Source organism: Mytilus edulis, chromosome 6 (genome assembly GCF_963676685.1).
Source record: "Mytilus edulis chromosome 6, xbMytEdul2.2, whole genome shotgun sequence".
NCBI lineage: Eukaryota > Metazoa > Mollusca > Bivalvia > Mytilida > Mytilidae > Mytilus > Mytilus edulis.
The window spans coordinates 41,946,901-42,091,079 of NC_092349.1; the positions used below are offsets into that span (position 1 = coordinate 41,946,901).

Sequence of the window (144,179 nt, forward strand, 5' to 3'; positions counted from 1 at the left end):
AAACGTTTCTCAATTGTTTACATAAATAAAGCATCGCGTCCTAAGCGTAACCAACACAAAAAATAATTAATCTCAATGGAAACAAATAAAATCTATACAAAATATATACAATAATTTAAGTGAATTTCTTAAATGAATTTTAACTTTAGTTAGCTTTTCCAAAAATATAAGGTAATTTAAACTCTTTAATTTAAATAAAACAAAAAATACAAAAAATATATTTCAACTTACCTGGTGTAAAACAAGAGAAAGTTCTAGTAAATATTGATGTTTATTATTTGAAATCAGTAATCAAAGTGACCGTTGAAAACATAGATTGTTTCCATGCGGGCGTGGTCACATGATCACTGATTTCTTAACTTTCTCCTGTTTTCACCAATCAAAAATTACCTTGTAATTTAGCTCCCTTGACCACAACCTATTTTCACTGGTTGGTCAATAATCCAGTCATGGGTGACAGGTGTTATAAACAATTTCACACGTGAGTAATAGGAAAAGGTTGTTTAACAAAAGCCTTAATTTACATGTAAGGTACATAATCCAAAGTAAATAATTTAGCACTTACATGTCTCTTTGTTATCCGTCTTAATTACGTAATCTAAATATTAAGTTGTATGTCATTCTTCTTTATCAAAAATTAACATTCCAAAAATAATGTAACTTATGTAAGGAGAAATTTTAGAAAATAAAATAAAATTTAAACTTCAAAATACTTTAACTCAAATTGTAAAAATTGAATAATTTTCACTTAAGTTTTGGTCTGTTATATTAAAATTTTGTCTTTGGCAATTCATAATTTTTCTATAACAACTCTTCCTCAACCTCACTAAGCTTTGTCCCAAAGCTTGAATTTGAAACATCATCTGAACTGATAAAATAAAAATAATAATTATATATATATACATGTAAAAAGAATAAAAGTATGATAAACATAATGTAAAAGTTCATATAGAGTCAATGTTTATATATCACAATCATGTGAATGTAGTTTTGTGATCTAATGCCCATAAAATACTTAAGTTAAAAAATTAAAAATACATATATGTATGGTCATAATTGCAGATATTCAATAAGACACTTCCAAAATTTCAAAGTATGTATGTTAATACACTTGTAACGGGGAGGCACTGAGGTATTGCTTGTTTGCAAATATGCATTTAATAAGTATTACGGTACCAATTTGCATATGAGGAGGAAGATTAACACTTCACACTAAAATATGTGTGTTTTAAAAATAGTACTGATGCAGTTTTCCAATAATGAAAAATCAAGTAAACCAGGTGCTTTAGTGCAACAGAAAAGTCAAAGTACCAATACATTTTCATATTAATAGACAATATAACAATATAAAATTCAAATATAAAACATGAAAATGAATGATTTCTTATATGCTCACTCCTTGTAAGCGCATGATCTGCAATCTCACGATCTGCAATCTCTATGACATAATGTAATCTAAAAATATGTTTAATATAACTGTGTTCTAAATCCTACAAAAAGAAATAAACTAAATATTAATACACTCCAATAATTAACTCCTCCACTTTGGCTCTCGGTAACATTTCACTGAACACTTAACTTCATCATATATAACTATAATATTGGAATGGATTCTAGTTTCTCAGGACACTAAATTGCAAAAAATAAAAAAAAAGAAGATGATTAGTCGAATGAGCACGGCCGTACTCTAGCACTACTGACAACAAAACACATATGCATTCTGTTAGGTTTGACTTCACATCATAATTTGCCTATCAAATTTCTGAAATTAGAAAAAAAATGTTAATCAAAGGGTCAAATAATTAAAGAAAGGTCCACTGCGCAGATTCGAAACTGGAGTTCAATCCAGATTATTTGAATGTAAGTGAGTTATTCGCCATCAAAGCTTTATCTGTGTTATTCCAGTGAAATTTTGTACAGTAATTTGTTTTCACCTATGGCCTTGTAAAATATTTTTTCTGTTTTCTCCTCCTTCCTTTTTTTGTTTTCCTCGTAAAGTATTCATGTATCAATCCCTCTCCAATATTCTGTTTTGGTTCCCATGTCGGTTTGGAACCATCTTTCCATTTCACAAGAAAATACTGTATTCCTCTTGTTGTCCTTGTATTTAGTAGTGTCTCAACCTCATGAAACGTATCATCTATGACATTGTTTGGTTCATCTCCATTATCACTGTTAGTATCTGAATCTGTACTCTCATCGTCTGCAATTTGATCATCTTGATCATTATCTGCAAGTGGGTTATTTTGTGCATTGGGTGGATTATCTGGAACTGGACGTTCTGGAGGGTCACGGAAATCAGTGGGATCAACATATTGTCTAAGATTGCTCGCATTGACCATAGCTTTAACTTCCTTCTGGTCACTGCAGCGTCTTAATTTATATGTGAAATTCGGCCCACAGTCAGTTATGTAATAAGGACCATTAAATTTATCAACTAATTTTGGTGAACGACCGACAGGGACCACATGTTCTTTAAGTAAAACTTTATCTCTAAGCCTAAATTCAGGAATTTTGGTATTTTTGTCGTATCGTTCTTTCATTTTTGCTTGTTTAAGCTTAATATTTTCAGCCGCCAAATCTTGGGTAATTTTGAGGTTTGAAATTATTTCTTCTAAATGGTGTTTTGCATCTTTTGACAGATTGTCTTTTGGCAAAACAGATGCGTCAAAAGGTAAGTTCATCTCCTTGCCGAACACCATTGAAAAGGGAGAATACTCTGTTGATTGAGTAGATGGAGAATTTCTAAATGCCATTAAAATACCGGGGAGTTTATTTGGCCAATTGTTCTGGTCCTTATCACTATAAGCTCTGACTGCCTGTATAAGTGTACTATTGGTCCTTTCCACTAATCCATTTGTCTGGGGATGGTAGGAACTTGTATGATGCCTTGTAATATTCAACATTTCACACAAAGCATTCACCAAATTCGATACAAAATTTCTACCAAGATCTGTGACTAGACACTTCATTGCACCATAACGACTAATAATTTCACGAAATAAAACCTTTGCAACCTCAGAAGCTTCTTGAGTTTTCATAGGAAAGGCCTCACTCCATTTTGAAAAAGAATCTACTAAAAGCAACACATAAGAATAACCTTCATTAGTTTTACTGAGTTTCAGAAAATCCATATGCCATCTTTCAAAAGTTGTGTCAACTGGCAGAGGATTAAGAGGTGGTTTCTTACCCTTTGTATCTCTTTTAATTCTCTGACAGCGATCACATGATCGAATGTAGTTTTCAATACTTTGGTGCATTTTAGGCCAAAAGTACTTAAGACTCAAAGCATGATAAACACGTTCAATCCCAAGATGTGCACCACCTACGAAACTATCATGATAACTTAAAAGAGCATCCTCTCTTAGAGCTTGAGGGAGACATAATTGTTTGATCCACTTTTCACCATTATCAACTCTGACTCTCTTCTGAAACCACTTATACAGAACATTATTACAGATGGAGTAATCTTGAGCAGATTTTTGAACTTTTGAACTCTGATCATTGTCTGCAGGAAGAAAACCCTGAGTAAGAAATTTGTACATATTTCCAAAATCATGACAATTTTGTTGCAATTTTGCAATAGCAGGAAGGTTTGACAATTCTGGTCTGGCAATAACTGGATCTAATGGAGCAACCATAGTGTAATCATCATAAAAGAATTCCACTTGGATACTCTCAGAAGTCTTATCATTGCCACTAGCTTCTGTTCTAGTATTCACTTCAGATACCTTTACAGCTGCGACTTCATTTTCATCGTCAGGCTGTTCAGGATATGAGCGTCTACTGAGAGCATCAGCTACTTGATTGTTACAACCTTTTCTATACTTAATCTCAAAATTGTAATGCTGCAAGTCCATTGCCCATCTTGTAAGTTTACCTGTATTTGCCTTCTGGTTCATAAGATATGTCAATGCTTTGTGATCAGTATATATAGTGAATTTGCCAGTAGCAAGATAAGTGTTAAATGTTTTTACACCTTGAACTACTGCATAACACTCTTTTTCAGTTGTATTCCAAACCTGTTCAGTTTTGGATAAACTTTTACCACCAAAAGCAATGACACGCTCTTTTCTCTGACTGTCTAATTGACCTAGAACAAAACCAATAGCTGAATTTGAAGCATCACAAGTCAGCATAAAGGGTTTATTCATGTCAGGGTAAGCCAGGACAGGAGGTGTTAATAAAGCTTGTTTTAAATTGTCAAAAGCTACTTGACATTCCCTATTCCATTTAAAACTTCTTTCTCTTTCCTTCTTTAACAACCCATTTAAAGGAGTGGCAATCTTAGAATATGAATCAACAAAGCGTCGATAATAATTGCACATTCCCAAAAATGAGCGGACCTGTTTTTGTCTTGTAGGGACAGGAAAAGTACTAATAGCTTTTGTCTTTTCAGGATCCACCTTAATACCTTCTTTTGAAATGATGTGCCCTAAGTATTTCACCTCTTTTGCTGCAAACACACATTTGCTTGGTTTCAATGTGAGATTTGCATCACGAAGACGAGTGAAAACTTGTTCTAGATGCGAAAGATGCTCTTCAAAACTCCTACTAAATACCAAAATATCATCCACATAAACTAAGACAAATTGCCAATTGAGACCACGTAAAACATTAGACATGAGCTGTTGAAAACTTATAGGAGCGTTTTTAAGACCAAAAGGCATTCTGAGAAATTCAAAGACACCATTGCGAGTTATGAAAGCAGATTTATGTCTTGTTTCCTCATCCATCTCGACTTGCCAAAATCCACTGTGAAGGTCGAGACAACTCAGAATTTGAGGCTGCACCTCACCAATCGTGTCAAATACGTTTTCTAGCCGTGGAATTGGAAAGGACGAATTTTTTGTTTGAAGGTTCAATTTTCTAAAGTCCACACAAAATCTGTACTGCTGAGGCTGACCCGGTGCAGTTTTCTTTTTCACTAATATAACAGGTGAATGATACTCACTGGTTGATTCTTTAATGATGTTGTTTTTCTTCATTTCTACCAAATGCTTTTCTGTTTCTTTGTGCATATGAGGAGACTGGTTATAGAATCCCATTTTGACTGGTCTAGAATCCCTAAAAGTTTCAATTCTGTGCTTGTACCTATTAGTAAAACCTAATTTCCCTATTTTTCATAATTTTAAATCGTTCAGCTGTTAAATCTGGCTTTTGCTCTTCTGTGTAGGTATATAGTTTCTTAAGTTGTCTGAAAGATCTGTTAGGCATTTGCCATTTATGACTAGATTTATGATTGTATTCAATGTGTGAGGATTCTTCGTCAATTTCATTTGTTTTGTCGATTAAAGATTCCGTTCTTTGTAATCCTGCAGGAAATATTTGGGATTGACTTCGACCAGAAGCTGAGGCGATATCAAGGGAGGAATGTCTGCCCGAATTACCCACAATCCCAAGTGACGTATTCCGGCCAGATCTATTTACAGCTGATTTTGGTTGTCTGATTGTTGTTGGGATGGCAGTGAAAGGTCTTGGTCTGTTTAAATTCCTTTTGCGTGGATTTGTTATAACGGAGTTTCTGGCAATAACTCCTTTTTTAAAATGTTCACCACCATAGTATAGAATTGAATTCCCAGGTCCAAAATCAAGAACACAATTAGCTGGAACAGCTTGAAGTATCTTCTTTGGAACTAATATATCCGGTGGAGGCGGGGGTTTGAGCAAGCGTTTTCTTTCTCTTCTAAAATTGTCTAGGTCAAAATCTATTGTTTTCTCTGAAATCCTTTTTAATGATTCAAATGTTTTTGTTTTTTCACGATTGTATTCCATTAGATATTTGCTTGATTGGTCGTCATAACGACATATAACCCCGAATCTTAGTCTTTCTGCCATTTCATTGGCTGCTTGAACTGGTACACTATATTCGCGACTGGTAAATTTTTGTGCTGCATTTTCCATCGTGGTCCCTGAAATTATAAGATTAATTTTATTTAAAAAAAAGTATACCTTTTTGTTAAATAATCTTAAGAATGTTTGGTAAGATTAACTTTTATTGCATATCTCGATTATCTCGCGTCCGGTTTGGTAAAACTAATGCTCATTATTAAAGAGAAAGATGTCAGTTTGACTGTGCAGCACTAGGAGACGTTTGAACATTTCTCATTAAAAATTGAACGGTATGATATGTTTTCTGCAGACATATCTCAGTGGTCCCATAAACCTTATGGTGCGAAAAAATGCATATATACATTTAGAAAAATCCGGAAGAATACTGCACAAGAAGAAAACATATAACAGGTATCATTATCATATACACAGAGAAGTAAGGTCAATGCTTTTACTTCATCATAAGAAAATGCCTGTACCAAGTCAGGAATATGATTGTTGTTGTCCATTCCGATCGTTTGTGCTTTTTTTATTTGGCATTTTTGCCCGTTGATTAAGGACTTTCTGTCTAATTTTCCTCGGAGTTCAGTATTTTTGTATATCTAGATTTTACGCTTTAAGTTATTGACAAAGTTTACATTTTAAATGAAGATGAGTACTGACATCATAGAAGAGTCAAGTAGGTTTTTAAAGTCCACCCTAAACCTCCAGAAAATGATAATAATTATAAAAACTTACAACTTGAAGCTAAAAATCAACTTTATTTACATCCGCTGATAACCGTGCAAACCATTAAAATTGGCGTCTTACAAACTATTTTGAACGAAATATTGAATTAAGGATAAATTAAGTTATAAAAGTATTTTTGGATAATATGATACAAATGCTTATAGTATTTCTAAACAGGTGTATCAATATTTTGATGGATAAAATGACGACTTTAAACTTAAGACTAACAATAAAGTTAAATGTATTTGTTTTATTTTGACGACCCCAGGTACAAAGGGTTGTTTAAATAAATAACAAACGTATTTTTGAAACTATCATCAATTACATTAAATCTTAATTTGTTATTTAGACACTGAATATTGACAGCCTATGAGTACAATAAAAAATTGGTCGCCGAGTATACGGAAATCAGGGGATATGACCATGCAAAGAAGTATAGCCTTGCATAAGTTTTACTCATAGGTTAAAAATCGGGAAGAGAAAATAGAATATCGTAGATTTTTTTCAAGATTGCAAAAACACAGAAACGCAAGAATAGTTAAACGGACATAATGTTTATAATTGCATTTGAACTTTAGTGGATAGTTGTCTCATTGGCAATCATTTACGTTTTCTTATTTTTATACTGTAATACTGCTCTAAATATAAAGGTGTCACAGTATAATGCATACAAAAATTTGCATTGATAATATACGAAACCCATTATTTTAACTTGTTCATCAGCCGATGATGTGGTATCATTGCCAATGAGACAACTATCCACCAGAGTTCAAATGCAGTAAATGTAAGCATGTATGTGCAACTGTACGGCCTTCAACAATGAGAAAATCCTATAGCATGCGTATAGTCTGCTATACAAATCCCCGACAAACAAACGGAAAAAGGTCTTAAGGTCGCTCGAGCCTATTCGAAGTTTCAATCAGAAGTGCCGTATATTTTGTTATTTTATTCTTTACAAAAAGTGAAGCTAATTGGTCGACAAAAATTGGGGATCACGGACCATTTAAGCTCAAAATTGTACTTTTAAAAAGGTATGTAAAACGGACCATTTTTCAATGAAATAATAGGGAAAATAGAGGTGTTGACATATTTTTATGGGAATATAAAAAAAAAAAAAAAAACTGTAATATAAAAAGCTGAAATATAGCTTCAAAGAATGAGCAAATAAAAATCATGGGTCACCGATAAGGAAAAATATTTTTTATACATTAAAACCCAAATTTTGGCGGGAAAATGGTAAAAATGGGTGAAATGTCATTTTGAGCCTTTAACAGACACACATAATAACGAAAATATTCTTTTAGTGACATGACTACCATGATTTAACATTTCTAATCAATCAAAATATTTTAAAATAAAATATCAAATTTACGACAAATACTGTTCGTGTGTATTGTAATTCATGCATGAAATTATGTGCAGTCGAATAGTCCCGATCCACCTTAAAGATCAATATTGGTGTTAATCATCTTGATTCTAAAACAATAATTTTGCAAACACATGTCATCAAAAGTTGAGGAAAATGGTATTCTTATTTTTCTGTTTTGAAATTTCAGAAGGCTTTTAAAATGACTATTTGTTGGAAGTATTTGAAAGATAAATTTTATACGTGTTAAAGCTTGATTCCGAACGAACGTTAAAAGTCAGAGACAATGAAACATTCTATTCGAAGATAAATTGGTATTATTGGTGGGTTAGAAAATATGCAGGTGACTAATTTGTGAAGTAAACTCCACCTACTGTTTTTCCAAAATTTAGGAACTTTTTAAAGAGGAAACTCATTCGGTTTTTAGTAATTAAGATCCCTGTTTCTTCAAAGGAAGATTGCATATATGTTTAGTTTTGCACATGTTTCATAGCAATGTTTTCGGATTTTCCTCCCTATTTTTCAGACGTTTGTTTGAGGTTGTTCTCCATTGAATACTCGCAATTGGTTGAAACCTAACCATGCAAGACTGGTCCATCTTTCGTTTGATTACGAATTATCATGTTTTTCAAAACTATTTCAATTGTATGAAAGACTGAATTAAACAAACTGTGCTGTATTATCAAGACACTACCAAACAGATATACCACGTAAGTTTTGAATGTAAATAAAACATGACAGAATTTACAGAGAAAGGGACGTGGATTGACACTTTATTAAAATATTGATCATAGATTATCATTTAAACTGATGATCAGATCAGTAGATTAAATATAGGTAGTTATTCAGGACCTCCTTTACCCTTTTAATCTTAGGTATTATTTGAACAACTTCAAATAGATTTTCCTTTCAAATGACAAATAAAATAAAAAGGTTACTTGATTAAAACAACGGAATAATGCAAACAAATGAACACACTTGATCGAATATTTTAAATTACTTTGTTATCTTATAATAAGCAATTTAAGGAAAAGTGACAATCATTTCTGTTTAAAAAAATGTGTATCGAACAAAAAGAGATGAAAATGATCCACTCATTTGCGAATAATCCACATTTTTCTTGTAAATTAAATTTCTCGACCGATTTTTATACTTCTGTTATATATTGCTCGACCACGATAGTCATCCCCAGTGGCGGATGCAGGAATTTTCGAAAGGGGGGGGGGGCTAGCCCAGGGCAAAGGGGGGGTGCAAAACATATGTCCCGATTGTCCCGATTCAAATGCATTGATCGGCCAAAATAAAGGGGGGGTGCGTACCCCCGGAACCCCCCCCCCCCCTCTGGATCCGCCACTGATCCCTATATAAAAAGGGGGTGCCCCCTAAATTCTCTCAGCGGTAGTAAATGTTACATGAATTGGTAGGTGCCTTTGCTGCGATGGTTGAATGCAGCTAAAGTTTTTCGATTGAATATCTCTAGAAAGCATGGCCAAATGAACAGGTCATTACGTTTCTGTAAAAACTTCTCAGATTGGTTAATATCGCTAAATGAATTAAATCAGATAGGAGAAATAGTATTATTGTCAGTTTTAACTTCGTAGTAGTCGACTGGACTGATAATACGAAACCAATGAACTAATATTACAATGGACCATGTCGAAAATATGTTGAGATATCAATTCACCGTTTGAATCATGATACATGACAGAAATATTCATTCTGCGGTATGTAATGATTGGTGTAAGGTTTCTGTCTGTCCGTGTAAGAGGCAGTCTTCATTTTTTATATAAAAAAAATATCTATCAAAATGCTTTTCGTGAAAATCAACATAGCGCTACAGTATAACTTAGATACCAGGAAATTTCTTGTGTACTGATCACGGTCAATCAACTTTTAATTTGACAACCAATTTTTGGAGATTGAAAGAAAGTCCCAATTTGAAAATTCGTAAACTATAGTTCTACTGACATCACTTTGACATATTTGTTTTTAATATAACAAAGTTGTTATTTAGGGCAAGATTTTGTTCTCATAGCAAATAACTGAATAAAATTGTTGCAATAACAATCCCTAACATGGAGTTCTTGCTCAAAGTTATTTTTGTGAGAGTCAATAGCATGGTTCTGTTTGCCCCGAAATTTGAGCACTACTATATATGAGTACTTCCAGTCTAAATTAGTCAATATTTTATTTAATATGTTGGTGGTTTTTTTACTTTAATAAGAGATATTGTAAATTTTGGTATTTTCCCTCAGAATTCTTCTTTCAGTTCTATGTAGTGTCTAAAAACATGGAAAATCTAATAAAATGGCAAAAAGTGAGAAGTAATTTATGGTAACAAAATTGTTAAAAGTAACAAACTTCCCAAACCGACTTACCTTGAAGGAGACATTTTGAAATTCATCATTTTGCACAATAACAACATTTAGCTACGAAGTAGTTACAAAAGATAACTTATTAGTATCTAACTTTATTTGAAGTACATTTATTATCTAATGTAAACATTTTAGGTGTTAACAGGGTGCTTTTAAGAGATTTTATTCGCTTAGTTAGAATTTTACAAAAATCCACTGTCGAATCGGTTATATCTCAAAGTTCTAAGTGATTTAAAATTCTTTGAACTGTCAGATTGTTGTCTTACAGATTACAATAGTGAACCAGTAAAGATTTCAGGCATGTCTTGTCTAGGTAGTTCTTGAGAGCTAAAGAGTGGCCATATGACTATTTTCGAATAAATTATAGTTTAAAATGCGTACTTCATGTCAGCTGGACTTTATTGCTACCTCCAAGGTGCTAATCGGTTCGTTTCACATACTTCGTTTATACATGTAATATTCCATGTTTGATACGATATTACTAAATTTTCGAAATAAAATTGAGAAAGGAAATGGGGAATGTGTCAAAGCGACATTGAAGACCCATTGGTGGCCTTCGACTGTTGTCTGCTCTATGGTCGGGTTGTTGTCGCGAGAAACTCCCGCACCCGAAGGCGTCCTTCAGCTGGCCCCTTAAAAAATATGTATACTAGTTCAGTGATTATGGTCGTCATACTAAACTCCGAATTATACACAAGAAACTAAAATTAAAAAATCATACAAGACTAACAAAGGCCAGAGGCTCCTGACTTGGGACAGACGCAAAATCGAAAGCCTGAATTTAATTAATTAAACATCATAATTTGATGGCAAATTTACGTGACATGGTTATTTCATTGAATTGTAACTTTAAGACAGGTGCGGAAGCCTTAATCGTGTGAACCATAATCGTGTGTACCTTAATCTTAAGTACAAGCGCTTCAATTTCAAATTGGCTTCGGTCAACGCTTATCCCCCCCTCAAAAATAACACTAAGAGGCATGCAATGCTTAAATGTTTTCCACTATCCAAAATTCATTCTATATCAGTAAAAACTAATAAGAGTATTGTATCCTAAGTAAATATACAAAGATGCCTGTAATTTTATCAAACATATCACCCTTCTATTTTAGTACGCAAGACTCGTATTCCGTCTACACAAGACCACAAGACAAACCAGTGGGGCTCACATCAACATAGTTGGAAGGTCAAATTAATGACAAAGGTGAAGAGCATCGAAACAAATAAAATTGTTACAAGTTTGGTTAAAGTCGTCTTTGCTAGAATGTTAAAGAACGTTAGTGTTTGGCATGAACTTTACATTCACAACCATTAAACTCCAGCATCAATTACATTCGTGTCAAAACTATTGAATATCAGGATGGTGATAATCTCTGGGATATCAGTGACTGTAAAAAAGAGGCGAAGGATACCATAAAGACATTCAAACCCATAAGTCGAAAGAAAACTGGCAACGCCATTGCAATAAAAAAAAACACAGATAAACAGACAACGTTACACAAAACTCAACATAGAAAACCAAGGACTGAGCAACACAACCCCACCAAAAACTGGGGGAGATCTCATATGCCGGTAGTATAAGCAGATCTTACTCCACATGTAGCACCCGTCGTGTTGCTCAAGTATAGTATGTAAATCACCAAAAATATAATGCAAAACAAGGCCTACCAATTATACGCATAGACCCCAATAAAACAAACAACCAATTGTATAATTTTTATTATAAGTATAAGGTACTAAGTATAAGTCATTATACTGTCTTATAAAGTTCATTATCTGATAAGAGAAACACAAAGAGATCAGTCTCTGTGCGTCTCGTTTTCACAGTACGACTAAACAAGAGGCTGTTCTCTGGAACTGATTAAAAACTGTACATTAGGCTCCCGCGAAACCAAGCTCGATGGTTATAATTTTCGGATGATTGAAACAAGTTTAATCTTTCAAGAGGAGGAAATAACGGAAATTAATACCAATCAGGGTCTCGCTGATTTTCAATTAGATACTAAATTAATAACAGTTGTGAAACCCATATATAAATTTCCCTTCGAACGTAAAATATAATATGATATAGCTTCGCTCTTTAAAATAATTCACTAAATAAAAGAATGACGAGAATATTAAATTGATTGATTGTTGTTTTGTTAACACCCAGTGGCTATTATTTTATGCATACTCAGGATGAAAATAATTCAATTCATAATTAATATGATAGGAAAATACTACGAAGTCATTTTGAAAACTTGAAAACTTGAAAATAATGAATTGGGACAGTAAATAAGGTCCCTATTTACACGTCATGGCTGCTTATTCATGGATCCAACACAGACAAACTGACACTTTTCTTTTGCATGGGTGTCATGCAGGATCAGAGAAGTCCAAGTGACCATCTGAGTCTCGACACATTTGGTTTAAAAAGATTTTTCACTTACTAATCTCTCATGATGTATATTTTATATAGATTTGTATATCATAATGACTAAACTAAATAGCATGCCGTGTGTACACGAACTCATGTACCAAAAAGAGAAGAAAGTTAAGCAAAAAAGGAAGAAAACATATACTCACGAAAATATACTTGCAGTTAAGGAGCAATATTATAGACAATTTCTGTTACTGTAATTTCATGTCAAACATTGGTTAAAAAACTTGCAAGATAATTAAGAAAAATAACAAAACTTACAAAAATAATTATACTGATTTAAATCTTTAACGTGCGTTTCAGTTTTCTATTGACATTTGAAACAACAAAAAAGAATTTTAAACTATTCTTTTTCATACATTTTATTGGAAGTCCTTTGAAAATAACTATTTCCAATCGTAGGGTATATATGTCTTTACCTTGTGTAATAGATTTAACCATACAATATTGAAGTATGATTAATTTGAGATTTGACTTTATTACATAAAATTAGACATCTAATTCTTAATTCATTTTCAAATCGAAAAAAAAAATGAATTTTACGATACAAATCTTTTTAATTAATTTATTTTGATTTTTGATACATATAACATCTCACGAACAAAGTTTACTTAGTATATAAATTGTAATATATCGAGCTGCATTCTAAATTAGAACACTCGCACGAAGGTCTATCAACAAAAGAAACTGTGACAAGAGAAAAAAAATATACAGAAACACCAAAACCTCCTTTACCTCCTAGCTAGGTTCATAAAGGGGTACACATTTTAGTGACTCGTCATTTTCCCTTATTAATTCTAAAAAGTGCCTTTAGCAGGAAAGCGATGCAAAAAACTGTATTACAGTAAAAGTGAATTACAAATGAATACTTATAACAAGAGGAGATTTTATATCACGATTAAAACCATGCCTATTACATAATATATATTTGTAATCAGATTTGTCGACAGACTGTTTAAATAAAAGAATACTATCTTTTTGATGTTATTTAGATTATTACATGTTTAAGATCAAGTTATGAGTGCATTGCTGCCAACACGCAGGTTTAACTGTTCAATTATTCGAGATGTTTGAAAATATTATTAATTCGTATATTTAAACAAATTTCATTCGTTTAGGGATAGTCACATGTTAAACTATATTTTCGAAGGTAGAGAGAAAACGGCGGATAGCAAAACGCATATTGACCTTCAAAAAGCATATTGCACGGTTATTTTTAGAATATCTAAAAACCAATATACTTTGTGACGTCATGTAATGAATTTCAGGATATTGTTTAACGTTTTGAAACACATGATATCTATGATCGATTATTTGACGAAAAAAATCTTCAAATACATAAGATGTAAAAAAAAAAAAAAAAGTAAATGAAATAGCAACTAATATGTTGTTATTGTCAAGGAGATAATGTAATATCTATAAAATTTCAACAAACCTAAATGACGATTTTGACACAAATATGGTCAGAAATTAATAATATAACAAATATAGCCTTTGTATGAGGTCAATACAGGATATATCGACCCAAAGAAGTATATCGACCTCGGACTTCGTCCTCAGTCAATATACTTCTTTCAGGTCAATATATCCTTGTATCGACCTCATACAAAGGCTATATTTGTATACTATTGTACAGATGATACGCGTATTCGATTGTACAGCTTCGTGCCCACTTTGCCTGTAACGTATTTAATATCCCAAGTTTTAAATGTCAATTGACTGTGTTTTGACGATTTATCCTCGTCTTTCATTACTAAAAGAATATTAGAAAATCATATTTATCAGAATTTTGCTTTAAATTCTGCTTTACTCCTCATTGTCAACTTTATATTGAGTCTTTATGATAAAGATTCTAACTACAAGTATCACAAGCACTTTATTCATGTAAATGAGATCAAGGTCATATATAGACATGTACACCTTATAATCGTTTCATTCACAACACATAGTTAACCTATTGCCTACAGTGGCCGACTTAATCATGTAAAGTAAACATTGACCAATGAGCCATGAAAATGAGGTCAAGGTCAGATCACCCTGCCAGGATGATATGTATACCTTACAATCATTTCATTCAACAAATATAGTTGATCTATTGTATATGGAACCTGAAAACAGTCAGGACCAAACTACAAAACGTTAACAATTACCAGTAAACAATGTAAATAAGGTCAAGGTCAGATCCTAACTGCAAGAAAAACATTCATACACCACAGTTGACTTATTGCTTATAGATTCTGAGCGCAAACCAAACACAAAAAACATAATAATGACCAATATACCATGCAAATTAGGTCAAAAGTGTTCTTTGTTACATATTTGTTTGTTTTTAAAGTCATTGAGATTATAACACACTGCCGGTTGACTACTGTATCCCTATTTTTGACATGTTTATCCATTTTGTCTGTTTGTTTTGTTCACACATCGTTGTTAATATAATTTGATGCACCTATCATACAAGTGAGAGGTTTAGCTAGCTATACAATAGGTTTAATCCACCATTTTCTACATATGAAATGCTTGTACCTAGTCAGGATTATGACAGTTGTTGTCCATTTGTTTGGTGTGTTTGTGCTTTTGATTTTGTTATTTGATTAGAGACTTTTTGTTTTGAGTTTTTCTCGGAGTTCAGTATTTTTGCGATTTCACTTTTTTTAGATCATACCTGCCAGGCAGACATGTACATCTTGTAACTTTTAACCTTGATCACTCATCCATGAAATGAAGTAAAGGTCAACTCTGTATAACAAACGTCCAAACATGTAGACCTTGCAACTATCCTATATACCAAATATAAGTATCCGTCACTCATTAAAATTGGGAATTTATATGACAAATATAATCTATACATTTTTTTAGTAGTCACTGAGAATGAGGTCAAGAACAATCGACATATCACAAAGGGAACTGCCTAACAAAAGGCATCTATATAAAAGGTATGAATTATGTATATTTTCTACCTTTTGAAATATTTCAGCTTAATGCAAATAGTTTAAGTGTCACCAGATAAGCATACCCATGGTTAACATTGTGCAACTTTTATCGAAGGTCGGACCATCAGTTTCCTAATACTGTCAGCATTAAATGTTTTGAATATGATATTCAACTTAGTAAAAACAATAACTATCAGGAAGGAGGAGATGCACGACTGGAAAAATGAAAATGGGACTTTATAATGGAACTCTGCCATACAACACAGTTCAATACACACAGTATATGCAAACTGTCTAAGAGATTCAAATCTTCAAAACTATTAAAATTCTTGGCTGAGTGTCTGATTGGCAGAAAAAAAACTTTATAACAGATATCATAAGGATCATTCAGACCTAGTTTGGAAGAAATTTGTCCAGTTATTTCAATGGTTTCAGAGAAGACATTGATTACTATACAATATAAATAGTAAATGTGATCATGTCCTTAAAAGAAAAGAAAAACACACATAAACATATACATTTATATAAAAAGACACTTTACTAAAATTCATTTTTAACACTACATTTAAAGTGATCCCTGAGAAATACAAAACAGGAAAATAATCAAATAAAATACTGTAAACTTTCACCATATAAAACATTGTTGTGGTTTTTATTTATCATATTAAGGAGGTTGACCTAGGTTAAGGGAAATAACTCTTAAAATCATCAGTACGTTTGTGTCAACCATTTTCAAAAATATATTCTAAGCTTCTAGGTTACATAGATTATTTTCAATCTGTTTCGTGTAAATGCTTAAAATATACATTGATGAACTTGACTTTTACAAACGTTAAACTGATTTAAAGAGTTATCTCCCTGAACCAAGGTCTACCCCCTTAAATCATATCAGATATGTTGTGATCTTCCTGGTTTAACTGTCATCAGAAAAGTTCAAAGTCAACAGAATGACAGATTAATACATAGTGACCACAATGGCCATGCCAGTAAATAGTAGTTTTGATTACTTTTAATCATACAAAGATGTAAAAATTATTTTCCTGAATTGCCCATGTGACACATTTAATGCTGATTAGTATTATATTAATCATATAATAATTATATGAATTTATTCATTTTATAATGATTAATAATTTTTACATTGGTTGGCATTGAATATTGTGATTTTCCAATCAAATAAAAACTGACAATTTCACATGTTTTAAAAAATAATCCTGTAACTTCACTTCTGCGAGGCAATAATGTTGCATCAATATGAAAGTAAAAATACAAAGATAAAAGATATCTTTCCTTGCAGTGTCTATTTTATATGCTTTAAAGGCAATGTAATAAAATGAATGACTAATCAAAGAATTAAAATAAACGAATATTCCAAATGAATATGCAAACAAATTGCACTCAAACAAACCATATAACAAGAAGTTATTGTACATTTTGCACTATTAGGCAAACTAAAATTAATTGGTAGATTTTCATCCAAATTTTTGAAAAAAATGGGGCAGGTGGGAGGATTTTATATTTAAATTTTTATTTCTCATGAAACCCTCTTGTGAAGTTTTGTTCATATATATGCAAGTATAATAATAAGCTTATATCATGTATATACATGTATATGAAATCGTACATAATTTTTCAAATCTTAAATAAAAATCTCTGATTGGCAACCTTTTTTGTCTCCATAAAACGAAACAAATATGCATTTGTATGCAACAAAAGAATTACGAGTACAGAATATAATGAAAACTCAAATAGTTTTGAAAAAAAATAGGATTGGGACGTGCTTTTACGATTCTTCTTAAAGATACAAATACTATTTAATTAATATGTAAAACATGAACTTAACAAAAAGAGAAGAAGTTGTTAAATGATTCTATTGAGAGAAATTGCACAGAAGGTGTTTGCTGTATGTCAAAAAAAAAAAAAAAAAATAGCCATGAGTAATCTAAGTGTATGTTTGCCGAATTTTTTAACTCATGCAATATACTGTCATAAATCAAACAAGTTCGTGCTTGTGTCAATTTATTTAATCCAGTTATGTTTATGTACCAATGTTTTTCACAATTTTTGTTCTTTGGATATAATTCACAGTCCAAGATTCATGCCACAAAGCAATTTTATCAATAAAAAATCACCGGTTTTCTAATCACAGAAATTTGTGTCATGCCGCGATTTGCCCTCTTTAGAAAGTAAAGTAAAGTAAAGTAATCTTTATTTAAAGTCGGGTTCCATATATACACAATAACAAAGAACATGAGCTCTTAACACAGCGTTTTACTTGTAACCCGATTATTTCATGCCCTTCTCGTAATCATTCTCTATTCTCGGTAAATGATTTTGTTATGAAGAGCTGCAGAATCATTTAAAATTACTCAAAGAAATACGAAAATCGAAATTTGAAACAAAAGGTTTTTGAAGGAAACAAATTTTTTTGACAGTTACCGGAAACGGAAATGAACAAAATCCGGAAATTGTAAATTTCTAAAAATAAAAAAAATAAGGGCGGGATGATTTCAGAGGGGTGGGTGGGGATGAAAATCTATCAATTAATTTTAATTGGCCTTATGTCCTGTATATATACAATTTTTGAAAATAATCTATCAGTGATTTGTTAGTTTAAAAAAATTTATACAAATGATCTTCATGTCTCCTTATTTTTAATTCATACATCATAGTGTTAAATGTGATTTTTAAAAGATAGGTCTATGTACTTGTTTTATAGTTAATGAATAAAATCAGTCAAAATGCATTTTTCCCAATATGTTATAGTTTGATGTTGCAAAAAGAAAAAAATTGACACTAGCAGCGACATTATCTCCCCTGTAACTGTAACATATGCCACTTCAATAGTTCAATAGTTCAGTAAATAAACAATTTGTCCAGAAATAAAATATTGTCAGAACATGGCCTCATAAGATCATGGATGGGAATAACTACATGTATGTTTAATAGTGAGCAGGATATGTTCAGTTCTTTATAATAGTTGGTTTAAAAAAAACAATTTTATCTAGAAATAATTATTTTCAATTCACTTTAGGAATGTTTCAATATTCATGAATCATGCATATGATATATACCGTCTAGAACTGTTTTAATACCAAAACTGGAATCTACACTTACTTTTTTTCAACATTACAGTATAATTTACATTACATGTACATGTATGTTTCATTATGATATGTCATTTTGATTTGCCAACAGCAATCTCTTGTAATTCTGAAACTAACCTTCATTTCAAAATGAAATGTATTTATTATGACACAAGCTCCCTTGATAAAGTGTACAGGTAAAGAAAGAAAAAACTTGATAGAAATCCTGTTTTCATGAACCGTAAATAAAATAGTTAAAAAAAAAAAAAGTTTTGAAAACTTCTTATAAATAGTAATTTTATTGGGTTGTAATTTAACTTGTAAAAGTGGTTACAATGTGCACATTTTTAGAATGAAGCAATCCACGCTTCATACAAAATGTGCTTCGGTCAAGGCTTTTTCACCCCAATAAATTTACCAAAAGAAGCATTCAATTATTTTATACAAAATAAAATCATTTAAAAACAGAAGAATGTGATATAATTAAGTAAATTGTACTGAATAAACATGTCCTGTATAATATATATCAACACTTTTGCATGCTCTTGTTAAAAGTCCACCACAAAATCGCATATACATTTGTAAAAATTAAAATTTTTGCGGTCAGTCGTATAAAACATACAAGTAGCTTTAAAAATGCTTTTTGTTAAGATTTCTCAATATCACAGTCATAATTAAATACATTGTAGTAATTGTACATCTATTGTGTTTTAAAGTGTTTATCAAACTTAAAGTGTTATTTTCTCGAATCTCAACAATCAATTAAATTGATTGTTGAGATTCTTTTCATATAATATAATACTGATAAAAATTTTCTTGTTGAAAAAGTAAAAACAGAGAATATATAAAAAAAAAAATGATAAACATATTTTGATGAACACATAATTAAGTAAATGACTAGATGAATTTCTTGATTGTAAAAAATACTTCTTTTCATCTTTAATTTTGAAGTATTTGAAAAATTCTGCCTACAAAACAAATATATATGTATAAAACTATGATATATTTCTTTTAATTTTCTTTAAAAAAAGTCATTTGAACTATTATTACACTTCCTTCTATAAATTCTACTTAAATCAAAGTTGCATCAAAGCTTAACAATTTCTTTCACGTTTTCTGTATCACAAGAGTTATCTTTCCTGATAAACCAATGTCCCCAAGCTTTTGCTCTTGAAATTTTGTTCTGGTTACCATTCACCCAGTTATTATTGACTACATAAGGATCTGATGCTGTCCTTGTTTTATTGGGAAATGAATACCATTTACCGTCTGAAAATTCTGTAAGTGGCAAAGTTTTACATTTCAAACCATCCACTCTTCGTTTGACTAAATCTGATAGATATATTTGGTCATTTTCACCTTCAGAAATACCTCTTCCAGGTGGTAAATTCCTTATCCTCTGTTCTAATTTTGTTAGTTTATTATTCAGTTCATTCCACAGATATTTTGTTGCACGAGTAGGAAACATGTATATAAAACCGCCTGCCACTATACCAGGTCTATTAGAAACAGGGTTTACCAAAATGTCAAAACCTATGTTCTTTGCTAATGTTGGGACTGGATTTTTTATCCACAAACAATCAACTTCAAACAAGAATATCTCTATATTATTCTGCAACATTTTCAACAATATTTGTGTTCGTCTGATCATAAGTCTTACATAGCCAGCATGGCTATAGGTTTGATCTCCTTTTGATGACATCCCTGAAATAGCGACCACTTTGACGTCTGGCCATAATGTATTCAGATGGTCTTTGGACTCACTATCAGTTGTAATTAATAAAACCTGAAATACATTTAAGAAGTTAAAAAAAGATCACCAAAATAAAAAGTTGACAGTTGATTTTTTATGCATTAGTTTATGAATAAACAAGACAACTTTACTCTTCCTCGCATTACGTGTCAATAAAATTATGAAAGATATATGTAACGGTTCAATAAAGATTCAAAAATAAATCTATAGATATAGGAAGATGTGGTGTGAGTGCCAATGAGACAACTCTCCATACAAATAACAATTTAAAAAGTAAACCATTATAGGTTAAAGTACGGCCTTCAACACTGAGCCTTGGCTCACACCGAACAACAAGCTATAAAGGGCCCCAAAATTACTAGTGTAAAACCATTCAAACGGGAAAACCAACGGTCTAATCTATATAAACAAAACGAGAAACTAGAAACACGTATATATTACATAAACAAACAACAACTACTGACTTAGGACAGGTGCAAACATTTGCAGCGGGATTAAACGTTTTAATGGATCCAAACCTTCTCCCTTTTTCTGAAACAATAGCATAACATCACAACAAAGAAAAACATACGATAAAATATCAATTGGCAGACTTAACTCAATCAAAAAATAACATAGATAGAAAACGTGCTAACTAAATAAAACCTTTATACATATATTCAATATTCTGGATACTGTATATATTTATGTCCAGAGTTTTAAATTCAAATATTGTATTTTCTGTCAAACTTATAGTCAGAATCAAAAATAATCCACCACATAAATAAAACAAATTAAGGATCAATCAACCTAAAAATCATGCATGTGAATAGGGAAATTATTTTCTATATCATGTTCAGAATGCAAAATTACCTACAAATTCATATTATTGACATTTGCAAAAGAGATCTAAAGATTATATGGAATGCATTTTGAAATTTCATAGAAGGGAGACAATCGACCACTTTCGAGTTCATCCGTCACTGGAAAAAACTCCTCAATTATGCACGCCTTTATGACGTCATTAACCAGATAGAGGGGATCGCCTATATCCCTGCACTATTAGCGTTCATCAAGCGTCTAACTGATCGTCATTGTGCAGGATAAACTAGAAATAATGTTTGCTTTGTAAGTACTTAAGCACATTTAACCCCCTTATGACAGCAGTGCTGATTGTTAATCATGAGAATTTAATTTGCCAATTAATTCGTGTAATAATTTTAGCACTATATAGTTTTCAAACCACTCGCTCAACATTGGAACAGAAGTGACAATGCCCGCAACTGCACAAATGTTCACTAAAACCAGAGTTTTTGACGGAATTGCATCAAACTCGAAAGTTGTCTATTCCATAATAAGTAATTTTGCATTTCTTTCATGTCTTTGCATCAATTTCATTGATAGTTTGAAAAAAAAACCAATTATATAATTCACCATATGCACCCAGCAAGTAGACAAATTTCAAAATGAAAAAATCATTGAGCTTTCTTCATGTGAATCACTCATCTTGAAAATTGCATGATTGTTATAAAGATTGATACTTGAAAAGAACACTACAAAATTAAAAAAAAATATCACCCTTGCAAAATTGGGTATTGCAAAAGAAATTCTAGTAATCTAGACCTAGAACAAGTCTCATGGAACTAAATGGATACAAACATTTAATTTGTTAAAATGTATTCTACTGAGTCAAAGTTCATCATTGCAAAGTGTAAACAAATAAAACTTTAAATGAAACATGTAAAAAGCCAAAGCATTATGAGATAATAAGATTAAGAATATCAAGTAATAACAAATGTTCATAAACTACACAGTCAGCCTTTGATACATTGCTATAATTCATATCAGTTGCTCCTTAGACTAAAGACTTCAAGTTCTTGCTTTGCAGTTAAAATAACTAGAAGGTACATTAATAAAAAGTAAAGCTGATACATGTATATTTAAACCAGGATTTGTATGGTAAGAGAGTCTTACAACACAAATCCTTGATTTAATCTACATACAGTGTTTATATAACCTGTGTTATCTGACACACTAGGGGACCAGACAAAAATGTCAGATTAAGCAGGGTGTCAGAATACTCAGGTGTTGGATGAGGCAGGTTACACTGTATATATAAGTTCTATGAAAGCAAAAATGTGTATCTTGAAATGTATTAATGAAAACATTGAAGCAGAAAAACATAAATGTTCATACATGTACTGTATGCAACTAAAACAATGAAAAATTAGGTAAACATTTAAATCCCAATAAAACTAGTGCTAAGTACTTACTCAGATGGAAAAGCTTCAAATGGAAACATCTTTTTTTTCAGAGTAGTTTTATTTGCAAGTACAAAATGTACTATGTACAAGTCCATAGAGACAATTCACTCACAATACATCATATAATTTTGTTATCAATAAGTCATCCTAGAGCTTATAATTAAATAGTTGTAAATCTCTACATAGAATTTATAATATAAGAAAGACCAAATAGAGGTGATGAGAAACAAAAATGATAATGATTTTAGACATACATGTAATGAATCTTTCTTTAATCATTTAATATCAATATGAAACCAAACCAATGAAAGATTATTTCACCTTTTGTTCATGTCAGGGCCTTTTATAGTTTTGCTCTAATTTAAAGCAGTGACAAGTCCTGTAGTCTGTTGGACTATGGTTGATATGTGTATCATTGGCAGTCATATGACATCAACCAGTATTTTATGGTGAAATAAAATTGTGAATATATATTGAATTTGAATCTACAAACAACTGCACCAGTCCATTCTAAATATTCCATAAAATTCACAACTGATTTTTCAAAGAGTTTTCCAATGCATTCCTTAAAATGTAAAGCACATGTCATTGAATAATCAATTATAAAATACACAGCTTGCTTGTAACATACAGCTCATCTATAATCTGTTTATATTACAATATATGCAATATTAAAAAAAGATTTCCATAGATTGCCCCTTTAGTCTAGATATGCTCTTTTAAACTATGAAAAACCAGATGCTCCGCGAAGGGGCAGCTTTATACGACTGCAGAGGTTGAACCCTGAAGGTTGGGGCAAGTATTGACACAACATTCAAGCTGGAGACAGCTCTGAATTTGGATTGTGATTAAATAGTTGACACAGCATAGATTTCTGACACAGAATGAATGTGGTCTAATGAACTTAAAATTATGTTTTTGCTTTTGAACAATTCACTAGTATGCTGTTGAATATTAATCCTCTCAAAAAAAAAATATTTGATGAAAATTTCCTTTTAATTTCTAAAATCTGAAATAAGAAAAATTGAAACCCCCCCCTTCTCCCATTTTTTTTCACCTCCCCCTTTTCCTTTATTCCAAAAATGATCTCAATTTAAGTTTCTAATGGATTTTGCAACAATAACTACTCATTTAAATACATCATTTAAATACATCATAAAATATAAAATATCATACAGTCATGGTTAAAATTAATATATATTGATAGTAACTTCTAAAAAAATAAATGGAGAATGTGTTCAAAGGGACACAGATGATGCCCCCGCTAGCATATAACGTTATAAAGGGACATAACTCAAGAACTGTAAAAGTGAAGCTGGCAAAAATTGAACTTAAACTGAGTTTAGAGGTAATAAGCAATATACATGTATATGTTACAGGGAATTTGTAAAATCAGGGATTTTGTAAAATCACTGGACTAATCAGTGGTTGTGTAAAATCACTAACAGTTTCAGTGGTTTTGTAAAATCCCTGAAATTGTTAGGGATTTTACAAAATCACTGAAAATAGAGCTAGGGATTTTGTAAAATCCCTGATTACAATAAAGTATAACATGCTATTAGAAATGTGTTTTTCTTAATATAAAGATAAACCAAATGAATGATCACTAATGATTTAGAAATATATTTGTTTAATAAACACTATGTCATGTATGTCTGAGCTAGAACTTGTGTATAATGATAATGACTAAAAGGCATATAAACGGGTATTTAAACCACTCTGAATTTGCTTATTTTTGCAAGACAAGTTTGGGTGACATCCCTACCACTATAAGCTATTGATATGTGAATTTTCTTAACTATGCTGTACATGTCTTCAAGACATACATAATATTTTTAAAACATCTTCATCTGATGAATATCGTTTTTTAACAATTTTTTCAAATCTTCACATTGAAGAACATCATACCTTCATTTATCAACAAAATATTTACTTTATTTGGATTAAAAGAGTTGAGAAATTTTAGAAACTTATTCAAAGTTATACCACTTTGTGATAGAATACATGTGTCTGATAAATGACCAAAGTAGGTAAAACTTTGTTTATTTTTGCTTGGTTAGATTAACCTATTCATAAACATGCAAGTACAAAACAAAGTATTATTACCAATATTTTCTGTTGTCTTTTTTTTATTATTATTTTGTGAATATAAATGTTATTTTGTAGGCAGCAAATTAATAAAACAACATTTATTTGCTTTTTATATATCAAATTTCATGCAGCAATAGGATGCTCTTGATCTGATATGCATGTAATATTTGCCACTGGACCACATACCCTAACCCACTCAATTTCTTATACCTTACATATGTGGGTTTTTTTCTCTAATGACAGCAATCAACCTACTGTTCAGTTTTTATATTTGATTTAAAAAAAATGATATAATTGGTTTTATTTTCTACAGTAATTATACAGAAAAACTATAATAAACAGTAACTTTCTTTCAAACACGGTAGTGATAAGAGCTTGTTTTGTCTTCTTTCTGTGGCTCATTGACAAAATATTCCAAAATGCTCTTGATTTCAAGACATTTGTGCCTGAGCCATTGTTCTACAGTAAATGTATCTGACTTGTTTTGTGCATGAAAACCGCTCACTTAATATTAAAATAAAGACTAGATTAACTTCAAACTTATTTCATATTGAAGTTGAACACTCAAGTGTTACTGTTGTAGTCTTTTTTCACAGAAATTCTTAAAAAAATGAATGAATGTATTTTACAAATTCCCTGAATTTAATCAGTGAATCTGTGAAAAAGATCTTAATTATTCAGGGATTTTGTAAAATCATTAGTCAAAATCAGGGATTTTATAAAATCACTAATCAGTTCAGTGGTTTTACAAATTCCCTGAAATTTCAGTGATTTTACAAAATCACTGATTTCACAAATTCCCTGTAACACATACACATTTCATTAAATTTAGTTAAGACAAACTATAGTTAAGAGAACAGAAACTAAAAAAATCTTCAATTTTTCCACTTGTAAAGGGGCATAACCCTAGAATGGCAATCAAAGTGCTTGTAATCACTGAATGGTACAGATTGCTTTAATTTATCAGTTGGTAGTATAAAAGTGAATATTGCATTGTATATTGTACATTTTTTTGTATATAGCATTGAGTTAAGTTGATTCAAATACTTTTCTGGACAAGGAAAGATAACTCCAATTTTCAAAGTAGATTTCATAAAGCATTGGTTTTAGGTAATTCAACAACCATTCTGGACAAAGAAAGATAACTCCAATTTATTGTCTTGAAACTACAAAAATGCGTTTTTGGCCCCTTTTTTCCTACATGTAGACTGTTTGACCCATGACCCTTAAAATATATCCCAACCTTCTACTTATGGTATTAAACATTATAATTTCAGAACAATTGAAATACTTATACACAACTTATTGTCCTGACACTAGATAATGCTTGTTTTGGGCACCTTTGGGCCCCTTATTCCTAAACCTTAGGGACCATAACCCCCAAAATCAATCCCAAGCTTCCCTTTGTGGTTATAAACATTGTGTAAAAATTTTATAGATTTCTATTTACTTATACTAAAGTTATTATCTGGAAACCACACGTCTTCGGACGCCGCTGACGCCGCCGAAGATTACAGTCGTATCAAACTAAATAGACATGATATTATATAACAGTTGACACACTTTTACTACAACCAATTCCATGCTGTGCTTCATAATAATTCAATCAAAATGGCGAATTTTTGGCAAGTTATCATTTCTATGATTTCTAAGTCTACAAAGTCATCATAGATGTTGTAATAACTATTCCATTCAACATGTGTTTTTAATAAAGTGTGATAATATTATGTAAATAATGACTACCTGCTTATGAATATTCATGTCTTTAGTGTTACATAGCCAGCTGTAGGTAAAGGGGAGGTAAGCATTGTTGATCAGTGTAACTAACAGGGGCTTTTTGTGTTTCATACTTTTAACAACATCTAGTATTTTAGCTATGTCTTCTTTCTCTTCTGTGGGTTTATAAGAACCAGATGATTCTAATTTTGTATTCAGGTTTTCAGATTTTTTTGGCAAATAATAAGGTCTTGGTGGTGGCACGATATACTGTTTAGTCTTCAATACTGGATCATTCCAAAAGAGACACAGCAATAGAATAATAACAGTGGAGAATGACACCATCCACAGTGCAGTATGCTTGGAAAAGGTCATATTTGATCATCAGTGCATTACATCTCTGAAAAGTATAAAATAAAAATGATCAAACATGTAAAGAAATATAAACACATCAAAAAATGACTTACTTTAAACATTGTTAAAGAAAATTGAAATTATTTCACGTATTTAGCTAGATTTCAAAAGATTTGATCTGAAGTCAATTACTACACAAATAACATTCAACATTATTACCAGTTTTGCAGCATTAGATGTGCATTTCAACAATTGATGTCTTGTACATTTGTAAGTGATGCATGATGTAAAATAAAATGTATTTAAAAATTCAAATAACTGTACTATTAATTTTAGTATTAAAAAAAAAAAAAAAAAAAGAGCTGATTATACCAAATGAATACTACTGTATCTCAGAATATATGTACACTGTACATATAAAAACTAAAAAAAATGTTTGACCAATTGCTTCTCAAATGTCTGCATGTCAACATGGTAAACAATGGTAAATATATCATATATATAATTAGAGACAGTCAGATGTTAACTATATTTGAATATACATTGTACCCTGCTTTGTATTAAATCCTCACTCTTCGTTTTGATTTTCATTTGCTAAATATTTTATTTGCAAGTTGCAAGGCAACAGTCAGAATATCACACTGTCTCGATTTTTTTTTATACTTGCTGTTCACTAACGATAACCAGTCTTTGCTCTTTTGGTAAACTACATTTTAAAATTTCAATTAATATTATATTTAACCAACTTATCCATTTATTCATTATTGGAGCATAATAAACAAGAATAAAAACAAGAATGTGTCCCAAGTACATGAATGCCCCACTCGCACTATCATTTTCCATGTTCAGTGGACCGTGAAATTGGGGTAAACCCTCTAATTTGGCATTAAAATTAAAAAGATCATATCATAGGGAACATGTATACTAAGTTTGAAGTCGATTGGACTTCAACTTCATCAAAAACTACCTTGACTAAAAACTTTAACCTGAAGCGGGACAGACGGACGAACGAACAGACGGACGAAACGAACAGACCAGAAAACATAATGCCCCTCTACTATCGTAGGTGGGGCATAAAAAGTATTAAAAACCATTTCAATATGCCAATGGTTAAATGTAGCAGAATAATATTGTTTACTTCTTTTGGTCTCTGGTGAGAAGTTGTCTCATTGCCAATCATACCACATCTTCATATATACATGTATATGTATATACAGGTACTGTATTAACTCACCCAGTTGATGCTACAATGTACTATATATCATCTGGCTCCTTGATTTTTGGGTAGAAGCTGAACAACTCGGGGTAAACAGAGAACTGTCCATTTTTGTTTTTTCTTTTCTTTCATTTCAAGGTTGACCTACATGTAAACACTGCCACTAGCAGTTTAGTCTTTCATATTCGCACAGTTCATTGGCATTGCCTTAGCCTACAATATGTACATACATGTACAAAAAATGTACATGTACATGATGTATACATGTATATATGATAAAAAAAAGTAGCATAATGTTTTGTCAAAAATATAAATCATATACATTTGTTAATGTACAAAAATGTACAGGAAAAATTCTATGTTCTTCATGTACATGTACATGTAAGTTGTAACATGGTTTGTCTAGCGTTATTTGTTATGTTTATACTTTTAGAACATCAACAATGATCAATTTTAAAAGCTCTGTAGATTCTGTATTGTACATACATGAATGTTGTATGTTTTTTTTACCAACTTCAAAAGTTTAAATACATTTTATCTGATTTTATTTTAATATATATATATATATATATAATACATGTATATTAGAGTTAAGCCAAATAAAAATATATGTGTGGTTCCAGTTACCCTGTATACCTAAATGTAAATACATGTAGTCCAAAAAATTCAAGACTACATTGTATTTTACTTTGTTGTTGTGACTCCATAGTCATGTTAGTAAGGCGTTAAAGCAAAAAAATAAAAGACTTCCAAGACTTTATAATAATTTGGACTTCCTCAATGTACATGTAAATGTACCTATGGTCCTATCCTACTTTTAAGTCTTAATAACCTGATAACAGCCTACCCTAAAGACTTTTATGTCATTTTTTCATTTAGCGCTGTTATCGTGGTTATAGTCAGATTGTATATGAATGTTGCTCCCATCATTTTTCCCATACACCCTATGTTAAAAAAATCCCTATTTACTAGCCGCAGATTGCAACTCTCATCGACATCATGCTTAATATACCTTATTATATTTTTTTGATTTGATATGATCTGAAATTGATCTGAAATGAGACTATTATATTTCTGTCGAACTGTCCCTATAATGCATATATAATATTCCTAATTTACATTTGCTTTTAAAATTTATTGATTTTGCTATTTCCTAATAAAAAAAAAAAAAATCTGGTGCAATATAAATAGACACTGCTTTCTGTCTCTACATTGCACCAAAAAAATGAAATTTATTTCTTTAAAAAATCTTAAAACAAATATGAATATCAACAGTTTTTTCCAAAATGTGTACCTTCACAACTATTAGCTTTTGTTATAGGGTCCAAAATAATCATCCAAAAATCAGAACGAGCCCCGGAAGTTTACATTGAATGTCTAAATGTTGGCTTGTATCGGATATGATACGATTTATTTCGGAATTGACACTACTTTTTACAATTAGTTCTAACCTAAATTAACTTATAAGAATTTTGTATCTGGGCATACAATATGTCTCTGTTGATATTATAAATCAAATTTTAATTTATAGTCGACGCCCGCATCAAATAATGACATAAATGAAGGAATTGGCTATAACGTTAGAAACTTAAAAATATTTTTAGAATGTTCATGATGTTTATCATGAATCATTTTCGGTATTCAGGCTTATTTACGAAAATTTCACCATGTTGAGGAAAAAAATGTACCATACAAATTGGAAGATGTGATATAATTGCCAATGAGACAATTTACACCAGATATCACTGAAACGATAGAAGTAAACTACGATTCAGTAAAGTCACCCGGTATAACGGCATTCCATAAATAATTTAATGAACAAAACCCATACCGCATTGTCAGCTATAAAGGGCCCTGTGTTTTTTAGTTATTATCTGTATTTAGTGTCACGGTCCTTTCCAATAACATAGAGTGAGTGACCCATATTCGCCGCATTATTAGTTCATTGCCACTTACATCGGACATAGGAATATTTGGAATTTTTTATACTAGGTTTCAGAAATTTAACTATTTGAAAAAAAAGATTTGATAAAAAAATTTACTTCAAAAAATTGGTTAATTGTTTTAAAAATGAACGCAAACTCAAGAGGAAATCAAGTTGTTCATGTACCATGGGGACACATTTTCGCCGCAATGTATGATATGACCATCGTCATAATCCTGGTATATTATAAAATCAATTATTAATTTCCATCTTTTTAGTCAAGTACTGGGTACTGGCACACATATTTTACAGAATAAATAGCAAAGCGGCGAAAATGTGTCCATGGCGAATATGGGCCCTCCAGAGTCTATGTTAAATTGAAATATTCTATTTCTCATTATTAATTTGTCTTTTCTATCAGTGTATCATCAACAACACACACACACATACACATAGATGCCGTGTTGAACGAAGTTTTATTGAACACTGTCAGGTTCTTAAAACTATGCGATGCCTATATATAAACATTCAAAGGTGCCATCTATACTCAACTTTTGTAGGATCCAATATTTCAAAGATCCGTTTAGGTATATACAATGGAAGTCTCTATCCTTTCTTTTGTCTATAACTAACACATTTTACTTTTCAACCCAAAAAACACTATTATTTACCATTCCAAACTAAAATACAAATTGGACTATAGGTCCTGCTTCGTTTCATAAAAAAAGAATGGCCAACGTACAGACACCAAATAGAATATCTTGATTTAGGGAGGTACACATCGTACTTGAAATAAAACCCATTCTAATTCAAACAAGACATTCTCTGAAACTGATATTATCAAGATGCCTGATTTCTTGATTGACACCATACTTTGTACGTTCCAAGTTCGTGTTTCAAACAAAACTTCGACATTGCAATGGGAACCAAAGGTGCCTCTCTTCTTATCAACTTGTTCCTTTATTTAAAATATTCTGGCTTCTTATAAAATGATAAAAAGATGGCAGTATCACTTTATTGGTCGCTATATAGATGATGTCCTCCCACTGAATTGTTTAAAGTTTAGCGATTTTGGTGAATATTGTTAATATGCCATTACGTGGTTGTACATTTTGAATCGCTACCGTTTTTATTAGTACTTCATGGAACATTTAATTTATTGAAAAATAGTTGAGAGAAAGTTTTGGGATTTCTATGGTTATATAACTGAATTTTAACCGTGCTTGCTCTAAGTTGGCATGATGTGCCATTCATATGACTCGAAAAGTATTTTCCTTTTTAGCAAAATTTATTTTTGTGTACTTTCCCCTTTGCAACGTCATTTGTCTCTGGTTATTTGAAACAATCCCGGATGACCAGCATTTTAAAATCAATCTGTGACAATAGCATGCAATTATAGTGGTCAAAGCTCAAGGAAATGACATTTTATTGTTGAGTGAATGTTCATTGTTTCTATACATATCAGCAATGAGGATGTTCATTCTTCTCTTTTTGTCTTTTCTTCCGACGATATTCGTATCACATAACCCTTTATAAATGTTTTTACTGGTGAAAATGTCATATATAAACCGTACTGACGGAATCTCAAGCACATGGAATCTAGAAGATTTGACATACAGTTTTAATCATGGATACTTACAAGGTTTGTAACAGTTAAAGACTTATCGATTTTGTGTTACATTTCTATCAACTGAAAATAAGAAATGACACATGTAAACCGTGAAAAATCTTCATATATACGTTCTCAGTTATTTCTACAGTGCTGCAGTGCAGTTCTTATTGGTTTCTTCATGCAAATTTCCAACATTTAAAATAATGTGTATCTTAGATTAAGCGACAACGGACAAAATTTAACTATGTTCTATTTGTATTGTGAAATGTACACGGAAGAGCTAATACTATCACTATATATATTTCCCTTTTTAAAGAGAGAGTTATACCGCGTAACGACAATTATATACTGTAGACAATACAACACAATGTTATCTGATTAAAACAATTACATAAATGAGGCCGTTAGTTTTCTTGTTTGAATTGATTTGCAATTGTCATTTCGGAGCTTTTATAGCTGACTATGCTAATTATTACTTATAAATTTAAATAACTATGGTTTTGAAAGTAAATGGTTGATTTATATTAAAAATATTTTTAATAATTGTGGAATGTCTAATATTTGGAACCTTCATTTTGCTGACAAATGGGTATCAAAAAGTGTGGAACAAAAGCTTAAAGATCAGTTCACACAATTATGTTTGTCACAGATAGACCCCTTACCTAAATGTCTATGTTATAGAATTTTTAAAAATAATCTGAAATTTGAGAATTATCTCAACATATTGCCTAACAATTTATTATTTGTATACTGCCAATTTAGATGCGGTAGTCACCGTTTACCAATTGAGACTAGAAGATGGCGAGGCTTGTCACGAAACGACAGACTTTGTCATCTATGCAAATCAAGTGAAATCGGTGACGAATATCATTATATAATGACTTGTAAATCTTTATAGATTTAGAGAGAAAGAAATTTTTACCTGAATATTGCTGTAAAAATCCAAATACATACAAATTTGATAGTTTATTTAATTCAGACAATATTATCATTTTAGAAAAATTATGTAAGTTTATAAAAACAGTACAGGTGAAAGTCAGTCCTCCAAGTTAAGTTACGTTTTGTTTTGTTCACACATGTGCATGCTTATATATACATATATGTAATTGTAAATATATATTTTCTCTGTAACTATGACATGTAGTTTTGTGAGAATAAAGTTCATTCATTGTTGAGGGCCGTACGGTGACCTATAATTGTTAATTTCTGTGTCATTTGGTCTCTTGTGCATGGAGAGTTGTCTCATTTGCAATCATACCACATCTTCTTTTTTTATATTGTATATTAAAAATAATGTAACAGAACTTTTAAAGGTTATAAAATGATAACTAAAAACAACAAATTATAAGGAAAGAATGTAGAAAAAGACGACTTGACGGGTTTTAATGAAATTCTGCATGCGTCTTCAGTATATGGAACCGAAAAATGAAATACATGTCATGATGATAGTTCAATATTCTAACTTTGAATTGTCATTTCATTACATCCAGGCTCAACGTGTTGTGTATGAGAATGTTTTATCAACATTTATATTCTCATCTATGGTTTTTACATGTTATAAGAGAATTTGTTCAAGACTTAGTAAGAGTATTAGTATGTGTTGGCTTTTTAAATCGCCTAAATACTTGTATGTTTTAGTGAAATCATGAACAAACACAATTATATAGTAAAATACATTTATTTTTATATCATAAAACATTTCTTATAATCATATTGTGAAATGTAGATTCTATTTAATTTGTTTTACTGTCAACCCCTTGAAAGTCTTAATCTTTTCATATTTGTTGTATGTAGTTACGATAAAATAGCTCTGAGGGGAAAGACGGCCCTTGTTTCTATTTATTTTTTGGGGGTGGGGGTTGGGGGTGGGGGTTATCTTTTGATAGTCTTCATATAAAGAATGAAAAAAAGAACAGCTAGAACATGTGGAAGGTTGACACTATTGGAATCAATTGTTGTTTAATGTAATTTCGTTTCTTTAGTTCAGGATTCAATTTAGACCAATGGAAGAGATCTGCATCTTCTAAATCTAAACATTCAATTAAAGTTGATAGTTAATTATCTAAAATTCAACTAGTTGAATTCTGTCATTTAACAACAACTACAATTATTTTTTAAATCTTAATAGTGTAGACTGAACTGTAGACTAGGACCATTTTCTATTTTTTGTGACAGTACTCTTAAATGTTTTTTTTTAAAAGAAAGTTAGGACTGAAAAATCTATTCAGTTTTAAATTTCCATTGGTAAAGTTCCCAGTTATATCTCTCATCACAGGGATACAGGTACTAATAAAAATAACAATATGATTGATGTAAACTGTGTGAAGCTTGTTTCCAAATCCTACATTTTGAAATATTTGTAAAATTTCATGAATAAATAGGTTTAATTTAAAACTACAAAATGCAACATTTGTAATTTTTTTGTAACTATTACAATGATTATGTTGGTACACAAAATTTAGTTTTAATGAAAGACTACTTATCATATACTAAATGTCACATTTTAAGTGTTTATTTTAGTGGATAATTAGCTCATAAATTGAGGTGCTCCTGAATTGGAGGAAGATTCTCAAAACAGAGTTTTACAGAAAAAAATGGAAAAGATCGTTTCTCTCCCCGCTCTCATGTAGCCCCTCGGACTTCCTGTTTACTTTGAAAGTTGTTGACCTACAAATTAAAGCATTGCAATCATCTACAGCAAACATCATTATGTTTAAATTCAACAAATACTATTTTTTAATAAGTGCACAATCTTTGAGAATGATTTAAATAACCAGTGAAGGATGTCCCTGCTTATGCGTAGTGTGGCATTCCAACATGACGTCACTATAAAAAATGTAGGTTGGATATATTTAGAATATCTCGTCATACTGATTTTTCCGGATTGTAAAAGAAACGTAAATAGTGTAAAGGAGAGCTCGATATACGATATTTCGAGAGAAACAGAAGGGAAATGTGTAAAAAAGTGTTTAAAGTCAATTTATTCATTTGTGTCTCCTCATCTCATCATTCTTAGTAAGATTTGTGGGGGGCCCCCGGGGTTTTCCACACTATAAAAACAAAATGAATGATGTGAGGGAATGTCACTCTGGTCAACCCCATTGGGGATTGACAGCTTGAAGCCATCTTCCCCAAAAACACATAAAGATATTTTTTGTTACAAATGAAACTGGTAAGTTAAAAAAACATATAAAGCAAGATCATAGAACGCAAGATATTTTTTTTTATCGAGGACCTTGAATTTCAATATTGTTGAAAGTCCTTGAAAGCTGAACAGACATGTATATAACTACAACCAGGGACTTTCTATATATACTATTCAGCTGGTAACGAATTTCCGATATCATAAAAGATTCACAATAAAAAGGTAACTTTCTATGCTTAATTGAGCCCCTAAATAAATGTAAATAGTTGAGTTTTATTCAAAACTGTCGAACGCAAAGTTTCATATGTGTTCTCGTACGAATACTGAATAACAGACGGACGACCACACGAAAAACAAAATAAAAAATTACTGAAACGGTTCACTTTCGATCAAATATCCGGAAAATGACAGATATATCACATATCATGATAACACTGTTAAAACTGTAAACTTGTGTTGTTTATGATATTAATTCAATTTCTTCGTGTACATATTGTCAATATTTCATTTTATTACTTCAAAAAAAAAAACTTGGTATAGAAAATTCACAGATATTTAATTAATTGATAATACATGTATATGTTTTTTTTTATATTTCAGCTTTGTTATTGGTGTATTTGTTTTACTTCTTTTGTACACGCAGTATGCAGTACTTTCAGAGGGCAATGTAATAAAACCAGATCGTTCCAAACTCTGACACAAGAAACACGGTATATGCTTCCAGGTGCTGTAATGAATTATGCAAACGGCGAATTAGAATCAATTAACCAATCATTTGTCAATATTAAACGCATACCTTTATATCCAACTAAATGTGGAGTGCAACTCAATTATCAGGAATATTCACAGAGGGCGTTATGTCCTTGGACTTTTGTACGGAATATAGACGAAAATAGAATTCCAAGAGAAATAACTGAAGCAAAATGTTTGAAAGATTCAGTAAAAGTTCGACGTAGAAAGACATGTAAATGTACAGAAATAAAATTTTACACTTATGTTTTACGAACTGTCATAAATAATGATGGCGCGTATCAAAATAGATCTATTCTAGAACCAATTTCTGCAGGATGTGCATGTATACAACCTTCATCAAATCGTAAACGCATAACAATGTCAAAATGTTAGTACAATTGAAAATAAAGTCGTCAATATTATTGGGAAGGAGTTTGTACAGACTATTACTGGAGATAAAAATCGATATTTTCTAGGTTAAAAAGAGATTCATTACATCGCATTATCCCCATATTGTATTACATTAAATATTTTCTGTAAATCAACTATGTTTTTTTTTTTTTTTTATTGTTTTCTGCATTAAATCAGGCCGTTGGTTTTTTTATAAGCATTGTTTTACATTTTGTGATGCAAGGGCCTTTATAGCTTGCTATGCGGTATGTGGTCTTTCTCAAAGTTGAAGGCCGTGCAACGACCTATAGTTGATACCATCTCATTCTAATTAAAAACCGATGTCTCATCGCTCCCGTTTTCTGATATGTCGCCCCCACGCGACATATCGAAAACGGGAGCGATGAGAGATCGGTTTTTAATTAGATTGATACCATCTACGCCATTTGGTTTCTGGTGGATTGTTGTCTCATTTGCCGCTTCTCCTTCTTTTATGGTCCTTGGTGACAGAGTGGTCTAAGTAACTCAACTGCTGTATCACTATCCTGTCAACACTTGAATTGTGAATTCTAGTCCATCACGTGCAGGTGCGTCCAAATAGGATTGTGAGTTTTCTTACCAAAGGTCGATTGTTCTCTCCGGCAGTCCGGCTTCCCCAACCAATAAAAGATGGCAGTCCCGATAATCCAATAGTTAAACACTAATCGATCGATCAATCTCCTTATTCTATAATAATTTATACATGTTATAAGTGATAATGAATTGCACATATAATTATATTTGAAACAAGACTGTGTCCATAGTACACGGATGCCCCATCTGCACTATCACTTTCTATGTTCAGTGGACCGTGAATATGGGGTAAAATCTCTAATTTCGCATTAAAATAAGAAAGATCATATCATAGGAACATATGTACTAAGTTTCAAGTTGATTGGACTTCAAATTCAAAAATTACCTTGAGCAAAATCTTTAACCTAGAGTGGGACAGACGAACGGACGAACGGACGAACGAACGCACAGACCAGAAAACATAATGCCCACAAATGGGGCATTAAAATTACATGACAGAATTATGATTAACATTATTTTTATTTAATGTTACAGGCGTGCTCATCATTAGGTAAGGAATAGTTCCAAAACGTTTCTCATGATACTACACAACCACTTTCTTCTGATAATTCTGAAAATTCAGACAATCCTTCAAGTTTTCGCTGCAATTGTTTACCTTTGGATTCTATGTAGGAACAATCTGTAGACATATTCGGATCAGATGCTACGTCTTGATATGGATTAGATGGGTCCAAAACATATGGGGGAGTCCTGTGAATTTATAAGTATAAATATGAACTAAAGTTAAAATAAAAGTATTCAGAGATACTATCTTCAATGATAAAAATTAAAAGAAAAAAAAACTTAAACAGTATTGCAATCATGTTTACGAAGGAACAGCTTTTTGAAAAACATAAATGATGTAAATAGTTTTGGTTTTTCATGTTACAAGACACCATTTGTGGTCTCAAGGTAGCAAGCATACTATAGTAGCCGTTGAAAATTGGTAATTTCGGTTGCGGTTTACATCTTAATGTGCACGCATATTGTATACTCGCAAATTAAGAAAAACAATCTGGGTCAGTGTGTAGGTCTATTGCAAAGCAGGGTTCTTATTCAGATCACATTAACATTGAATATAAACAAGAAGATGAGGTATAATTGTCAACGAGACAACACTCCACTGTAAATATCTGTTGAAAATGGCTGAACTTATCAGATCGAAACAAAGCAGAACAACATTTTCCAGATAGGCCATATAAAAGTTGCCAGTGGAAGTTCACCCCTCCATCATACTAGAAGGAGACTATATATAATTCTAAAAGAGACACAATGCCATTAACAATCATATTATGTCTATATTGCTATTCTTATGTCTGCATACCTTTTAGAGTGCACTGTTTCCTCGTTCGCAATAACAGTTAAGTGAAATAGAGACTTATTCCTTGAAAAGTAAGTTAATGTATCATGTCATTATATTAAATAATATGACTTTATATCACTTTTAAAAATAATAACTTGGGACTTGATTTATCATATTGTATTAATCAGACATTTGGTACTCTAAAAGTCTTTGGAACCTTCTATCTTATTTTATACCTTGAAGTACTAATTCCGCACCTTGCGTCCATATGTATATATTTGAATTAATACGCCAATTATGCATTCCGGATTTTGATTACTGCCTCGTCCATATTTCTTTAAAATGTTGAATTTTTAAATAAAAGGATTCATACAAAACGAATCAGTCGCATTTTGTTTTTATGTTACTCCCCAAACTGATATTTACACCAAAAACACTCACCTTCCAAGTTCTTGTATGTAATCCGAAGGAGCATAATGATCGCTGAAGGAAATTGTCGATTCTCCAAAAGTTACAAGTAAACCAACGATTTTAATCATTAGTTGCTTCATTGTGAAGTTATTTGGTTTGCCATTTTCTCTCCAGATATGAATAACAAGTAGTTCAATGCAATAAGATGTTAACTGAACCTACAAAAACAACGTTATAATCCTTGATTATGAAAATGCCATTATTTTGAAAGGTATACCAAACGAAAATTGCTGTTTAACATCAAATTTATTATCCAATACAAAAAACAAAATACTCTATTCTGCTAAATAGGCCAAAACATAACAATTGTCGTTCTTAATAGAGCATAACTAACAAGCTTATTATATATAATTTGTATACACAAACATTTCTGTTGGCACAAAATATACCAGATTAAGTTAGCAGACAAAGCTAAATATTTTGTACTCCACTGTTGGTATACATGGTATAATTGGTAAACTCACTTCTTCGGTATATTTCCAATATTTCAGCAGACATATTAAATCCTTAACCTTCGTAGGCATGGACTTAACAAATTCAATTTGTAGTTTAGCTAATGACTTAGCATAGTATTTTCTTAGATGAGGTTTCAATTCCATTGTAGAATATGTAGATTGTACTCCACCAGCGAAACCCAGAAGCCCTACATAGCAAAAAAAATTATCAATAAATTATTATTTTTTTTTCTGGATTTCCTCTACACATAAAAGGATGAACTGAAACAGAAATGGACATCAGCAATTATATCAAAAGTCCTCTACTTTACAAGTACCCCTGTTAGAAAAGAGAATATTTAACAGTACTCGTTTCATAATTCCGCCTTATACTGAATTTACAAACTTTGTAATGACTAAGTAGAATACAGACCTCAAAATTTTATTTTGTGAATTTAAGACGCTGAAATACAATCCCGCTGCAATTGTTTGCACCTGTCCTAAGTCAGGAATCGGATGTTCAGTAGTTGTCGTCCGTTTATGTGGTTCTTAAGTGTTTCGTTTTTATATAGATTAGGCCGTTGGTTTTCCGTTTGAATGGTTTCACACTAGTAAGTTTTTGGCACTTTATAGCTTGCTATTCGGTATGAGCCAAAGCTCCGTGTTAAAGGCCGTACCTTGACCTATAATGGTTTACTTTAATAAATTGTTACTTAGATGGAGAGTTGTTTTATTGGCACTCATACCACATCTTCCTAGTATATCTATTTAAAGACAATTTAACCATTTTAATAGAGCTTTTTCCTCACTACACAAACAAAGTATCAGAAAATGGTTTCTTCTAAAATTTAAATTATCATTTTGTCATACATGAGAATTATGGCAAATACCGGTATCAAGATACGTATGTTTTTTTTTTTTAATTTTCATTTCTATTTGGCATGAAACAGTGTCGCTGGATTTTTTATTTTATCAAATTTTAAGGAAGGAAATTATTGGAAGAACATATTTTTATGAAATATATATAAAACATGGTCTCACTTATCATAACATAAAGTTTTACAAATCAAACATTCGGGTGCCACTTGTGGAACATGATCTGCTTACCCTTTCGGAGCACTTGAGATAACCACCATTTTTGGGTGGGGTTTGTGTTGCTCAGGCTTTAGTTTTCTATGTTGTATTTCGTGTACTATTACGTGTCTGTTGGTCTTTTGTTTTTAGTCAGGGCGTTGTCTGTTATTATCGACAAATGAGTTTGAATTCTGAGTCTGTCAGTAACTGCGAGTACTCTCAGATCTGTACTTAGTGTCTTTTTGTTGTTGGGATGTACAAGTACCCGACCACGTCCACTTGTATTGGTATCCATCTGATGAGTTAAACCTTTTCAATTGATTTTTATATCTCGTTCTTATGTTGAACTGTAACACCACTGTCCCAGATTAGGGGAGGGTTGGGATCCCGCTAACATGTTTAATCCGCCTTATTATGTGTGTGACTGTCCCATGTAGGAGCATGCAATTCAGTGGCTGTTTATATTCGTATAATTTGTTTTTCGTTCTTTTTTGTACATAAACTAGGTCGTTTGTTTTCTCGTTTTGTGACCTAGTTGTGGAGAGTTGTCTCATTGGCAATCATACCACACCTTCTTTTTTATATTGAATGTTTCTCTGGTATCTTTCGCCATTCTTATCAAGTTATTAGAAAGATGAAACAAAATTGGAAAGTTGAAAAGCCATTTTGTTTAAATTTGTCTAGGTGCATTAAATATTTACATGAACTCCATACATCCACAATAGGAATCAAATCTACATCAAACCATGGCGAATCATCACTAGAACGTAAATCAAACTGCAAACTAAATGGTGTTTGACCCATTATCCGAATTTCTATATTACTGCCTTCTCTCTCCACTGCTGGTTTGAGATAATCCCGAAAGTGATGAATTACATTTTCCATGTTTTCTTTTAAATGTTCAACACTCTTAAAATTATTTAACACTACGAAGAGGATTACATCTATATGTCCTCGTATAGCTGTTCCTTTGCCTATAGACCCACCCTGGAATCAAATACAGAAACAGTAAGGATATATATTCACTGTCCTTAGCAACTTATTTTGTTTAAATACTAGATGACGAACCGCCTCGATTGTTTAAATGTAGTGTTCGCCCCATGCGTGGAAGACCGTAGGTTCCATCTCCATGGGGTCAAACTAAAGATTGAAAAAACTTGTATATGCTTCACAGCTCATCACACTACAATTTGAAGTAAGAGAAAAAACTTTTATATTTAGTATAAGGAGGTTAACAATCGTTGTGTACGGCGTTGTGCACAGTAGGGTTTATATTCATATCGAGCCTTTAATATGCCACTATACATAATCAGGAATGTTCACTTTTATTAGATCTAAAACAAAAAAAGGATGCCACATTTATACACATGAATCGAATTGAAGAGCAGTGATTTTACGTACAGTTACAAAGAAGTTTCCAACTTGAAGCATTATTTCTTACTTTAATAACTTGGTTGACACTGTATTTTGGATGTCGATGTACGAGTTTAACCATTGTCTCAATGACCTGGTTGCAATCGTTGAGAAACTCTATATCTGGCCGAACTTCTCTCTCTAGAAACTTTTCTAATGATTCGTCCGGAAGCATGCCATCGAAAAACACCATCTGTGATTGTATAAAGAAAAGTATCACTATGTGATTTTATGTTCAAGACACTCATGATTGATATAGGGACTTTTGATTACTTAAAGCTCACAACTCGTTTTGATTTACATTCTTATGTAAACGTGTAATTCATTTTATAACTAAACAAACTAATCAGGATCACCAGAGAAGTTGCAAAAATGATTTAACAAGATGTGTTTATTTACAAATAAGTCTAGTTTGTGTGCCCTTTTTCTGTTTTTAAAAACCAGCATTAAATTAACATAACAATACCACTATACTTGTATTCAGATTGTGTAGATTCTTTTCCCAAGTCAAATGTGTTATGTCCTGAAACAAATTTATTTCTTCGTGAATATTAAGTTTAATCTCTACAAAATCCTTGAACACTGACAAAAAAAAACCACATTAATACATGAATTATTATATACACATGGAAAAAGTATTGCAACACCTTGATTTTTCAAAACTTGAAAAATCAGCCACTTTTTTTGTATGGAATATGATAAAATATTTGTAAAATAATATTGAAACGTAGTTAGTGATAACATTGACATTAAAACGAACAAAAAATGTATGAAAAAAAATTATTATCTAACCAAAATTTTACAACTGTTACTGTAGTCGAACTTTACAATGTCAGACATTTCAAAATTAATCTTTAGATGATTGTTCACATCATGGTTGATCGTTATACATGTTATACCCCAAAGAGTTAGTACTTTGTGCGCAGCCTCCATTCAAACGGATAACCGCATCTTAACGTCTTCTGATTCCTGCCATAATTCGACTGCTAAGGTAGCAGCAACCATTCCTGACGAAGGATAATGTTTATTTCATGACGTGTTTGGACTGGGGTGTCCTTTCGTGCGCTTTACGCCCAAAAGTGTCACATATTTGCTCGATATGGTTCTAATTCGGGCTACGATCGGGCCAAGGAAGATAAACCGAATTCAAATGGAATAATGGATCTTCCTCCACGATGCTAATTTCCAACTTTGACGAGCTCGATCTGCACTATATTGGATACGGGCAACTGTGTGTCTGTTCGTAGACAAAGGTCCCCGAAATTGTCTTATCGCATAAGTAGCGATGAGCCGATCTCGACCAGTTCTTGGTTAAAGGCTCCTGTGTGGTCATCACTCTTTTTTTAGGATTGTATTGTTTGCAATGGGTTTCCTTCTGACCAACCTTCATTATGCTCGACTTTCCCTAGCAGATGTTATAGGGGGTCATTTTGATCTCGGAAGGTCTTTAATATCGTTGCCTGATTTTTTATTCTCAAAACGACTTATATTGGAATGGTGATGACCAACAATACGTGCAATTGTCACAATACCACTATACTTGTGTTCAGATTGTGTAGATTCTTTTCCCAAGTCAAATGTGTTAAGTCCTGAAACAAATTTATTTCTTCGTGAATATTAAGTTTAATCTCTACAAAATCCTTGAACACTGACAAAAAAAAACCACATTAAGGTAGCACAATACAAAGATTTTACAACTCCAACTCCCAAGTTTTAAAATGATGTAACTTTCTTAATAATGCTTGAAAATTTATAAAAGTGGTAGTTTTGGATAGCTAACAGATTACTCTTTCAAATTAATGCAATGTTAGTATTATGCAACAATTATGTAACCAATTATAATGTTAACTGTGTCTAAAATATTTTTCACCAAATTTCCACTTTCAAATGAAATTAGCTTCTGCATAGGTATCCATAGAGGGTTGATTTTATTATATGTTGTTCCTATGGCCATTATCTACAAAAGGGTGTCTCAGATTTCAGATAGAATGTATAGAACAAATTTTACACCTAATCAAACATTACATTCTTTTATGTGGTTAGGATGTTTACACTAATTAAAGATTTATGAGAGAATGGAATACCATAAAGACAATTTGAGACACCCTTTTGAAGCCCATGATGTCACTGTGTTGATTAAGATTTCGTTAAAATTTTCTGTATAGTTAAAGAGATGATAGAGCTAAATTCATTCAAGTGAACTGACCCAGATTTTGCCACTAATTACATAATAATGGATTACATAATGATTGCATAATACAAATATTGCAACCATTTAAAAGATTAATCTTTTATCTATCTATATATACCTCTTTTATTATTTTCTATGCACCCATAAGAAAGTTACAGCATTTTAAAGGTTAGTGATTGGAAGTAAAAAAAATCTTTGTATTGTGCTACCTTAATACATGAATTATTATATACACATGGAAAAAGTATTGCAACACCGTGATTTTTCAAAACTTGAAAAATCAGCCACTTTTTTTGGATGGAATATGATAAAATATTTGTAAAATAATATTGAAACGTAGTTAGTGATAACATTGGCATTAAAACGAACAAAAAATGTATGAAAAAAAATTATTATCTAACCAAAATTTTACAACTTTTACTGTAGTCGAACTTTACAATGTCAGACATTTCAAAATCAATCTTTAGATGATTGTTCACATCATGGTTGATCGTTATACATGTTATACTGCAAAGAGTTAGTACTTTGTGCGCAGCCTCCATTCAAACGGATAACCGCATCTTAACGTCTTCTGATTCCTGCCATAATTCGACTGCTAAGGTAGCAGCAACTATTCCTGACGAAGGGTAATGTTTATTTCATGACGTGTTTGGACTGGGGTGTCCTTTTGTGCGCTTTACGCCCAATAGTGTCACATATCTGCTCGATATGGTTCTAATTCGGGCTACGATCGGGCCAAGGAAGATAAACCGAATTCAAATGGAATAATGGATCTTCCTCCACGATGCTAATTTCCAACTTTGACGAGCTCGATCTGCACTATATTGGATACGGGCAACTGTGTGTCTGTTCGTAGACAAAGGTCCCCGAATTTGTCTTATCGCATAAGTAGCGATGAGCCGATCTCGACCAGTTCTTGGTTAAAGGCTCCTGTGTGGTCACCACTCTCTTTTTAGGATTGTATTGTTTGCAATGGGTTTCCTTCTGACCAACCTTCATCATGCTCGAATTTCCCTAGCAGATGTTATAGGGGGTCATTTTGATCTCGGAAGGTCTTTAATATCGTTTGTTGCCTGATTTTTATTCTCAAAACGACTTATATTGGAATGGTGATGACCAACAATACGTGCAATTGTCACCGCGACATACCTGCTTCTCTCATGCTGATTATCTGCTATCTTGCTGCAGTTATGAGTTGTGGATGACCAATTACAAGGCGTCAATCACACAACTTTATAAACTGGGTTATTTAAAGTGTTGAAAACAATGAGGATAAAAACATCTGATTTATTGTTTACGAGAATAGTAGATAAGATGCATGTGCAGATAAAAACTTATCGAGTCGATATTTATTGATTAAACTCAGGTTCTATTTCAACAAATTATATCTCAAAAACATAAAGAGCGTTTTTTTAATTTGAATTTCAATTTGGTGTTGCAATACTTTTTTCAATGTGTATATAATCAAAATAGGTGTCTTTGATCATCAAATAAATGACATATGTTAAATTCAGACCGCGTAGATGACCCTAAATGATCGTTAACAGTCAAAATTTGACATAACAATTCATCGGTAAAAGGACATCATTCGTAAAAATAAATCAACATGCAGACATCTTATACGTTCAGGTATTCCACATCCAATATTTTATTGTAATATGCTTTACAAAACACAAAACTGTTGGCATTCAACTCAAAAGCTAACCAAACCGTTAAACAGAATTATTCGGAAAGGATATAATCATGATACTGCTGTCAAGTCATTAAGGATTGCATATATTGGTATTGATATTGATTCACTCGTAGGGTCTTTGCATCGGAACTAAACACATTTATTCTAAAATCAGTTGTTGGCATGATACGGGTTAGGTTCGTCTCATATATTTTATGATTGTATGATACTAAACTCCTAACGGAAGGGAGTTTACCTGATTTTTATATGATGAAGACAATCTTTCAACCAGTTTAATTGATGTCTGGAGCTGTCATACCAGTCACTGCTAGTAGTCCTTTGTTAATTTATGTATCATTGTCATTTTGCTTAGTTTCTTTTATCTATTTTGACATCAGACTCGGACAGTGCGTATTGCTATGTGTTTTTTTTTATTGTTAATTGCTAGAGGTTAAGGGGGAGGGTTGAGATCTCACAAAAGATGTTTAACCCCGCAGCCTGTCCCAAGCTTGGAGCGTCTGGCCTTTAATAGTTTTTTTTATATTTTCTTTTAATTTAAGTTCATTTATATGTTTTAGAGTTTGTGACGACCATTTTTACTGAACTAGTACACAATTTTATTTAGGGGCTAGCTGAGGACAACCTCCGGTGTGGGATTTTCTCTCTGCGTTGAAGACCCATTGGTGTCCTTCGATTGTTGTCTGCTCTTTGGTCGGGTTGTTGTCTTTATTTGAAATATTCCCCATATCATTCTCAATTTCATTCTCATTTGTACAATAGCTGACTATGTTCAAGATATATAAACTTATGCTACATGAAATATAAATAAACTAAGTTTCTCAGGCATAAGGTATTTTAATAAAATTTAGAATGGATATGGAGAATATGGATAAGAGACAACAACCGACCTAAGAGCAGACAACAGCTGAAGCCTATAAATGGGTCTTCAATGCAGCGAGAAACTCTCCCGCACTCGGAGGTGTCCTTCAGCTGTTTTGATATTTCATTTGTATTCAAGCATATAACTAAGGAGATTTGTTATAAATACCAATGAAATAACTGTCCACCAAAGTTCAATATGTTCAAATAAAGTGGATGTGAGCAATAGGTTTGAATATTATACGAAAAGCATAAATTCTTATTGAAAAATTGAAGTACATAAAACGGCTTGAGACTGTTGCCAATATCGTCACGTTGTCACCTGTATCTGCATAAATCAATTATTAACTTCCTGTTTTAAAACAGTGATTATATATGTTCTTACCTTTTCAACAATCAGTTGGTAGGCTGACGAGTCACATTTTCAAAACGTTGTAATTTGACTTTCAGAAAACTAATACTAAGTTTGTCTCATCCATACATGTAAACAACGATTACAAGTATTGATAACATGTACAAGTAAGAAGTTTTATTGATAATAAACTATTTATAGTATTAAAATGTAGTGAGACTTTTATAAATGTTGACGTAGACTATCGATCTTTTTTAATTTTTTACAGTATTATTTGGGATTTGTATTCAAATAATACAGTGAAAGTATAAGATATATGAAACTCTTATCCCCTCCACAATAGAAATAAACCCAAAACAAACAAAAATTTTGAAACCTTTGACAAGGGAAGATGAAGAGAGGATTCGGATTTTAATCATTGGTTTTCGAAGATGGAGAGGATTTGGATCGTAACCATTGGTTTTCGTAGATGAAGAGAGATTCGGATCGTAACCCTTCGGCTATCGAAGATGAAGAGAGGTTCGGATCGTAACCCTTGACTATCGAAGATGAAGAGATCTTCGGATTTTAATCCTTGACTATCGAAAATGAAGAGAGGTTTGGATTCTAACCCTTGACTATCGAAGATGAAGAGAGGTTCGGATCGCAACCCTTGGCTATAGAAGATGAAGAGAGGTTCGGATCGTAACCATAGGCTATCGAAGATGAAGAATGTTCGGATCGTAACCCTTGACTATCGAAGATGAAGAGAGGTTCGGATTCTAACTCTTGGCTATCGAAGATGAAGAGAGGTTCGGATTCTAAGGTAGCAATACACAGTTAGAAGTTTAGTTTCGCATTATGGCCCCTGTGAATTTTTTAAATATGAAAGTTTTTGTACAATAAAATTGATTTTTAGATAATTGAAGAATAATATAGCCTTCTTAGTGGGTTTATATGAACATTAAGATTGTTTTTAACATGTTGTATAGGCCATTTATATGATTGACAGTCCGTATTTTCCTATCCGTACCGTTCATAGGTCCATACATTATTGTAGTGTTTATCAACAAAGATTTTGCGCTCGATCTTTTCAATTTCATTTTATGGAAAAACGAGCAGATAAGCATATGATTTTTTTGGGACCACTTGATAGATATAAACCTATGGATTCAGGAAAGGTATTACTGTAATTGATTGAAATTTTCCTTTAGACCAAATTTTGGAGACTTTTGTGACATGTTCACCCCCCTTTTTTGCTAAATTTTGTATCTAAGAAATGCAGATTGTTGCCATGGTTACACCCAAGAGGGATTATATTTCACCCTTATGACCATTAGAAATCAAATCTATGGAAGATTCTCTTTCTATAAGTATATACATGCATAACACACATATAAAGCCTTCTTTGTAAGACAGGAGGGGAAAGAGGGTGTTTAAAAATTATGAGTGTCAATTTTAAGTTTTTTTCCTAACTGTGTATTGCTACCTAAACCTTTGCTATCGAAGATGAACAGAGGTTCGGATATCACAACCCTTGGCTTTCGAAGATGAAGAGAGGATTGGATCGTAACCATCGGATATCGAAGATGAAGTGAGGATCGGATCGTTACCTTTGGCTGCGAAGATGAAGAGAAGGTTGGATCGTACCACTTGGTTATCGGAGATAACGAGAGGGTCGGATCGTTAATCTTTAGAAATCGAAGACGAAGAAAAGATTGGATCGTTACTCTTGGCTAGCGAAGATGACGAGAGGGTCGGACTGTTACCCTTGGCTAACGAAAATGAAGAGAGGTTCGGATAAGAACACTTGGTTTGCGAAGATGACGAGAGGTTCGGATCGTTAATCTTTTGAAATCGAAGATGAAGAAAAGATAGGATGGTTACTTCTGGCTAGCGGATATGAGGAGAGGATCAGATCGTAACCCTTGGCTAGCGAAGATGAAGAGAGGGTCGGATCTTAACCCTTGGATAGCGAAGATAAAGAGAGGTTGGAGCGTTACCCTTGGATAGGGAAGATGACGAAAGGATCGGATCGTAATCATTGGTTTTAAGAAGATGAAGAGAGGTTCGGATCGTAACATTTGGCTTTCGAAGATGAAGAGAGGATCGGATCGTAACATTTGGCTTTCGAAGATGAAGATAGGGTCGGATCGTAACATTTGGCTTTCGAAGAAGAAGATAGGGTCGGATCGTAAATCGTGGCTTTCGAAGATGAAGAGGATCGTAAACCTGTGGCTTTCAAATTTAAAGATAACGAAAGGATTGGATCGTAATCATTGGTTTTCGAAGATGAAGAGAGGATCGAATCATAACAATTGACTAGCGAAGATGAAGAGATGTTCGGATCGTAACCATTGGCTCTCGAAGATGAAGTTAGGATCGCATTGTAACCCTTGGCTATCGAAGATGATACATCATTGACTTTCAATACTTTTGTTTTGAGCGTTCCTGTTGAAGTTATACTCAGAAAAAAAAACACCTTTGGACGCACCTTATTTATAAAAGGTTATCTTTTAAACTAGATTACTAAATATAATATGTTACGAAACGAGTAATAATTCATTGCTAGTATATGGTTCAAGCAAGCACAGCTTACAATAGTAAAAGTGTTTAAGAAGTAATAAAATGACTACCAAATCACCAGGCTTGGGATATATAATTTATTAATCTCTGCATATTTAAATGATTCATATTGACTAAGGATCGACGTCTAAAGAGATCAGATTTTTTTTCAATGAATTTTCTTGATTGTTTACTCATAAAATAACAATAAAGAGAGACGTGTACATTCAGCAAAAGTTTTATGTTTTCTTTCAATTTTTTTAATTTATTTTTTAAAGTAAGTTGCAAACATAATATCACTAAACAGATAATTCGATTTTTTTTTCTCATGATATTACGCAACTGCTTTCTTCTGGTAATCCTTGAAGTTTTCGTTGCAACTGTCGACCTTCTGATTCTATTCTATGAAAGTCTCGAGACCATGTAGAGAAACTCCATTTTGGGTCTGAAGCAACATCATGGTAAGGGTTAGCTGGATCCATAACATACGGTGACTGTCTGAAAAAGTTTTTTTTTAATCATATAACATCATCTATTAAATCAAAGTAAGTGACATAAACTTTAATGATTTGGATAAACCATAAGAGCAAAAATTTAAAGACATTCAAGATTTTTCTGTTGTCAAATGGAAATGTGTTAGTCTATAAGTAACATATGTGTGTGTGTGTGTGTGTGTGTGTGTGTGTGGAGACTTTTTCTTACGAATGCCTAGAGGTGTACTGTTAACCTTTTATACTTGTCCAAAATTATTTTATGTATGCTAAGTACTGCATTTATTATAGATAACAGCGTTTGGCTACAATCTCTTCGTAAAGCAACATTAAGGGGGCTATTATTTTTCATAATTGATGGAAAGATATAATATGGAGCTCGAATTCATGAGTCAAAAGAACATTTCAATCTATTATAGTTCATTTCAGTTTTTATATCTAGCCGGAGGAGTGGTTGGCTAAATCTGCAGTTACATGTATTGCGATCTGAATTGAAAAATAATCTTTCAGCTTTTTATCAAATTTACTTTCCAACTGGTTTGTTTCGAGCTTCATTGACGAGTTTTATGTTTCAGCCGTCTGACGTACACTATTACAAACTTGGCATATATGATGATAATTTCAGAAGTATTCTAAATCGCATTGCTTGATAATTCAAAAGAATTACTTTTTGAGCTGCTTTATGTAGTAAGATGGAGTAAAATGATCGTTAAACGAAATTCAAACGTTGTTGAAAGATGCAAGTAGACCAACAACTTTAGTCATCATCTGCTTCATAGTGAAGTTATTTTGCTTTCCATTTTCTCTCCAGACATATATAACCATTAATTCAATGCAGTATGAAGTTAAATCCACCTGAAACGATATATTAATTTCAATTTATAACACTGATTATAATACTTCTTAATTAAGTTTCTTATATTTAATTATACTTTTAAACAGTTTATATAAGATCGTTAACTTTAACATTCTTTGTGGAAAATGGCCATTGTTATATTATAGTTCGTTTCTGTGTGTGTTACATTTAGTGTTGTGTTTCTGTTGTGTCGTAGTTCTCCTCTTATATTTGTTGTGTTTCTCTCAGTTTTAGTTTGTAACACGGATTTGTTTTACTGTTGGTTTTAGAATCGAATTCATAACAGTGTGGCTGTGGACATTGATTGGCGCACTTTAATATCCCATTGACTGGGACAGATTAGGTGAACGTTCGTCTATAACGCCCATTACTCACGACGTCCTTAGTATAGACATTTAAACCGTGGGGTCACCAAAGGTTCTCAAACGCGTTAATAAAATAATTCGAAGTACTAATAACGAATTTACGTTTTGATTTATATTGAATAATTAAACGTCCTTTACTTGTGTTTTTGTTATGTTTTGACAATCAATTTTCATAATATGAAATCGCATGTTCTTTTAGAAAAAGAATGACTTACTGGCTTTAAAAGTTGCAATGCATGTGTTGATTGATTATCTTTTAGGACGTCGAAGCGATTTCAACAATTGCGATTGTCGAATTATGTCATCTTTAAACTTTTATCTGGTCTAAAATTAGAACAAATGCATAATCCACTTTAAAAAATTGTGCAAATACAAAACATAGAGACAAAATATACTTCTGCCCTGTCTTTTTGTACTTGAAAGGAAAGTCATTGGATAGTAAGAAAGCTATTTGGATTACACCTTGTGAAATTTGCATGCATTTACGTTATTGTTTTGGTAAAATGTATCATTTGGTGTATATAGGAAACTTAAACTGTTCTGCTATACTGCTACTATACTTGTGAAAAACGCATTCATCTTATTTACATTCAAATCGACCCAATTTACATAGAAATTGACGACTTTTTTTGTGATCGCAAATAAATATGTTCCGGACCATATGAGTATTTGGACCATACGCGTATGGTCATATGGTCCGACCATACGACCATACGCGTATACTCATATATTTGGACCATTCGCGTATACTCATATGGTCCGATCATACGACCATACGCGTATGGTCCAAATACTCATATGGTCCGGAACACATATATGATATTCTGTGCGTTGTAGGTCATCTATTTATTTTATTTTATTTTGTTGATTGATTTGACGTCTTTCTTTGAGTGATCATTTGTTAATGAATTTAAACTTACTTTGAAATAATTTAAAACCAAGACTTGAGTTATAAAAATGTCCAAACAAACCATGATTTTTTTTCAAATATCTGAATGAACGAATCGATGTATGGTATAAAACAAACAAAAAACATTATCCGGAACTTTTCACAAACAAAGCCCAAATGGTTAGCATTAAATAAATAGTAGGCCACTCTTAAATGACCACAACGTAGAAGTTTTTGTTCTCTGAATCAAGAAGATATTTTGTGAAATAACGCGGGTCCCCATTAACTAAAAAGTTGAATAAACTTTTTTTTTAATTATTTATTGATATCAGCTCTGAACATTATTATTTTTAAAAGTGAAACTGTTGTAAGTGATGGTATAAAAATTATCTAAAACAAGTTTCATTTTTTTTATGTATTAAAATGTGTAACAAATGATTATCTAAATCCCCACTTGAAGGCCTCCGATAGACTGAGTGAGCATAAAATCATCGCCAACGACAAACAAGTTATTGGTAAAATTTTCAGTATAATTACTAACAAACGTGTTACCGTCGACCACACTGTTATGAATTTGATTCTATTTATGTGCTCTTCTCAAGTCAGGGGCCAGAATTTTAGTTTATTGAAGGACCTTTTGTCTTATTTTAAAATATGCTTTAAATTGTTAAAAGAAATCAAATTAGCTCTCGCCGCGATATAGTCTTTTTGTGCTAATGCTAAAGCAACCAACAATCAATCAATCATGTCAGGGGCCTGCAATTAAGTGTTTGCACCTTTCAGATTTTCCCTTCACATCGTGTTGTTTTTACAAAGGGACATATTAACACCACTACTAACCGTGTATTGAACTATAGATGGTCTCCACGCAGTTGCTTTTCACCAATTATACTAGAAATGTATAGGAGGTAGGATAACGGTATTAACAATAAATCTATCCAGTACGGTGTTCTAATCGAATATAATTCTCCATGAAAACGAATATTATCTATTATACATTTAGATCGTGCACTACTCCACTGTGCATCTTTTTATATCCTTTCAACTTCTTGTATATTAACGAAAACTCTTAAAATTGTCTTTTAGATTGCTTTTACTTATCACGTCGAGGTGATGTTGCATTGGCCTATATCCAAAATCACCTTTAGTTAAGTAAACAGAAAACATACCGACTAGCTATGTTTAAGCGCTTTCTTGAGTAAATTTGTCAAGAATGTTTAGAACTAACTTAACCGCCAAAGACTTGAACAGTTCTATTTTAATGATGGAACAACGAATAATTAAAGATTGGTATTTTCAAAAACACAGTATAATTATGAAACAATACAGAGAGAAAAGGTTTACCTGTTCAGTGTATTTCCAATATTTCAGCAAACGTATCAAATCTTTGACTCTAGCCGGCATTGGTTTCACAAATTCCACTTGCAGTTTAGCTAAAGATTTGGCATAGTATTTCCTTAAATGAGGTTTACTTTCCATTGTAGAATAAGTAGATCCGACACCACCAGCTAGACCAAGCAACCCTGAATTACAAGAATAATAATGAAAAGAAATATAAAATTGAGAATGAAAATAAAACTTACCGACCTGCTCATTGATTCTCAGCCGTTGGAGAATGTAGATACAAGTATCTTATCTCTTAGGGAGGGATAAATAGTACTTTGTAAAAAATAATTCCGATTCAAACAAAATTTTTATATGAATCTGACATTTATAAAATACTTGATTTTCACGATTGACAACATATTATGGACCGTATTTTTTGAACAAACAATTGGCATTCCCATGGGAACCAATTGTGTTTCTTGCCGATTTGTTCTCTCTTTATTCATATGAGGTTGACTTCATACAGGAGCTTCTTGGCAAGAATGAGAAGAAAATAGCATACCTATGATATAAGTTTCATAAAAATCTGGCTAGAATTGTACATGTGAAAGCAAAAGCAACAACGAACAGACGAACGAACGTTACGCGAGGGACAATAATACCAGAGTTAGCTACTTAGTATGAGTCTCGATGCCAGAGTGGTCTAAGTAGTTACTACTGTAATCGCTATCCAGTCAATACTGTGTTGATGCACTTGACTCCAATCTTTATTGAATAGGATTGTCAGTTTTCCTATCAAAGGTATGTGGTTTTCTCTGGATACTCTGGCTTCCTCCACCAATAACCAGATGATCCGCAGGGCGCAGCTTTATACGACCGAAGAGGTCGAACCCTGCACAGTTGGGGCAAGTATGGACACAACATTTAAGCTTGATACAGCTCTGAATTTGGATTGCGATTAAATAGTTGACACAACATGAGTTTCTGACACAGAATGAATGTGGTCTAAGAACTTAAACTTAAAAACTTAAATTTTTTAAATTGGACATTTACCTATTATAGTCCAATATCCAAAATCTAAATACATGGTTAGATTCAGCATATCATAGAACCCCAAGAATTCAATTTTTGATGAAATCAAATAATGTTCAATTTTAGACCCTTTAGACCTGATCAATGTGGACCAATTTGATAACCGGGCCCAAATATTAACAAGAGGCTGTCACAACGACAGCAAACCGGATTTATTAACATTTTTTGTGTCCTGGCAATATCACAAGAACCACAACTGATGAACGGTGAAAGTGAAAATCGTCAATATCAAATTTAACCTCCATTTTGTCATCAGTATCAACATATTAAAATTTGAAAGGCTTAGGTTGAATTGTTCTTGAGTAAATGCAACAATATGAATGGAAATGCCATTTTTCTATCTTTCAAGAACCATAACTCCTGAACGGTAAAAATCAAAATCGTCATTATTGAACTTGACCTCCATTTTGTCATCAGTAACAACGTATTAAAATTTGAAAAGCTTTGGTTAAACAGTTCATTAGTAAATGCACAGACACGGCTGGAAACGCCATTTTTCAATATTTCAAGAACCCTAACTCCTGAACGGTAAAAGTCAAAATCGTCATTACTGAACTTGACCTCCATTTTGTCATCAGTAACAACATATTAAAAGTTGGGAAGCTGGCCACAGACCACAATTTATTCCACTATCAGTTCTTTATAACGTTTTGTATCATTAAAAAAATTGCACCATGCACTTTTGTCAAATTTTTTGTGTGTGTAATGTATAGCCCTAGGCCTAGTCCAAATATATATCCAAAATTCAGAAAGATTGAAACAATCATTTTTACAAATTTAGCCAATACACACCCATACCCCTATTGACAAGTCAAGAGATGTTCCGAAAACTGTAAATATGACCTTTTTGCACTTGGCCTAATCACTCATTTCATATCAAAATCAGTTTAAATACAACATCCAAAAATTTATTTCACCTCTCTTCTTTCATTTCCACCCAAAAAAATCTAAGAAATGAGTGAGGAAGGGAAAGAAAAAAAAATAAGGAAAAATACACTCTAATTAAAAGGAACTATATTCGTAAATGCACGGACACGACTGGAAACACCATTTTTCAAACTTTCAAGAAGCATAACTCCTGAACGGTAAAAGTGAAAATCGTTATCATTAAACTTGACCTTCATTTTGTTGTCAGTAACAACATGTTAAAATTTTAAAAGCTTTGGTTGAACGGTTCATGAGTAAATGCACGAACAACATTTGGTTGCCGCCCGCCCGACCGGCCACCCGGCCGCCCGACAGCCCGCCGTACATCCCTAAATCAATAACCGACATTTTTGTCACAAAAATCCGGTTAAAAATCTAAATATATGGTTAGATTCAGCATATTGAAGAACCCCATATATTAAATTTTTGTTTAATTTTGGACCCTGACCTTAATGTAGACCAATTTGAAAACGGGACAATACTGTGCAATTTAATATTTCTTGCTATTGTGCAAAACTGTGCTATTGAAAAAATTTTGCTATTGCGCAATATTGTGCAATTAGATATTTCTTGCTATTGCGCAATACTGTGCAATTGAAGATTTCTTGCTATTGCACAATACTGTGCAATTGAAAATTTCTTGCTATTGCACAATACTGTGTAATTGAAGATTTCTTGCTATTGCGGAATACTGTGCAATTGAAAATTTCTTGCTATTGCACAATACTTAATATAATAATTTTGGACCACGATTTGGACCAACTTGAAAACTGGGCCAACAATCAAAAATCTAAATACATGTTTAGATTCAGCATATCAAAGAACCCCAAGAATTCAATTTTTGTTAAAATCAAGCCAAGTTTAATTTTGGACCCTTTGGACCTTAATGTAGACCAATTTGAAAACAGGACCAAAAATTAAGAATCTGAATACACGGTTAGATTTGGCATACCAAAGAACCCCAATAATTCATTTTTTGACATGTTTGATGAAATCATACAAAGTTTAATTTTGTACCCTTTTGACTCCTAATTCGTTGGGACCAAAACTTCCAAAATCAATCCAAACATTCCTTTTGTGTTCATAAACCTTGTGTTAAAATTAAATAGATTTCTATTAACTTATACTATAGTTATTGTGCAAAAAAACCAAGAAAAATGCTTATTTGGGACCTGCTTTTGGCCCCTAATTTCTAAACTGTTCGGACTAAAACTCCCAAAATCAATCCCAACCTTCCTTTTGTGGTCATAGACCTTATCCTAAAATTTCATAGATTTCTGTTTACTCATACTTATTGTGCGAAAACCAAGAAAAATGCTTATTTGAGCCCTTTTTGGCCCTTTATTCCTAAACTGTTGGGACCAAAACACACAAAATCAATCCCAACCTTCCTTTTATGGTCATAAACCTTGTGTTTAAACATAGATTTCTATTTTCTTTTACTAAAGTTAGAGTGCGAAAACTGAATGTCTTCGGACGACGACGACGACGACGACACCAACGTGATACCAATATACGAAAAAAAAATTTCAATTTTTGAGGTCGTGTAAAAACTAGCGACCACGAAATAGCCCAAAAGCGGTGCTTAAAAGTGGCGTTAAAACACAGAAAATCAAAATCAAATCAAATTGAAATTAGATATTTCACACAGGAATGCCATTACCGGTTTTTCGTACAAACACGTAACCGTAAGCATCTACTCAAGTGCGATTTGAATAAACTATGAAAAGATGGCGGTTTAAGTGCACTTTTTTAAGAAATTAATTTATTCCTATACCTTTTTATACATACTAGTAGTATATGATTCAATAATGAATATATTTACATGTACTCCATACATCAACTATAGGCAGTAAATCCACATCAAACCAATCATCACCACAGCGTAGGTCAAACTGTAAGGTGAATGGTGTCTGACCTTTCATTTTTATTTTAATATTTTTGGTCTTTCCGACAGCTGATTTTAAATATTCTCGGAAGTTATAAAGAACCTCTTCCATGTTTTCTGCCAAATGTTCGACATCCCTAAAATTATTCAATACCACTAAAAGGTCTACATCTGAATGGTCACGTACAGCTGTTCCTTTCCCTAAAGATCAACCCTGAAATCATAGTCACATGGTATGCAATAAAAACACTAATCATTTACACACAGTTAAACCATAAATCATCAACAGAAGTTTACATAAATAGTTCTTAAAACTCTTTAAAGCAAAATAGGAAATATGAATATAGGAGGCGAAAGATACCAAAGGGATATTAAAACTCATTAGCCGAAAACTAACTGACAATGCCAAATGCAAAAGTGAAAAAACAATGAACAGAATACAACAGTACACAAAACACCACATAGAAAACTAAAGACCGAGTAACACGAATCATACCAAAAACTGAAACCGAAACTGAAAAATGCACTACACATTTGTCCAAAAGAGACTCCCTCTCCCTTCTGTGATCTTTAAAATTGTCTGATTCCAAAATTTATGACAGATGTTTCAAGACAATGCGTTTGCTTGGAATGAAATGTTAAAGATTTTTTTTTCTCTTAGGGGAAGATTCAGTAACTTTACAGATTAGGAGACACCGTTGGCCTCAAGTTACTAAATCCATTAAGTGAAATGTCTAAAACATCCACTGGTCAGTTCTATTGTCTGTTTTTCGCATAGCTAAATTAATACCCTTCCGTTATTGTAACTTCATTATCTATAGTGGGTTGATAAAAAGAAAGCAGCCTATAACAAAATTCACCAAGTAAAATTAACATATAACCACAATTTTCCTTGTAAAGATTGTGTTCGGTCTGTAATCTATGCAGGGTCGATAGAGTTTGTAACTAAAACAAAATGTACCCCCTCCTCACTAAAAAAAACTCCCAAAACTACCATTATTCGTTCCGACGTCTATATATAGACTTCTCTGAGAACATTACATATTTTTGAAGTTATTGACTGCATCATCAGACTTTAAAGATCATAAGATGAAATAATGACTTCTTTTAAATAAACAAAAAAGTGTAAAATTACTCATTTCGGTAATTGAAATTTCACCGACAGTTTACTATTCAAAGTGATTTAATACTCCCGTACTAATAAAATCCGATTATACACTTTACTACAAACTATGCATATGTTAATTTTTTTCGTGGGCAGGGGGTCACTTTAGTAACCCTGACTATCACCTAATATGACGAACATCAACAATTATATTCGCTAAAAGACACTATTGAAATCTAAATACTGCACGCAGTACTTACTTTGATAACTTGATTGACTTTGTATTTTGGATTACGATGTATTAATCGCACAACCGTGTCAATAACTTGGCTACAGTCACTTAAGAACTTTGTATCTGGCCGAACTTCTCGGTCTAAAAATTTCTCTAATGTCTCTCCAGGAAGCATGCCATTAAAAAATGTCATCGTACAAACAAAACTAATTGTTGAAGATTAGTCTTATATTTTCTGAAAAAAAAGGAAAGACCCCATATATAATCTTCCATTTGCACTGCAAACAACTTAAATTCACAGTTTTGTTTTAATATCAACATTTATCGTTGTTGCTTCGAAATATATGTTTTTCATATTGCATATATCAGGGGAATCCCTATGTTAACAACATTACAAGTCAGAAATTGTTTCAAACCAAAGCTTTAAATCATTTAATTAAAACTAATTTGTGAATATCTTATTTACATATTTTCTTTGGTTAGTCAAACATAATCTAGATTTATCTAAAAATATATTAAGTTATAACAAATTAACCCGTTAGTGTTAATTTTCTGTGAGCATGAATAATAGACTTTTGTATGTGTGTCTCAGTATCATTATTTGAAGTTATTTCTTATTGTGTAAACATAATCCTTAAAATTCATACTGGTAGAGTTTAGTAAAATGACGGTTCATCGTGCGACAGAAACCACTTCGGTGATGACCAATTCAATTCAATTCAAATATTTATTGCCATATAAACTTTTAAGTTTGTGACATACAAAATAAGTAAACGATATAACTATAATTCACATATTTAATATATATATACACAATCATTCATTTACAGTAAATATTCCAGTGTCCCCTGTCCTCAGTTCTAATGACCTTTTGATGTAGGACCCCAATTTATTTACGTGTAATGGTGTTGATGAATTGAGTATAAAAATCAACCTTTCTTCATCAGATAAATCTGGAACAGAAAAATTAAAATCCAAAATGTTAAAAAAGTTGTTTTTCAGTTGAACTTCCCTTTTTAATTTACAACCTAATATAAAATGTTTTTCGTTTTCTAATGTTTTACATATAAGGCATAATCTCTGCTCTCTAGGAATATTACAATGTCTGCCCTTTTCTACATTTAAATAATGGTCACTAATTCTTAGTTTTGTTATTAATTTTCTATAAGTAAAGTTTAATGTTCTTAAACAGGCTTCAAAACATAAATTTTGTTTCAGGTTCTTATATGAATAAAGTTTACTTTTTTCATCGATGTTTTGCATCTTATTTTGTATCAAATTTTCAAAGTAGTTTTTAGAGCTTGTTTTTATATAAACTTTTAATGAATTATTTATTGTTTTGTCTGAACTAGTATTTAGTTGAATTTGTGCTATATCTAAATTAAGTTCACTTAAAAGAGGGACGAAAGATACCAAATGGACAGTCAAACTCATAAATCTAAAACAAACTGACAACTAATATATTTAAAATATTTTTAACATAGGTAAACCAGGAGTATACTCCTTCTGGTATACTCCTGTGTCTAAGTTTTTACTGAGCGTGTAAGCTTCTTTCAAAAGAGGATTTAACTTGCAGCTTTCAAATCTCTTTTTAAAAATATAATAAAGTTTGTGTTTTAACTTTAAATTCTATAGGGAGTCTCCCCATTCAGCTCTAGTTGCAAGATTAGATGCATTCTTTCTAGTTCCTAGTAAAAATTTACAAAATTTAAAGTGTAATTTTTCTGCAAAACTTAAAATATCTACTTCTTTTCCAGAATTTAAAGCTCTGTTTTTTTGCTCTGAAAAGATATATATATATATGTGTCTAAATATGTTGCTTCAGAGTTATATATCATTATTGGTTTTATGAGGGAATCAAAGAGGTGGCATGCCACTTTGACTGGTAAATTATTCAAAGACTTTGTGTAAGCTTTCAACCCAAATAAAGCTTTTAGGGCTTTTTTGAACTATGAGACATGTTGCCATTGAATTTAATTAATAAGCCTAAAAATGAGTATTCTGATACATTATCAATGTTACTGTTTTTAAAATTTAAATTTTTTTTCTAGTTTAGAGCATGTCCTATTAAATATCATAGATTTTGTCTTTTTAATATTCAATTCTATCTGCCATTTATCACAGTATAAAGCTAAATCATTTAGACTATTCTGTAGCCCTGTTTTAGTTTCTGAAAGACAATTAATAATAGAGACTCTTCTGTAGTTATTGGGATATTTTTATCTCCAGATTTATGTAATGGGACTAAAAATGAGTTTCTCCATGTTTAAGGGTATTTCACTGTTTGTAAGATAAGATTAAATATTTTTACATAATTTTTAATCATAAATGAGTTAGATTATTTTATAACTTCATTAATTTTATAATTCTATCAGGGCCAGCAACTTCCCCTAATTTTAGTCCATAATAACTTTTTTTATTTTTGAGAAACTGAATGGTTTATCTGTTTCTAAATTTTCTATAATATTATTTTCTATATTCTTAAGTTTATTTTCTATTTCCCTTTGGAAGGTAGTATTAATTTTAGTTGGATTTCCTTGATCTATAAATTGTTTGATCAGTTTGTCTTTTTCTTTCAATATTTCAGGGATATCCTCCGTTTCATCTGTTCTCTTTTTTTATAAATGATTTTAGAATGACGTCGAAGTAGGCAATGTTGATAGCAGATTTCAACATGGTCAATTGTTTGATCTCCCGCAAACTTGAACCAAACAATTCAAAATTCATATTTGCTGCTGTTCTAATAATTAGACACACGTTTTTGGAGAGAGCAGGAAGATTGTGAACTGTTAAATGTTTGCTAGTTCTTTCATTCATTATTCTGTACATCAAACATTCTGCATTTTGTACAAACTAAGAAGTTTTTCTTCGGACAAGATTTTCACTGCAAAGTTTTTCAGAATCTTTAATGCAATATAAATACGAATAAAAGGATTGAGTAGTGCTCCCTAATTAAAACACTTAGCCTAAATCAATAGGCATTATGGTGGGCGTACATGGGGTAGCTTTATTACTGAGCAGCAAGTCTCGACCTAGTGCATTGTTTGAATAAATTTGAAAACAAAAGCGAAAATAAAAGATGCCCCATCCGCACTACATTTATGTTCAGTGGACCGTAAAAATGGGGGGAAATCTATAATTTGGCATTAAAATAAAAAAGATTATATCATAGGGAACATGTATTCTAAGTTTGTCTGTTTCAAGTTGATTGGACTCCCAACTTCATCAAATACTAACGCGACCAAAAACTTTAACCTGAAGCGGGACAGACGTACGAACGGCCAAACGAACGGACAGTTGCAGAGACCATAAAACATAGTGCTCCTAAATGGGGTCTAAAAAGAAGTTTTAAACCAGACATGAAAAAACACATTCATTTCTTGATACTATACATCACTGATTTATATATCATCTAAAATGATAATTTGTTTATCATTCATTGTATAGTTTGTTTGTTGATAGGCCACCAAGTTCAAGTGTACATCTAAAGATTAATACAGTTGACAGATAGCCTAGTATTTATACTACTCAAACATTCACATTGAAAAATATATGTAATGTCTCAAACCAAAGTTTGTTCTTATGTATAGCTTCAAATGTATAATTGTCTTAAGCGTAGTAAGCATATTTGCATTTATTCTTTTAGTTAGAAGTCAATAATCTTTTCCGGATTAAAATTACTTTGTTAGATAATTTTCTCGGGGATATCTTATCGAAAGTCCTGGTGGCAGAAAAACCTACTGTGGATTCATTTATTTTGATATGTAACGATTTTCATGGATTGAGGAACATTTGTATTTTATGGATTTTCAAATTTACATATATACAAGCCTTTGATACTTAAAAACCACTATTAAATTCATTATTCATTTGTGCCCATGAAACAACGACACCTAGTAACCCACGAATAAAAATGAATCCACAGTAACTGGACAGTATCATAGAAATAATGCTGTATGCTACAATGCTCGGAGATAATCCTTTATTGTGGCATCCGTCGGTGTTGATTGATGTCGTTCTACTATAAAATTATCAGAAATGCTTACTTTGCAAAATTCCTAATATGAAAACTACTTCCCCCCTCCTTCCACAAAAAAAACCACCCCACCCCACCTACTACAAATGAAATACAGCTTACCTCGTAATACTTTTCCTTTACTGTCAGTACGGTGTTCAAGTCCGTCAAGTTCCAGAATCAATGACCCCATAAACTTTATTTCTTGTTATATATTGTGTGATAGTCTCAGTGAACATCCATAGGATGATGCAGAGACAGCTAAGTATGACGAAAAAACAATGTCTCATTTGGAAGATGGTCTAGAATCTTAACAATCAATATTTGTTCAATATCATGTGTTATATTGAAATAATGCATCACGTTCTATTTTAAGTAATAACGCGATTTTCAGGAAATCAAACTACAATGTATAAACTATTGTATTAACAGTGAATGAACTTTTATTACTGATAATACAGATATAACAATTTTATAAAGGCAATTTAAATAGAAACAGATATTTAAACGAAATGAAACGATTCCTGTCATATCTAAATATAACTCTTTGCTCATTGTTTAATATGTTGAATAAATTTAAGCTATTTCTATAAGTTTTCCGTTTTTGACAGCAACAGGTTATAACAAGTGGATATATCAACTTCAAAGAATTGAAAACATTATGTATTGTTTTGGTATACCCAAATTCATCTTTTTTTAAATCGTTATTTTATATTTTCTTATTTTAGCCCTAAATCCATGTTGTTTGGTCGGCAATACATAGAGTAAAGACTGAATACTAGACTCACTGAACTAGTACATAATTTAATTTAAGGGCCAGCTGAGGACCATCTCCGAGTGAGGGATATTCTCACTGCGCTGAAGAACTATTGGTGGCCTTCGGCTGTTGTCTGCTCTTTCGTAGGGTTGTTGTCTCTGACATATTCCCCATTTCCATTCGCAATTTTATCTTTAAGAATGAGGTGGATATTAGGTTAAAATTGAAAATATGGTTTCAAACGAGAAGAATTGTGACAAAAACAAAACGACGCTTGTCAAGAGATGACGAAAATTAAAAATGGCCCTTAAATAAATTCAAAATATAAGAATAATCACCAACAAATCATCATAATCAACACAATCTTTAATGTTTCTTATGTTAAGTTAGCTACATGTATGTTTAGAAAGTTGATGTTTTAATCTGAGTCTGATTCATCCTCTTTTGTAGTAATTTTGTGAATAGCAAACGCGGCTAATAAACCTCCAGTAATTGCAGCTCCAACACCCAGGGCAGTCCATAATCCCGATCTTCCAGGTGTTGCTTCTGGTACAATAGAGATACTGTCATCTTTACGATGTCTACTGCTAAAAATTTCGTCTTTGTCGTGGAGTTTGGAATTTAGCCTTGTTGTCGTTGGTTCTCTTATTGTTACTGCTTGTACTAACTCTTTTGAACCTGGTCTGAAATAAACAAATTTATAAATGAACACTTGATTGGAAAAATGTATGAATGACTTAATTATATCATATTCAAATTAAAACTAGATGCTCTTAAGAGCCTTTGTCGCTCGACTTGGTATATATGCATATTAAACAAAGATTGTAGACGAGAATAGATGATCTTATTTAGCTTTTGCCCCAAACACAAAAAAGGATGATAAAAACTCATCTTATGAGAAACAGTCTATAATTATTAATTATGTCACCAAAATTTGACTTGTTAGTACGTCTTGACTTGCTTATCATTTTTTATTAATTAAGTTTCTTTCTATCTAGTATCTATTATTTTTTATATCATATAAGGAAAAGCGCAAAACTGACGGCCCTATAAAGATGGTCTATAGGCATATAAAACCAAGAACACTCTCCAACATTCTAGACGGGAATAGATTTCATGACAAAAATCTTTATTTTGTTCATTATGTATTAAAGGGGCACTAGCTACGAGATATATAAAAAAATTTAAGTAAGATTTTTTTTGTTCAATCAATAATGAAAGTGAAATAGTGAAATAATAATTCGCTTTTAGCAGCGAAAATGGTTCAATTTTGTCAAATTAAGCGATGAAACATTGATAATTACTGTTTCACTTGCAAGTGAATTAGTCGACCTCATTAAATCCGTATTCATGTGAACTTCAATTTAACCCCTAGCTAGAGATTGACAACGCATGCATTATACGTGTACAGGTTATTTAAAGAAAAAGAATGTCAACAATGAAAGTGAAACTATACGGTAAATCATTTGATTACTGATTCGATCTATATAAAATCATTCTTATACGGTTAAAAACAATGAGACACATAAATTTTTAATCTATAAGATAAAATCAAACAGACCTATAAAAATCCAATTGCACGTGTTGGTTTAATCTATTCATATCGTTATTTATGTTTACATCGCTTATATGGTAATCTGAGGTCAAACCAATAGTTAATTAGATGGCGTCTGGACTAACATACACACGAAACGAACCTACATATTATCTACGCCATGCTCTGTAAACTGTTTATTTTAGACTTTTGGTAGTTTGGATAAATGTTTTACATTGTTATAAATCAAATATGAGAATTTGAGTCAAATCGGTGAACATGAATTTGACAGCTAGTGCCCCTTTAATGATCTTTTAGTCTGTTTAGTTTCTTTGACTTATTGATAGATTTTGCCTTGCTGATTCTTTTTTGTGCTTTAAAGTGTTTATGTATCTATTATAAATTAAATCCTACATGTTTAAGGCATAACAGAAAACACATGCTTTATCTCTAAATATCACAGTTAAAATGATGATAGGCAAAAATAAAAAAGATAAAATCTATCCTTTATGCGCAATAATTCCTATAAGAATTTGTCTAAGAGTTTTGACATATATGGACAATTGGTAGAGCTCATTATTATTTAATTGCTCCTTTCAGATTTTCTCTGTTTATAACGGTTAAAAAAAATAGAATACAAAACTTGCATTTTACCACTATATTCTATTTTAAGGCATGTCAGTCCTGTAGGCGTGGCCATTTGACCTATTTAACAAAAAATTAGATACCCTAATGTATGATGATTGTGGCAAGTTTGGTTAAAACTGTTCAAATAAAATAACATTAACTACCATTTATATAAATTTTGTCTATACCATTGTGATATGTAGCCGTTCAACTGTAAGCGAAAGGGCAACAACTTTAAAATGAAGTTGTAAATCGTGGCTACTGGACCATCCTCGGTTCGTCTACAATAACGTCGTTTGTCTTACCATTCCGGAGCACCTGATATCACTTCCAGTAGTTGGTGGAATTCGTGTTGCTTGGTCTTTTCTATGTTGTGTATTTTGTTCTATTATTTGTCTGTTTGTCCTTTTTTTTTTAGCCATGTCGTTGTCAGTTTATTTTTGATCTATGAGTTTGTCCCTTTGGTATTTTCCGCCCCTCCTTTAGACTGAAAAATCGCATATTTGTAAGGATATATCAAGTCTAGTTTGATTTAAGATGATTCAGTCATTTAAGTGTTATAAGGACGAGAGTCACTTGTGATACATGTAGCAAAAACTAAATTGGCCCTTAACTAAAAATCAAATCTTAATATTTGATTCGGAGAGTGCAATGTGAACAGCAGAAAAATCCACAACACTTCATTTTCATCCGTAAATGCATATTCTTCGTACAAAGTATTATATTTCACAAAACGAAGTATTATATTTCACAAAAGTTTTGCTAGAGAATATAATACGACACTATTTGTTTTTTATCGGACGGTCGTGACATTAAGACTGACGACACTCATATTTGACAAGTTAACGACGACCAGGCAAGCATTTCAAAATAAATGGCCTAGATATATATATGAACTTTTTACTGCTTTTATAATGACTAAATGAAAACTGATTAGTCAATATATCACACAATGAAAAAATCTCAGAATGTATGTTTGAGTAATTATTTGAAGGAATACTAATATAATCATTAACAAAAAAGTGAAAACTGTCAATATTTCTAGCCAAAAATCAAGTACATAATAAAATACTCTTTGGACACAACATTCAAGCTTGATACATCTCTGAATTTCGATTGTAACTAAATATTTGACATATCATAAGTTTCTGAAATAGAACGAATGTGGTATAAGAACTATAAAATAATTTGAAATAGGACATTGACTTATTTTGGTCCAAAATCTAAATCTGATAAAATTAGATTCAGCAAATCAGAAAACCTAAAGATTCATTTTTTTTTATGAAATCATACAAAGTTTTATGCTAAACTCTTTGGACTTCAACGCGGACCAATTTGATAAGGGGGCTAAAATCCTAAATCTATTACATGGTTAATTTCAGCATATTACATGATCAAAGAACCATATAAAAGAATCTTAAGAATTCAATTTTTAGTTTGACGTAAATTACCCTTGTGTGTAAAAATGTATTCAGTGTTCATTGAGTTTCTAACCTTAAATTATCCAACAACTTTTGTCCTCTCTCTTGAATTCGACTATAGTCACCTTTGACGCTCCTGTGAGGTGCTGCGTCATTGAATGGATTCGCCGGATCCAAAATATAAGGAGGTGTCCTAAAATAAAATATTAACGGAACAACCATTTATTTATACGAAATATAATTTTTTCTTTAATTTAAAAAAAAAACAAAAAATACAAATTCAGATAAACAATTGGTTCAAACAATGGATAACAGTTCGCGTACAACATTATTAAAAGTGTTGTTAAAACAAACCCATTTGGCGTTTGCTTAGGGTTGTAGTAACACTTATTCGTCTTTTTTCTGCTTGTAAAAAGCACTTTTTTTTTTACTGGAAATCGATTTGAAATATACCATTTTATTTTTTTCTAGAACACATTCATTCATTCATTTATTAATTTCAAGTTATCATAAGGTTACTGAAACTGTTGTTAATGTAACAACTATATATTTATTGGGACTGTTGTCATGATATGTCAAAAGATCAAATTTTGTCAATATTTATATCTAAATTTTTGGGATTTTTATACCCAAAAACCAAATAAAAAAACAAACAAAATGGTGACCTTACAGTTATTTTAAAAATAAAAATTGCTAACTATCGTGCAACAACATACCATTTTATGTTGTTAAAGTCATTTGACAGATGTGTCCTATTGGGATATACACGTAAAGAAGTTGACAACATGCATTACGAAGGATTTGAATTAACAAGTGTACCTACTGGCTGTAATGTAACCTTGCCTGAAGTTCCACTTATATGAGACAAGCATGGAGGTTTTACTGCTGTAGATTGAAATTTTCATCTAATCATTCAAAGGGTCAGAATATTTATTTGCAAAAACATCAGACCAAAACCTACCTATGAAACATCAGTTTTTTTTTTTTATTTGTCTGAAAGCTAAATATACTAACTCAATTTTATATTTCAATGCACAAAAACTCATAAGAAATCGTTCAAAATTCAATCTTCAATATTTACATATACCATATACCTATTCATTCAATTCATGAATCACAAAAACAAGAATTGGAAACTGTGATATTTTCAAGTAATTGTTATGTTTAGGGACCACAACTCTTTTGAAAAAAAACTAATGGAAGAAGTAAAAATCGATCTCAGCTTCTTATGCTTTGACCCTCAATCAAATAAAAAAACCCAATGCATATGGCCAATATGAGTGGGGACATTGCTTTGGTAAATTAACTCTTTATGTTATAAACTCACAGTGCAACTTCTGCAAACATAAAGCTAGCCAAACGAATTCATAACAACTTTTTATATACTGAATGAATACCAAATTGCTAATCAATTAGTTTTTAAAAAGAAACTTGTGCTTTCAAGAAAATATGTATATGTCAAAGGACCATATCTTCTGCAAAATGTGATAAACAACAAGAGTCTGTCACAACGACAGCAAACCGGATTTATTAATATTTATTTGTGACCTGGCAATATCACAAGAACCATTACTGATGAATGGTGAAAATGAAAATCGTCAATATCAAATTTGACCTCCATTTTGTCATCAGTATCAACATATTAAAATTTCAAAAGCTTTGGTTGAATGGTTCATGAGAAAATGCACGGACACGACTGGAAACACCATTTTTCAATCTTTCAAGAACCATAACTCCTGAACGGTAAAATTCAAAATCGTCTTTATTGAACTTGACCTCTATTTTGTCATCAGTAACAACATATTAAAATTTGGGAAGCTTTGGTAGAACAGTTCATGCGTTAATGCACGGACACGACTGGAAACTTCATTTTTCAATCTTTCAAGAACCATAACTCCTGAACGGTAAAAGTCAAAATCGTCATTATTAAACTTGACCTCCATTTTGTCATCAGTAACAACATATTAAAATTTGGGAAGCTTTGGTAGAACAGTTCATGCGTTAATGCACGGACACGACTGGAAACTTCATTTTTCAATCTTTCAAGAACCATAACTCCTGAACGGTAAAAGTCAAAATCGCCATTATTGAACTTGACCATCATTTAGTTGTCAGTAACAACATATTAAAATTTTAAAAGCTTTGGTTGAACGGTTCATGAGTTAATGTACGGACAACATTTGATTGCCGCCCGCACTCCGGCCCGCCCGCCGTACATCCCCAAATCAATAACCGACATTTTTGTCACAAAAATCCGGTTAAAAACGAGATTAACGCTCAATATGAAACTTCTTATGACATGGCTTCATTTAGTTATCTAAATACTTGATGTTTTTACTACAGAAATAGCTCGAAAAGCAGAGTCCAAGCATCTCAACTCCTTCACAAATTTCACATATCTTCAATTGTATATATTGTGCATATATAACAATATCCACCAATTTGATAGAAACATTCCAGAATAAAGTCCGGAAAACTTACCACACAAATTAACTTACGGACGGAGTGCCAAACTTTAGTTAATAAAGGTGACTTATAAAATGCCTGCACCAAGTCAGAAATAATACTGTTCTTGTCCATTCTTTTTAGATGTGTTTTGTCATTTGATTTTGCTATGTCATGTATGTGATTAGGGACTTTTCGTTTCGATTTTCCTCTGAGTTCAGTATTTTTGTGATTTTACTTTTTTTTTTATACACATTGAAAAAAAATAAAAGCTGGTAGCTGAGTATCATTATTAGTTATCATCGTGGTTTTTTTCTGAGGTCTACAAAATGTCTAAACTAGTATAATAAGTGAAAAGTATCTTTCATTTCATTTGATTGATCGACAGTTGTTTATTTAACTTCCTGCAGTGACATAATTTTATTTCAATATGTTTGCAAACTAATTTACACTTACAATTTTGTGGTAAAGTGGTCAGGTTTATAGTAATCATTGAATGTGATTGTTGTTTCTTTGAAAAAAGAAATCAAATACACAATGTCATAAATCATAGGTTGTAAATCAAAATTGTCCGGACTGTCTTTCTTTTGCCAAACGTGAATTACCATTAATTCAATACAAAACGATGATAGACCAACCTAAAATATATTGGAAAGTAAAGAAATAAGCAAAACTGTATGAATAGCTTGTTGAATGTATAAAAAAAATAAGTGCAGACGCTTTTGTTTAAAAACCTGTAATATTTTGTGTATTAAAGTCAATAAAAATATAAGATTTACTAAGCGAAACGAATATTAAACAACTACTATTAGACGTTTTGACCTTCACATTAAATTTCATAGTGAATAAAAGTCCTTCTGGGTTAGTACTCATAAATTTAAGTAATATAATTAAAGTTGATTCTAAAATATTTTAAAATTGTTACCTTAACATCTTTGTAACCTTCATTTGCAAAACATGAAATAACCCCCATCCCTAAATAAGGCATTACATGATACAATATATAAAATGTACTACCAACATATTTTTAGCAATTTAAGTACTTTTACACGTCGCAACATTTATATATTTACGATTATGTAGCCTTTTAATTTCAAAGCATAACATAAATACCTAAACACATGAAGTTCAATGTAAAAAATAAACTACAAACATTTTCGTTGTAATTCCAATACTTTAACAGGCGAATTACATCTTTTGCTCTAGATGATACACGTTTCACAAAGTCAACTTGTTGTTTCGCCAAACATTTAGAATAATAATCTTTGTTATAACTCTCTTTATTCATCGTATCATATACCATCTGTAAACTTCTACAAACATTTGATGGATCTGGAAATAAATTTAATCTGAAATGCAACTTAATTATTTGAGAATATCCTGCATTATTTACCAAAATAATTATAACGATTTGAATACTTCTTTCATTAGATGATACTGTAACACCCAGCTGGTGATAAGTCTTACGAGAGGTGCAATTAAGACTTAAACATGCACAACGGTGTTAAGTAAAAACTAGAGGCTCTCAAGAGCCTGTGTCGCTCACCTTGGTCTATGTGCATATTAACAATGGATACAAATACATTCATGACAAAATGGTGTTTTGGTGATGGTAATGTGTTTGTAGATCTTTCTTTACTGAACATTCTTGTTGCTACAATTATCTCTATCTATAATGAACTTGGCCCAGTAATTACAGTGGAAAACATTTCCTAAAAATTTACAAAAATTTACAAAAAATTATGAAAATTGTTAACAATTGACTATAAAGGGCAATAACTCCTTAAGGGGTCAATTGACAATTTTGGTCATGTAGACTTATTTGTAGATCTTATTTGTAGATCTTATTTTGCTGAACATTATTGCTGTTTACAGTTTATCTCTATCTATAATAATATTCAAGATATTACCAAAATCTGCAAAATTTCCTTAAAATTACTAATTCGGGGGCAGCAACCCAACAACAGGTTGTCCGATTTGTCTGAAAATTTCAGGGCAGATAGATATTGACCTGATAAACAATGAAACTCCTGTCAGATTTGCTCTACATGCTTTGGTTTCAGAGATATAAGCCAAAATCTACATTTCACCCCTATGTTCTATTTTTAGCCATGGCGGTCATTTTGGTTGGTTGGCCGGGTCATGCCACACATTTTTTAAACTAGATACCCCAATAATGATTGTGGCAAAGTTTGGATTAATTTGGCCCAGTAGTTTCAGAGAAGAAGATTTTTGTAATAGATTACTAAGATTTACGAAAAATGGTTAAAAATTGACTATAAAGGGTAATAACTCCTAAAGGGGTCAACTGACCATTTCGGTCATGTTGACTTATTTGTAACTCTTACTTTGCTAAACATTATTGCTGTTTATAGTTTATCTCTATCTACAATAATATTCAAGATAATAGCCCAAAAACGGTATAATTTCCTTAAAATTGCCAATTCCAGGGCAGCAACCCAACAACGGGTTGTCCGATTCGTCTGAAAATTTCAGGGCAGATAGATCTTGACCTGATAAACAATTTTACTCCGTCAGATTTGCCCTTAATGCTTTGGTTTCAGAGTTATAAGCCAACAAGAGGCTGTCACAACGACAGCAAACCGGATTTATTAACATTTATTTGTGTCCTGGCTATATCACAAGAACCATTACTGATGAATGGTGAAAGTGAAAATCGTCAATATCAAATTTGACCTCCATTTTGTCATCAGTATCAACATATTAAAATTTGAAAAGCTTAGATTGAATGGTTCATGAGTAAATGCAACAACCTGAATGGAAACGCCATTTTACGATCTTTCAAGAACCATAACTCCTGAACGGTAAAAGTCAAAATCGTCATTATTGAACTTGACCTCTATTTTGTCATCAGTAACAACATATTAAAATTTCAAAAGCTTTGGTTGAATGGTTCATGAGAAAATGCACGGACACGACGGGAAAAACCATTTTTCAATCTTTCAAGAACCATAACTCCTGAACGGTAAAAGTCAAAATCGTCATTATTGAACTTGACCTCCATTTTGTCATCAGTAACAGCATATTAAAATTTCGGAAGCTTTGGTAGAACAGTTCATGCATAAATGCACGGACACGACTGGAAACTCCATTTTTCAATCTTTCAAGAACCATAACTCCTGAACGGTAAAAGTCAAATTCGTCATTATTGAACTTGACCTCCATTCTTTCATTAGTAACAACATATTAAAATTTGGGAAGCTTTGGTAGAACAGTTCATGTGTAAATGCACGGACAACTCCATTTTTCAATCTTTCAAGAACCATAACTCCTGAACGGTAAAAGTCAAAATCGCCATTATTGAACTTGACCTTCGTATAGTTGTCAGTAATAACATATTAAAATTTTAAAAGCTTTGGTTGAACGGTTCATGAGTTAATGCACGGACAACATTTGATTGCCGCCCGCCCGCCCGCCCGCCCGACCGCCCGGCCGCCCGCCGTACATCCCCAAATCAATAACCGACATTTTTGTCACAAAAATCCGGTTAAAAACTACATTTTACTCCTATGTTCTATTTTTAGTCATGGCGGCCATCTTGGTTGGTTGACCGGGTCACACCACACATTGTTTAAACTAGATACCCCAATAATGATTGTGGCCAAGTTTGGTCAAATTTGGCACAGTAGTTTCAGAGGAGAAGATTTTTGTAAAAGCTAACGACGACGGACGACGACGGACGACGGACGACGACGACGGACGCCGGACGCAAAGTGATGAGAAAAGCTCACTTGGCCCTTTGGGCCAGGTGAGCTAAAAATCAAATAAAGAAACAAAATCTGAAAGTAACTTACCTATGACTTGTATATGTATACCTGTAACTCATTAAACTTATCAATAGTACTGCTTTCAATACACCCGACTCTAATTAATCACAGAGTAAGTTATGTGCCAATTACTTTTTGGTATGAAATGCACCAAAACGACACTATAGCAGCATAAACAAGGAAATATCTGAACATGAAATAATCTATATTTATACTCAAGAAGTCATGGACAATAGCTAATCCTATTTGAAAGTTCCTAACAAATTAGCATAGAACCTACCTATGACGTTAATGACAGGAAGTAAATCTACATCAAACCAGCAATCTCTGTCAGCACAACATAATTTAAATCGGAGTGTAAAGGGAGTCTGACCAATGATCTCTATTTCAATGCTTTCATTTTTAACCGCGGCAAGCAGGTAACGATTGAAACTAGAGATTATTCCTTCCATATTTTCACGTAAATCATTGACATTTCGATAGTTATTGACCACTACCAGTAGATCAACATCTGAATTACCCCTTACTGCTGTGCCTTTTCCAAGAGATCCTCCCTAAAGCGAATAGAAAGTTTTCTAATGTATTATGGAATTCAGATCATAGACAAATATGAAAAGATTTGTATTAATTTTACTTTATAATATATCAGCTTTGCTACTGATCTGTATTCATGAATTGACTCGATCCAAATATTGATAAACAAAAACGATGATGAATCGCCTGTTGGTGAATGCTCTGTTTATTGAAAATATCGCATGATTCGAGGTTATTATTTTTACCCTGTTGATGTACACGGATCCACCCTTTTAAGCTCATTTGATTTCTGCAGCATTTTCAGACTTAGGTTTTTTTAAAACATGATTTGTCTTCTTAACTTATTTAAAATATATATCATCGATAAACAACTGTTCCCGAATGTTACATACCAAATGATACTTATTACCGAGTTTGTACTGACATGGGCAAAACGGCGGGTGTCACTTGTAGCTTGTAGAGAAGGATGTGCTTTCCTTTCCGGAGAACCCGACATCACCCTCAGTTTTTACTAAGTTCATCTTCAGTTTTCCATGTTGTGTTTTTTGTACTTTTTTTTTTTGTTGGTCTTTTTATTTTATAGGCATGGTGCTGTCGGTTTTTTATTTATTAATGTGACTCGATTAACATTTTCATATTATCATTATTAGTATTCAACTGCACATTTTATAAAATCAGCAGTCAATATTTCATACATAATTATTTTGTTCAGTGGTCACAACTAACAACAAAACTGCAAAATTTTTAACCCCACGTTCCGTTTATATCACTATATATTTGATTACTAGTCATGAATCTGCATGTGCTTCATTTGTTTAGTAATTGACACTGTATTTGTATAATTGACAAATTATTAACTCTGTTTTACAATTTAGCGTAAATGGAATAGATGTGATAATTCAAAGTAAAAAAAAATTATTTTAATCTAAAACAGTACATGAACCTATAGAAAAAGCGAATCTTGAGTTTTTTGTTTTAAAAACTAAGCACTTTTTTTAGCATTGCAATTCCATGTCTATTACCCTTTTATTTAATTCATACAGAGAATTACATATAGTGTGTACAGTTGTATTGACGAACGATTCATGATGTTACATTGTCATCAACGGGCTTTTCTTAAAAATCATTCCCCCTACATAACTTAACGGCGCAACTTTGACTACAAAGATAATTGATTCACTGTATTTAAGTTAAGTATACCAAAAGGAATCATATGGATATATTCACAGCTGTGGATTAAAAATAGGCAGGGATTCATTATGACACCTTAATAACTTCTTTGATGCTAAAATCTGGGTGGTGATGTATAAGACGAACAACTGTATTGATGACCTCTCTGCAACTGTTTAAAAAGCTGGTATCAGGTCGTACTTTCCGGTCTAAAAACTTCTCTAACGTTTCTCCAATATGCATTCCAGGGAAATGTTCTGCCATTGCATGTCTTTAAATCAATAATAATAAAGTAATGTCAATGTATTATGAAGCTATGTTAAACCACCTCTTATTTGAGATTGATAAAAGCGGTGTATATTTTTCATGACATATGCCTCTCAGATGAAATGCCATTTTATTTGCATTAAATCAAGTGACTGCTTTAAAGGATATTACCTACGGTATATATAAAAAAAAATAGGATTTTTGTTTGTTTTATCATAAATGAAAGTAATTTTGTCAAAATGAGCTAAGAAATATCGCTGATGAATCAGTTGCACGCGAATAATTCGAGCTCATTAAATCCGTATTCATGTGACCTTTGATTTAACCGCTTAGCTGGAGATGGTTATGAATGTATTCAGCTAATAAAAGAAAATTTTCCTCGAGTTTAAGTACAGGCAACAGTTGGTTACCGATGTTTAATCTCATAAATAAGTTAAGAAGACAAACTAAGGTAACGAAACTAAAACTGAAGGAATCGCATTGGGGTCTAAAAGCTAAAACAATGCTTATAACTACATTAACCACTTACGATGTATTCGCACAAAATGAATATTTCGACAAATAATGAGTTTCAGCATGCTCCTGGCGAATGGTTAAATTGACTATTGCATCGTGTTAAATCAATTTCATGTACCATTGTGAACTAACAAATTCTCAGATTGAATAGTTAATTGAGTTTGAATGGACTTTAGCTATTTGGTAAGGATGATGATTCTTACCCCAAATTATCCAATAGCATACGGCCTCTCTCTTCAACTTGACTATAGTCCCCATTGACACCCATCTCAGGTGCAGCGTTATAAAATGGGTTTGCTGGATCTAAAACGTAAGGAGGTGATCTGAAATCGAAATGTAAAGGAAAAAAACATTTGATAGTTATGGAGAAGTTTCAAATAATAGGGACCCGCCCAAACCCATCACAAAAACAAACAACCCCAAAAATGGCCAGATTATTGTGGAAAATAGTAAAAACAATTGCGAAATACACCAAAGGGATATTCATACTCATAAGTCGAAAGCATACTCCCAATACCATGGACAAAACGAAAACTAAGAAAAGATAAACAACGGTACACAAACACAATGTATAAAACTAGAGTCTGAGTAGTACGAACGCGACCAGAAACTGGGGGTGATATTATGTGATCCGGAAGGGTGATACAATCCTGCTCGAAGTGCAACACCCTTTGTGCTGCTCCCTGTGAAAAGTCTTATTTGGAAAGTAACATTAGAGGTAGAGATTACATGTAAAATCCAAATAATGTTTTGTCATTGAACTAGATGCTCTAAAGAGCCTGTGTCGCTCACCTTTGTCCTTGGTCTATGATCATACTAAACAAAGGACATACATAATAGATGAGAATAGAATTCGTGAGAAAATTATGTTTTGATGATGATGATGTGCTTGTCTATCTTACTTTACTGAACATTCTTGCTGTTTGCAATTTTTTCTATCTATAATGAACTTGGCTCAGTAGTTGCAAAGGAAAATATTTTGTAAAAAAAAAAAAAATTTACATAATTTACGAAAATTGATTAAAATTTAACATAAAGAGAAATAACTCCTTAAGGGGTAAATTAACCGCTTTGGGTCAAGTTGACTTATTTGTAGAACTTACTTTGCTATATATAATTGTTGTTTACAGTTTATCTTTATCTGAGATAATATTGAAGATAATAACCAAAAACTGCAATTTTTTTCCAAAAATTACCAATTCAGGGACAGGAACCCAACAACGGGTTGCATGATTTGTCTGAGAATTTCATGGCAGTTAGATCATGACTTAATAAACATATTTAATTGAATGAGATTTGCTCTAAATGCTTTGAATTCAGAGATATTAGCCAAACATTGCATTTTACCCCTATGTACTATGTTTAGCCTGTGTTTTTTTTGGTTCGTGGGCGAGGTAATTGGTCACATTATTGGAACAACATACCCTTAAAATGAATGTTGCCAAGTTTGGTTAAATTTGTCTAAGTAGTTCCAGAGGGGAAAATAAAATAAAAAAAAAAAATTAAATTTTAGAAAAATGGTTAAAAATAGAATACAAAGGGCAATGACTCCTAAATGGGCCAAGTGACAATTTTGGTCATGTTGACCTATTTGTAGATCTTACTTTGCTGAACATTATTGCTGTTTACAGTTTATCTATAATAATATTCAAGATAATAACCAACAAATGTACACGGATGCCCCACTTGCACTATTATTTTCCATGTTCAATGGACCGTGAAATATGATAAAAAGTCTAATTTTCATTAAAATTAGAAAGATCATACCATAGGAAACATGTGTGCTAAGTTTCAAGTTGATTGTACTTTAACTTCATCAAAAACTACCTTGACCAAAACTTTAACCTGAACTTCGCACTTTCATTTTTTTGACCATGAAATTGGGGTCAAAACTATAATTTGGCATTAAAATTAGAAAGATCATATCATGGGGAACATGTGTACTAAGTTTCAAGTGGATTGGACTTCAACTTCATCAAAAACTACCTTGACCAAAAACTTTAACCTGAAGTGGGACAAACAAACGGACGAACGAACAAACGAACGGACGAACGAACGGAGGCACAGACCAGAGAACATAATGCCCCACTACTATCGTAGGTGGGGCATAAAAATTATTGTGGTTTGGTCAAAAGAAACATATTAATTGTTCACTTATGTATTTTATTCAGTTCTTTAAACGTTTATTAGTTATTAATGTTATTATTAGTATTATTATAGAGCTTCTTAAATAAAGACAAATTGAAAATATAATCAAATTGCAAGCATTTTTCGGTATTTTTAGCTCGAAAGTTTTTCCCACAAAGGCAAAATTGAGCAATTTAAAATATATGTAGTAACGCATGAAGAAAACACAACGGTATCATTTAAGGAGGCTCGCGGGTATAAAATTTTCAGGAAAAAATTAAACATTTATTTTTCATTATAAATTTTATTTATTACCTTAGGCAGTTGTTACTTTATCATATGGTACAAAAATCATTCCAAAAAAATAAATTTGTGTTGACCCACGGTGAATTTTGAAATGTAGATATCATTGAAAAAGCTCCAAATTATCTCCCTTTGGTGCAAAAATGCCATTTTGTGGCATTAAAATTGAAATATCTTTTTTAACTCATCGGTGACCTATATTTTTTATTGTTGTTTTCGAATATGCTGTACATAAACTAAATAATTGTAAAATTTAAGCTATTTCTGTAATTTAGTTCTTTTTTAATTTCAATATTACCTCTATTTGTCCTATTAGTTCAACAGAAAAAAAGGACATTAACAAAAATATATGCTTCTTTCATATGAGAGGCAGATTGTGAGCGTAAATGAACGGTGACCCCATTTTTTTATTCCATTTTTCTAGTAAGTATAAGATAAAGTTCATTTATAGAAAAATATAGCGAAATCTTATATTAAATAAAAAAAATTGATTTAGACCCGCGAGCCCCCTTAATCGTAAAAAAATATCAGCAAAAAAATGAACTCCGAGGAAAACTCAAAACGGAAAGTCCGTAATTAAATGGCAAAATCAAAAGCTCAAACACACCAAACGAGTGGACAACAACTGTCACATTCCTGACTCGGTACTGGCATTTTCTTATGTAGAAAATGGTGGATTAAACCTGGTTGCATAGCAAGCTTAACCTCCCATTTGTATGGCAGTCGTACAAAATTATATTAAATTGACAACGATATGTCAACAAAACAGACATAAAAGGTAAAAATGACAAAAAAGGGGTACAACAGTCAACGTTGTTTTATTATCTTAATCACTATAACCAGGTGCTCCGCAGGGCGCAGCTTTATACGACCGCAGAGGTCGAACCCTGAACAGTTGGGGCAAGTATGGACAAAACATTCAAGCGTGATACAGCTCTGAATTTGGATTGTGATCAAATTTTTGACATTACATGTTTTTTTTTTACACAAAACAAATGTCAAGATTTTACAAATCAATTAAAGATTTATTCTTCAAACTTCTTAAATCTAAAATTAAATAGTTGACACAGCATAGGTTTCTGACACAGAATGAATGTGGTCTAATGAAGTTAAAAGTTTTTTTTTGCCTTTGAGCAATTCACTATGCTGTTGAATATTAATCCTCTTAAAAAAATGTTTGAAGAAATTTTCTTTTTATTTATGAAATCTGAAATGAGAAAAATTTAAACACCCCCCCCCCCCCCCCCCACCTTTTATTCACATCCCCGTTTCCCTTTTTCCAAAACTGATATCAATTCAAATTTCTAATGGAGTTTGCAACAATAACTACTCTTTTAAATACATCATAAAATATTAAAATGTAAAATAAAGTGCTTGTTATCACTGAATGGTAAAGATTGGTTGGTAGTAAAAGTGAATATACATTGTTTATTGTATAAAACAATAAAAAAAACTTCATCAGCAACATTTTATATTGGCAAATTACCAATGAAGTTATTTACATAAAGTTATTGGCAAATAAAAATAGAAAATGACATCATAGTCATGTCTGGCAAATGTCCAACATACATTATCTAAAAACATTTTAGATAAGATAAGGAAAAAAAGCTTCATCAGCAACATTTTATATTGGCAAATTTCCAATGAAGTTATTTACATAAAGTTATTGGCAAATAAAAATAGAAAATGACATCATAGTCATGTCTGGCAAATTTCCAACATATATTATCAACTACTATTCTATACAAAGAAAGATAACTCCAATTGAAAATTAATTGCTATTGCACAATATTGTGCAATTAGATATTTCTTGCTATTGTGCAATACTGTGCAATTGAAAATTTCTTGCTATTGCACAATACTTGATATGGAATCCTGATTTGGACCAACTTGAAAACTGGGCCCATAATCAAAAATCAAAGTACATATTTAGATAAAGCATATCAAATAAGCCCAAGAATTTAATTTTTTTTAAAATCAAACTTGGTTTAATTTTGGACCCTTTGGACCTTAATATAGACCAATTTGAAAACTGGACCAAAAATTAAGAATCTACATACACAGTTAGATTTGGCATATCAAAGAACCCATTTATTCAATTTTTGATGAAATCAAACAAAGTTTAATTTTGGACCCCCATTTGGACCAACTTGAAAACTAGGCCAATAATTAAAAATCTAAGTACATTTTTAAATTCAGTATATCAAAGAACCCCAAGGATTCAATTTTTGTTAAAATCAAACTAAGTTTAATTTTGGACCCTTTGGACCTTAATGTAGACCAATTTGAAAACGGGACCAAAAATTAAGAATCTACATACATAGTTAGATTCGGCATATCAAAGAACCCTAATTATTCAATTTTTGATGAAATCACACAAAGTTCAATTTTGGACCCTTTGGGCCCCTTATTCCTAAACTGTTAGGACCAAAACTCCCAAAATCAAACCCAACCTTCCTTTTATGGTCATAAACCTTGTGCTTAAATTTCATAGATTTCTATTTACTTATACTAAAGTTATGGTGCAAAAACCAAAAATAATGCTTATTTGGGCCCCTTTTTGGCCCTTTATTCATAAACAATGCTCTTCCGGCCAATAGTGTCAATTTTATATTCTTGATTTATTTAATTTCACCTATGTACATCCTTAAGCAGGTTTTATATAGATTAGACCGTTGGTTTTCCCGTTGGAACGGTTTTACACTAGTAATTTTGGGGCCCTTTATAGCTTGTTGTTCGGTGTAAGCCAATGCTCCGTGTTGAAGGCCGTACTTTAACCTATAATGGTTTACTTTTTAAATTGTTATTTGTATGGAGAGTTGTCTCATTGGCACTCACACCACATCTTCCTATATCTATTGATTGTATTTCGTTTTAACAGGTCCGTAATGAGCTCTTATGTGTTAAAACATGTATGCAATCCTTTGTTGTTCATAAAAGTTTACAACTATCTAAATGCTAAGGATTTTTATACTCTTATTCCGGTCTCTAAAAACACCGCCTTTGTGCATAAAAGATTCATATTATTCATAGATTTGGCATAATTATTTTGTAATTTTTGTTTTTCAAACTAGGTCTTGTGTTTACAATATCAAGCCTGGTATATGTGAAGAGAATATTTTAATTTTAAATTTTAATTTCAAATTTAGTCAGATAGTACTCAACAACACAAATGTCCGAAAACATCTAGATTTTTCTAGTTTTCATAATTAGGCAGGTTCTTTTGCAATATGTTAATTAATAAAGGCAACAATAGTATACCGCTGTTCGAAATTCATAAATCGATTGAGAAGAAAACAAACCCGGGTTACAAAATAAAACTAGGGGAAACACATCAAGTATAAGAGGAGAAGCACGACACACCAGATACACACACTGAATTTAACATGAGAATACGTTTTAAAACTCTCAAAAAAAAATCTACTGAGCGTATAAAATTTAGTGAATGTTACATTTATTTTTGACATAGGTGAGGCACAAACCTTTTTACTTTATTTCAACTTACCTTTCTAATTTTGTAATAAAGTTGACAGAACTATAAAAATCATCAAATGCGATAGTTATTTCCTTAAAAAACGAAATCTGATAGGCAACGTCATACATCATAGGTGCCATATCAAAGTTGTTTGGGCTACCTTTCTTTTGCCATATGTGTATCACCAATAACTCAATACAAAACGATGACAAGTCATCCTGAAAAGTAAAGATCTTCAGATAATTTATAAAAAGAAAATACAACGAATAGAAAGTCTAAGACGTAAGGGTAGTAATCTCATGTCTTTTGGATTTATTGTTTAAAGTTAGATGTTTGTGTCAAAAAATATAAAAATAAACACAACTGATAGACTATCAGCTAACCTGATATAAGCTAACCTGACCATTCTGACATAAAACAAAAGCACACTTTTGATAAAGTTCTTTGATAAATTTATGTTTTTTTATAGCTAGCTTGCATTAAAAACTAATAAGTACATGTTTTCATTATAAGAGTTTTCATTGCTTGGCACACAACTAAACTTCTATCTTTTGCATTTACTTGACATAATACTAAGTGCCAGTATCCAGTATTTATGTTCATCATTACAGTCAAAATATACATATTCATCTATTTTTTTTAGATCATGTATAAGATAAAGCCAGATATAAGATTATAAGTATTTCAATTTATTTACCGATATTACTTACATCTTCGGTGTAGTTCCAGTACTTAAACAAACGTATTAAATCTTTTGCTCTAGAAGGTACACGTTTCACGAAATCAACTTGTTGCCTTGCCACACATTTAGCATAATAGTTTCTGTTATAATATTCTTCTTCCATCTTATTGTATACTATCTCTAAACTTCTACGAACATCTAATGGATCTAGAAATATATCATACTACAACTCAATGGATTCAATTTCAAATTGTGACCCAGATACTTTTTTCATTCTTTTACTCACACATGACGACGGATATGCATCAAATGTTGTAACCCATTCTGAAGTTGTTTTCTCAAATTATTTATCACCGGGATTTTTATTTCATGAGCGATACGACGTTTGTCGCATGTGAAGCATAGTCTGTCTACGCTTCTGGAGCACATGAGATCACCCCTAGTTTTTTGTAAGATTCGTGTTGCTGAGTCTTTAGCATGTTTAGTTTTCTATGTTGTCATGGTTGTGTTGTGTATCACGGTATTTGTTTATCCAAGCATTCATTCATTTATTTAATTATGCTGTTGTATTTGTAATTCTGATAGAATATTGTTAAATTTCTTATCGTTTATAGTTGTAATTCTATAATTTTAATTTTCTATCCGTTGTACAACTTACTTATGACGTCAATTATCGGCAGAAAGTCTACATCAAACCAATCTCCGTCTTCAACACAACAGACTTGAAATTGAAGGGTATATAAAGTCTGTTTGATAATCTTAATTCTTATGGTTTCGCCTCTTACTGCAGCAAGTAAATACTCTGCAAAGCTAGAAATTATTTTTGGTAACTGTTCACGTAAATCATCTATTTTTCGAAAATTGTTGATGACTACCAAAAGGTCGACATCTGAGTGGTCCTTTACTGCCGTGCCTTTTCCAAGTGAACCTCCCTATGAATAATGAAAACATTCTAATGTTACATGGATATTTAATGTATTGCCTATCTGGTTAACCGAGAGAAAAACTATTAAAGTTACTGAAAAATAATGTATCCAAGACAAAATATAAATCAGTACATTACCAATGGATTGAATAATATAAGTATCGGATGAGTTCTTTTGACTTTTTAAATCAGTTTAAGAAAATGTAGTTCCCCGTTTTTGTGATGTGTATATTTTACGGTTGTTCGTAATCAAAGAAGTTTTATTTCTAATGTAAAATAACTAGATTTTACATTCATTTGGATTTTATCAAATTTAAATTCTGTCTCAAATATATTTGTGCTAGCTGTAGATTTGTTTATGATCGCAACAAGTTTATGCCGTTTTACAAAATGCATGTATCATTTAATGGTATGACATCCTGTATATTGAGGAAATTGCGTTTTTATTTTTGTTTTATTGATAATTTTAGTATTGCATAATGATAGCAATAACAAACATCTTGCACATTCTGTATGACCTGATCTCTTTCTATCCATAAAAAAATGTTATTTTTAGAAAACTGTTGCAAAGAATGAGTAGTATCGCAGAATTATAACAATTATTATCCTGACTCAAAGCAATTTCTCGCAATTTGATTGGCTGATATTGTCCTAATAAATTTCAGTACAATTTTTTATTACGTCAATTGGAATTATTTCCCTTATTTATTACGTCAATTGGGATTATCTCCCTTTGACCTAATATATTTGATTGATATTGTCCTCAAATTGAATTTGAATATAATAATATGTAAAATAACAAAATCAGGATAAATTCGTTACAGTGTTCAAATGTCCTAATACGGATTTTATCGAGTCAATAAAATTCATATCGGGTTTGGCTTCGCCTCACCCGATATGAATTTTTTGACCCAATAAATGACCCGGTAAATAGTACTGTTAAAATTTAGCCATAATTTTTTTTCGTTTGGATCGTTTCACATTTTTCATGTCTTATGTAGCGGAATTTACGCAATGAGTTTATCATTAGTTGAAGGTCGTACGGTGACCTAATTCGTCCTTATATTCACTTCATTTTAACTCTGGTGAATAGCTTTTTGGTTGGCAATCATGCTTACTATCCTTATATGTATATTGAGATTATAAAATTCACTTTTTTGATACAAAACATTAGTAGTCTCCAACCACGGGCGTACTGATATTTTTCCTTAATTTTCGGTTAAACACAATGGTCTCAAGATTTGAATGCGATTAAAGTTTGCTGAAGCGTATCAACGGTAATCACGGATGAACAGTTAGAAGCAGTGGTAAAAAAAAACAATTACTTTTTATTGATACCTTAATAACTTCTTTGATGCTATAAATTGGGTGTTGATGTATGAGACGAACAACTGTGTTTATAACTTCACCACAACTATTTAAAAACATAGTATCAGGTCGAACTTTCCGGTCTAAGAACTTCTCTAATGTTTCTCCAAAACGAAGTCCAGGAAAATACTCTGCCATTTCAACCTTTCAATCTAATAAAAATAAAAAAAATCGCAATTGCAAAAAAGAAGGCAATTGAATTGAGAAATTGTGCTATTTCTTTGTTTATGTCAAACAGCAAAAAATTGCACGCCTATTAGAACGAAACCAGTCTAATGCGATATGAAAAAAGTAAAATCACAAAAATACTGACCTTAGAGGAAAATCAATTCGGAAAGTCCATAATCACATGGCAAAATCAAATAACAAAACGCATCAGAATTAGAATCTCTATGTTTGCTAGACCAACTCGGCCACGAGATTATAGAGGCGTTAAGCAGGATTACTTTTCCGATTGAAAATAGTTTAAACTAATGAAATCACAACCCTTCTTTTCCCCTTATTTATATAGTGTGTTCTTAATATGTTGTTCTTTTACACCTATCTCCCAGGTAAAGGGGGATTAGTGCGCATTCAAACTAGTTAAACCCCACCGCATATATATATGTACGTATCCCAAGTCAGGAGCCTGTGTATCGTTGCCGTTTGTTGCTTTATATCATAATTGTTGTTTGTTCATAATTTTGTACGTACATCACGTCGTTAATTTTCTCGTTTGAATCATTTTACATTTATCATTTCGGGCCTTGAACGTGGTACCCAACGCCTTCACTAAAATTAATTTGGCTTGCTTAATTTTCTTTAAATTTTGACAAATATTTACTTTGACCCTTTGAAAAAAGTATATAAATTTCAAAATATTTGAACCAACCATTTTATCAGAAAAATTACACTGATTATATAGCACTAATTTTGATCATCGAGAAGCTTAATATTGCCTTCACAACGCAACGTGATTAAAACGTTTAGCTGATTTTATAGAGTTATCTCCCTGTAGTGTTAGGTACCACCTTAATACTAGTAGCCAATTATGCAGTATGAGTTTTACTAATTGTTGAAGGCCGTGCGGTGACTTATATGTGTCGATTTCTCTGAATTTTTTCTCTTGTGGATAATTATTTCTTTACCAAATCTTCTTATGTTTATATATACTAGCCGTTTTTTCTTGATTTTCCAGCTTTTTTTTGCGGTATTTTTCTGCATGTAGATTTATTGTAATTTAGAATCGAAAGTATACGCAATAAATACTCGTTAGTTACAGCTTTTAAAATTCAGGTATAAATACAGGTTGCACTTTTTAAAAACAGCTGTTTCGCAAACCACGCGTGTTTTGGGGAGAAATTAATATTCATAGATATTTTGTTTTGTTAACCTACTGACATGACTGGTTCCGTGATATGATCTACATGATTCATTTCATAGAGCCACAAATTGAAATCGTTATCAGTATAAATACATATGGATAGCAGCCCAATGTTTTGGTTCTTTAAAAAACATAAAAGTGCATATAAACTTTCCTTCATGGATATAATCTTTAAAAGGAGTTCGAATGGGAAATTCTTTTGTTCATATTTACAGAAATACAACCTATACATTGATTTCTAAAGTTTAATGTGAAAGTTGATTTTGTGTTTTATGGATCGAATAAGGTAAATGTATCGCATCATACATACATACTTATTTTAATTTCTTTTCACGTTCAAATAGTGCATTTTGATGATATTGCACATACATACATACATACGATTCCCTCAGGCTTTTTTCCTTTTCAAATCTGTAGAAATTTGTGGACTGAGTGTATTTCTACCCATTAAAGTTTTTCAAAAGGTAAATAATAACCAGGTGCTCCGCAAGGCGCAGCTTTATACGACCGCAGAGGTCGAACCCTGAACAGTTGGGGCAAGTATGGACAAAATATTCAAGCGTGATACAGCTCTGAATTTGGATTGTGATCAAATTTTTGACATTACATGTTTTTTTTTTTACACAAAACAAATGTCAAGATTTTACAAATCAATTAAAGATTTATTCTTCAAACTTCTTAAATCTAAAATTAAATAGTTGACACAGCATAGGTTTCTGACACAGAATGAATGTGGTCTAATGAAGTTAAAAGTTTTTTTTTGCCTTTGAGCAATTCACTATGCTGTTGAATATTAATCCTCTTAAAAAAATGTTTGAAGAAATTTTCTTTTTATTTATGAAATCTGAAATGAGAAAAATTTAAACACCCCCCCCCCCCCCCCCCCCCACCTTTTATTCACATCCCCGTTTCCCTTTTTCCAAAACTGATATCAATTCAAATTTCTAATGGAGTTTGCAACAATAACTACTCTTTTAAATACATCATAAAATATTAAAATGTAAAATAAAGTGCTTGTTATCACTGAATGGTAAAGATTGGTTGGTAGTAAAAGTGAATATACATTGTTTATTGTATAAAACAATAAAAAAACCTTCATCAGCAACATTTTATATTGGCAAATTTCCAATGAAGTTATTTACATAAAGTTATTGGCAAATAAAAATAGAAAATGACATCATAGTCATGTCTGGCAAATGTCCAACATACATTATCTAAAAACATTTTAGATAAGATAAGGACAAAAAGCTTCATCAGCAACATTTTATATTGGCAAATTTCCAATAAAGTTATTTACATAAAGTTATTGGCAAATAAAAATAGACTAGAGGCTCTCAAGAGCCTGTATCGCTCACCTGATTCTACTTGGGTTTTTGAAATCATATAAAAAAATATAAAATTTGGCTAAAAGTGACAACACAACCTCATTTATAAGGAAAGGAACATGTTTAATTTCATTCAAAAGTCCCCCAGTGGCGGCCATCTTGGATGACGGATCGGCTACAAAGTAACAACACTTGGTCAGCACCTCATAAGGAACATTCATGCCATGTTTGGTTTCATTCCATTCAGTGGTTCACTAGAAGAAGTGATTTGTATGCATTTCCAATAGGGTCCTATGTTAAACTAAGTCCCCCGCTGGCGGCCATCTTGGATAATGGATCAGCTACAAAGTAACAACACTTGGTCAGCACTCCATAAGGAACATTCATGCTATGTTTGGTTTAATTCCATTTAGTGGTTCTCTAAAAGAAGTCATTTGTATGCATTTCCCATAGGGTCCTATGTTAAACTAAGTCCCCTGCTGGGGGCCATCTTTGATGATGGATCGGCTACAAAGTAACAACACTTGGTCAGCACCACATAAGGAACATTCATGCCATGTTTGGTTTCATTCCATTCAGTGGTTCACTAGAAGAAGTCATTTGTATGCATTTCCAATAGGGTCCTATGTTAAACTAAGTCCCCCGCTGGCGGCCATCTTGGATAATGGATCAGCTACAAAGTAACAACAATTGGTCAGCACTCCATAAGGAACATTCATGCAATGTTTGGTTTCATTCCATTTAGTGGTTCTCTAGAAGAAGTCATTTGTATGCATTTCCCATAGGGTCCTATGTTAAACTAAGTCCCCCGCTGGAGGCCATCTTGGATGATGGATCGGCTACAAAGTAACAACACTTGGTCAGTACCCCATAAGGATAATTCATGCTATGTTTGGTTTTATTCCATTCAGTGGTTCTCTAAAAGAAGTCATTTGTATGCATTTCCCATAGGGTCCTATGTTAAACTAAGTCCCCGGCTGGCGGCCATCTTGGATGATGGATCGGCTACAAAGTAATAACACTTGGTCAGTACCTCATAAGGAACATTCATGCCATGTTTGGTTTCATTCCATTCAGTGGTTCTCTAAAAGAAGTCATTTGTATGCATTTCCCATAGCGTCCTATGTTAAACTAAGTCCCCCGCTGGCGGCCATCTTGGATGATAGATCGGCTACAAAGTAACAACACTTGGTCAGCACCTCATAAGGAACATTCATGCCATGTTTGGTTCCATTCCATTCAGTGGTTCTCTAGAAGAAGTTCAAAATGTAAATTGTTAACGACGACGACGACGGACGACAACGCCGGACGACGACGCCGGACGACGACGACGGACGACGGACGCCAAGTGGTGAGAAAAGCTCACTTGGCCCTTCGGGCCAGGTGAGCTAAAAATGACATCATAGTCTTGTCTGGCAAATTTCCAACATATATTATCAACTACTATTCTATACAAAGAAAGATAACTCCATTTGAAAATTAATTGCTATTCTTAGCAAGAAATTAGATATTTCTTGCTATTGTGCAATACTGTGCAATTGGAAATTTCTTGCTATTGCACAATACTTGATATGGAATCCTGATTTGGACCAACTTGAAAACTGGGCCCATAATCAAAAATCAAAGTACATATTTAGATAAAGCATATCAAATAAGCCCAAGAATTTAATTTTTGTTAAAATCAAACTTAGTTTAATTTTGGACCCTTTGGACCTTAATGTAGACCAATTTGAAAACTGGACCAAAAAATTAAGAATCTACATACACAGTTAGATTTGGCAGATCAAAGAACCCATTTATTCAATTTTTGATGAAATCAAACAAAGTTTAATTTTGGACCCCCATTTGGACCAACTTGAAAACTAGGCCAATAATTAAAAATCTAAGTACATTTTTAAATTCAGCATATCGAAGAACCCCAAGGATTCAACTTTTTGTTAAAATCAAACTAAGTTTAATTTTGGACCCTTTGGACCTTAATGTAGACCAATTTGAAAACGGGACCAAAAATTAAGAATCTACATACATAGTTAGATTCGGCATATCAAAGAACCCCAGTTATTCAATTTTTGATGAAATCACACAAAGTTCAATTTTGGACCCTTTGGGCCCCTTCTTCCTAAACTGTTAGGACCAAAACTCCCAAAATCAAACCCAACCTTCCTTTTATGGTCATAAACTTTGTGTTTAAATTTCATAGATTTCTATTTACTTATACTAAAGTTATGGTGCAAAAACCAAGAAAAATGCTTATTTAGGCCCCTTTTTGGCCCCTTATTCCTAAACTGTTTGGACCTCAACTCCCAAAATCAATCCCAATCTTTCTTTTGTGGTCATAGACCTTGTGTTTAAATTTCATTGATTTCTATTTACTTATACTAAAGTTAATGTGCGAAAACCAAGAATAATGCTTATTTTGGCCCTTTTTTGGCCCCTAATTCTTAAACTGTTGGAACCAAAACTCCCAAAATCAATCCCAACCTTTCTTTTGTGGTCATAAACCTTGTGTCAAAATTTCATAGATTTCTATTTACTTAAACTAAAGTTATAGTGCGAAAACCAAGAAAATGCTTTTTGGGCCCTTTTTGGCCCCTAATTCCTAAACTGTTGGGACCAAAACTCCCAAAATCAATCCCAACCTTGCTTTTGTGGTCATAAACCTTATGTTAAAATTTTATAGATTTCTATTCACTTTTACTAAAGTTAGAGTGCGAAAACTAAAAGTATTCGGACGACGACGACGACGACGACGACGCCAACGTGATAGCAATATACGACGAAAATTTTTTCAAATTTTGCGGTCGTATAAAAAGTTGGTTAAAACTGTCGGGGAAACAACTTTTGTAGTTCGACAATGCTTATCAGATTGACCAATTTGTAGATCTTGGTATCATCATGTTGTTTCTTTATTTTATCTTTTATTTACGATTACAATCAGTATTAAGGGTAATAACTTCTGTAAGGGGTCGATTGAAGACTAGTCAGAATAATGTGTTTTTTGTGGATTTTATTTTACTGTTTTACTAGTACAAAAACATCGAAGGGGCTATAATGGCTACCGATTTCAGCCATGTTGACTGATTTGTGAACTTGTTCATTTGTTCTATTTAAAGTTTCCCTTTAGCTTTAAAATAGTTTTTCAAGAGTATTGCCGAAAATACAAACAATTGTAAAATACTAAGATTGAAGGAAAATTACTCCACTGAATAGACTAGTAGACTGGTCATTTCGGTCACAGTTACTATAACGTTGATCTTTTATTTTGTTGTTGACATCTCTGGTAATTTATCTGTTCTCTGTATCTGTTGTGTATAAAATCTTTAAACAATTAAAGTTTAAAACACAAAAATATGATTAAAATCATTACTAAAGGATAATGACAAAATTAATTCACAAAAGGCGCCAACCACTGATTTTTTGTCATTAAACTTTACGCAAAAGTAGGTCACTTCTAGAAGAATCTGACAGGCGATTTCGGTCCCCCGTAAGAATACTTAGTTGAAGTTTTTATTATTGTTGCGGACAGTTTTGGTTTTTTTCCAATAGTGGTGAAAACGTGCAAACTCCTTTATAAGGATTGAACTGACGATTTTGACGTATTTGTACTTCTTATTTTGACAATAATCATTTAAACTGTTTACATTTTTATATGCATAACAAGCATTCTATGAGTTTTGCATTGCAATACATAGTCTCCTACTGATTAAGAAAGCATTGTATTGGAACAAAATTCTAAAACTTGCCATGGTGTGAACCAAATCACAAATATCAAGTCAATATCTTTAAGCATGACGAAAAAAAATGCTGGAAACTGATTATTAAAAGAACGAAACGATATTATAAAACAACAGACGGACGGACGGATGATGACACACAGACAGACAGACAGACAGACAGACAGACAGAGGAATTGCAGAATTGAGCTCATAAGAAAATGACCGACCGACCCCGACCGACCGACCGACCGACCGACAGACCGACAGACAGACCGAGAGAGGAATTGCAGAATTGAGCTCAAAAGAAAATGTCAAATGTACTATGTTTCAAGTATCGGCAGAATTAAGAAAATCTTTTTCCTTGAGTAATAACATATCATTTTCAACTAACTTTCAACAGTAAAAGAATGTATACGTATCAAAATAAAACAGCAAAATACGTTTGCAATATTTCAATAAAAACACAATCACATTTCGTGATATACATGTACATATGAAATACATTTTCAGATTAAAGATATTGAACAAAACTTACATAAACGTGTTCACCTTAAATAATCGTTGTTGATCTGAGATATAGATAATGGCCCGTGATATCCACATCTTATCCCCAGATTTTATATTTACAAACTTATTTACAAGCAAATTTATTTAAAAGATGAATGCATATCATAAAATGTCGTTAAATCACACCATGTATTTGAAGTTTTTCGTCGCAAAAACACTTGAAAAATTACATCATACAATGACAAAAACGTTTATATATATATACTGTATAAACATTTATTTTCGTGGGGTTAAAATTTCGTGGTTTTGTATACAAAAGTAAGTTCGTGGGGATTAATTTTCGTGGTTTTTAAGTTCAGAAAAAAATTATACAAATGTCACTTTATAATTGACAATACTCAATATTGCCGTTGGGAAAAATCAACATTTGCATTTCATAGTAACAGTGAGCACTAATCGAGTGTTGTAACCTGCACACGCTAATTGACTGTTACACACCTTTGATGTTTTATCCAAGGACAATGATTGTGTAATAAATGTATTACAACTTGAGGGCATTACAGACGCATTAGACTGTTAAATGACATTGATTGACAGTTCTTGGTGATTAATATGAAAATGAACTTCATAAGACAGTTTTGGAGACCCATACAAACTATTATACTGACTTATCCAGTTCTCGCTTCATACTATTAAACAACCATTATTTCGTCTTTAACTAACCTTTCAAATAAGCCGAAGACATTCCATTCCACTATACCGTTGTTGTTTGTGGATGTGCCAATAATTCAATACCTGTAATTATCAGAAAGAATGAAATACAGTGGTTGACAGCAACGAATCGATAGATATTTTCCCAACGAGGCCTCCCTTACCGAATTGTATTATTGAAAGAAAAATAAATGATCACCATAAATGCCCTCAAAATATTTTTTTGAAAAAATGAAAAACATGAATAGATAGCAAACAAATGAAGGTGACGAATACTTTTGGCCTGTACATGTAGTAAGTATAATATACCATTGCAAATCGACCAATTTTTATTATCCCGTCGGTGCATAGTGACAGCTGTGTGTAAGTACTTGGCACATAGTTTAAGGGATTGATAAAAACAGTAACATCTAAAAAAAATCGGGGCCACTAGATTTCTGACGTCAGAATACATTTGCATGGTCATTTCCTAAATACAAGATGTAAAAATGCCCTGAGAAATTTGTCAATCGACTCAACAAACCACAATATAAAAAAAGGGTAAGACGTGATTGCTGACTGACAGGCTTATTCATACAGAATAATGCGGGGTTAAACATATCAGCGGGATGCCAGTCCTCCTTCTAATCTGGGATATTGGTGTAACAGTACAACAGTAAGAACGAACTGTAAAAATCAGTTGAAAAAGTCATCAGACGGATACAAATAGAAATACATATATAACAGTACAGATTTGAGAGTATTCACAGTTTCTGACAGCTAGTTCAAAGACAACCAGATGCTCCGCAGGGCGTAGCTTTATACGACCGCAGAGGTTGAACCCTGAACGGTTAGGGCAAGTATGGACACAACATTCAAGCTGGGTTCAGCTCTAAATTTGGATTGTGATTAAATAGTTGACACAGCATAGGTTTCTGACACAGAATGAATGTGTTCTAATGAACTTAAAATTTTTGTTTCTCTTAGAGCAATTCACTATGCTGTTGAATATTAATCCTCTCAAAAAAATGTTTGAAGAAATTTTCTTTTTTATTTATGAAATTTCAAATGAGAAAAATTGAACCCAATTTTTTTAATCACATCCCCCTTTCCCTTATTCCAAAACTAATCTCAATTAAAATTTCTAATGGAGTTTGCAACAATAACTACTCATTTAAATACATCATAAAATATTAAGATGTAAAAAAACTGCTTGTTATCACTGAATGGTAAAGATTATTTTAATTTATCAGTTGGTAGTAAAAAGTGAATATACATTGTATATTGTATATAACAAAGATTTAAGTTGATTCTGGACAAAGAAAGATAACTCCAATTAAAAAAAAATCTTGCTATTGCACAATATTTTGCAATTAGATATTTCTTGCTTACTATTCTGGACAAAGAAAGATAACTCTAATTAAAAAAAAATTTGATATTTCACAATATTGTGCAATTAGATATTTCTTGCCATTGCGCAATACTGTGCAATTGAAAAGACTTGCTATTGCACAATACTTAATATAATAATTTTAGATCCTGATTTGGACCAACTTGAAAACTGGGCCCATAATAAAAAATCTAAGTACATTTTTGGATTCAGCATATCAAAGAACTTCAAGATTTCAATTTTTGTTAAAATCAGACTAAGTTTAATTTTGGACCCTTTGGACTTTAGTGTAGACCAATTTGAAAACAGGACCAAAAATGAAGAATCTACATACACAGTTAGATTTGGTATATCAAAGAACCCCATTTATTCAATTTTTGATGAAATCAAACAAAGTTTAATTTTGGACCCCGATTTGGACCAACTTGAAAACTGGGCCAATAATCAAGAATCTAAGTACATTTTTAGATTCAGCATATCAAAGAACCTAACTGATTCATTTTTTGTCAAAATCAAACTAAGTTTAATTTTGGACCCTTTGGACCTTAATGTAGACCAATTTGAAAACGGGACCAAAAGTTAAGAATCTACATACACAGTCATGACAGTTAGATTCAGCATATCAAAGAACCCCAATTATTCAATTTTGATGAAATCAAACAAAAGTTTAATTTTGGACCCTTTGGGCCCCTTATTATGTTGGGACCAAAACTCCCAAAATCAAACCCAACCTTTCTTTTATGGTCATAAACCTTGTGTTTAAATTTCATATATTTCTATTTACTTATACTAACGTTATGGTGCGAAAACCAAGAAAAATGCTTATTTGGGTCCCTTTTTGGCCCCTAATTCCTAAACTGTTGGGACCTAAACTCCCAAAATCAATACCAACCTTCCTTTTGTAGTCATTAACATTGTGTTTAAATTTCATTGATTTCTATTTACTTAAACTAATGTTATTGTGCGAAAACCAAGAATAATGCTTATTTGGGCCCTTTTTTGGCCCCTAATTCCTAAACTGTTGAGACCAAAACTCCCAAAATCAATCCCAACCGTTCTTTTGTGGTCATAAACCTTGTGTCAAAATTTCATAGATTTCTATTAACTTAAACTAAAGTTATAGTGCGAAAACCAAGAAAATGCTTATTTGGGCCCTTTTTGGCCCCTAATTCCTAAAATGTTGGGACCAAAACTCCCAAAATCAATACCAACCTTCCTTTTGTGGTCATAAACCTTGTGTTAAAATTTCATAGATTTCCATTCACTTTTACTAAAGTTAGAGTGCGAAAACTAAAAGTATTCGGACGCCGGACGACGACGACGACGACGACGACGACGCAGACGCCAACGTGATAGCAACATACGACGAAAAATTTTTCAAAATTTGCGGTCGTATAATAACACTATTAAAAAAACATGCATCTAACACTTAATCATCAATGCGTTGGGGCTACTACGAGTTTACAATTAATTAGTAACACGTGGAGTTTGGTAGTAATTTTGTACTGTTTCTCGGAATCTCATATTTGTATTTATCCTCTGCAGGGGCGGGGATCCAGCCACTTTAAAAGGGGGTTCCTAACCCAGGACAAAAGGGTATCCAACTACATGACTCCATTCAAATGCATTGATCGTCAAAAAGGGTGTTTCAACCCACGGACCCCCCCCCCCCCCAAACTGGATCCACCACTGCTCTGTAATACATGTAATTAACAGAGCTTTCTTACATTTTGACGAAAGGTACGAACGAACGTAAAGGGAGCATGTATCACATTTGCACGAGAGCCTTGTTTTATCCGGTAAAACAGAAATTTTCTTAATCAAACGTATCTTTAAAAAAATAAGCATATTGCAACTAAAGCACGCCTTTAATTTATGAAAATAAAGAAAAATACGTTACTTACGTTAACCTAGATTACACACATTTGCGTGGGAAATGTCCAGCATGCTTTTCACCACTATTGAAGTATGATACTCTAAATTAACAACAATATTCACAATGATTTTAATTTTTAATGAGTATGCGATCATCAAATTGACTACGTGGATACTTTATATAATCGACAAGGATATTGCACGTTTTGAAAAAGTAAAATAAATCCTGGGGAAAAAAAGTAACGAGTATGAAATGGAACAATTACTGTTCCCCTTTTCTTCGAATGTTAATGGTCGTTGCCTTAGTAAGTCGCAGATACATTTCATGGTCTATTTTTCGACTATAAATATCTTCAGGTAATACTACACTGGGGTAAAGCTGATGACCGTAACTGCATTCACGGTCATCCCAAGATGTCGGATGACAAATTAGGTCAGTTTCTGTATTGTCTGTTAAGGTTTACGTACCCTTCTGTAGCCATTTTTGTACGAACTTTTCAAACTTCAATTGTATCACAACTACAGATAAAATGAATAATAGAGATAGGCCATTTTGTACATATTCCAAGGGAAAACTTGATACAAAGCATTATTTTTTACTGTTCCAATGCATTTAATAGAAAAAGAGGACTTTGTGGCAAATAAATCAAGATTTTTATAGAAAATCCACAGCCTTTATCCTTGTACTCTCATATTTGGCAATTTGATGACTGATAGCTATAGGATTATTGCATGCAGTGCTAGCATTGATTTCCTTAAAACAAGTTTATAAATGTAATTATTGGTTAAAACAAATATAAATATGGCCAAAATCAAGTACACCTTTTAGGGTGCGCTCGACTTTAGTGACCCAGCATTAGGTGTTTTGGAATTTACAGGTTGCTTAGAACTTTTTGTAAAAAATGAACACTAGCACATCATAGAAAATCAAGTGAGTAATTTATGTTTCAAATTTTATAACAAAAATCTCTGTATTAAAGGCTGTGGATTTTCTATAAAAATCTTGGTTTATTTGCCACAAAGTCCTCTTGTTCTATCAAATGCAATGAAACAGTAAAAAAAAATGCTTTGCATCAAGTTTCCCCTTCGAATAGGTACTAAATGGCCTATCTCTATTATTCATTATATCTGTAGTTTTGATACAATTGAGGTTTGAAAAAATTCGTACAAAAATGGCTACAGAAGGGTACATAAACCTTAAAGTGTTTCTATATCATTTTCTTTACAAATCATACATTGAAACGATGAAAATTTATAAAAGATTCACACGGAAATCACTAATTACTACAGAGAAATGTGCATGAAACAGGAATTTCGATTTGAAAAAATCGTGAAGATGACCGTAAATCACAATCGAGATGACCGTAACAGAAACAGCGATTCATAACAAGGGTGACCGTAATTGCTTTTAAGATGACCGTAATTTGTAAATGATGACCGTAACTTTTAAAGGCTGACCCTCAATTCTAAGAAATATCCGTATTTATATAACTACCTTTTTGTATCAAATGATAAATCGTGTTGGTATAAACATATTAATATGAGAGTACTATCCTATAGGTAGAAGAAAATAAGACGTGCTTCAAATGCAAAGTTTACCATATGTATCTTTTTTACGGTAGAGGGTTTCATTTTTAAAATGAATTTGCAAAAAGACATGCAAATAAACAGGTAGGGAAAACATGCTACAAAATCGCGATAAAATAACACCTTACAAGTATAATGAAAAAAATGCGGTGCACAGCCTCCAACTGCACGACAAAAGATTTGTTTTTATTTCTGGGATTCCTTTCAATGCATTATAATGAATACACATTTTTAAAAATGCCAATGCATGTACACCCATTGATATTATATCGTCTTCCATTTTGTCGTGCAAATAAAATCACAGAAAATATTTTTGAAAATATCATACGACTAAACTTGTGAAGGTGAGCTCCAGCAAAGTAGATCCTTAAAATAGTCTTGAACGAATATCGTATCACAAGGCGGAACGTTGTCAATTTGTATATATATATATACAGAAATGTTATTCATACAGTCAGGATTATACTTCGTCAAAAGTATCTCCCCATTACGCCAGTTCATGCTCACAATCGTAGAAATGGAAGCCATTGTAGGGATGACGCTCTGCCAATTTTGCTCTTGAAAACTGACAAATTTATCCACATAGCACCATTATGATCCTTATACGTCAGTTGTATTTTAAAAGACAAATGTATCTACTAGCTAATGAGCATCAGTAAATGATCTTGTCTGCATTGATGCAACTTAAAAATATTGTCTGATCGGATGTCAAGTGGAATTTTTTAAAATTCTTAAGCATTTAAAAAAATATTCTAACTAAATATTTCGTGAAAGGGCAGACTAAATATTTTCAGTGGTTGAAATTATAAACCCTAGTTATCACACACAAGAAAATCATATTTTTTCGAAGATATTCATTTTCATCATCCAAATTAAAAGACTGTCGACAAGAACTTTTAGATAAAATAGCTATTCGAACACACCTTCTGTTTTTATGATTCATTAGATAGGTATTTCACTTGATCCATATATTCAATTTTCATCTTTTCGTACTGTCATTTTTTTACGTTATAAAGTCAACCTGTAGCTTTGATATATAAAAATGATAGAATCTGAAGCGAGATGCTATATCAAATACTCTTGCTTTGTACGTTTTAAAGACAAAATATACACCTCAAACATGCCCTAACATAAAAAGGTGCACTCGATTTTCTCTTTTCGATACAATCGTTACCTATTTTGGGGAATTTTTTCTTGATTCACATAATGGAAGGGCAGACACGAAAATTTCTGAACTAAAAGATTGATATGTTCTCCGTCCCTCTTTAAAAAAAATAAATAAATCGGAGCATAAGCATTTTCTACATCCAACTTATAGATACCCATGTCGTCGACTTGATATCTTATTGTTTTGCATTACTATGTAATAGATACATTGAAAACTTATGCAAATGGTGTTTTTAAAATAAAACACTTCGTAATTGAGAAGAAAATTGTCGTTGTATTTGTTTCTATTAAATTTTTAAAATTTTGTCACTATAGTAAACATTACAGTAAACATTCATCGCCTTCTCTAACAAAGAGCTTCGATTCTTTTGTTCTATTTCAAGAGTGTTTCCGCCTGCATATATCAAGACAAATTAAGATTTTAATCTGCTTGCTCTGGAACCATACATATGGGCTCGATTGCCGAATATCCATATGTATTATTAATGTTTTTTATGCTCCATTAATTGGCATAATGTTTTTTCTGGTCTGTGCGTACGTTCGTCCGTTCGTCTGTTTGTGTGTCCGTTTGTCCAGCTTCAAGTTAAATCAACTTGAAACTTAGTACACATTTTCCCTATGGTATGATCTTTTTAATTCTAATGCCAAATAACAGTTTTATCCCATTTTCACAGTCCACTAAACATAGAAAATGATAGTGTAGATGAGGCATCCGTGTACCAGGGACACATTCGTGTTTCTTCAAATTTTCGTCGTATCGCTGTCAATTTGTGTTAAAATTTTAACGTCGTTATCAATAAATATTTCATTGTTTACGAGAAATATGCAATTTACTATCATTGTCATAAATCCTAAATACGGCCAATTATATTATAGTTTAAAAAAAGAAATTTATGAAACATATTTATATCCACCAACCGAGCCCCTATTGAGATCGACAAACTCAACAAAAAGCTTTCAATACAAATACGGATATTTCTTAGAATTGATGGTCATCCTATAAAAGTTACGGTCGTCCTATATAAATTACAGTCAGTCTTTACAAATTACGGTCATCCTTTACAAAAGAGGGACGAAAGATACCAAAGGGACAGTCAAACTCATAAATCTAAAACAAAGTTACGGTCATCTTTTTACCAATCACGGTCATCCTTGTTATATGTTACGGTCATCTTGAAAATATTTTGATTATGATTTACGGTCATCTTCACGATTTTTTCAAATCGAATTTCCCGTTTCATGTACATTTCTCGGAAGTAATTAGTGATTTCCGAGTGATTCTTTTATTAATTTTCATCGTTTCAATGTATAATTTGTAAAGAAAATGATATAGAAACACTTTAACAGACAATACAGAAACTGACCTAATTTTGCATCCGACATCTTGGGATGACCGTGAATGCAGTTACGGTCATCAGCTTTACCCCAGTGATACTATATATACGCAACTGATTTGGGATCATTCTTTGACACGTCGTTAATTTGTTATAATCTATGGTGGCCGGATGCGGCCATTTCGCCTTTTCGCGTTTTCGCGTTTTCTCCTTTCACTTTCACACGAAATCGAGAAATCGAGAAATCGGGAAATCGGGAAATCGAGAAATCGAGAAAGCGAAATCGCGAAATCGAGAAATCGAGAAATCGAGAAATCGGGAAATCGGGAAATCGAGAAATCGAGAAATCGGGAAATCGAGAAATCGAGAAATCAAGAAAGCAAAAACGCTAATTATGTCTTTGGAGATGCAATTGTTTTAAATTGATCATAATAAACTAAAATTTAGGTTGAAAATGCATTTAGCTTATTCAAAATATAGCTTAGCAACAGATGTGACCTCAGATGTCGAAGGTCTTCGGCTTGAATACATGTAATGACCAAGACAACATTAACACCAGAAAGTTCTTAATTGCCTTTGGTAAAAAAAAATGAATATTTACAAGGAAAAATACATTAAAATGGGCAGTTAGTACATGATGCTTTACTGACCCCCCTTTACTGTTCTTGGGCACCTCAATCAACTATCTTAATTTAAATTTTGCTCCTCATTCTTTAATTTCTTGTTTTCTAGTTTTAAAACTATCTGCTGTTAATGTTGTCTTGGTCATTACATGTTACATATTTCTCGATTTCGCGTGAAAGTGAAAGGAGAAAACGCGAAATTTGAATTTGAACGCTAAATATATAATTAACATCGTATAACAAACATCAAATAGTTAAAAAAAAAAAAACAGAAGATAAACGAACAAGTAACACTCGAAGAAAACACAGTGATTTTGGGGTTTGAAAATTAAACTATCTCTTAGCTTTGTATAATAGACAAAGGCGCAGCTTAATAAAGGAGACTAGGAATGTGTCCTCTTGGGTAGAGGCGTTCGAGTGCGCCTCACTGCTATGTCTGCGATTGATCCCTTATATATTATAGATCAACTAATTATATGTGATTATTTGTCGGTTTAAGTCCAGGCAGTGGCAAGTATTTCATGAATGCAATATTAAGTATACGCTGAAACAACCCTTCCATACGTGAGCTTAACACGGATGTATTGGTCGACCTATCACAAGGCAACAATGGGGAGAGAAGAGGAATAACCGCAAGTTATTAAGGTGCGTCGGATATTAATATGTTTTGGAGCTGTGATTTTTTTTTAATTTTTCTAATTTTTGGCGTTGCAATTTTTTGAATTTAGGAAGTATCTAATTCTTATTTTGTCTTATTTTTGTGTGAGGGGGAGCCAATGTATTTGCCTTTGTATTTTCTTCGGTTAAATAATGCAAAATATAAATTTAGAGGAGGGACGAGGGGATTAATGCATGTTTTTTTTCTCAGGAATCTTGCGGAGTTACCCCCCTCCCCTTTTTGGGTGGTTTCAGTCTCGTTGAAATCTTATTCTGGAATTATTCCCAAAACATTGTGATACAAGTGGAATTAATGAATTTAAAGAGTGTTATAATAATCAATCTGAACGGTGTGAAAAAAACTATGTATAATTAACAATTATCAGTAGTTTTTGAATGCTATTTTTTTCAAATTTAACCGCCAATCAAGTCAGTCGAGTAAGCCAAAGTTTTGGGAAAATGGGTGAGGGGTACAAGAAATAATTTTACCAGAAACATGAACATCACATACCTTTTATTTAGATATGTATTTTTTCAATCATTTATAACAAAGAAGTTGAAATGATATATATGCATTTTGTTCTTAAAACAGAGAAATATCATAAATTTACAAAATTGACAGCATAGTAAATTTGACACAAAAAATCTTCAAAATATTATAAAACTTTCTTAAAACAACACCTACAGTTTTTTTAAGTTAAATTTATTCAGATTGGTCCACTTCAACTTTAATGAAAGTATGAAAAAAAGTTTAATTGTGGAACTGTTTGTTTCACGATAATAGCCCAAAATTGGGTAAAAATTGAAGAAAAATGTATACTGTAACTGAATCAACAAAATTGGGTACTTTCAATGGGATGTGCAGCAAAAAAAGAATTGCACTACAATATAATGTTTTCTTCAATGCTATAAATTCTACCACATTCAATAGGTAACCTATGACTACTGCTACTATATTTACACAAATTAAATTTAAATTCTTAGATCAAAAGGCAATGTAGTTAAATAATCTTCAAAACCAAACTCAGACTTGTACATTCTATAATTTAAACATTTAAATTTTTGACGTATTAAATATCTGAGCCTTCCATTCATTTACAAACAAATTGTGGCAATAGCCCCACAGGACGCAATTACGACTGGACACAATTACGAACGATTTCAAATGTTTGCCCTCTGAGATCATATTTATTTATATTTATCAATAAATGTTTTTATAAATAAAAACCCTATTAAAATTCCCTTGTTTTCATGATAATACAATTTATGTGCATTTGGTGAATGTTGATGACGATGCAAAATCATTCTGAAAATATTATAAGAACGGCAATCTGGCCTGCAAGTTATATAAAAAAAAATTAAGGTAAGTGCATATTGCCTTCTATTGTTAATATATAGAAAGAGAAATATCTGCTGATTCTGTTCATATGCGTGATGCCTTTTATCTTGCCCTAATAACCCCACAATTGACGTTTTTTAGACTATTTTGACCATATTTATGGTCAAATGAAAATATGTTAATTTTATTGAAAAGTGCAGAGAACTCCGAAAGAAATGTTGACCTATATTAAAAAAAATCATAGATGAATGATAAGCACACCACCGAAATGGATAAACTTGAATTTAGTGCTCCTTTAAAGGAGGAACTTACATAAAAACAAAAAAAAATCAGAAATCTTTCCTTTAGGGAGCTTCCATTTGATTTTTATGGGGGGGGGGGGGGGGGGGGGGCTAGGATGAAAAATTTTGTTCTGCATTTTTTTTTAGCTGTAATCTCTGTCCTGCCTCTTTTTTTTTTAGTTTATCCTGACTTTTTTTTACCTAAATTGTCGTCCTGACTTTCATTTTTTGCAAGTGTCACATCCTGCCTTTTTTTTTTACTCAAAACTCCTGTCCTGCCTATTTTTTTCAAATTTCATCCTAGCCCCAAAAAATGTGTTTGAGATAAAGATTAATGTATGCTTTATCAATCTAGACTGTTGTCATTGATTTCTTCTGCAAGATATATCAATAAAGTGCTGTTCAGAATTGCGTCAATATGTGGCTCTCTTGGGTCAAGAGAGCCAACGAGGTCACGCAAATCTTACTAAAGTATCCTAATGTGAATGAAAATTTATGTGGGATATGATGCAAAATGGAAAGCCTACATACATTTTAAATTCTATGGTATAAACAATTCAATTTTAGTCTACATAAAAAAAATATTAATCACAGTTCAAAAATCGTTCGGTGAGGCCGTAACTTTTTTTTATCGAGGGTATAGTTTGCCGGCTTCGATGGTCGACAGACCCGCGGTAGCCCGCGCGGGTCTGACGTGCGGCTTCCCGATGAAAATTTCACCCACGTAAAAAAATTTTGCTACTGTTTCACATTTTTTGACAACTGACAGTTTGTATCTATATATATATATATATATATTGATTATTCCAGGCATTACATTTAATACCAGAATCAAGTTTATATAGCATTTCATACAATGTACGAAAAATAAAAAGGTTACCATTTCCTGAAGAAGATGTTGTCTCCCTTATCAAATATTATAAAATTGGAAACAAAGCCGGTGGTGAAAGCAGTATAGATCTTTACATAAGAATTAGTTATAAGAGAGAACTGGAATACGATTGCATTTTCGCAAAATCCAAACAATCGATTTGGAAAAAATCGTGTATGGCGAAATATTGCAAGTGAGTTTTTAGATATTTACAAAGTGGTTTTTTTATTTTTAGAAATTTTGGTCTAGTCTATTGATGATTTCTTTTATATCTGGATGGATTTTTGTCAGGGGCGGCTTCAGCTTTTCTTAAAAGTTCCAACTTTATGTTCCCATTCAACGGAATAGGACAGAAAGAAGATGGCAGAAAAAAGAAAAAAAAACACCAACATATTACAGAAATTTCTATCAGGAATATAATAATGATGTCAAAAATTATCAAATCCTCATGTTGTATGAGTTTCATTATATATACGAGATAAGCACATGCATATATTTTAAATTGAACAACATTCTAGCCAATGTCATTTGATTTTTAAAAAATCAATTCGCTCTACCTGCCAATGTGTTGCAGTATTGACCTTCAAATTAAGTCACGTGTGTTTGTCGCATTGGTAAATAAATCTATAATAGTAAATGGAGGATATATTTGGTATATATTTGCTCATTGATAACAGCAAAAGAGATCTGTTGAAATAAGGTAGGTCTCTCAATTGCTGAAAATAGCACTTACTTATCTGTATTACGGTCGCCTAAGAGTTTATTTCAAAATTTCACTGTCTTTTGGTTGCATTTTGTGAGTTATAGTTCAAAGTTTAAAAACTTTTTAAAAAGTTTATTTATAGACGTCATAGACGAATATCATTATACAGATAACAAATTTTAAAATCGAATAGCAAAAATATGGTTTGACTGATTGATTGATTGATTGATTGATTACTGTTACCAAATATCAAGTGACAAATTACACTGTTACATGCATATTCAAGTTAAACAATGACTCAATAATATGTATATAGTTCAAACCTTCAATTTACCAATGTCACCTTCTTCATTTAACTTTTCACTTGTCAGAGAAAATCAGGATACTATTTCAAAAAGGCTTCCAATAGAATTTATTTTCTTTTATAGACCAAAAGACAATATCCACCTGGCATAATTTTAAAACATTTTTTTAACGTTTTTTACGTATTTTACGGGAAAATGTATTTTTGTTTACAGTTAATTAACACAAATCAGTCAGGATTCTACTTCGTCTGAATTATCTCCCCATTACGCCACCAAATTTTTAAATAATAGACAATTTTCATAAAACAGTCGATTGTGGTAGCTCCAAATACAGAATGATTTTTTTTGTGTGCATAAGCATGAATTCCGCCGAAAAAAATCCCAAATAAAGAAAACAGATTGACCCTCTTAAAGCAGTTATTTGCATCTACCAACGGCGAAAGTTTTTTTTTAATAAAAATCCCGAAAAAGGGCAGTAATTTCATCAAAAAGAAAGTCGAGTATATCATTTAGCTCACCTGGCCCGAAACTGTTCTCATCACTTGGCATTCGTCGTCCGTCGTCCGTTTTCGTCGTTAACTTTTTACAACTTCTTCTAGAGAACTACTGAATGTTCCTTATGAGGTGTTGACCAAGTGTTGTTACTTTGTAGCTGATCCATCATCCAAGATGGCCGCCAGCAGCCAGGGGACTTAGTTTAACATAGGAGCATATGGGATATACATACAAATGTCTTTTTGTCGAGCCTTCGGCTTTAGTTGAAAAAGTGAGACATAGCGATCCTACATGCCGTCGTCGTCAGTGTCGTCAGCAGCGTCCTCAAATATTCACTCTGTGGTTAATGTTTTTGAAAAGGAGTAGGGTCGGTAAGGACCGATTTCGGCCTCAAATTTCAGTTTCATCTGACGAAAGATTTTGACCCCTTTTTAAACACTTAAGTGTCTATTTCATATGATTCAATTAATTTATGTGAAAGATTTTAACTTATATAGTCATTAAAACCGCTCCGATTCAAGCTCAAATATGAAAAATCTACCAAATATGCGAAAAAATGTCAATTTTCAGATGGTTTTTGTCAAAAACGAAAGTGGCCGCATCTGTGTTCATCCTCAATTTTTATATATGTTATGTATTATCATCAAATGCAACTTCCATTTCAATATTTTGGATGAACACGAATGCGGCCACTTTCGTTTTACACGGAAACCGTCTAAAATTTAACTAAAATGCTGGAAATGTGAAGATTTCAGTAATTTAGTAAGACTTATTGGTGCTAGTACCCAATATATGTGCATTGTATTGTCAAAAACAGTCCATATTTATGTAGCAGAACCATTCTACTATCCAATAAATAACCAAAAGTTTACATTTTAACAATTTTGTAAAACTGCTATATTTTGGGGCCGAAAAGGGGTCTTACTGGACCTACTCCTTTTCTCAAACTATCCTGGATTTCTACCAAACTTGGACAGAAGCTTGTATATGATCATAAGATAGTATCCATAAGTAAATTTGGTTAAAAAAACCATTTTATCCGTAATTTATCTGTAAAAGAACTTAGTTTTCTGCCAGGAAACAATACATTCACTCTGAGGTTAAAGTTTTTAAAATTTTTGTTGAGCCTGCGATTGACAGCAAAAGTAGACGAGAAACTGGGTTCTGCTGAAATTCTTTTTAGAGAACCATCAATGGAATGAAACCAAACATAGCATAAATGTTCCTTGTGAGGTGCTGATGACGTGTTTCTATTTTGTTGCTGATTTACTGTTTAAGATAGCCACCGGGATTGATTATTTAATTACAGGGTCAGTATTAAACCAAATTTGGCCTCAATCATTATTTAACTATCTGTTATGATTTTTATCTTTTTTTAAGATTTCAAAAACCCAAGTAGAGTCATGTGAGCGACACAGGCTCTTGAGAGCCTCTAGTTTTGTTTAGGAGTGTTTGACTTGAAAACGTGTAAAATATATTTCACACATCACCTCGCTTCAGATTCTATAATTTTTATATTTTTAGGCTCTATGTTGACACATGCATGATAGTTGATATACGGTAATAACATTAAAAATTTACAGTACTTATATATACAAACGAAATATATGGGTCTAGTAAAATACCTTTCTATTGAGTCAGAACAGCAGTAAAGGTGTGTTCGAATAATAAATTTTACTAAAGGTACTTGACGACAGACTTGCATACCTTCAAAAAGACTTCATTTTGAGTGTTTGTTATCTAGGATAATTAGTCTTCAACCACTGAAAACGTTTTATCTGCCCTTCCATGAAATATTTAATTAAACTGTTTTTTTAATATTTTTTAACTTTCTTAAATTCCACCTGACAACCGTTCAGATAATAATTTAAAGTTGAACATGCAGATGCATAAAAGTGCACTAATTGATGCTAAATAGCTATTTGACACATTTATCTTTTAGAATACTATGGAAAGCCAACGGGGTCAAAATTCTTAATTCGTATCTTGTCAATTCGTAACTTGTAACTGTGTAATTTCTAAATTGTTTATTCGTAAATTGTTAATTTGTAACTTGTTACTGTGAAATTCATAATGCTTAATTCGTAAATTGTCAATTTGTAACTTGCACCTTAAAGTTTGTAGTTTCAACATTCTTAATCGGTAAATTGTCAGTTTGTTACTTGTAACTGTGCAATTTCATAAAGTTTCATTCGTAAATTGTCGATTTGTAACTTGTATCTTTGTATCAAAATTCAACATTTTTCATTTGTTTATTGTCAATTTGTTATTTGTAGATTTCAAAATTCTTTATTGGTAAATTGTCTTTTTGTATATTGATGTTTTGTAACTTGTAACATGTGACTTGTCGATTCGTGAATTGTCGAGGTGTGAAATGTCGAAGTGTTAAATGACATCGTTGTATTATGCTAACGATCATTATGACGACAGATGGCGCTCGGGTTCTTCTTCGGTGTATAATCCTCCTGTAAGTCGGAATACCTCCATGTGGAATATATACCTAAGTAATTTTAATCAATTAATTACAGCAAATGCGTCTAAAAAAAGCAAAACAAGAATTGCATGTTTACAGGATCCCAGTTTTATTTTTATTACTGACGTGGACTTTCGTTCGGAAACTATATAAAAAAAACATCCCGACTAGTTCAGTCCCTCAAAATAATTGATCTCTCCTAATTACGAGGTTAATAAAATAGTCGTTGGTCAGTGGAATATTACGACTGGATTATTCAGGTATTTACAATAAGGAGATGTGGTAACAAACCGTATGATTGCCAATGAGACAACTATCCACCAACACGAAGTACAATTAAAGTCCATGCAAGCAACTATAGGCAACCTACTGCCTTCATCAATGACAAAACCGTATACCATATAGTCGGCTTTAAAAGGCTACATCATTACTGAAAACCCCAGGTACTAGTAATAAACGATTTCTATTAATCATAACATGCTATTATCGGACCATTTTATTCTGACAGGAAAGGGCTGACATATATATTCTATTCTGCTGTTGTTGATTATATGGTCAGGTTGTTGTCTCTTTGACACATTCCCCATTTCCATTCTCAATTTTATGTATTAATATATATGTCTACTGAATTTTTCTGGACAAGAAGCTTAAAAATTGCCGCTACCAGATTTCCTACAATAAAAATGTACAACCAAAAAGACCAAAATATTCACGAGTCCCTCGATCTCAAAAGCTGCTTAATGCCCCGTACTCCCGATATGAACCCCACCTGGTGCCACACCTCCTTATAGCCCGGCAACCTTACTAAATCTAACATGTTGTCAATCGTTAATTAACTGAAACGATTCACGATGTTAATCAATATACCTATTTTTTTTTTAATTTGGATGTCAAATATAAAATAAAAAATCATTTGCAATGAATTCGTAACATCCTAATAGCCTATTGACAAACCAGGTTGTATTCCGCCTGGCTCTTCTGTCGAGCAGGAGCCAGGATCCCAGGCTATCATGTTACTCTAAAAATGACCAAAAACATATTCTTTTGGCCAAACCCCAAATAATGTGCAAATATTTTGGTGGAGAAATAAAATTAAAGAACCTTAGTGAGCGCGCTCACATGCCCCACGTCCCCACATTGTCACTGGAGAAATAAAATAACTGTAAGAAAAAAAAGTTGTATAAGAAAAAAGAATGAATTATAATTTCTGTCGATATGTACATCTACATAGTATGTCCTTATTATCTACAAGGTTTCATGAAATTTTGTGGTGTGGTTTCATAGGAGTTGCGACGACAAACTGTTGCAGAGGTATATCGAAGCACATAAGTTCAAAGGGGCGTAACTTCTAGAGAAAAAATGAATTGTAATTTCTTGTCGATATGCAAATCTACTTAGTATGTCCTTATTATCACGAAATTCTGTTGTGTGGTTTGAGAGGAATTGCGATGACAAGAAACAGGACCGATGGACTGACGTACGGACGGACAGGCAGACAGACAGACGGACATGTCAAAACATTACACCCTCCGCAACTTCGTTGCGTGGGGTATAATTAGTGTGAGCATATAACAGATAATTGCCTCTTTCATGCAAATGGCGATATGGCAAGATCTTTTCTCTGACAAGTCAGAGGGAGAGGGCGTCAATTTGTTTAAAAGTGGGAGTATTAAGAAGGGGGGTTTGAGATTTCCAAAAACCACTGGCCTTTGTTAGTCTTGTATGATTTTAATTTTTTTGTTTCTTGTGTATAATTCGTAGTTCAGTATGACGTCCGGTATCACTGAACTAGTATACACATTTGTTTAGGGGCCAACTGAAGGACTTCTCCGGGTGCGGGAGTTTCTCGTTGCATTGAAGACCCATTTGTGGTCTTCGGTTGTGGTTTGCTCTATGGTCGGGTTGTTGTCTCTTTGTCACATTCCCCATCTCCATTCTAAAATTTATGTAGGTGACGCGTGTAGTAAAAAATAAACAGTTTCATAGTTTAACGATCATGGTCATCAAAAATATATAGAGGGGACACCTCCTAGTATATTTCGACTTTGTACCATGATCCTTTTAGATCTGTATCTGTAGGAGAACGTTTTGGATACAAATACCGGCTTTAATACAACGGTAGAGAGAGCGCTGTCGATGTATTGACGATGCACGAGAGTAGTTTTATAACGGCTGTCAACGCTCGGCACTACGCTTGTTCAATGTGGTTCTATTCGAATACTGTTTATACGAAAAATGAGTTGGAATATTGTTGTATTTTACTCGTTGAGATCTCAAAACACTTCGTGTAGTTTTTTATCTGCATGTTTGTTTACAACATTTCTTGACTGATAATTGTCAAATCGGGCCCTTGACAGCAATTTAGTGTTCTTTTTGGACGAGCTTTTTTTGTTAAATTGTCTGGTTCTATAGCACTACGACCCCCTCGTACAGAAATATTCTGACTTGAGCGTCTTGTCTGTATGTCCTGTAGTTTCAGTTTTATGAGCGTGTTTGAGACGCAACCAACTTCTCTTGATTTGTACTCTCCTTTTATAAATCTCACAGGTTGTCGCTGTATTCTTTCAAGGTTATTGATGATTGTAGATGTGAACTGGTCCCATACTATTGACGATATGATATCCCATTATTGACCTGACCATTATAGTATATGCGGTTTTCTCGCATTCCGGTTGACAATATCTCGATTAGTTTTCTGGTTCCATTAGATTTTATTACAAAATAGTGCATATTCAACACAGTTTTGATATATAGTATACATTAACTAAGTGGCTCATTTAAAATATTTTTTCATTCAGTTTGTTTTACAAAAAAAGATTTGTTATAGATATAGGAAGATGTGGTATGAGCGCCAATGAGACAACTCTCCATCCAAATAACAATTTATAAAAGTAACCCATTATAGGTCAAGATACTGTCTTCAACACGGAGCCTTGGCTCACACCGAACAACAAGTATAAAGGGCCCCAAAATTACTTGTGCAAAACCATTAAAACGGGAAAACCAACAGTCTAATCTATATTAAAAAAAAAACCCAAGAAACGAGAAACACGTTTAAATTACATAAACAAACGACAACTACTGTACATCAGATTCCTGATTTATGTTCATTACTCAGGAACCAAATAAATAAAGACTGTTCGTCCATTTGTTTCTTGTATTAAAACATATCATTAGATAATTACATTCTTTTCTGAAATTTGAATATTGAGATTATAATATTAATCAATGATGGTTGTCAAACCATTTCTGCCATTATACATTGAGTCCTAATTTGCGGGCCCAGGACAATATTAATATTTTTCCAGCACCGTCTTATATTTCATGTTTTTAGTCTTGTTTTGACCCGGTTAAATATTAAGTAGAAATTTCTTGCAAAGTGACAGTAATATATTTGCGAAGTTGATAAGGAAGCCCGTCCAAGCGACACATCCTTAATAAAGGAAGTGACACACCTCATTGCAGGTTTGGTGACCAGTACAGTAAACAAACATGTTTATATACGAGGTTACCTGAATATAAAACCGAGTCCCTTTTATACATGCCATATAAAACAAACAATGTATTTATCTATTTGTTATCTTTTATATGTATGCGCTGTACATACTCCTTTGGTATGTATTCAATATGGCGGTGCTCCTACTTACAGGAGGATTATACACAGAAGAAGAAGCCGAGCGCCATCTGTCGTCATAATGATCGTTAGCATAATACAACGATGACATTTAACACTTCGACATTTAACACATCGACAGTTCACGAATCGACAAGTCACATGTTACAAGTTAGAAAACATCAATATACAAAAAGACAATTTACCAATAAAGAATTTTGAAATCTACAAGTTACAAATTGACAATTAACAAATGATCACAAATGAAGAATGTTGAATTTTGATACAAAGATACAAGTTACAAATCGACAATTTACGAATGAAGCATTATGAAATTGCACAGTTACAAGTAACAAACTGACAATTTACCGATTAAGCATTATGAATTTCACAGTAACAAGTTACAAATTAACAATTTACGAATTAACAATTTAGAAATTGCACAGTTACAAGTTACGAATTGACAAGTTACGAATTAAGAATTTTGACCCCGTTGGCTTTCCATAGAATACAGCTTGCATATAATAATCGTAATAATGCTATGTATCTGGATATATTTATCAGTTTTTATTCTGTCTTGGCACTGCCGCCTTACAGTTAGTTTACCCGTGATGAAGTAACAACATGTGATTTTAGATGATTTAATCTATGATGATGTGGTTACATACATGTTTGTGTGGTAAAAAACTGAAATACAAATAAAGAATCATAAAAACCTGATCTTAGATGAATTACTAATTTAACTGATTAAATAAATGAAATAAAAAGTATATAGTAAAATAGTGACAATTTCCGATGTGAAATGCGCTTAAAAACAATTAAACTTATTCATTAGAAAGACAAAATTGTACGCCTAAAAGTGGCACTAATTGTGTTCCATAGATTTTTTCTTTAAATAAAGTATGACGTATCAACATGCTATCAAGGTTATCTCGTGTATTTATACCAAAATAAACAAAAGTTTAAAACAGATACAAAATCAATATAAACAGAAATAAGTATGCAAACTTATTCAATAACACCTTCTTGACATTCGTAAAACATTGGAAAGTCATTAAAATAATGATAATGAGTGTGTTTCGTTAGTTAAGATAACACGATGTGAATGTGTCGTGGAATGTGTATGCGTGTGTTGTGTAACAAAGGTGAACAGTGAAAACTCTTAATCAAAGTAAATAAAACGATTACTGAACTTACTAAAATAAACAAAAATACATTTGTAATAATTGCAAATTAAATTAAATTAATTACTTACTCCGTGATAGGCACAGGCACTTGTTTCTATCCATACGAAGGTCGACTATCCATATAAATAGAAGAAGGTGGCTAACGAATTTTTTTTTAGGTCACGACAGTCTCCGCTTGGGACGCTTTTTCTACCCTTCAACTTAATGCTAAAAATCCCTACCTTATATGAATCGATTCAGTGAATATTTTCCTTTAATACTAAACTAATTTCATAATCCCCACAGTGTTCCTCTTCACGGTAATCTACTCTCAATTCACTAAACCATGTCCAAAAGTTCAACTACCATCTTTCCAATGTATCTACTTCCGGTTGACATCGCAGTAAATTTATTTTGTTTTCATTGACTCAGTTTCTTTCCCCTAATTCTGATACGTTTTTTACCTCCAAAATAAAAGATCGATGAAATTCTTTAGAGTTACCATATACATTCGGAATTCTCTAGTATTATCGAATTCATTCAAATTAGTTTCTGACTTTCTGATTTTTTTAATAACAACAATAAATGTACTTATTTCGGTGAAATTTCATCTTTAAAAATATATTGATAATGAAAATAATAAACTGGTAATTTAACAGAATCATTTCGTTTTTAAAAAGATAGCATTCTGCCCACAACCGGAAGTAGATACATTGGAAAGATGGTAGTTGAACTTTTGGACATGGTTTAGTGAATTGAGAGTAGATTACCGTGAAGAGGAACACTGTGGGGATTATGAAATTAGTTTAGTGTTAAAGGAAAATATTCACTGAATCGATTCATATAAGGTAGGGATTTTTAGCATTAAGTTGAAGGGTAGAAAAAGCGTCCCAAGCGGAGACTGTCGTGACCTAAAAAAAATTTCGTTAGCCACCTTCTTCTATTTATATGGATAGTCGACCTTCGTATGGATAGAAACAAGTGCCTGTGGTGATAGGCCGTAGATCAAGAAATTTAACAATGAGATGAGAACAAAAACAAACACGTGATATGATTTTGATGTGGCTGCTGTGGAATGTACGGCCAACGTGATTAATAAAAAGGTTTTATAGTGAAAGTAATAAATTGTCAATTATTCGACAGAACAGTTTTCGAGAGCTAACTATATAAATTGACAGCGCGTTATCACTTCAAATATAAACAAGAAGATGTGGTATGATTGCCAATGAGACAACCCTCCACAAGAGACCAAAATGACACAGAAATTAACAATTATAGGTCACCGTACGGCCTTCAACAATGACAAAAGCCCATACCGCATAGTCAACTATAAAAGGCCCCGAAATGACAATGTAAAACAATTCAAACGAGAAAACTTACGGTCTTAATATTTATGTACAAAAAATGAACGAAAAACAAAAGTGTAACACATGAACAAACGACAACCGTTGAATTACAGGCTCCTGACTTTGGACAGGCACATACATATATAATGTGACAGGGTTAAACCTGTTAGCGGGATCCCAACCTTCACCCTAACCTGGGACATTGGTATAACAGTACAACATAAGAACGAACTATAAAAGCAGTTGAAAAAGGCTTAACTCATCAGATGGACAAAAATACAAGTGGACGTGGCCGGGAACTTGAACATTCCAAAAACAAAAAGACAACAGGAACAGATCTGAGAATACTCTCAGTTAACTGACAGCTAGTTCAAAGCCACTAACAACTAATAAAAAAAATCATACATCTAAGACTAAATTATCAATCCGTACACATCCAACATCGAATGGATTTAGTGTAAAGACGTCATAAACAGTCCGAGAAAACATGACCTGGTGCCAAAGGCTTTCATTTTTACGATTATAAAAAAATGGTGGCGTAATAGGGAGATAATTTTAGATGAAGTAGAATCCTGACTGTTTTGACTGGCTAGTGATTACGTAAAGTCAGAAAAAAGAGGAGTTCGATATTCACTAAAACCGGCAATTGGACTTCATTTCCTTTCACTTGCTATAAAACTGAAAACATGGTTTGTACAATTTGTACAACCACAGTTCAAAGTCCCTAATGCAAATAGATTGTTTTTGTACCGTTCAATATTTAATTTATACCGGAAAGTTGAACTTGATGCCCACTTAAAATGGAAAGTTAATGGTGATTACTATAACTGGAAAGTTGAAACCTATTGGCTGAACAATAAGTCCGGCAAGTGTAGACATTTAGAGTAAAAATTAAATTAAAAACAAAATGGGTGTTTTTCTTATGGTCAGGTAGGGGCATCATTCGTGTCTTACAGACAGCTCATCGATATATCAAGCTTCACTGCTCCACTGTGTATCATTATGGGCCGGCACTACATGCGTTTCTGCATTTTTATTTTTATTTTCTGCGGTATACATACATGTATGAAATTTAAAGATTTTAGGTAATTGAAATGAATATTTTTTTCCCATTATTTTGTATATACATTGTAAAAAGAAGATGCCAAACATTAATAACAATGAATGTTCATTGTTATTATGCACACAATGAATGACCCCTTATTCGGGGATTCCTCAAACCAGGTTATTTTTAGAAGCGAAAACAAGGTACCAAGTTCTTACAACAAATCGTGGACGGTCGGAACATGGGAAATGATTTAAAGTTTGCGTTTCTTTTCCTCAAAATAGTTGATTATTATATATTACATCATTTAGAAAAATAATCATAAAGAAGATATCTTTACTTTCATCGTAAACGATTTCGAGAATTTTCATAGGTGACATGTTTCAGAAACTGAAAGTGAATTGGCGAACATGATATGGAGTAACTGTACGTGAGACAAATGAATATTAATTTCAACTCGTGTTAAAACCAAAATATGGAACGTTTTTATTGTTGTCCTTCATCTTTAAGTCACCATGAAGCATTCAACAATGATCACTATTTATCACTTGTAGTAAGTTCAAGTTGACCCGTCACAACGGTTTAATCAGAATTCATGGTTAAACATCATACAAAGCTACATTCTTCTTTTTATTATCCGGGGCACTGTTTGTTTATAGTTTTAAATTTCACCAAAACCGAATAGTAATGGAACATCATGTCTAGGAGTTCTCAACCTTTACTGAGAGGAATAATTTGACATTTGTTTGCTTTAAGATTTTAATATTTTTTGTCAAACGAAGTTGGGGAACGGATTTTGCGCCTGTCCCAAGTCAGGAGCCTCTGGCCTTTGTTAGTCTGGTATGATTTTAAATTTTAGTTTCTTGTGTATAATTCGGAGTTTAGTATGACGTCCATTATCACTGTACTATTATGCATATTTTAGGGGCCAGCTGAAGGACACCTACGGGTGCGGGAATTCTCGCTACATTGAAGACCCATTGGTTGCCTTCGGCTGTTGTTTGCTCTATGGTCGGGTGGTTGTCGCTTTGACATATTCACCATTTCCTTTCTCAATTTTATTTCATTTTTCCGTCACAAAGTTCAAGTGACTTTAGTCTATCCATCTTAATTCTGTGAAAGTAAAAGTCATAGTTCTTGAGATTTTGTTCATAGATGCGTCTTGAAAAACCAAGGGGTCCTGATAAAAATAGTATAATCTTGACCTACATTTCACAAATAAGTGACTGATTTAAAAGCTTGGCAATGGACGATTAAAGTCATTCCAATATACTGATTGTTGAAACAATACTTTGCACTTTTTAACACCAAAAACCTCCATATTTCCGGCCCAAAAATGTGGTGCTTGCACCAATTAACTCTTGTCATTTCTTGATAAAGGTACCCCCAAAGCAAATGATACTGAAATGACAGCAAACAGTACCTATTCTTATCCTATTACAGTAACCAACAATTCGCTGCTATTCGCCGTATAGTTTCACTGATTTATTTACATGAATACTCTGTGTGAATAAATAGTTAAATTAAGAAATAATTCATGGCAACCGTAGATTTGTTTTCATTTAACCATAGGTTGGGAACAGCCGGTTTTGTGTATGTATGCGCTTGCGCTAAAAGTAGATATACTGTGATTATACTGGTTGACGATAATATGTCGTCATATTAGAATTCTAAAATGCAGTATTGTTTTCTCTCAAGTGCATTATACCTATATTCTTCGAAAACGTCAAATGAATAGTTGAAGGATAAGTGTGTGTTTATTAAATTTGAAAGATAAGAAGGACTAAGTCTTGATCTAAACGGGCTTCACAGAGGGTTTTTTTCCTACTTCTCCGGGGGTACCTATATCCGGTGGTAATGTTATGGAAGTACACCACTAATTCATGGTCCCATTGCTTTCTGTGTTAAATTCCTCCATTTCAAGCAGGCACACCTCTTTCATTTTAAGTTCAAATAAAGTGACAATCATTGCATGTCAAAGCAACACTTTATGGTGTCTTCCACTGAAAAAATCAATATACCTTTAATGGTATATAAGAAAGAACTGGTTCCCGGAACTTCGGATGTACCAAAACAGGTACTTCAGATCTGACAAACAGACAAAATGTACCCTCTTTTTAAAATTTTGTGCAGTTTATTTAATATTTAAAATTAAAAGTCCAAAAGTGTTCTACAATGATCACCAGTTCTTCAGCTTTCATTTGATGCCAAACATACATAAATATCCTACATATTTTGAAAGTTTCACTCATGCGTAGGAACTATTTTGCGTTAAATATGTACTACTTTCTGGTATGTGCTTTCTGGTCGGGCCCGAATTAGTGGTGTTACACCTTATACAGTGTGTTTGTCTAATATAAAGTGTGTGGAACTATAACAGAGCAGAGTATTCCATTTCTAATTTTATAAATCTACTGTTTGGTTGTTGCCTCATTGGCATTTACTTCATTTGTAAAGTACATTATGTTTTATATTGTATCTTAGGTTTTCATTGGAAATGTCCAAAGAATTTTGTACCCTACATCTTGAAGAGGATTTATCCATTTCTGCTGAATCATGGTGTATAGAATGCCAAACCTTTCTTTGTCTACAATGTGAAAAGGATCACAAGAGAAACAGAGCTTCAAAGCGTCACCCGATCATATCCATTGTAGAATACAAGCAACTACCTGTACTCATTTTAGAATCGAGCAATTGGTGTGATTCACATAACAAAAAATATGACTTTTTCTGTCATTTCCATGACACTGCTGGTTGTGTGACATGCATTAAAGATCAGCATAAAGAATGCAGAGATCTAAGTCCTCTTGAAGATGTCACGAAAGGTATAAAATCTTCTGCCACAGTTGAAAAGGTTAAAAATGAACTGCAAAACCTTAATGATGATGTTATCAAGATAACTTCTTATTTAGATTCAAGACTGATCTCTCTCCAAAAGCAGAAAGTCCAAATGGTGGAAGAAATTCAGTGTACGAGGAAGTCCGTAAACAATCATCTCGATAAAATTGAAAAAAGAATTTTAGACGATTTGGATACAGAACTTTTTAAAATTAAATCAAAATTGGAAAAAATGTTGAACGAACTTAAAAGTAAAAAGACAAAATTAGACAGTTTGCACAATGACTTTACCAAGATGATGGAGTTTGCGACAGATTTACAAACATACAATGCCTTGAGACAAATTGCTAAGATTACAGGCGAAGAATCCAGTAACATTGACAATCTAAGAGGTAAATACGAATTAAAGGACCTACATGTGAAAGTAGAGATTGTGGAAGCACTCCGGTCGGTTGAAAAAAATATAACGGCTTTTGGTAAGATAATTGTTAAAACTGTACCGTTCAATTTACAACTGAAATCGTTGAAAGAACTCCAGATAAATGTACTTCTTCCACTAAAACCAAAATTAATCAGCACATTGAACATTTCCGATGTAGGCCAATGCAAGATACATGGCTGTTTGATTTTACCTCAAGAAAACTTCTTATTTGTTGACAGAAGCAACAAACGCATACTGTTATTTTCTCAAGATGGAACATTTAAAAGAACTGTTATCACTTTTGTAGACAGTCCTTCTGATGTTTGTTACATAGAAGATGACATAGTGGCAATCACTTTTCCTGAAGCACGTTTGATTCATTTAGTTGATACTGAAAAAAATAGAATAAAAAATACCCTAAATATCAAGGGCTATGGATATGGTATTGAAAGTGACGGGGAAAAATTATTTGTCAGAATTTCAAACCAAGACAGTTTTATTGTTCTTGATTTGGAGGGAAACATTTTAAGACGCATTCAAATTCCAGGAGATTGCATCACGCGATTTACAATAATAGAGAATAACATTATATGTACGAACTGGGATACAAGTGAGATCTTGTCTTATGACATGAACGGGAACCTGCTCTGGAAATATAGGCATGATGAAATTCGAAAACCCATAGGAATAGCTAAAGATACAAGTGGAAACATTTATTTATCTTGTCAAGATTCTGATAAGGTCGTTGTTTTGTCGTCAACCGATAGAAGCAGCTTCACCTTTCTATCAAATTCAGACGGCTTGAATAAACCATTCTCACTTCATATTGATCAACAACGGTCATTACTTCTCGTTGCAAATGAAAAAGACGGAAAAGCATTTGTTTATCATATTCCAAAATAATTTCAAGTACTCCTGTTTATGTGTCAAAAACGTTACTCTGTTACATTTGGTGCCGGTTCTTATGGTATTGCGATTTTTTTTTAACCAGTAAAAACATGATAAAACCAAACAAGACAGATCGAATCATTATTCATTCTAATTCTGCAAATTATTCGTATATTGAGATGACATCTTTGCCCTTCTCAAGTATGATTTTTTTTCACTTGTGTCTACTAGCAATGACAACAAAAGTAAGCAACATTCGATTTTCAAATCATACCGTTGAGCAGTGACTTTAAAGTAAAAGTGGAGCTTTTTTACAAAATTTCTGTTGAGAAAATTGACAAACATGAATGTTGTCTTAATGTTTTTATGGTATTTGCTTCACAAAACATTTTAAAGGAAAAGACATCACATTCAACGTAAATGGTCAAAGATGTTTTGGAGTGTATCATTCTTCAACTGTACACCTTTTTTATACACATTTTTCATTGATAATCTTTATTGCCATAAAAGCATGAAAACAGCTAGTAACAAACAAAGTGCAAACTCCATAAAACATGATAGAAACATAATATTGAATGATTAATTCCCCAATATTACAACAATATTAATGTCTTTCATTCAAACTGAAACAACCACACAAATACACATGCGCTCTCTCTAATATGAACAGAATTTATAACATAATGAACAAAAATAAATTAATCATGTAACACATAAAATAAGATAACAAACAACAATTTACTGAATATTGTACAGTTTCAATGGCACATTGAATTACGGCCGGTATCAGGTATATGTTTGAGTTCACTGCACATACAAGTACACCCTGCTGATATAGGTTCGAATACTTCTCTGTATTCGTCTATGTCTGCCGAATAACGACGCAGTACTTTTGTGTAATATTTGACCTCTCTGCATTCTTGTTTTTCACAGCCGTTTCTTATGTTTTGTAATCCCGTAGTGGTTGAACCACAAGCATTCGTATTTCTGACACGACACACAGCTTCTGTTATTTCTACTGGAATCCTGTTATTGTCAAAGTTTTTCTGAAATCGCCAAGGACAGGTTGACCTCTCCGCCATATGGACGTAACTAGGGTCACACGTGATTGGATAATTTGTTTCTGTAATGTGTTTATAGGAATCTGGAATGAAAGGTAATTGTCCCTGTCTGTAATCCATGTTCTCCGCCATTATTGCCTTTGTTTCATTTGTAAGTGAATTCAATGTTCGTATGTTGGAATTCAATCTCACATGTGTTGGATATGGAGAACAGATAGTCACAAATAAAGTTATCAAAGCTACAACCTGTAAAAAAGAGAAACATTCATATCATAAAAATTAAACAAATAACTTTTTTTTTAATCAATTCTACGTTGTAGATATAACAAATTGTAAATAGTCTAGATTTAGGCACCGTATGCACCCTGCAATTGTACAAACGAATATAAAACTATTGCCATTAAAAACAGTAATTTTTTTTCCGAACTGAAATTGGCCTTTCGCTAGCTAGCGCCTTTACAGATAATATACAAAGCATATGCAACCCTATACATATTTTCAAATTAATTGAGTAACCGTTTGCAATATTTTTAGTAAAATTACAGAAATCACCATGTGTTAAAAGAAAACGACTAAATGAAATGAAAAACAGACTAAAACACAACATAAAAAACCCGTAGATTGAGTAACACAAACCAAACCAAAATCAACTAAGGTGCTCCGGAATGGTCAGTAGTTCATTATAATGGTAATTTATAATAGAACACTATTGGAAGCCAGTTTGCATTAGTTGAGTTTGGATGAAACTTTGACCTCATACAAAAGATTAAAACAAAAAAGGCGACAATTTAAGCTGGCTGTACCGAATTATGGGTACATCAGCATTGACTTTGTTGCACTGATCACATCGAACAAAGATTAATTGGCCATTATCATGATCTGTTATCTTTCAATTTGTCACATAGGTACAGAGTTATACAGTTTCTGCATACTAGTTTCGATGAACAGATGCATTTTTATAGAAATGATGTAGAGCAAAGGAACAATGCAAATATACGAGCCAAGTTGTGAACCCATTAACAATAAAAACCGACAAATACTGTTTACTTTCAAAATAAAGTCATCATTGATACCAGAACTAAATTTTGTATTTACGCCTGACGGGCGTTTCGTGTTCAAAAGACTCACCAGTGACGCTCGAATTAAAAAAAAGTTAAAAAGGCCAAATAAAGTACGAAGTTGAAGAGCTTAGGGGACCAAAATTCCTAAACACTATCTCCATATATCAGTCTTAGCTCTAAGCTGTTTCATTACATGTAAAACTTCGGTTTAGATTGATGTATAAGAGCTTTCAAATTTGTTTTTGCACTATCTGTAACGTAGCAAAATATAGTTACAAATATTGAATATAATGGCCTTTTCCCGCTGATGGTGTGACATAAATATGATGAATTTATACCAAATGAAGAATAAAGTAACTATATTATCTTTTTTCATAAATTACACATTGACTTCATTTTCTTTTTACAAATTAAGGGGTGTGAAAATTTCAGTGTAGTTTCCATTAAATATTTTATCCATTAAGTGTATCGAAACTATTCAAAGCACTTAAACAACCTTGTAATTTAAATAAAATACCATCATTTACATGAACTCAGTTGTGGTAAAACAACAGTACAATTTTTTTTTATAGTTATTCATAATTAAAGGTGTTACATCTTACACTATAAATCAGTAATGTCTAAATCCACAGAATGTCTACCTTTATAACTGCACTAAAAACGTAAGACACTATTTTGTCTGATACCACCATCACTTGTAAGATCATTCAGAACTGTTGGAAAATACTGGACCCAGACTACTGATCTTTTGGAACTTATAACGTAAAGAAGTAAGGGAAATATCCAGACAAGGAATGTAGAAATAGAAGAAAATCCTTATTACATATATATAATTTTAATGTGTAACAAAATACTATTTCTCATTTTTATTGTCTTTTGATAACCCTTTTCTTATTAACAAAGGGTGAGCAGGATACTTCATTGTACCATATACCCGGATATATCAAACAATTTTGTTTTATAAATTTTTATAAACTGACCGTATTCGTACATGTAGATACATTTTAACATGCTGAACCAATCTGTAAGTTTCATCCTGAAGTGGCTATTGTGTCTTGTACTCATTGAAAAATGGAATCCAATATGATAATAAAATCACTATTCTTCCGAAAAGAAACATGGCGTTATGAAGTGTAAGGTTTTTCATAATGGAATATAGGAAGAGGAAGACACACATTGTCAAGTAGTTTGTCAATCATAATCCCTTTAAACGGGGGATTGTATTGTATATCTTGATTTTAAATGAACCATTACCATTTTCATAAATATTAACTCGATGTAATATAGTACTAAGTTTCGAATTTCGTCAGGCCATAGTTATGTTATTTTAGTTTTACGAATTCTACGACCCTAAATTTTGTCGAATTAGAAAAAAAAATATATCGGAAAAATATAGGTTTTTTTTTTAATTTATTTTTTTCTTGCCCGCCACTCTGCACAGCGCTTGCAAGAATAGGAATGCATCCTATCCGTGTTCATTGCCAATTTCAACGTTGTTGTCTTGAGCATGATACTCACCTCAAGTCTTTTGAAATTATTCTTCTAGTTATAATGTTTTTTTTGCGCGCGCCCAACTATATCTTTAGCAAAAAAAAAAGTTCAGAGTAAAACTAGTTTTATATACAGTCTACGTTCACATTAACGTTATCAATACAGAGACCGCATGTCAAAAGATGGTGAATTATTTTGGTGGCATGTTAAAATAAAATTTGATTGTTTGCTATATCGATACGCGAAGCACGTCTCTGTTGATAGTTTAAGACCTGCGAATCATCCGGCCTTGATCTAGGAAAATTGTGGTCATTATAGAAATAGCTTCCGCTCTCCAAATGAAGTGCAAGTGACGTTTCAAAATTCTATGTATCATTTTTTATTATACACGATTATTACTGTATTAAATAAAGGAGTAGTTCTTCTAAAAAATTAATACGATACATGTATCAAATAACTCCTTTTGATCAATTTCTATTAAAACTGAAATCAATTACCCTGAACACATGCGAACCAAGAATTTAAATGTTACAAATATTACAGGCTTTTACGTAAATGGTAAACCACGGATTCAGTTTTCCTCAGTCCACAGGATCTATATATGTAAATATATATATTTGAACTATTCCCTCGTGTACTTTACATGTACATGTATGTGCATTCCATTAGGATTATCATGTACATTTATCCTGTTTTATTCTAGGAAATGTGAGATCTTTTATAATCTAAAGTAAAAGTGTAATTACAATCACGGGAAATTATGTAAATAATGACAGAGCCCCGGAAAACCAGTTTTGAAGGGTTTTAAGCAAAAAGTGTGGTATTGTTGGACTGACTCACATCGAAATATTATAGCTATTTTAAGACGCCTTATCTCATGTCGGTAATAAGCCACACAAAAGCATTATGCTCAAGATAAGGCGGTACCAAATACTTTTAAGAAATATGAAGAGAAATCAACGAGATATGTCAAACACTGCAATCAATCATTGGTATGACTTACTTGTGTCCAATACCTTTTATTTTTTAAGAAAATAAAATAGATTTGAACTAAATCAATAATGAAAGATTGTCTTGATACTGATTTTTTTCTCAGTGAAACACAATTCTGGATTCATTGTATTTGCTACTGGAACAAGTCAGAATTCAAAAGGGTTCGTCGATTTTTTTCATACCAAGGGACAATTAAACAACAACCGTTTATTGAAAACAGACCAATTCATGATCAGAAGAACGAACACATGATTTCATTAAATGGTAGTTATCGAGATACCAAGGGACAATCGAACAACAACAGTCTATGAAAGAAGACCAATCCATGATCAGAAAAAAGAAAACGAAAAGTCATGCACCAACTTACATAAGACTTTTCAGCAATACGTACCTAATCTAAGACTGGGGATGTCTGTGAATATTGAAAAACATAGTTGTTATCTCCTTTACATTCCCCTACTTTGTTTGCTGACTCTTCAGTGGTTCCGAAAGGCTTTGAAAAACCACAACCTTTCCCGTATTGTTGTGCTGAAAAATTCCTGTTCAACCCCTATGAATTAATTTTTTTATTTGAAATGAAAGAAACCGTCCCAACTGTTTTGCTTATACCTTTGTGACAATATATATACGGAAAGAAATCTAAGAACGGTTTTAATAAAAAGACTACAAATTGTCATTTTATTTGTTCCTAAGGAAATTAATTCATTACCTGCATATTTTTGCTATTGACCTTTACTTTTGTTCTGCAAATGTTTATATCTTGAACTGCAGAGGCGTCTATGTTAATATATCGTTTTTTGCAGGCATATATGTAAAAACAAATAGTGGAATCCAAATGGTATATATATAGAGTTGTTAACTCTTTTACTTGGAAATCTGTTAATTATTAACGTTGCCAATGAAGCATGTTTGAAGATGGGATTTTTTACTTGTATTTGTAGCCATGGTTGTCAACACAAAGTGTAGGAAAATATTTCACATCACGGTTAAAATGACTTAAAAATATTTAAAAAAAACCATTAGACAAACTGTGATATCCTGTTCGCAATAAGATAAATCTTTTTTTTTTTTGTATTCCTGCTAGCTCAAATAATTTTAAATACTAGTATACTCTTACAGTTCATGTTTATAATATGTGCTATTCCAGGTTAGGAGAGGGTTTGGGTGCCCGCGAACACGTTGAATCCTATCTCATTTTAAGTGTTCCTGTCTTAAGCCAGGAGCATGTTATTCAGTAGTTGCCGTTAGCTGCTGTATATTATATTATATATACATTTATTTAGGGTTTGTACATAAATAAGGCCGTTAGATTTCTGATTTGAGCTGTTTTACGTTTGAAAGTTGGGTCATTTAAAAGCTTGCTTTGCAATATAGGTTTTGCTCATTGTTGAAGGCCGTACATTGACCTATGGTTGCAATCTTCTCTGCCATTTTGTCTATGGTGAAAAGCTTTGTCATTGGCAATAACATCACACCCTAATGTGTATATGATACACAATTTTGACCAACGTTCATCAAATACTTATTATTAGATAAACTATAATAAAACATATGCTAGGTATAGTGCAACTGATTGTTGGTTATTTTTACAATAGAAAAAAAGTTATTGATCAGATTTCATTTCTTGTTGTTGAAAATTAACACTTGGGGTATGTGCATTTTTTCGTAACAATTAATTTATATATCGTTTTTTGTGATTTACCAAATTGCAGATAGTTCATATTTCGTGTGCAAAGCTTTTATTGTTTGCTCATTAAAATCATATTTAAAATGTTTTATTCTTTCGAAAAAACTAGCACAATAATTCTGATACCTTGAAAAATTGCCGTAAATTGGTTTCCGTCTTTGTAGCTTTCGGTAAAGATTAAACTCACCATTAGAACCGCCGACGCAAAAGAAAGGTTGGTTAGTAATTTAGCAAAAATCAGCTTTCGAAAGCTGAAAACAATTTTCTTTTCTATATATATAAATATATTTCGGTGAAAGGAAAATCGCTACATGGAAGATATAAGGGACGACATCAAAAGATCGATGTAGGATAAAAAAAAACTTAAATCGAATAGTTTGGGGGTGGGAGGGGGGTCAACATTGCTGCAAGTTTTGTTAATCTAAAATCGATTTTACATGTATTCATATAGGTAAATCATTTTTTCCCAAACTAAGTTAAGAAGGGGGGTAGGGGGTCAGCAAAAAAACTATGTGAATTAAGTTTTTTTTATCCTACACCGAACTTTTGATGTCGTCCCTAAGTCTCAGTGGTATGTATTTTTTTCTGACTACTTTATTAAACACAAACGCAGCTTTATGGGCTTATGAAAGTTACTGCCATAATTGGTGACATCTTTAACCCCACATTTTCACAAAGATTGTGCAATGAATCTTTTACTATCATTTAATAAAAAAAAACAATTAAAACATGATGACTAATCCATCGATTATGTTTATGATATTTTTGAATGGGTGTTAAAAAGGCATGATCCCTTTCAATTTACGATTGTACCAAATTAACCTTTAAAAAAAGTAATTGATGCATCAAGTAAATTTTTAAGCCAAACCATGCTTATTTGTTCTATAAAATTTTAGTTTTATGTACGAAACAACATGTAATGACACATTATTATTTTTTTTTAGATTAAATTTATTCCGCCCTTTCCCCCATGTTGATATAGACAATATTAATTTCCCAAAAGAAAAACCCGCAATACGGAAAAAAATGTACGCACTTGTTTACAACTTACTGCATTTAATTTACCTCACAAGGCTCATGAAAGATGTTGCCACAACAAGTCCTCTTTATTGCTATTATTCAAAGTTTGTCTTGGCAAAGTTTTTTTTTTATAATTATTGTTTATCATTTCAACTACAAACCAATTCAACTTGATTTATTTTTTGCAGGAGTTTTAAAGAATAGATCCGTTTCAAACTACAGGCTACGTCACCCATCTAATAGCAAACACCTCAAACAGGAAGTAAATATAAGCAAGTGTTAAATATCTGACCTACAATTACCCTTTTAAAACCTAATTAAACAACGATTTGAACAGGAAAACTATTGTTGGGACGTATAATATATAATTCAAGGGTCAAATTAAAGTATAAAGGCGATATTTTTATTGGAAATTGGCTGTTGTTATCTTATAAACTAAAGGCAAATATTTCTCTCATATCCAGGATATATAAATTAACTATAGATCCAATAAAGGGATCGGTAGCATTGTTCATATCACAGAGACTAAATAACATTCAAATTAATATCTTTTATAGGTCACTGTACGGCCTTCAACAGTGAGAGAAACCCACACTGCATAGTCAGCTATTCAAGGCCACGAAATGTAAATGTAAAACAACTCAAATGAGAAAACGGGCTTATCAAATCTGCTAATATCAATATAACCCGTACATTTACTTTGTACCCGGTACCTGGTGTCTTTTCAATATCATTACGTTTACGCTTTTAATGCAACATCAACGTACATCTGTGAATTCAAATGGTTTCTTCTTTACAAGAACATTGACAGCACTCAAGTGGTATGTTTTATCCACTTATATACCCCTTATATGTTAAGTATAATAATATTCCGTTGACAAGGTGTTTCTTAATGTTTCCCTTACGGAATATAGATTATCTATCCCTTGCGAACACTATCATTACATTCGACCCGACCACTAACGTCTCCGCTAAATGTCTGAATACCCTCGATGTGTTCGCAAGTGTTATGAAAAGATTTTTTATATCTATTTCCACAACGATCTACAAACATAAAGGATAATGCCAAGTTAAAAAAAGTGATACTAGTAGTACCCTTTTGCCCACTTTTTGATTTGTTTTTAACTGCTGATTTTGTTAGCGAAATATCATATTTGTACGACAGTTTGCTTGCATCGGTAGTATTTATTGGTACATGTACGAAACATCGAAGTTTTATTCAAACATTTCTTCTTCTTGACAAGTATATAGTCATATCGTTCGGATAGATTAGAAGGACCTGAAATACCAAATGTGTATAATTGAAAATATGTTGCATTAATCTCTGAAACTTTGCAGGACTTTTTGTGATCGTTTTTCATGGCTTGTTTATAAACAATCGTTTTCTCATCAGCTTCAGTTTTTTTGAATTAATACATTGTACATGAGTCCTGTTTTGATAAAACATTCACTTCTCTGGTAATTTCAATATTAATGCGAAGATTTATTCTTATGGCGGTGTCTTTATGATTTGTAGAATATATATTTGAACAAATATGTGCCTTTTACTCTCTGACAATGAGTTTACGACAATGAAATTATTATTGCTCGTTAACGATTCAACAATAATTGGTCAATCGGCTTGTAGTTTATGTGTGGGCCTTATAATATGATATGAATAACAAGAATAAATCCAGTAATGACATTGTTGGTGAATATCTAAATACCCTCAACCAAATCAACATTGCCTCGTTTTTCTTTAGACATAGGAAGATGGTTCTTTTATTGATACCGGGTAATCTCTGATTAAAGTCATACAATGCACTCATCCAAAGTTTGACTGATACACTACACGTACATGTACCATCGTTTATATCGTTTATATGAGCATCACTGATGAGTCTTATGCGTCTGGCGTATCAAATTAAAAGCCTGGTACTTTTGATAACTATTTATACCACTGGGTCGATGCCACTGCTGGTTGACATTTCGTCCATGAAGGTACATGTGTATTACCAGCCCAGTAATCAGCACTTCGCTGCTGACATGAGGTGATTTTTATAAGTTTACTGTTTCAAAAAGAATGAATTATTCTAAATACTAAGGATTTTCTTATCCCAGGCATAGATTACCTTAGCCGGTTTTTTTTTTCTGTTATTTATTTTTGGGTCTTCAATGCGCTTCGACTTTATACTTGTTTGGCTTTATAACAATTTTGATCTGAAAGTCTTATATAGACGATACTATTAGAAAACACAATGACCTCCTTGTTCCTGACAGTAGTCTGCTCTTTTTCAATATTATCCGTCGCTCTGTCTGATCGACAAATCCAATTTTGTTGAACTCGTGACATCGTATTGGTTTAGTGCCCTGGGGCTTTAAAGGATGTTTATTTCAAATTTGTTATTTGAGACCTCCTGTATCAGTTCCTGTTAACTCGATCTATATGTGCAGCAAATATATGAATATCTTGCATATCACGGTCAACCTTAGTGTACTTAGATTTTACAGCAATGTATAGCTCTCAAGCTGTTACAAGGAGGGTTTCTTTTTCTGATGTCGTTAAAGGTTGACCATGATGATCTTTTATTTGTAATTTCTCGTTTCAGCCACGGCTCTCGAATGGCTTTAGAGTCTCAGATCAAAGTATGTGATTCTTGTTGGAGATACTTTCATTTGTTTGCCTACAAATGTATACATTGTATCGCTTAAAGCCTGACAGCAAATTTGATATCGTTGATCTTTTTTCAATTACCCCTCTTAAGATGCAAAATGCAACTTCTGAGCTTTCTTCTTTCAAGCAGAACGTGTCCTAGTTTTTCCCTTGCTGGACCCTTCAGATGTTAAACAATAAAATCTAATTATTCTTTCTTCTTCAAAACATCAATCTATCAAGTCAATAAGCCGCAGTCTGAATGAAAGTGTATCGAATTGGTTACAGTAAAAGACCGACCGTGCAAGGGCTGTATAGCCAGTCAAGGTCGTTAAAAACTTCCATTTGTAACAGTAAAAGCTAAACCCGGAAATGTTATGACATAAACGGTATCAGTAAACTGCATTAGATGCGCATTTTGGCAATTAATGTCTCTCCAGTGATGCTGGAGGCCAAAATACTTGAAAATCAAAAGCATTTTAAAAAGATGAATAGCCATAAACAAAAAAGAACAAAAAAGTTAAACCAAAACCGGGTAAGAAAAAGAACTTTGCATTAGGATGATATAATCCTTAATTCAAAAGAATTTCCAAAATTTAAAAAAGTAAGTTTCAATATCACGATATCCGTTTGTCCATGTCAGAACCAAAAAGCATGCTGCTGGCATGGACTGGTGATACCCTCATGGACTATAACGTCCAATATTAAAATCAGTTCCTCACAAAAATACTGTCGCTGCACAAAGAGTTATGTATGTTTTGTCTTCAGCAGATAGGTGCAATATATGAAGGAATTGTGCACTTCGTGTTAAAAGTACCAAATTTTGCTCAAACATACTTTTATCTATACTCTTTAATTTAAGATATGGAGGCAAGCTGGAAATATAGTTAACTTCGGGTAAAATCCAAAATGGCGGATGCATGTTAAAATTTCAACTTTTCTAAATTCTCTCTCAATTTTTTTAGTTTTAACTACAAGACCTGATGTTTTAATTGATCTGAATCACATTAATTGGTTTTCATTATTGTTCAAGCAGCAATAAGGTGACGTTTGGTCAACTTCCGGTCAAAATTTCATGTTAAAATTCAAGAAAAATGTCGACTTTTTATTTGCAAAAAGTGAGAAGAAGGATGTAATAGAATCATGTATTTATTCATTTATTTCGAGACCATTAAAATTCAATTCATATGGTGAACAATATTGTTTCATTATTATATTTGAATGGAGATAGACATACACTTTATAAATCAAGAGTCTAAATAACAATTCAAAGATGAGCTCGTAAAGATTTAAACTTATTGAGACATCAGATGATCAAAGCCCAGGTAGTTCTTCCACAAATGTTGTAGAGGTTGGCTGGACTTTATTTTAAGTTCATTTATATGTTTTGGAGTTTAGTGTGACATCCATTTTCACTGAACTAGTACACAATTTTGTATAGGGACCAGCTGAGAAACCACCTCCAGGTGCGGGAATTTCTCGCTTCATTGAACAACCATTGGTGCAATCAGCTGTTGTCTGCTCTTTGGTCAGTTTGTTGTCTCTTTGACATCTTCACCATTTCCATTCTCAATGTTAAATGTATAATTTGTCAAAATATGACAGACGAATAGCTGCAATGCCCTACACCCCCAAAGTGTATCAATATTGGTGCTGGATATGTTACTTTGGCGGGAAATCTTGTTAAATACAAAGAACTTCGATGTTAACCGTCTATGACCAATCTATATACACAATATGATGGCAGTGGTCTTCCTTGTACCATGCAAAAATAAAACCAATGCCACATGGCATAAGGCCTGCCATCTTAACACATAACTTAAATTAGACATCAAAAGGATACAGATGATATGTAAAAAATACAGGCAATCGCAGCTGCAAACCAACTTATTATGAAAATTAGCAATGAAAGAATGTGTATGTTACTTTGTTGTTCGTATAAACCAGATGAAAACCTCCACGAACAAACAACAAGTAATGTTGATATCCCTTTTCGTCGATGTGTACTAAAGCTTCAGTACACAACTGTATTAGAGAATATCAGTGATTGGGACCTTATTGTACAAGAAACGAAATATTATGTCCAATGACTTGCTAATCTTTATCGGCAGGCATCAAAAGTTTCTAGTGAAGATGAGACTGAATAAGGAAGAGACACACGAATAAGCCATGGAATCGCATTAGCTGAATTCATCAGCTACATTGAAGATTCCATAACCGAAGAAGATTTAGCACCATTATTCAAGATGCCTTGGCGAATAAGGAATCTAGGTGTTGAAATTGAAGACAGAGTTCATAGTACAAGATGAAAGAATAGAAATTCTTTCATTTTACATTTATACGTTGTTTGCCTGTGAGAGAGCTTTCACATGCTTTCAAAGATGATATAGGACCCTAGTTTCAGAAAGGAGGTGACGATGACTTTGACTCAAACTAAATGCAGATTTATAAAGCAGTAACAATTATTCGCAGCGACATGTTTATTGTTACATTTAGGTTTGACGGTAGTTTTCCAGTGCACTGTGAGGAGAATTCTGTTCCAAGATCTCTCGTAACTCTTGTTAGTTTGTTGTTGTATGGACAAGCTATTACAACTGGCTACTTATTAGCAGGAAACACGTACGATTGCTTAGATGTTAATATCCAACAGCTACAAACGAATCCTTAACGTTTACTCTCGAAAGATCCGTCATCATGCATCTAAAGAAACCTCTTTCATATGCACCTAGGAATAATGATTGACTATCAGACAAACAACATGAAATAAAACCCATAAGCCCTGCGAAGATGGATGATAACTTGACAAGTAATTGCAAGACTTGCTAAAGAGTTTGAGAAGAGGGGCGAAAGATACCAGAGGGACAGTCATATATCGATTTCTTGATGAAGAGTGGCGAAAGATACCAGAGGGACGGTCATATATATCGATTTCTTGATGAAAAGTGGCGAAAGATACCAGAGGGACAGTCATATATCGATTTTTTGATGAAGAGGACACAACTGACCATGAACAGAAACTAAGTGCTCAAAACTGTTTATCCATAATGTAGCTTCTGTGATAGAAGAGTTAGGAAATCAATTTCTTGACGACAGCAACGAACTGCTTGTTCTGTATACCAATTAAATATATAGCTCTCTCAGCAGTTGTTGATACTATTCGTCGTTCGTTGAATAGAAATAGATGGACAGTACCAGTATGAAAAGTTTATCTAAGAGGAAACTTAGACGAGTCCTTCAAACAAGAAAATCACACCCATCCACCAGCATTTAGTCTCATTTAGTTTAATACAAAGTCGTTCGAAACATTGACAAGATGTAACTATTGTAGACAATATAACGATTGACGATACAAAGAGACGTTATCAAAGGCAAACATGCTAACCACGAAACTGATAGAGTTTCTCAGGTGAAGATAAAAACAAAACAGAGTTTATTCTATTTCTGTCAAATTATAAACTGATGGATGAACACATTTTCGGGAAGAGAATTATTGCTACAGTTGATACCGATGTAGTAGTACTTGCTGTGTTCTGCTTTCATGTCATAAATGCAGCTGATATTTATGGGTTTAAAGCCTGGAAAACACTTCGGATGCATTTCATTTCATGAGCTTGCTAACTTTTTAGGACAAGAAAACGCATATATGCATTTCATCTTTTCCATGCCTTCACTGAATTCGACACTGTGGCTTCGATCGCTGGTATAGGAAAAAAACCCAGCATGGGATACATGGATATCATTTAATGGTGTCACAAGAGCATTCATCCTTATAAGAGACCAGGATTGCGTTCAATATCATAGCAGCTAGCCTACGTAGTGCTACGTACATGTTTGTCTACAGAACTAGTAGTGTGCTAGCTGCTATCAATATCTATGTAGCAGCTAGGATAGCTTCACGTTCAATAGTCATAATCTACGTAGCCCTATGTAGCTGCTACGATATTGATCGCAGCCCTGGTGAGTACTCTGAATGTCGAAACCACTATTACACAATTAATCGAACGATTCGTTATTCTTATGTATGATCGAACAAATATATCAGAGAAGGTCAATGATATTAAAAAAATTTTTTTGACAACATTGCTTATTTTTATTAATAAATAAAATAAAATTGAGAATGGAAATGGGGAATGTGTCAAAGAGACAAAAATCCGACCATAGAACAAACAACAGCAGAAAGTCACCAACAGGTCTTATTAAACATATGTATTTCGTCTCTAAATTACGTTTTATGTGATATTTTTTACCGGAAGTGACAAAATTCTGAATAAAACATCCTGAGGGTTTCAAAGAAATGATACATTATTTCAAATCATGAAAACACAATAATATTATAGTCTACACAGCAAACTTTGACTACCAGTTGTGAGAATTAAATAACCATTAATCAGTTATCAAAAGCAAGTCCGCCATTTTGATGATAAAACCGGAAGTGGATAAAATCAAGCTTGCCTCCATATCTAATTTTGTTTAGAACGGTTCAAACTATGTTTCTACCAAATTTTATGCTTTTAACACAAAGTGCACAATTATTCACCTATCTGCTGGACTAGTAGTACAAATTCGTAGCTATCGGGTGCCTAATGTCATTTCTGTTAGATATCAAATTATAACTATTTATTTAGACTTGTGTTCGATGGAGCTTGATATTATGCTTTTGATTGATTGGCAAATATTAGGCATTTAACGATACATCTATTAAAAATACTGTTATTATTTAATTCAAATGTCAAGATAAATATAATTTTGAAAATCACTTCAGATATAGGAATAATTCGTGCTCGTGCACATCTTTTACCAGTTTTGACTTAACATTTTGTCCTGTTTGATTTTTTGGACGTTTGTATTAGTTTTGTATTTGATACATTTGGCCTCAAACATTACATTGATTGTCGAAATGCACATCTGAGTAGTATATTTGGTACCATTAATGTTATTTCCTTTGAGGTTAAAAGTTTTTTATGAAACTTTCGGATTAAACCTAGATACAACAAAGAGTAAGTCAATTAATTGTAGCGACATGATTTAATGAAATCTCCACTTTTCACCTTTATTACATTTAATGTACTTGCATTTCATCAGCATTTTTATTATTTGACAACAAAAGTGCCAGTAAAAGCAGTGTAAGTAGTTCAACTAAATTTTCTATATGATCGAAATGCAATGGTTTCTTTAATCTCTACGGTGTAAATCGGGAGTTGGAACATATCTGACACTTTTTTTATATCATTTTCATTGAATTAATATTCGTTACTTATATACGAATACATGACAATGTAGGGTACCATGGAGACAGCAGCAGCATATATACTATCAATGATCTGCATTTGGCATTTTAAAGTCTAAATTAAACAACAGCACTTAAGATGAACAGAAGACAACTCCTAGCGAGGCTTATGACTTTTTGTAACCACTTGAATATGTTACGGAATTGACCTAGTTTTGAGAGCACTCAACTCTTTTTCATATTCTTTTTATTGGTAAAACACGTACGTCGAATCCTAGAACCAGACTGAGTATTTAACCCATATTAACTTGGGTCATATAGCCATAAAAGATACAGACTTGAACGAATCAGTAGTAAGTGATTCTGTATCCAAAGATCATGTCATGTTTTAAACAATCAAACCAACTGAAAAATAATCAGTTAATTTTAAACTTATTTGATCGAATTTGATTTCTTTTTTTTTACGAATAATATATTTGTAACCAGATATTATAACTTCCATGTTAACCGTAAATGTAACGGAACGGAACAGTGAAACTCATTCGAAACTGACACAATATAAAAAAATATAACTTTATTAATAAATTTTCATAAAATAGAAAAATAAAAATACATCACATATGAAAAACAATATTCATAGATTACACTAGTAAAATATACCTGACTAGTCTCAACATAGTTATCAAAATAGGATAAATACATAACATAGGATTTATTTTTGAGTCAAAAAAAACCCCAAACCAATTGTCAACGTATATGATATTGAAAAACTAAATATTTTAAATCACGAAATTATATTCATACATAGACTTAGCATATTTCCCTTGAAAAAATAGTTATAACAAATATATCAAAATATGGAGGTTAAAAAACCTATAATTGTAGTGCGTTAATTGATAACCCAATCGATAAACGAAACTGCTTTTTGTAACAACTTTGTAAAAGTTTATTGCGTATGTAATAATTATCATGTGTTAGCAGCAAAAATACCATCAAATCCTGAAATGAGAAATTAGCTAAAAGGAACTCCTATCTTATGCACAGACCTAACAAAATAGCAGACTAATTGTTTCTTGGCATACTTATGTGCACATTGTCATTCTTTCGATTGGAAAAGTAGTAGTCATGGATTCACAGGCACATGTACAACCAACAGATATTGGTTCAAGAATCTTTATAAATGTGTTCTCTCCAGCTTTTCTTTTTACTGATGTGAAATGTTTTATTTCTTCACAAGACTGTTTCTCACAGTTACTCATCATACTTCCTATGCATTGTCGTGTTCGGCAAACAGCCTCGTATATCTCTTTAGGATCTCTGTTATTGTCAATATTTTTTACAAATTTCCATGGACACGATGACCTCTGAGCAATTGGTGCATACGAACTCATAGGTATACAACTTATCTCGTCAACCCTTGTGATATTTATATACCTTTGTGGTATTAAGGCAAGCTGACCTTGTTGATAATTTAAAACTTCACCTGGTAGGATAGCTTTTGTTTCCGCAGAGAGATAATCGAGGGACCGGTATAGACAAGAATGTCTTGCGGTAATTGGTTGGTAACAGACCACTCCAATCAAAATGGAAATAAAAATCTGAAATAAAATGTAACGTAATGTAATGTAGAATTTATATTTGAAGACTCAAACAGAAAAGTCTTCAGAATGTTTTCAACAGCATCACACTGAGAGTCTACTCTTATCATTAAATGTATTTAATAGTTGAAATGTTAAGTTAAACATAACCGCTATCACCTTTAGATATGTCAGAGTAATACGTGTGCTAATCTGTTAAGTCGTTCTTTATAAAAACTATGAGTAATATCTAAAGCCTGGACTAAGCATGGCAAAGGACGCACCATGTTTAAAAATTTGTTGCACTATCTAAATATTGAAAAACGTCAAAAAGTAGACGTATACACTAGCTTTCAAATGTTTAGGTAAACTTGTACCAAAATATAATAAGGTTTTCACATTAAGTAAGAAATACGTCATCGGTATATGAAATAATAAGAATAAATCGAAATAGGAAATAAATCCATATAATATCATGATTTCCCTCCTAAGAGAGCAAACGACGATTACAGCAGGTTATAGGAGATTTACATAATATTGGTTTAAAAGTTTGTTATGTGAACAAATTACTGGTTTAGTACCATCATAAATTCATTTTGATACTGGCTGTTTATCTTCCCGAAACATTCCAATTAAAGTAAAATAACAAAGTTCCGAACTCCAATGAAAATTCAAAACGGAATTATCCGTATTTGTATGCAGCTAAATTAGAGAGGTTTGGAAAATATACCAAATTAATTTTATTGATATGCAGCAAAGATTACATCGAGTAGATAGCAAAATCATGTAGAAAAATTTAGAGACCTATTGTAATAATTGTACAAATTGTAAATATCTTTTACGGATAACCTCCATTGTAACGTTGAATATTTTTTTAAAATTTTAAACATAAACGGACACAACTTATTAAATCGTTATATTCACGAAAATGAAAATATTTCTAAATTGAACGTTCATGCGAACCGGTGGAAATATATGTATATTTTGGAGAATTGAAACATGCTATGAACTATGTGGATAAACTCATCATAGATACCAGGACTAAATTTTGTATATTCGCCAGGCGCGCGTTTCGTCTACAAAAGACTCATCAGTTTGAAGTTGAAGAGCATTGAGGACCAAAATTCCTAATCGTTATCAAAGGTACCAGGATTATAATTTTATACGCCAGACGCTAAAAGTTTGGCCAAATAATCTCCACCAGCAGTGGCATCGACCTAGTGGTAGTAAATAAACTCATCATAGATACCAGGACTAAATTTTGTATATACGCCAGACGCATGTTTCGTCTACAAAAGACTCATCAGTGACGCTCTAATCCAAAAAAGTTAAAAAAGTCAAATAAAGTACGGTGTTGAAGAGCATTGAGGACCAAAATTTCTAAAAGTTTTGCCAAATACAGCCAAGGTAATCTATGCCGGAGGAAGAAAAACCTTAGTATTTCAAAAATTCAAAATTTTGTGAACAGTTAATTTATAAATATAACCATATCAATGATTGGAATACTCCGAAAATCATTGACTTAAAAGAGCCTTAGGTTTTGTATGTGCGTGATTCTTTTCTTTTAATAAATGTGTCTCAAGTTATTAACATTTTTGCATAAATGTAAATGTGTTTTGCCTAAAAAAAAAATGCATTTATTATTCGTCCTTTAATTCCAAGTTAATCATGATTTCCCCTATGTTAACTTGTTATTTGAAAAGACACTTATAACATGAACAACCTGTTTTGCAATAACAACATCTATTATTCTTTTGATTGGAATAGGCAAAATAGTAAAGTTCCAAAAGGCTGGAATATCTTGAAGACACACATTTTGACTGAGAATAGATTCGTATTACGAATACTTCATGCATAGCTAGAAAACATTATCCTGTAAAGGCACACACTTTCAATTATGAGGTGTTCTATGCGATTCACTGAGTGTGTGTTACCTTGATTTGTCTCTTAATCGATTAAAGAGACTTGAACATCGGTCAACTGGTATCGCAATAATTCACATTAATTCTTATTGTTTATCATATAATTATAATTTGTCGAACTACACTTTCTAATAACAACTTACTAAATGATCTAGCACATTATCTGAGGTAACAAAACAATGTTACCTTTTTACATGTTTTTTAAATTTTTGTTTACATTCTTTAAACATTGATATGAAATATTTTTTGCATTTGAAAAATCTAAAGAAATGACTTTTTGTCGTACGCAAATATTGATGGATCCTATTATGAAGATACCCCTGACATCAATAATGAAAACAAGCAATACATATATGTTTTTACATTCCATATTTAGATTCAAACTTTCTTTCATGAGAAGAAATTATATTTTTTTGTATTTTATTTTTTGTCTGTTTTACATACAAACCTTACGTTTTTTTTCTTCATTAGAATTATTTTTAAAATGTATATGCAATGTAATGATAGATGACAATATATCGTATATTTTGTTCCGCTAATTGAGTTACATTTTAATGTTACCTTTGTAAATGACTGCATTTTTGACACTTTTAAACTTATTTTTCTTATAGTAGTGTAGACATATGAAATTAAATCCTAAGTATTGTCTTTATATACTGTTCACAGTAATAACAATTGACTTTTCAAATAGGATTTTGTTTTTCCGTCTAACTTGATAATTATTTAATTATAAATCTTTAAAACTTTTTAAACAAACACTTCCTAATCAAATTTAACTTACTGACCTACCACATTGTTTGAGGTGACGACACAATTAGGAAAGTGACAAATGAGATGACACATTTAACAAAAACTGACCAGATAGAGTTTACAGCGGAAGAGACAAGTTTACGTCTTTGTTCTTCGTCATTCATTTATATTTTTTCGTTATTTCTCTTACGTTCTAAAAATATTCATTTGAAACAACTTTATATTTTCATATTGACAAATGTTAGAAAATTTTACTATCTGTCGTATACAATTTTTAATAGACGGTTTTTATGGAGATATCATTGGGAAACTTTAGAGAAAAAAAAATACAGGAATAAAAATATTTAAAACAGGAATGACATTTACATGAGTTTGTATGTAATGATTTAGCTACCAAAAGTATAAAGTGCTAACATTGCTAGCGCTATTTTTGGAGAATTTTAAACATTATTGCAAATTTTACAAGTATTCTATTTTTTTTTACATCGAAAGACATCCAGTTAAAATATTTTTTCGGCCAGCATTTAATGTTATTATATCCAGTGAACATGAAATTAAAAAAATCAACAAAAATAGAAGGTGTTCCTCATATGTTGTATTGTCCCTTGGTATAAACATACATGGAACTACTTTTTGTTTTCAACGTTACATTTCTCAGCAGTAACATTCCCTCTGCTGCAGCGCACACGTTCTTGCATGTTTACGCTATTCATTTCTTTAACAGCGATGTGCTCCTCACATGATATAATGTAATTGTTGGAACAGAATTATAAAGAAGATCGACTACAGAAGTTTTACGGTCACCATCATGATTAATTGTCCGATAGGTTGTATCAGTGTCAAAACTCACTACCGGCATGTTTTCGTATTCTGGATACCATTAATATTACAGTAGACTCATCTGTAAACATTCTTGACCTATTCCCGGTTGCGACAATTTAACTCATTGTTAATTAGTTTGGCGGGTGATGCGTGATGCATGCATAGCAACAGACAATAACTATATCGATGCACCATCACTCGCTCTTTTTTCTTCGTGTGAATCTTGCAGTTCCTGTTTATCTGAATAATGAATTTGCGATATTAGAACTTCGGTGAAATAATTTTATTATTGTTATTTTATTACAAGTATTTTAAATTTAATGAAATCTTTCAAAATTGCAAGAAACGACATGTATAATTGTTGCAACCTAAAAATACATTTATGAAGGTTTAACATCAGATTCCTGTCAGTCAAAGTTGACCTTAGTTGAATTTTGCTATATTTATTAAGATCTTTATGGTCATAAAACGCAGCTACGTAGGTCTCTACGTATTTATACACACATGGCTTTTAAATGTTTAAAGTATTGACGTTCTCAATGAAGATAAAACCAGGAAAGCATTCCATAGACAAGAACAGTTTCATTTTTATTTTATACCTTAATTTTTTAATAGTTTGAAAGCGTTTTTGTAAATGTCGGCTTGTATGGAGATATAAGATGGAATAGGTTTTTTTTTTATCGTAGCGCATTCAATATGTATTTCCAATACACAACATTTGCTACGGAACGCCAAAGAGTTTTTCTAATGGTCGACAACTCGCAGAGAGCGTTGCATTATCATTACACGACGCATCTCATCAAACGACAACATTCTGAACTTACGTGGCTACTATTTTCTACATTCCGCATTATAACACGGATATCCCACGTTGGTTAGCCTATAATTTGCACTGTCCGGACGAAAACCAAGGTTTGACGATATTTCTAGATCAAAGTCGATGTTCGTCTTAAAGTTGAATTGTTTTACAAATAATATGGATATGATTATAACAAATCTTTCTTTGTGATCCCTTTGCTTATTCCATACTTCTATATTGCCCTTTTGTGCATTTATACTTATATATTACGTTCCAACGGGGACTCTATTTTCAAGAAAAAGAAATCCAGGAGGAACCTCAACAAAACTTATCAAAAGAGACTTAAACTGACATGGTGCATTTAATCAAAATTAAATTCTAAAGTTAGCAGCACGCGTAAGTTGGTTATTTCACGGATGAAAATTTGCAAGCAACTAAATATAAACCATGCTGAACTGCATTAAAATATTGGAAAGCTTTAATACTTTCCGGGTTGTGACAATTAAATAACCTGCCAATGGAAGATTATGAATGCAGATGAGCAGTTTTTTTTATCAGAGTTTATCAGAGTGGCACAGACGTTGGGAAGACTGATAAATAATATAATATTGTTATTTTATTTACCATATTCCAAAACCGCTTCGAATTTTTCTTCAGATAAGATATCAATAATTGAAATGAATCCTACTTCCACTATCGTTTCGTTTTATTTATATAAAACTTACAAGATATCATCGAATTTGTGTATGCTTTGCAAAACACTCGATTGCCGTGCACAGTTGAGTAAAAAGTAATATCACAAAAAATACTGAACTCAGCAGAAATTCATAGAAAAAAGTCCCTAATCAAAAGGCAAAATAAAAAGCTCAAACACATCAAACGAATGGATAACAACTGTCATATTCCTGACTTGGTACAGGCATTTTCTTATGTAGAAAATGGTGGATTGAACCTGGTTTAATAGCTAGCTAAACCTCTCACATGTATGACAGTTGCATTAAGCTCCATTATATTGACAACGATGCGTGAACAAAACAAACAGACATAATAGGTAAAAATGTAAAAATGTAGAAAATAAGGATACAGTAGTCAACATTGTGTTATAATCTTAATCACTATAAAAACAAACAACTAGTATGTAACAAAGAAGCACAAAAAGGCATATTTCAAATTTAACAACCTTATTCATTGCTTTGTTATTAGACGATTGTATTGATATATTTGTTAAATCCGCTCATGAAGAATTAAAATATACTGGGACCGATTCCTTACCCTGCATCCATACATACCTTTTTTAAAGCTCTTAAATAAAGGCAACAGTAGTACACCGCTGTTGGAAACTCATCAATCGATTGAGTATAAAACAAATTCGGGTTAGAAACAAAAACTGAGGGAAACGCATCACATGTAAGAGGAGAACACGTTAACGACACAACAGAACACACAACATTAAAATGTAAAACACAAAGAAATGAAATATTTTCTGCCTGTGATAAAAACATTCTTATTATTTAGAATAATTCATACTTTTGCAAACAGTTGATTTAATAAAATGACTATATAATAGATATACATGATAAAACTGAAGTGGTGACTAACTACAGAATAAAAACGGATACATTACATAAAACAACCTAACCCAGCACATACAAATACACACCCGAGCTAGCCGAAGCCTCAACGCACAAAGTGACGTCACATTTAAATTCTAAAACACACACAAAGTGACTTCACATTTAAATTTCTAAAAATATTTCCCAAAAATAAGATAGAATTAGGATTTGATTCAAGACTAGATTTGAAATAGTGATATTACATTCATTAATAACAATGAAAATTACAATACATATTTATATCTAATTGTGGTAGTAATTAGATAATTAATTGTATCATCAAGCTATGTCAGAGTTTCTTCTGAATCAAACTGTAATCTAAATATATAGTATAAATTTCGTTGAACCAAACTAGAATCTAATAAATGAAGGGGGCGATTAATTATCTTTACAATAACACACGAATTTAACAGAAAAGACATTAAGACATTTGACAATATCCGATGAGAATAACAAATATAACATCAAAACTAAACACATAAATTTGGGATAGAAAAGTACCGTGACATGTCTTATAGCAATGCGAATTCACACTCAGCAAAACAGTCACAATCGGGAATAAGTCACGTTCGGTAATTGAAATATTACACGACGTAATGACAAACGTTGCAAAAATGTTCTTAGTTAGTCTTGACAAAGAAACATCGTATGGATCAACCAATTCGTGAAGGTGTCCGTAAAATTTACGGAGTGTCATTTATTCTCCTCATAACTTTTTTGGAGCAGTTTATGCTTAAGGAGCACACTCCTGCATATGAAGTCCGTTTAGTGTGAACAAGCACGAAAAAAAAACATATTAACGAGATATAAAAACATCATACGAAGGGGCAGAGGATATATGTTACTGCTGAGAAATGAGAAATTGATAATTGTGAAGTTGAAATCGTCCCGTTTATCATAGATTTTCGCGTAAAGTCGTCCATCTGTCTAAATATTAAGGAAAAGATCAAGGTATGAAGCAGTCCTTCTAGTATCAGTGGTATCCTTAATTTCAAGTCCACTGGGATATATGAGATGTAAGTACTAGTATTGGCTGAAATATGGGCTATTCAATGATAGAACATCATCAATATATCGGAAAGTAAAATTAAAGACTTTCGCAAGGTGCTTTTTCTTTTTGTCTTTTAGAAGGTTCTGAATGAATTTTGCTTGATACAAGTACAAGAACAAATCGGCCAGTAGGGGTGCACAATTAGTACCCATTGGAATACCGACTGTCTGTTGAAATATAAATCCTCCAAACTCAACAAATATGTTGTTGATCAAAAGGTCCAGCATTTTTGATAATATCATCTTCAGTATATTTTCTGGTAGATTAAGTGTGGTAAATATGAAATATTGTAACCCAAAACAAGAAATTTGTATCTACGAATCCCATTTTTATAGAAAAAGCTCTGTTTAATGAGATGGTAAAGTCGATCTTTCAACTGTGCATGGGAATAGTAGTGTAAAGCGTAGAAAAATCAAAAGTCTTTATGTTGCTGCAAAATTGCAAAGATTGTGATCGAAGATAAAGCAGTAGATCTTTCAAATATTTGAGAATCCACATCTGGTTAACACCACTGGTAGAATATATCTCATCACAATATTTTTGAAGCCCATCTTTAACTGTAGAAAGAATAGTATTCAGTACTTTAGAAAGATGTTTAGTCGAACATTTTGCTGACCCAGCTATGTATCGTTCTGTATGTAGAGTTTTGTGTAGTTTTGGTATCCAGTACAATGATGGTAAATTTTCTTCGTTTTTTTTATACGTTGATACCAAAAGAAAGAAGGACAGATTTGTGATTATTTTGTAAAGGATGTTTAGAAATATGTTGGGTTACCAGTAGTTCTTTTATTTCAAGCTCCATTGTGAAAAATTGCGAATAATAGTTTTTATATATGAAGACAATAATTTTAGAGACTTTATCTGTTGGAACAAGTGCCAAGTTCTGGTTGGTCTGGTTCGCGCTCCATTTCCTTACATAGTCCTCAACTGCATCCATAAGTAACTTGACATTCTTTTTCCAGTTGATAGGCTTGGGACTTCTATATGTTGGTCCCTTGAATAACAACTCTCTTAGTTGTTCATTGGTAACGATGCCAAGGTCACCAGTTATAACATGACCAGCTGGACTATAATTGTATTGTGACGATGCACATGAGCAATCCCGAGGATTACTTTTTACATCTTTGAGGATAAAGGCCTCTAAAACTCTCTTGAGGTTGAAAATCTTGGATGCAATATTATTTTTGTATTATTTACAGTGCTTATATAGCGCTTATATAAATAAACATTCATTGTAGGCGCTTTACAATGCATAAAAACAATGATACAAGTACATATCAACAAATTCAAAAATAGAATCAGAATAGAAACCGTAAAAAAAAAATCAACATATGAAAATTAAAAATTATTCATTAAAAATAAAAAACAAATTTTGAAAAAAATGTTAAAAGACAATCAACAGAAGTACTTCAATTTAAAAATTGGACTAATAGCTTTCTGTCTAAAAATAAAGAGTAAAGGAAATTAAATAAGATAAAAAATAAGTAAGTGTGAGAAATGTTTAAAAAAAAAAGGGGTAAAGGAAATAAGAATGCAATAAGTGTAAGTATAAAAAATAACATGGTGTAGCTTTATTTTGAAGTAATGAGAAAAAGTTTTTTGTTCAGATTTCTGATGGAAAATATTGCTAATATTTACAGCATCTAAACCTTTATTGGCGAATTCTACCTTAAAACAATAACGTTTTTCCTCATGTTGGATGTAGTCGATACGGATTTGAATTGTCTATGGTTAGCAATGTCCATGATAATTGCAACTAATCTATTAATAGTGCGTAGGTTTCTGCTGTTGATACTTACATTTATTTCTATTTATTTTTCTATGTATTATAATCACGCAGACTTTTATAACCTACAATACTCTATTGGATTTCTGTATTATTGAAAATCGTATGTTGACTCGAAGTTTTCTTTAAATCAGCTGCGTCCTGCCGGTGGATACACATCTAGTTGTCTTATAACTTCAACAGGATACCACTAGAACTTGTAGGATTTTACTCTTCATATAATTTGTGAAGGTCAGCATGTGGTATATTTATTTACCATAACATTCACATTAAAGATGTATCAGTACCTTTTCCTTAACGATTTTGTTAGGATCAAACTTAAGTTTCTCATAGTACGTGTACTGTTCTTTGTCCGACATCTTTTTTGTTGACCATGCTTTAATTGTTTACCTGTTAATATTTTTTAATTTGTTCCTAGCAATCTGAATTTTTTTTTGTAAAAAATCAACAGGCGATACAAAAACTGACTAAAACAACAACAACAAATATTTTAAAAAGCCACCCATATAAATATTATATGGCGTTAAAATATGAACATTGATAATTTATTGTAAATTAATTTAACTTCAATACACACTTTTTGTTCGTAAACTTTGGTAAAAAGTAGAATCACAAAAATACCGAATTTTGAGAAAAGCTCTAATCAAATGGCAACATCAAAAACTCAAACACATCAAACGAAT

General features: G+C 32.4%; 6 protein-coding genes across 25 annotated transcripts; 1 reads left to right on the forward strand and 5 right to left on the reverse strand.

Annotated features, from left to right (window-relative positions):
- Positions 1 to 5,095: 5,095 nt before the first annotated feature.
- LOC139527671 (uncharacterized) lies at positions 5,096 to 12,926 on the reverse strand. Of its 2 annotated transcripts, none has more exons than XM_071323247.1 (2): positions 12,868 to 12,926; positions 5,096 to 5,912 (listed from the first exon to the last, which is right to left on the reverse strand). In XM_071323247.1, the coding sequence occupies exon 2, from the start codon at positions 5,902 to 5,904 to the stop codon at positions 5,098 to 5,100; it is 807 nt and encodes a 268-aa protein (XP_071179348.1). In that variant the 5' UTR covers positions 5,905 to 5,912; positions 12,868 to 12,926; the 3' UTR covers positions 5,096 to 5,097. The 2 variants fall into 2 exon arrangements, with proteins under 2 accessions (XP_071179348.1, XP_071179347.1); XM_071323246.1 differs by lacking the exon at positions 12,868 to 12,926 and adding an exon at positions 10,306 to 10,411.
- Positions 12,927 to 16,161: 3,235 nt separating this feature from the next.
- LOC139527668 (uncharacterized) lies at positions 16,162 to 29,488 on the reverse strand. Its single transcript, XM_071323238.1, has 4 exons — positions 29,408 to 29,488; positions 28,132 to 28,326; positions 26,571 to 26,943; positions 16,162 to 20,526 (listed from the first exon to the last, which is right to left on the reverse strand). Exons 3-4 carry the CDS (start codon positions 26,916 to 26,918, stop codon positions 19,828 to 19,830), a joined length of 1,047 nt encoding a protein of 348 aa, XP_071179339.1. The 5' UTR covers positions 26,919 to 26,943; positions 28,132 to 28,326; positions 29,408 to 29,488; the 3' UTR covers positions 16,162 to 19,827.
- A 7,140-nt stretch (positions 29,489 to 36,628) lies between these two features.
- Positions 36,629 to 46,478, reverse strand: LOC139527669 (2'-5'-oligoadenylate synthase 1-like). 5 transcript variants are annotated; one of them, XM_071323242.1, is made up of 7 exons: positions 46,351 to 46,473; positions 41,698 to 41,746; positions 41,252 to 41,416; positions 40,512 to 40,797; positions 38,767 to 38,945; positions 38,273 to 38,460; positions 36,629 to 37,239 (listed from the first exon to the last, which is right to left on the reverse strand). In XM_071323242.1, the coding sequence occupies exons 3-7, from the start codon at positions 41,414 to 41,416 to the stop codon at positions 37,065 to 37,067; spliced, it is 993 nt and encodes a 330-aa protein (XP_071179343.1). In that variant the 5' UTR covers positions 41,698 to 41,746; positions 46,351 to 46,473; the 3' UTR covers positions 36,629 to 37,064. The 5 variants fall into 5 exon arrangements, with proteins under 5 accessions (XP_071179343.1, XP_071179345.1, XP_071179344.1 ...); XM_071323244.1 differs by having other exon boundaries at positions 41,690 to 41,746; XM_071323243.1 differs by lacking the exon at positions 41,698 to 41,746 and adding an exon at positions 42,764 to 42,812 and having other exon boundaries at positions 46,351 to 46,466.
- Positions 46,479 to 48,970: 2,492 nt separating this feature from the next.
- LOC139527674 (2'-5'-oligoadenylate synthase 3-like) lies at positions 48,971 to 62,361 on the reverse strand. Of its 2 annotated transcripts, XR_011665414.1 has the most exons (6): positions 62,171 to 62,361; positions 58,061 to 58,267; positions 56,633 to 56,909; positions 52,807 to 52,985; positions 50,020 to 50,207; positions 48,971 to 49,359 (listed from the first exon to the last, which is right to left on the reverse strand). XR_011665414.1 is itself a non-coding variant. In XM_071323259.1 (5 exons), exons 3-5 carry the CDS (start codon positions 56,805 to 56,807, stop codon positions 50,073 to 50,075), a joined length of 489 nt encoding a protein of 162 aa, XP_071179360.1. In that variant the 5' UTR covers positions 56,808 to 56,909; positions 58,061 to 58,267; positions 62,171 to 62,339; the 3' UTR covers positions 50,016 to 50,072. The 2 variants fall into 2 exon arrangements, 1 of the variants encoding a protein (XP_071179360.1); XM_071323259.1 differs by lacking the exon at positions 48,971 to 49,359 and having other exon boundaries at positions 50,016 to 50,207; positions 62,171 to 62,339.
- Positions 62,362 to 63,152: 791 nt separating this feature from the next.
- On the reverse strand, positions 63,153 to 112,595 carry LOC139527663 (2'-5'-oligoadenylate synthase 3-like). 13 transcript variants are annotated; one of them, XM_071323215.1, is made up of 14 exons: positions 112,452 to 112,595; positions 94,882 to 94,951; positions 91,621 to 91,692; positions 83,957 to 84,138; positions 82,352 to 82,625; positions 81,722 to 81,900; positions 81,042 to 81,229; positions 75,310 to 75,429; positions 74,420 to 74,594; positions 72,900 to 73,173; positions 69,985 to 70,163; positions 69,288 to 69,469; positions 66,460 to 66,579; positions 63,153 to 63,487 (listed from the first exon to the last, which is right to left on the reverse strand). In XM_071323215.1, the coding sequence occupies exons 4-14, from the start codon at positions 84,122 to 84,124 to the stop codon at positions 63,223 to 63,225; spliced, it is 2,124 nt and encodes a 707-aa protein (XP_071179316.1). In that variant the 5' UTR covers positions 84,125 to 84,138; positions 91,621 to 91,692; positions 94,882 to 94,951; positions 112,452 to 112,595; the 3' UTR covers positions 63,153 to 63,222. The 13 variants fall into 13 exon arrangements, with proteins under 13 accessions (XP_071179316.1, XP_071179315.1, XP_071179322.1 ...); XM_071323214.1 differs by lacking the exon at positions 112,452 to 112,595 and adding an exon at positions 102,721 to 102,747 and having other exon boundaries at positions 94,882 to 94,953; XM_071323221.1 differs by lacking the exon at positions 112,452 to 112,595 and adding an exon at positions 89,878 to 89,976 and having other exon boundaries at positions 94,882 to 94,959.
- On the forward strand, positions 102,794 to 118,359 carry LOC139527665 (E3 ubiquitin-protein ligase TRIM56-like). 2 transcript variants are annotated; one of them, XM_071323228.1, is made up of 2 exons: positions 102,794 to 102,904; positions 116,342 to 118,359. In XM_071323228.1, exons 1-2 carry the CDS (start codon positions 102,888 to 102,890, stop codon positions 118,017 to 118,019), a joined length of 1,695 nt encoding a protein of 564 aa, XP_071179329.1. In that variant the 5' UTR covers positions 102,794 to 102,887; the 3' UTR covers positions 118,020 to 118,359. The 2 variants fall into 2 exon arrangements, with proteins under 2 accessions (XP_071179329.1, XP_071179330.1); XM_071323229.1 differs by lacking the exon at positions 102,794 to 102,904 and adding an exon at positions 103,267 to 103,411.
- The last annotated feature ends 25,820 nt before the right edge of the window (positions 118,360 to 144,179 follow it).

Coding starts and splice junctions, on each gene's coding strand:
- LOC139527671 (XM_071323247.1), bottom strand. CDS start 5,904: ATGGAAAATGCAGCACAAAAATTTACCAGTCGCGAATATAGTGTACCA.
- LOC139527668 (XM_071323238.1), bottom strand. CDS start 26,918: ATGACCTTTTCCAAGCATACTGCACTGTGGATGGTGTCATTCTCCACT. Junction 20,527..26,570: donor ACATGAATATTCATAAGCAG/GTAGTCATTATT, acceptor AATGTATTTCAG/GTTTTATTAATTACAACTGA.
- LOC139527669 (XM_071323241.1), bottom strand. CDS start 41,416: ATGGTGTTTTTCGATGGCATGCTTCCGGACGAATCATTAGAAAAGTTT. Junction 38,946..40,511: donor TGTGGATGTATGGAGTTCAT/GTAAATATTTAA, acceptor TTTGCTATGTAG/GGCTTCTGGGTTTCGCTGGT. Junction 37,240..38,272: donor TACATACAAGAACTTGGAAG/GTGAGTGTTTTT, acceptor ATAAATTCACAG/GACTCCCCCATATGTTTTGG.
- LOC139527674 (XM_071323259.1), bottom strand. CDS start 56,807: ATGGAAGAGGTTCTTTATAACTTCCGAGAATATTTAAAATCAGCTGTC. Junction 52,986..56,632: donor AGTTGATGTATGGAGTACAT/GTAAATATATTC, acceptor CTTGTAATTCAG/GGTTGCTTGGTCTAGCTGGT. Junction 50,208..52,806: donor ATTGGAAATACACTGAACAG/GTAAACCTTTTC, acceptor ATATCGTTTCAG/GTGGATTTAACTTCATACTG.
- LOC139527663 (XM_071323215.1), bottom strand. CDS start 84,124: ATGGCAGAGTATTTTCCTGGACTTCGTTTTGGAGAAACATTAGAGAAG. Junction 69,470..69,984: donor ATTGGAATTACAACGAAAAT/GTTTGTAGTTTA, acceptor AATATATTTTAG/GTTGGTCTATCATCGTTTTG. Junction 63,488..66,459: donor AAGTTGTTGGATAATTTAAG/GTTAGAAACTCA, acceptor TGTTTATTTCAG/ACCAGGTTCAAAAGAGTTAG.